We start from the raw sequence: 144,179 nt of genomic DNA on the forward strand, positions 1-144,179 counted from the left end.
CTCTCTCCTAGCAACCCTAGACTTTGGGACTTTTGGGGACACAGACGCACAAGATGGCCCGAAGTGCGTCTGCGTTGTTTCTCCTGGGTGGATAGCTTACACTGGTCTATCCTCATAGACTCCTTAGGAGGATCGGCAACTGAGGACAGCAGAGGTTGCTGCAAGGGTGGGACCGGACTAGGAAGGCCTCCCTCCCGACGAGCTTCTTGGAGCCGTTCTCGGATCCTGATATCAATCCGGGCAGACAGAAGGATGAGGTCATCTAGGGTAGACGGTAGATCTCGACTGGCAAGTTCGTCCTTAATCTTAGGAGGCAGTCCCTGCCAGAATGTAGCTACCAGGGCCTCATTGTTCCACAACAGTTCTCCCACCAGGGTGCGGAAGTGGATGGTGTACTAAGGAAGCCGCTGCAGATGAGACTCGTCCAGGCTCCTCAAACACCATGCGAAAAATCCGGAGGAAGCCCTGGAAGTCACGGGTCTCTGGTCCTTGTCTCTCCCAGATAGGATTCGCCCATGCAAGAGGCTTGCCAGTGAGGAGAGAGATGATGAAAGCGACCCTTGCGCCATCAGACGAAAATGCCCTTGCATACAGGCTGAAGTGGATCTGGCACTGGTTCAAAAATCCACGACAGGTACCTGCATCTCCATCATAGCGGTCAGGAAGTGGCAAAGAAAAATGGGGATCAACACTGCCAGGAGGTGTAGTAGGAGGAACGGCAGCTTGTGCCTCCTGCCGACGTGCGAGAATGTTCAAGGCCTGGAGGAGTTGGTCCTGTCGAGACTGGAGGTCCAGCATATCCGCCCGCATCTCTTGTGATGTCATTTTGGTCTTGGATCGACCAGCGGGGTCCATGGCCTGAGCGTACTGTCACGTTGGGTTCGTGGACCCACTGGGCCTTACTGCCTTGGTGGTATGGCAGCTGGCCAACAAGGCGCAGGTAACAGTCTATAGTTCGTATGGGGTACCTGTGGCAGCTCGGACAGTAGCAAGGCAGGCTCGGCTGGGACTAGGCAGCAGGCAGACGTCAGGCGTGGTGTAGCAGGACAGGCGTGGTATGCAGCACAGCACGACTACAGCTCAGCACAGCACTTGACCAGGATAGTACGAGATACAGGTACGGGAAACACTGGGAACTGGAAGACACTAGGAGACCATTTTCATAGACAAACGTTGGGTACGACAACAATGCTCAGGCATGGGAGGAAGGGGCTGGGCCCTTCTTATAGCCCAGGGTGCTCTGGGAGCAATGAGCCCAATCTCCCACCTGCGTGTGCTTTGGCTTCTTAAGTCTGGACTGAGCTCGCAAACGCACCCTGGTGGTCAGTGTGGAACAGGACGGCGTATGTGCAGACATCTCTGGAGAGAAGGGCTTTGACTGGATGGAAGGAGTTCATAGTCAGCGACCACGGACATTACATGTGCATACACCTGGGACATTTTGTCTCGTTAACACATCAGCTTCCAAAGTCTAAATATATTATAATTGCATTAAAGGGGTTTTCCGGTTCTATTAAATAAAGCATAAAGGGTTTTTCCCATAATCGATATTTATCACCTATGCACAGGATTGGTGATAAATATCTGATCGGTGGGGGTCCGACCACTGGGACCCCCACTGATCACGAGAACGGCTTACCTTGCTGTTCCTGGAAGCCCCATAGGATTGGAGAGGTAACGTGCATCCTCAGCCACTGCTCCATTCATTTTTATGGGGCTCCCAAAAATGACAAGGTTAGCCCATTTTCGTGCTCAGTGGTGGTCACAGTGGTTGGATAATAAATATTGATTATGGGAAAACCCCTTTAATCACTGCAAAATAAAAAGTTCAGCAAATTTACAATATACTTTGTATTTCAATTCCTCACCATTGTCGAGATACAGTATGTTTTCTTGTTATTTAGATCTAGAGGCAGCAAACCTACTATACCCAGTCCTGCTCTCAGTGGATTATATCCAGTCTAGACAATGTTCTGTGAGCGAAACAGCCTGGAGTCCAGACGCTTAGGCTTCGTGTAAACGGCCGTAGATGTAATCCGTAATTACGGAGGAAATTACGAACCCATTCATTTCTATTGACCACAGACATCTTTCAGTATATGTACAGATGTGTGTCCATGCCATAGAAATGATCCGCAAAATATAGAACATGTCCTATTCTTGTCCGCAATTGCGGCACAGACTCACCCATTGTAGTCTATGAGCGCTTCCGCAATTACGGATGGCTACGGGTGTGTATCTGTAGCCGTCGGATCCGTATTTGAAGACAGTAAACACCGTTGTGGCCGTGTGCACGAGGCCTTGTATTGTAGCAAACTACTGGACAGATTTGTGCAGCTGCTGCTGATGTATTTTGAACCATTTTTTATAAGAAAATTAGGACTGTCAACATCTCCTTTTTTTTTTCACTCCGTATGGAGCAATGTCAAACTAAAACAGAAAAAATGTAATTACGTTGAATTAGGAAAAAGCTTGATTTTTGGGTTTGTTGACTTCACAGCAAAAGTTAAAGAAAGGTGGAGCTTCAATTTAAAGAGAACAATCCCATTTTATATTGATAAGAAAACATTAGCTCCTGGTAGCATCCCAAGGGAAAAACATCTGGACTTTTTGGTGCTGGATTCAAACATTTACCTCCTTATGTCAGATCTGTAAGCGCCTCTACACTCCCGCTCACTGCTCTAACATCGCAGGACACGGCCAAACAACAGGTCTGTTTATTTCTTGCACAAACTTCTATTATGTTTGTGTGGATCAGGGTTGGAGCTGTTGTCTGTGTATCACACGGGAATATAAAATAAAGTTATTCAAAGACTTATTGTCTAGTTGCCAAGAAGATATTTGAAAAAGTCAAGTGCACCTCCTAGTGGACGAAATGAAAATATGCTAGATTTAGTTTTTTGCCACATAGCCTGGTTTATGCCATTTATTCTAACTCATAAACTAGCTTCCTGGGTGTTTGATGATATAAATGTACAAGAGTGGCACTGTTTCAAGAAAGACCCTTTTTTCGAATCTGAGAGAATTCATTTAAAAAAAGACCTGCCAGTATGTTATAGAAGTTGAATTTGTTCACTGACCTGAACAATCTCCCTTATTCCAGTGCTGTTTTTCTTTTTTTCCTGGACCCCCCATTCCAGAGATATGGCCCACTGTTGTGTTGGCTCCCTATATGCTAATTTGTTGTATTTAGCCAACAGGGAGGAGCTAGCTTCCCTGCCTTTGATGCTGACCAATGTTCACGAGGCATCTTGTGGGTAGTTCACGCCCTGTTGGCTAACTACAGAAAATTAGCATATAGGGAACCAACATAATAGTCAGGATGTCCGTTGTTTTACTGGGAACAATAATGCAGCATGCTGCGCTATTGTCTCCGGTATTTTTGGCTGGATCTGTGACTGAGGCCCCTAATGGATCCTCCGCGCAGATGTGAACCAGGCCTGGTTCACATCTGAGTCAGTATTTCCGTTCTGCTCCGGTAGTGGAGCAGAACAACAAAAATACCAGAACCGCCGCTGCTGTTGTGCAACGGACACTATCGGCGCCCGACAGAACCCATTGACTCCGATCCATGGGTTCTGGTCGGGGTGCCAGTGGTTTTACCGGAAACAATATTGTTTCCAGCATTTTTGCCAGGATCTGTGACGGAGGCCCCTAACGGAGCCTCCAATGCAGATGTGAGCCGGGCCTAAAGCGAATGACATATTTTGTACTTTACATGTAATGAATTAACATACAGTAGGAAAAAAAATTGCAGAATGCATACAATCCACTGCAGATATTTTCCACTGCAAGTGAATGGGATTTAGTATGACCCCATTCACATGCATTGTACTGCACCTTTTTTTTTTCTACACGTATTCCACAACAAATAAAGTATATGTGAACTCAGCCTTATGTTTTAGTTGTCTGGTTAACTTTTACAGAATATAATAATTTTTATTAAATAGGCTGTCCTGTTTAGGGCATTTAAAGGGATATTCCCATCTTAAGAATTTATGTTTTATCCACAGAATATGCCATAAATGCCCGATAGGTGAATGTCGCAGATATGGAACCCACACCTATCAGAAGAACAGGGTTTCGGTGACCCAGGTTCGTTGATCGCTGGCCGCAGCAGTCTCCACAGGTTTCAATGGAGAGGTGACCGTGCTTGTGCTCGACTCTCTCCATTAAAGTCTATTGGAGTTACAGAAAGAGCAGAGCAAAGACTTTAATTGACCTCTCCATTAAAAAGTGTATGGAGAATGCAGCCGCTTAAAAAAAACCTGTAATCTGATTGGTTGCTACATCCTGCATGAGTTCAATGCGTGTGTTACTGAGTGCCCAGTGTAGATGTCTGGATCTAAAGTGCACAATACTCAAATATTTAGAAGCAGCCAGATCTTATAGCATTAAACATGATGAGTACTGTACTTTATTAAACTTCTAGGTTGCCGGTTAGTAACAGGCAGAATTCACTCCTGCTCTGTATTCTGCACTCAGTGGGGAACATTTACTACTATTTCTGCGTCTAGAATGTGTCGTAAAATGTGCCAAATTTTGTTGCATTTGATTTTAGACTATTTTCAGAACAGATGTTTGCACCACAATAGAAACTTTCTAAAGTGTCTAGAAAAGGGGCCGTGGCTGAGTTGGGAAGGAGGTGTGACTTAAAATGCGCCAAAGTGCTCCAAATGAAACTAAGCCAACCCAGAGTTGATATAAGGAAGAGAAAGTTTCTAGCATGATGCGCCAAATTTATCATACAGCAGGCTCCACTGTGATAAATTAGGCGCATCTTCAGACTGCCTGGGGTACGTTTATACTGTCTAAATCTTAGGCTTTTTAGTAAATCTGCCCCAGTGTCTTAGTTTCTATGAACTATGAGCTCTCCTTGTCTTGTCTGTGTTAGGCCCCATGCACACGACCATACCCATAATCACGGTCCATGATTACAGGCACGACCGGCCACGGACAGTCATCCGCATTTGTGGATTGTGCTCCCATCATAAAGTATGGTAGCACAGTCCGTGGAAAAAAAAAATAGGACATGTCCTATTTTTTACAGAAGGTTTCTACGGCCTGGACACCTTCCCATAAATATACGGGAAGGTGTCCGTCGGCCAAAGAAATTAATGGGTCCGTAATTACGGACAAAATCTACGGTCGTCTGCATGGGGACTTAGGCCCCATGCACACGACCATATTTTTCATCTGTAATTACAGACCCATTCATTTCTATAGGCTATGGACACCTTTCCGTATTTTTTACGGATGGGTGTCAGTTCCGTAAAATATAGAACATGTTCTATTCTTGTCCTTAATTACGGCACGGACTCCCCATAGAAGTCTATGGGCACTTCCGTAATTACGGACAGCTACAGAAGTTAACCAGTAGCGGTCTGTATTTATGGAAGCTTTGCTAGGCGACGCCAGGTTTTCAGATGTTGCATATCATTTGTGGTTTTCTTCTTTTCGCGGAATCCGTAAATACGGATGCATTACAGATGCACTACGGACCGTATTTACGGATGCGGTTCCGTATATGCGGATGATTTACAGACCGTATTTACGGATGGATGAAATCTACGGTCGTGTGCATGGTTCCTTAATGAGCAGAGTGTATCTGAAACCAAGGAGGCAGCTTGGCCAATCAAATTTACAAAGACTCAGGCCTCATGCACACGGCTGTGCCCGTAATCACGGCGATTGCGGGCACGGACAGCCATCTGGATTTGTGGGTCGTGCTCCCATACAAAGTATGGGAGCATGGCCCGTAAAAAGCAAAAGAACGGCCATGTCCTATCTTTTGCGGTACACTTCTACGGCCCGGACACCTTCCCGTAAATATACAGGCCAGAGCCGGAGCGGCTTAACTGTGCGGGTCCGGGAGTTGGACCCCCACAGATCATGATTTGTCTAGTAGTGGACAACCCCTTTAATCCTGTTGTCTGCTTGGGTACACCTTCAAACAACGCTGTAACATACAGTCACTGGCTGGCCATCATACGACTGCTGTATCAGGCTCGTAAATGGGGTTGTATTTGGCTGGTGGCTTTACTTTTGACTCCATTGTAGAATAGTTGATATGTGCTTTATTGTGCAGATAATATCAGAAGAGACATATGTTTGTAGAAGAATGATTTTGGTATGTCAATTTAGGTCATTACATTCTGAATAATATATGTTATGGGATTTTCCCACTCAGGGGTATTATGGGCTCCTCAATACCAGGAAACGTTTATGTGAGAAATACCTGTATATTTGACTCATGTGAAACTGAAGTATGTTTCTGGATTATATTTCTGATGAATACTCACGCAAGAACTTTCCACCCAGACAGTAAAGGTTGGGGAGAGAGGGAATTTGGTTTATTTTATATTTAAAAAAATAAAATAAAAAAATAATAAAAACTATCCCAGCAATTCCTCTTAATCTCATCTGATCCTATTTGGTCTCGTATTGCAATTAAAATTGTGAAATGTATAAAGAGTTCTTACATATTTGTTCCAGGAGTTCAGCCATTTACCCCTTCCTTCTCCTCAATATCTGGAGTCTGGCTGTAAGACAACTGGCTGCATCAGGAGCCTCCCAGCTCTGCCCTGTCTGCAGTAGAACACACAAATCGTTGAGCCTCACCCCTCAGCAAAAATAAAGTTAAGGCGGTCAGCAGGAAATTAACCCCTGTATTCTTTGCAGGATTTTTACAAGACTGTTTCAGGAACATACAGAAAATTCTGCAGACTGGCAAACAGCAAGGGCACGATAACCTCCTGTTTATTTTTATCATTCACTTCGAAGTTCAGGGTTTCTTTAACATAGAATAAGTACTATCAAAAGTCACAAAAGCAAAACACACTTCTGATTTACTTTGCTTTAATGTTACATTAAAAATCAATATTTTAGGATTCAAGTAAAACATTATCTGAAGGTGCAAATACAAAAGTTATGTTCAGAGCATGTTCTATCACTGTTGTTGTTCTCCTTCCAATGAGAGAATATTGTACGCTCGGGTTGGGGGAGGGGAGCTGAAAAATCTGTGTTTTCAGGATAAATATGAATGGATGGAAGGTAAAGTGCAAGAGGTCCACAGTGTTTTGTTCTTCCGCAGAGGAGGGGATGCCTATCACATCAAAGTAACAGAACAGCCATATTGGGATGAGAAGTGCTGAGATGCATTAAGTCTTCTGATTGGCTGAGGCCAATAATACACAGCTTAAAGGTTTTTTCTTTTAACTGTACATGTCATAGCTGCTTCGAAACCTCTTAAGTGCTGAATAGTCTTTTAGCTATAACTGTCCAGGTTCAGCTACATGCAGATCACAAATGATTTTCTTTAAGTGCTTGTAGAATATTGCTTCCGACATGTATTCTTGATGCAGACAACAAAGCTGGGGTTGAACTGGTCTGTGTGTTCTAAAGACTTCAGATTGTGACAGCAGGTTATTAACAGTCAACTGGACATGCTTAAAGAAAAGCATACAGCGCATCATACTGTCAATCATCCAGCATGGGAAGTGACTACAACAGCAAACTGGCACCGTTTTCTAGAGTTTTTGCGTTTTGAGAATGGAGTGGATTTCTTTTTTTTTACCTTTTTTGTGGTTTCTTACTTTTAACACTATGATAAAAAGAAAAGAAAAAAAAAAATAAGAGCCAAACAAATTCCCACCAGCTGTAGAGAAACAGAGGCAGCTTCCTAGACTGTGTTCAGAATTTGTGTAGAAAATGTATACTGAAGAGGCTTGTTCTGTTTTTTTCTTGAGATCAATTGCTACAACATCCACTTCTAGGCTGCTGGTCTGATCCCTGGAGATTTACACCTCTGTTGCGGGCAGCATGAGTTGGGTTTTGGGCATCTGACTTGGGCATTTTCTTTGCTGCATGGAGAGAAAACAAAGCATATGTCAAACTAAATTCTCTAGTATTGTTTTTTTTCCCCTTACATTTTCTCAATGTAAATCGTAATGATTGTCCGTATACATCAATCCTTTGTTAACAATGGAAACCCAGTCAAAATTATCTTCTAATTGGTTACAGGTCTTCACATCAATGATCTTCATTACTGATTTCCAGAAGGAAATGGCTCTATAGAGTGGTCAAACCAATTTGGCTTTAGAAATGTTCATAGATTTTTGTTACTGGAAATTTAACCCAACACTGTAAGGGCTCCGGCACAATGTTCTGTTCCCCTGCGGTTCCATATTAAATTCCTGTGGGCACCCTGTGTGCCGTCGTATGGTGGCTCCAGGAGCCACTGTATTCTCCCCTAGGAACAATGCATCAAGGAACAATACCGCCGTAATATGACGTGATGGAGAAAGCTACACTTTTCTCTCACCGATTCTGTATGAATCTGTATGGAGCCATAGCAGGCTAAAGGCACTTTAAGGATCCATACAATATGGATCTGTAATAAGGCAATACATATGAGGCCTAAGAAAAGAAGAATTGATTTGCATGGCAGTTTGCTTAAAATGTTATCAGGTGTGCTTAGAATGATGTCCAGTAACAGAAATCGCTGAGCAGTGTCAAAGAAGGTTTGATCTCTCTATTGAACTTTTTCATCCTGAAATTCAGTGGTAATCCATCCTGGAAGCGATGGTCCAAAATTTACAGACTCCATCGATCTTCTCAATTGTATCTATGACATATCAGAAGATCATGTTAACTGGATTTCCCCTTTATGGAGTAGCGGTCATCATAATAGGTCCCCTTTATATTGTGGCATCTGTGAGACGCACATACTTATCAGCTCCTCAAATTGTTAAGGGGTCATTGACATATGTGACATGGTACTTTCCGATCTTTTAAAGTTGAGTGGCAACACTAGCTGAACACAGCGGATTGTCGTTGATTAGAAAAGCCAGACCCGCACTGGCTTAGTTTTAGTTTTGACAACTCCTTTACATCGTAACTTAGAATATCACGATTATTCGGGATCGGATTTATTTGTAAGGCTTATTGACTACCTGAAGAAATGAACAACCGGAGCCTATGCTGTATATGTGGATATGTATCTATTTTATACTTGCCACCATGTATTAGGCGGTTATTTTTGTGGGGTATTGTCACTACTTCACAATGCATTGAAACCACTTGTTATATCGTAGGGCTACACCCATTACATTGCTGAATGAACATCTAATATCTCATGTACTGTAAACTACACAGAACTTTTTCATTTCTTAATGCATCATTTGAAATTGGATTAAAATATGCGGAGACTTTTCACTTTCTATAGAAACACACTTGACATACCGATTGCTAGAAACAACTCGTTTACATTCATTGCAGTTTTTGCTGAAGTTTCCATGAATAATAGTCCGGTGTCTTCTGCATACGCCTGAGCTTCCTGCGGGAAGATCATTACAGGGTTTTTTATAGTGGGAGATTAAATAAGAACCAAAGCATCTCAAGTGCAGCAACAAAACAACACTATGTGCATTCACTGGGCTGGCTGAACAAATATCTATGAAATTATTACTGAAATAAAATGTATTTACTTTTCATTTCTCTCTGGATAACAGGAATCAGACATAAAATACCAGTGATGTACTTTAAAAATGTGATCTGTGCTCTCTACGCCTCCACTACAGAGAAACCTTGAATGAGACATTAAAGAGGCTCTGTCACCAGATTATAAGTGCCCTATCTCCTACATAATGTGATCGGCGCTGTAATGTAGATAACAACAGTGGGTTTTATTTTGAAAAACAATCATTTTTGAGCAAGTTATGAGCAATTTTAGATTTATGCTAATCAGTTTCTTAATAGACAACTGGGTGTTTTTTTTTTACTTTTTACCAACTGGGCGTTGTGAAGAGAAGTGTATGACGCTGACCAATCAGTGACCAATCAGCATCATACAATTAGCATTGCTCCAGCCCAGTTTCTTTCACTGTACACACATTACAGCGCCAATCAGATTATGTAGGAGAGATAGGGCACTTATAATGTGGTGACAGAGCCTCTTTAAAGAGGCTCTGTCACCATATTATAAGTGGCCTATATTGTACATGATGTGATTACAGCAGTGTTTTTTATTTAGAAAAACGATCATTTTTGACGGAGTTATGACCTAGTTTAGCTTTATGCTAATGAGTTTCTTAATGAACAACTGGGCGTGTTTTACATTTTGGCCAAGTGGGCGTTGTACAGAGGAGTGTAACCAATCAGAATCATACACTTCTCCCCATTCATTCCCGTTTGAAATGACAGTTTACACCGTAATCTCGCAAGATTACGCTTGCCTTGCTGTAAATATCACAGAGACGCTACAGAAGTGGTCAGGATTCTGAATACACATCACATCCCGGCTGGAGGTAATGTATATTCATTGTGAGGACACTGCAGTAACGTTATAGTGTGTTTATGTGGCTGCACATAGCTATATTGCTATCTGCTGTGTAAATGAATGGGGAGAAGTGAAGTGTATGACGCCGATTGGTCACTGATTGGTCAGCGTCATACACTCCTCTCCACAACACCCACTTGGCCAAAAAGTAAAACACGCCCAGTTGTTCATTAAGAAACTCATTAGCATAAAGCCAATATAGGTCATAACTGTCAAAAATTATAGTTTTTCTAAATAAAAAACACTGCTAATCTACATTACAGCGCCGATCACATCATGTACAATATAAGGAATTTATAATCTGGTGACAGAGCCTCTTTAAGTACAATTCCTTTATAGTCAAATATAATGCAGAGACGCTATAGCCGCTTCAAATTCCTTATAGCAGAGGAAGACAAAACCCAGTCGCCTAGGGGCTAGAAAGTCAGTACTGGCGACCTGGTTTTGCTTTCTGCATTTGCTTCCAGGGCACAGGGCTTGCTGTGACTACTGGGGAGATGGGGACATCTGTACCTACTGAGTAAATGGTGCGGCAATAAGGCACACTACTATAAAACCATGACAAAGCTCAGGGTAAATACACAGACTTCACTGCTAAGAACTGTCAAATTACATAGACAGGTTAAGCCGTCGCTGTGTGAATTTGTGGTATATACTTCCTTCAAAGGAACACTATGGGCAGAACTAATACACGGTTATGACTAATGCAGGGCCTGAGGGGTAGGTGCATGACAAAGAAATTCTCTCATTGGTGTTCTTTGACTTTGTGTGTCATGCACCGCCCACTCAGGACCTGTACTAGGCATAACACAGTCTATCAGTTTTGCCCAGAGCGTTCCTTTAATGCCTTCATTGGTTTCTCAGTTATTCTGACAAAGCAGCATACCTCCAATTCTACCATCCTCTTCTCCGATAAGTCTGATTTATTACCAGCCAACGCAATCACAATGTTAGGGCTGGCTTGTCGCTGTAATTCTTTAACCCATGCTTTTGCTCGGTCGAAGGTTTCCTAGATCAAGAAATAAAGAGAAAACATATGAGAAGTGATGTAAGAGATATTTATAGCAGCAAGTTTAATGTCATTTATTCTGCCACCATCTTCAAAATATCACGGTGGTAAACATTTACTATTCTAATAGTTTTTGGCTTCATTCACATCTGCACCAGGGTTCCGTTCTGTCGGAGCTTCCCGTCAGAACGAAACCCTAACTGAAAAACGGAAACAATAGGTTTCCGTTTGCATCACCATTGATTTCAATGGTGACTGATCCGGTGCAAATGGTTTCCATTTGTCTCAGTTGTGCAATGGTTCCGTCATTTTCACGGAATCAATACCGTATTAGACTACGCCATTCATTTAATCAAAACGACGGAACCCTTGCACAACGGAGACAAACTGAAAGCATTTGCACCGGATCCGTCACCATCTAAATCAATGGTGAAACCTATGGTTTCCGTTTGTTTCAGTCAGGGTTCCGTTCTGACGGGAAGCTCCGACGGAACGTCAGAACGGAACCCTGACGCGGATCTGAACGAAGCCGTTAAGGAGGATGTTCTCAAGCGTAATGTTCTTTATTCAACTATAAAGTAAACAATAAGGACAAAATATTACTTTGATATTTTGCTTCCTTATTAGCTAGATAAAAATTTGGACTTCAACCCAAGGAATGCAAAGAACCACGAACACTGAAGTACAATTTACCATGATTTAATGAAGTGTCCTAAAGCTCAACTCCCGAGGTGGTTACCAACAATGTCTTGACACACCTAAAGACGTGCACATGTCTTGCCATGAATTGAATACAGCAGTTGCATTACCAGTAAGCATATAAACTTCCTACAGCAAAGTCAATAAAAGTTTGTTTGAACTTTTCAACTGACTAAATGTTTATTTTTCCATTTTTTTTATTTTCATTGTATATATTTTTTTTAATTACATTTTCTTTATAAGGGCAGCCAACTCGCATGAGCTGCTTGCTCTGAACCGTTCATGAGATTTTGCTTTACAGCAGCCACATGGGGAAGAAATCTCAGTGTTAGAATAGGACTCGTTGACTTCTATGGGAGTGTGTTGTGGGCATGCTCTGTGACGTGCTGAGATCACTGTGCAGAGAGGAGCAGAAGCGGCGTTGCCCCCGTTGTATAACGCCAATAGTGTGACCCTGTGTTATATGCTGCAATCTTAAAAACAGCCCTATGATGACTGCTGAAAAGTGATTCATACGAAATAGGGAGCGTCAGCCCATTGTGAGGGCTCAGCAGCTTGTATAAAAACTGAAATATTTTTTTATTATATTATAGTTACATGGGAAAAAAATAAAATAAAAAAAAACTTCAAAAAAAGAAAAATGTTTAATAAACAAAAACAGGTCTTCTCATAACACATTCCTTTTAACCCCTTAATGACCAGGCCTGAAAAGGCTTTAATGACCAGCTAATTTTTAGTTTTTTCCTCTCTGCATTTCAGCAGTCATAACTCTTATTTTCTCATTGACGTGGCTGCACGAGGCCTTGTTTTATATGAGAGAAATGTTATCCTTTTCATAGACGTTCTATTGAGCCCGTACACCACTTGCCCAGCTTTCCGATGAGACGATGAGAGCTTCTGCCATTTCATTTTAGCTATCGGTGGGGGTCTCCGTGCTTGGACCCCCACCGATCAAAACTTCTGACATGTCACATGACGTCAAAAGTTTTTAAAAGTTTAGTTACCCTTCAAGAAAACCGTGAAGTGGGGCGGGCCTGGGAAGGAGAGTACATTTTTCTTTAATAAGAGTACAAAGTTTCCTACATTCGCTTGTACTATTGATTTATGGAAAGTTGTTTTATGATTGGAGCATTGCTTTAAAGTTAGAGGTTCAATAATATGAAGAAATTCACTGCCGTTATATTTTTTATGTAACCATCTAATGCATCTTTGACAAAACATTTTTTTGTTTTCTACATTTTTAAGGATTTCTTATACTTCTTTTATACTAGGAAAACGCACTTATATCTATGAGTTCATGATAGATTTTTTTTGCTGCTAAACATATCAGGTGGCTTATCTTATAGATTCCATCAATACAACGGAACCCCGTCACAACGGTGACAAACGGAAACCTTTAGCAACGTTTTTGTCACCATTGAGATCAATGGTGAGGGAAACGAAAGCTAAGGTTTCAGTTTGCCTTTCCATTGAGGGGTTAACCCGACGGAAACCTCCGACAGAAACCCCTCAACGGAAGGGCAACACCAATGTGAACACGCCCTTAATTAACAAAAATAACTATATTCTAATCGTATTATTGGGCCCAGTTACTTGTTGTATCAAAATCTCCACTTCTTCACAAAACATTTTGTTTGCAGAACATTGTCACAAACAATGACCTCCTATTAATTATTTTGCCTGAATATGGACTATCAAAACCAACACTATTAACCCCTACCCGCACCAGGACGTAACTGTACGTCGTTGCGGGAAGTTACTTCCCGCACGAGGACGTACAGTTACTGAGTTAATCCCAGTGCACACTGTCGGCGACAGTGTGCACCGGGAACCAGGAGGTCAGCTGTCGCCGACAGCTGACACTCCCCTCTTGCCGGCCAGCGGTCCTTTGCCGCTGATTTCGGCGCATTAACCCCTTAAATTCGGCGATCGGGTGCAATCGCCGAATTTTAGGGGTTTCTAACATATCGGCAGACCCCCGTCCGAAATCGCGGGGTCTGCCGATAGTTAGTATGGCAAACGGAAGCCAAACAATGGCTTCCGGGTCTGCCATGGATGGAAGCCCATCAGGACCAACCTTCGGCTGGTCCTGATAGGCTTCCTGTCAGAGTGACAGAAAGTCACTGTGCCGTTCCCGATGCACACTGTCGGCGACAGTGTGCATCGGGAACTTGGAGATCAGCTGTCCCCGACAGCTGACACTCACCAGTGTTGCCGATCAGCGGCTCATCGCCGCTGATTTCGGCAATTAACCCGTTACATGCGGGGCTCGATTGCGATCTCCGCATGTAGCGGGTTTGTAGCGCATCAGCAGCCCCCATGCAATCGTGGGGGCTTCTGATGCTTGTGATGGCACCCGGGGGCCAGACAACGGCCCCCAAGTCTGCCATGTATGTCAGCCTATGAGGATCAGCCTCTGCTGATCCTCGTAGACCAACTGTCAGAGTGACTGTGACGTCACACTGACAGTTGGAATACATTACACTACCTAGGTAGTGTAATGTATTCTAGCAGTGATCAGAGCTGCAGGTCAAAAAAAGAAAGTGTAAAAAGTAATAGAAAAGTTAATAAACAAAAATATAAAGTGTAAAAAGTAAAAAAAAAGTTAATAAAAATGTTTTATAAAAGTGTAAAAATAAAAGGTTTTGTTTTCCTATAATAAGTCATTTATTATAGGGAAAAAATGAAAACGTTAAAAAAAAGTACACATATTTGGTATTGCCGCGTTCGTAACGACCCAATCTATGAAACTATAATGTTAATTTTTCCAGACGGTGAACGCCGCAAACAAAATAAACGGAAAACTGTCAGCATCGCTATTTTTTGGTCACCACCCCTCCCAAGATATAGAATAAAAAGTGATCAAAAAGTCGCATTTACCCCAAAATGGTACCAATAAAAACTACAACCCGTCCCGCAAAAAACAAGACCTCCCTCAGCTTTTTTGACGAAAAAATAAAAAAGTTACGGCTCAGAATAGCGTGTCCCAGAAAATAAATTATTTTATAGAAACTTAATTTTATTGTGCAAACGCTGCAAAACGTAAAAAAAACTATACACATATGGTATCGGCGTAATCGTACCGACCGGCAGAATAAATTAAAACGTAATTTATTGCGCACGGTGAACGCTGTAATAAATAAAGAATTTAAAGCGCCAAAATCGCTGTTTTTTGGTCACCCTAGCTCTAAAAAAGATCCTGAGGGGCCAAAATGATCACTATACCACTAGAAAAATTCCTTGAGGGGTGTAGATTCCAAAATGGGGTCACTTTTGGCGGGTTTCCACTGTTTTGGTCCCTCCAGGGCGTTGCAAACCCGACATGGCACTGAAAACCAATCCAGCAAAATCTGCGCTCCAAAATCCAAAAGGCGCTCCCTCCCTTCTGAGCCCTGCTGTGGGTCCAAACATCAGTTTACGACCACATATGGGGTATTGCCGTAATCGGGAGAAATTGCTTTACAAATTTTGGGGTGCTTTTTCTCCTTTATTCCTTGTAAAAATGAAAAAATTCTATGTTTCCACAGAAAAATAGGTGATTTTCATCTTCACAGACTAATTCCACTAAATTCTGCAAAAAAACTGTGGGGTCAAAATTCTAACTATACCCCTAGAAAAATGCCTTGAGGGGTGTAGTTTCCAAAATGGGGTCACTTTGGGGGGGTTTCGGCTGTTTAGGTACCACAAGACCTCCTCAAACCTGACATAGTGCCTAAAATACATTCCTAAAAAAAGGAGGCCCCGAAATCCACTAGCTGCTCCTTTGCTTCTGCGGCCTGTGTTTCAGTCCATTAGGACACTAGGGCCACATGTTGGATATTTCTAAAATCTGCAGAATCTGGGCAATAAATATTGAGCTGCGTTTCCCTGGTAAAACCTTCTGTGTTACAGATTTTTTTTTATTACAAATGAATTTCGGCAAAAAAAATTAAATTTGTAAATTTCACCTCTACTTTGCCTTAATTCCTGTGAAACGCCTAAAGGGTTAAAATATTTTCTGAATGTGGTTTTGAATACCTTGAGGGGTACAGTTTTCAAAATGGGGGGATTTATGGGGACTTTCTAATATATAAGGCCCTCAAAGCCACTTCAGAACTGAACTGGTCCCTGAAAAAATGGCCTATTGAAATTTTATTGAAAATATGAGAAATTGCTGCTAAAGTTCTAAGCCTCGTAACGTCCTAGAAAAATAAAAGTACGTGAAAAAAAATGATGCAAACATAAAGTAGACATATAGGGGATGTTAACTAGTAACTATTTTGTGTGGTATTACTATCTGTTTCACAAGCAAATACATTTAAATTTAGAAAAATGCTAATTTTTGCAAATTTTTGCTAAAATTTGAAGTTTTTCACAAATAAATATTGAATTTATCGACCAAATGTTTTCACTAACATAAAGTACAATATGTCACGAGAAAACAATCTCAGAATCGCTTGGATAGGTAAAAACATTCCGGAGTTATTACCACATAAAGTGACACATGTCAGATTTGAAAAAATAGGCTGTGTCCACAAGGCCAAAACAGGCTGTGTCCTAAAGGGGTTAATGGTGCATTGTAAAATCTCAAAGAACTTCGTATGGTAACATGACAATCTCCAATCCTTAAACATTTGGCCATATTGTTATTAAAAAGCAGGTACCTATTAATTCAATTACATCTGCTGGGTGTCTCCGCAAATACCAAGTGTGTATATGCTCAGGTTCCCAGCCACACCTAGATCAAAAATAACCCTTAACCGACACCACAAAATAATAAAGATTATTATGCATTCAAGCAGTAAACATCCGGAACAGGCAGACGAGAGGGGTGGCTGCATATTTATCCCTTCTACTTCCAATTCACAAGAAATGTGTTCCCTTACCTCTAGACAACCTTGCATCTGGCAAGGTCTTAGATTATTATTTTTGCTTTAAACGTGTTTTCCGGGTCTATAATATTAAGGGCCCCTTTCTTAAATTAGGCCATCAACATCAGATCGGTAGGGGTCCGACTCCCACCACCCCCGATCAGCTCCAGCAAGCGCCACATCGCTTTCATTTTTTACCAGGCACTGCGCTGTACATTTGGTAGTTGGTGTGTCTGGTATTGCAGCTCAGTTCAGTCCAATTGAATGGGATTGAGCTGCAGTACCAGGCATATCCACTACAAAACAAAAAGTGCTGCGGTTCCAGTAGGTGGCCCCAAGGAAAAAAGTCATCGATAATATGGTCCCCAAAAACCCGTTTAATGGAAACATATGAATGTATTCCTTTAAGCTGCCCCAAAGACCCATCCTGTCATTTCCAACATTTTAGAGCTGCATGATACTCAAACACACAGGTGGGAATTTATTAGCCTAAAAGTTGCAAATTTGTGTTGGCCTTTTTACACCACCCTTGCCACATTTGTGAGAAAGAGGCAGTGCCACAGCCACCCAACAAATTTATTCAAATTTAGACAAGAAAACTGGGGTAAATTACAGTGAAAATCTATGCCAGCTCCTAGCAGTTACTAGCTGGTGTCGTTTTCACTCTGTGGGGCATAGCAAGACATCTTCCCAGGTCCCGTACCTTGCCCCTGCAGATCGGACAATTAATTGCCATTGCACCGCACAGCCAGCAGGAAGATGCGACACTTAATAAATCTGTAGCATCGAACTCCAGCGGGGCAGATAGCCAAGACTGATGTATGAAATCCTAGTCTTCGTAAATCTGCTCCACACCATTGAACAGTTTACATGAAGAATCTGCATAAGGCCGGAATCACACATGCAGTATTAGAAGCAGTTTTTTTATGCAGTTTTTGAGACAAATTTCCCTTCTTTTTGGATTCACTTCTGTGTTTGGCTAAAAAAAAAAAAAAACTGCATGTGTGTAATTCCAGCCTAAATTAATCTATATATTTGATACTGTTCCTAAATTACAGTCTGTAGACCAGAGCTGCATTCACAACAAATCTCCCAGCATTCCCTGTAACTCCGTACCCTCAAAGCTAGCTGTAGTCTTTATGCCAGGTACTGTATGTAATCTGTAGGAAAACCAATAATCCCGCCACATTACAGGAGCTCAGCTGAGATGTCAGGGATGTGTCTGCCAACAAAGCCGTTGACTTTTACAATTACTCAACTTTTTATGTAAAATATATTCACAAATTCACCATAAAATGGTGTTCAAAATGAACAGATCCCATCTGAGAAGACGATCCATCATTGAAAACCTAAGGAGGCAAATTAGCTGAAATGCTTAGCATGGAAAGCTGCAGATTCTTACCGGTTTCGTGATGTCAAACACCACAATAGCAGCCTGTGCTCCTCTATAGTACATGGGGGCGAGACTGTGATATCTTTCCTGTCCAGCAGTGTCCCAGATTTCAAACTTCACCGTTGTATCATCCAGACATACAGACTGAGCCAAGAAGGCAGCTGGCGATATGGGAAAAGGGAACCTGGTTAACTCACGACTATGCCAGGAGAAATACATTTGTCCAACTTATCATGCATCATAAAACTTAGAATTGTGAGAGAGAGTGAGTGAGTGAGAGAGGGAGTGTGAGTGAGTGTGAGAGGGAGTGTGAGTGAGTGTGAGAGGGAGTGTGAGTGAGTGTGAGAGGGAGTGTGAGTGAGTGTGAGAGGGAGTGTGAGTGAGAGGGAGTGTGAGTGAGTGTGAGAGAGAGTGTGTGAGTGAGAGAGTGAGTGAGAGTGAGAGAGAGAGAGAGAGAGTGAGTGTGAGAGAGAGAGTGAGAGAGAGTTAGTGAGTGTGAGTGAGTGTGAGAGGGAGTGTGAGTGAGTGTGAGGGAGTGTGAGAGGGAGTGTGAGAGAGTGAGTGAGAGAGAGAGTGAGTGAGAGAGTGAGTGTGAAAGAGTGAGTGAGAGAGTGAGTGAGTGTGAGTGTGAGAGAGAGTGAGTGTGTGAGAGAGTGAGTGTGAGTGAGTGTGTGAGAGAGAGTGAGTGAGTGTGAGAGGGAGTGTGAGAGAGTGTGAGTGTGAGTGAGTGTGAGAGGGAGTGTGAGTGAGTGTGAGGGGGAGTGAGTGAGTGGGAGAGTGAGTGAGAGAGTGAGTGTGAGAGAGAGAGTGAGTGAGTGTGAGAGAGAGAGAGAGTGAGTGTGTGAGAGAGAGTTAGTGAGTGAGTGTGAGAGAGAGTGAGAGTGTGAGTGAGAGAGAGTGAGTGTGTGTGAGAGAGTGTGAGAGGGAGTGTGAGTGAGTGTGAGAGTGAGAGAGAGTGTGAGAGAGAGAGTGAGTGTGTGAGAGAGTGAGTGAGTGAGTGTGAGAGAGAGTGAGTGTGAGAGGGAGTGAGTGTGAGTGAGTGTGAGAGGGAGTGTGAGAGGGAGTGTGAGTGAGTGGGAGAGTGAGTGAGTGTGAGTGAGAGAGTGAGTGTGAGAGAGAGTGAGTGTGAGAGAGAGAGTGAGTGTGAGAGAGAGAGTGAGTGTGAGAGTGAGTGAGTGTGAGAGTGAGTGAGTGTGAGAGTGAGTGAGTGTGAGAGAGTGAGTGAGTGTGAGAGAGTGAGTGAGTGAGTGAGTGAGTGAGAGAAACACTTTGCACATAACTGGATGCCTTAGTGGAAAATTAACTTATTTTATTACAACATTATATGTATATATAATATATTATGCAGAGAAATAGATGGTATCCAGTAGATAAGATTTACAACTTTTTAAGCAGGCAATTTATAATGTATGACAACCGCTGGCCTAAAGTTGTCAGCCAGATGTTATGACCCACATTCATCTTTTAACATGCATGTTACTTTCTATAGATGAGGTATGGGGAGCAACTGTCAGATCCCTTGCAGCATTTATGCAGGTGAAGGTAAAGGAAGAGGGGACAAAAAAAATAACTAGCCTAAAAAGAAAGAACCGCTTTCAATGGAATGAGTATTTGCTAAAGACTTTTAAAAAACATTTGACATGTCATAGTGACATGTCAGAAGTTGTGATCGGTGGGGGTTCGAGCACGGAGACCCCCACCGTTCACTAAAGTGTCAGAAGTGCTAGGATGAGCCCTGTGCCACTTTGTTTCTAATCGGCTTTCCTCAAAAAGCCAAGCAAGCGGTGTACCCAGTCCGACTTTCTATTGAGCCCGAACACCGCTCAGAGAATAACCGATCAGAAACTAAGCGGCATAGGGCGGGTCTCATTGATCAGACCCCCACTGATCAAAACTTGACATGTCAAAAGTTTTTCAAAAGTTTAGTTACACCTTAATGAAAAACAGACACACAGTATAAAGAAAAAGGTGCAAAGTGCAAAACAAACAAACAAAAAAAATCACATCATCTTGCCTAGAGTATGTTTTTTTTTCCCAGTCACAGCCCTGTGCCTAAAGCTTGCCATACACACTACATAAAGGTTAGCTGGTCCCACTGATTTTTACATGCCCAATACTTTGTTTCCCGAGAGAAAATGCTGCCAAAGTTGTCGGACATGGTTTTATCCCCCTCTCTCTATTGAAATAAACATACATGCTCAGCCAATCCAAGAACGGGAGTCACGGGTGATGGCTGTTGGCTGGACGAGTGTTTGGCTGTCAGCGGTCTTATGTGTGTGGCCCTCATACCAGGATTACTAGGGATGATCACATGACAAGCCGCAATGCTAACTTCTTTTTAGGATATAGTGACATACGTTTTTTGTGTTTTCACCAGTAAAATAAATACGGCATTTGCAGTGTTTTAAATCTGCAGCAGCAGATACCGCAGCGGGAAGGTGCAGATGAGGAGAAAGGACTTTAATATTAAGACATTCAGAGGGGAATTAATGCTTCTAAGCTCATTTTACATACGTTGCAAATACATAAAAAGTCGCAATTAGTGTCCAAAAATATTGCAACTTTTAATGCTTTAACGCCACCTGTGCCACATTAAAAGAAGGAGGGTCAGGCTTAGAAAAAGAAACTGAGCCACCCACAAGTCAACACATTTTAATTTACGCCAGAAACTGGCGTAAATGATACCGGAAATCCACGACAGCCCTTAGCTGGAGTAGAACGACACAGAGACACACAGAGACAGACACACACACACACACACACACACACACACAGAGACAGACACACACACACACAGAGACAGACACACACACACACACTTTTACTCCAGCTGTCTATATGTATGAAACACCACACGTAATAAATTCCACGCTCCGTTTTTAATAAAAAAAAATATATGTTTTTAACAGTACACATTTCTACAAAGTAATTTGTAAAAATTAATAGAAATCTGCCCTAAATACAGAAAATCAGGGAATAAGATTTTGATTTTCAAGCAATAAAAAGTATGTTACCCACGGATTGCAAAGATAGTAAAACGGCGTCAAAGAAAATGCATTTATTCGCCGCAGTGTGGCCCTCAGCTGCGCCAATACCGTCCCATGTGAAAGTACCCTAAAGAAAAGCCCCACAAGTGTAATAAATTATCCTTCCTATTTGTCTTCCCAAAGTGCGAAGCACTGCAGTATTTCCTTATCTGGGAGGCTCCTACTGCATTGTTCATCCTGGACCTCCTGGTTCATGAATGTAATAACAGAACTGCCAAACCTACTGACACAGGCAGTCGAAGATCATGCACCCTAGAGAATTGGCGCTTTGCAGAACGACGTAGTCTTATGTGCCATTCAGGGAATGTGAAAAGCGGAGTAGACAATCCATACGTCACAGCTGCCATTCGTGCCCGTCTCCCAGCACATATCAGTTATGTATTTTTCTTTCAGGAAGACGTATATGCCCAGTTAATAAAATAGAAATCATACTTCATGTATCAATCACAGTTAAATGTATCAACAACATTTAGCAGTTCCGTTAGCGAGTACAAGGTCTAGATTCATATTTCACAAGTGATCAGTAAATATACTCCATAGAGAGTAAGGATTTCACTAGTGTGTTGCAAAATACAAAGTGCTATGATCCAATGGGGCGGTGAACGCTGCAATCCGGATGTCTGCCAAGCTTATTTCTGTCTGTAGGCACGTGATGTTTTGCAACAGAGGTGACGTCTGGGCTAATGTTTCCCACAATCCCTTGCGGAGGACAAGGTGAAAGGGGTGTCAGGAGTGCTGTTCCAGACACGGCAATGTCAAACAACTTTTCCAAACTTTTACCAAGGCAGCTAACCTAGCAGAGCAACCCGAATATACCTGTATGTATTACAGTAACCCATCAATAAGAGATTACCATACATTAAGCTAAAGACAAAGACTTTGTAAACCTTTGCAGGGAATTTTTTTTTCTTTGTAAATAAACAGGTCAGTCAGTGTGTTTGGTGTAAGTTTATAAATAGTTTTTATTATAAATTTGTTTTACTTTTCGAGATAGTTGCTCTGTATTCTCTATGCAGAGCAGCCCTTCATAGGTGTACATGGCCTTTAAACTTGTCAAACTATTTAAAGTGAAACTTCAGTTATGTGGAGCACCACAGGATTATCCTGGATGTAGTTCCTATAAAATAAACAGTTTATTGCTCACTGCCATCCATCGAAGGCTTCGTTCACATCTGCGTCAGAGGCTCCGTTAGGGGCCTCCGTCGCAGACCTGGCAGGGATCACCGGAGACGACAACGCAGCATGCTGCGCTATCAAGTCCGGTAAAATCACAGACACCCCGACGGAACCTATCAAAGTCAAGGGTTCCGTCGGCAACCAGCGGTGTCCGTTGTGTCAGTTGGTTCCGTTAGGCTGGGTTTACACGAGCATGTTCGGTCCGTAAAGGACGGAACATATTTCGGCCGCAAGTCCCGGACCAAACACACTGCAGGGAGCCGGGCTCCTAGCATCATAGTTATGTACGACGCTAGGAGTCCCTGCAGGACAACTGTCCCGTCCTGTAATCATGTTTTCAGTACAGGACAGTAGTTCCACGGAGAGGCAGGGACTCCTAGCGTCGTACATAACTATGATGCTAGGAGCCTGGCTCCCTGCAGTGTGTTCGGTCCGGGACTTGCGGCTGAAATACGTTCCGTCCTTTACGGACGTAATGTGCTCGTGTGAACCCAGCCTTAGGGAAGAACGCTGGTTGCCGACGGAACCCATTGAGCCATCCCTTAAAGTTGATCCCTTTGTTCTGCTCCTCTGATGGAGCAGAACAACGGATTGGCACAACGCAAGTGTGAACCAAGCCTAATAGATGTGAAGCTAAAGATAGATAACTGGAGAACCACAGGTGAAAGAACACTGCAGCATACAGTAGTTTAGGCTATTTTGTACAGTCTTTGCACAAGGAACACTGCACAGTGATTTGAGATAAACATTTATTACCCACCTGAGCAGTTCTGACTAACCAGTTCAGGACCGGGCGCCGTTTAGCCATTTTTAGAACGCGTTAGTTGAACGGCTATAACGTTTTTATTTGTTGGGCCAGCGACATGATTAATGCCATTTTTTTTCGTTTTCAATGCAGGTTTCTTCACTCATCATTTTAATACACATCATTTTTGTTTGTTTTTTTAGCATTTTTAGGCTTTTATATTGAAAAAAAAACAAATGCCTTTTTTAGCCCATTTTTTCTGGTAATAATACGGTTACCCTAAAAAATACTTTATTTGTGATTTACGATATACAATGACAATTTTGAAACTCTACATGTCTATTTTAGGGTAATTGGGTTAGGGCTAGCATTACAACTGTGATTGGCGGGAGGGAATTTTTTTGGGGGGCTATTTTAGGTGTAATTTTTATTTTGTTTTTTACTATTATGGTGTGTGTATATATATATATATATATATATATATATATATATATATTTATTATATACACACATAATTTTTTTTTTTTTTATACTAGAATTTTCCACTGTAACTGGGGCTTCACTGCAGGGGAAGTCAGCCCTGTTGTAGTGACTATTGTCACGGTTAAGGCTCTGCTTGGTCTAGTTAGACCCAGCAGCAGCCTACTACTACCACCATCATCATCATAATCATCATAGCGATCATGTGACCAGTCACATGACCACCAAGAAGAATAGAGGCAGCAGGCTCTATTCCATACACAACGCTGTGTGAAAACCGCTTTTGCCTTTTCTTCAGGGTCCCAGGCAGATCAGACTGCCAGGCACTACACGTTCAGCTGCCCAGTCACTCGAGCAGCAAGCTTAAATCCGCACCTCATATTTACAGTGGGCGGTCTTCAACTGGCTAAAGATGTGGTAAGTCTCAGTACAAGATTCACGCTGTTCATAAAGGTAACCTATTATGGGGCCTCTAGACACCCAATACTTTGTCTCACTTTGCACTAGGAAATAAAGCCAAGAAGTGGTCAGTAAACATTGCTTTGATTGGTTGGGAAGATGGGAGCCTATGATAAGACCTATCAAAAAGTGCCAGTATACATAGGAAAAGGTGCTCTTTTGGAGAGGTTTTACTGTATATTTGCTTATTTATTTTCTTGCGCAAACTACAATATGTAGTGGACTAGGGAAAATAAGGTGCTAATTCCAGAATCCCTGGTTGTCTAGGGCAGCGAAGGATTTAAGGTCAATGTCCTTGGTAGTCTAGGATAGAGAAGAGGTCACTGTCAGAAGGGGGTTTGCATTTTATACCTGGTGTCTACTGGGTTACTCACCACACAGTTCTCTCTATGATCGGGCAGACCGTGCCTGATCTCTATGATCGGGCAGACCGTGCCTGATCTCTATGATCGGGCAGACCGTGCCTGATCTCTATGATCGGGCAGACCGTGCCTGATCTCTATGATCGGGCAGACCGTGCCTGATCTCTATGATCGGGCAGACCGTGCCTGATCTCTATGATCGGGCAGACCGTGCCTGATCTCTATGATCGGGCAGACCGTGCCTGATCTCTATGATCGGGCAGACCGTGCCTGATCTCTATGATCGGGCAGACCGTGCCTGATCTCTATGATCGGGCAGACCGTGCCTGATCTCTATGATCGGGCAGACCGTGCCTGATCTCTATGATCGGGCAGACCGTGCCTGATCTCTATGATCGGGCAGACCGTGCCTGATCTCTATGATCGGGCAGACCGTGCCTGATCTCTATGATCGGGCAGACCGTGCCTGATCTCTATGATCGGGCAGACCGTGCCTGATCTCTATGATCGGGCAGACCGTGCCTGATCTCTATGATCGGGCAGACCGTGCCTGATCTCTATGATCGGGCAGACCGTGCCTGATCTCTATGATCGGGCAGACCGTGCCTGATCTCTATGATCGGGCAGACCGTGCCTGATCTCTATGATCGGGCAGACCGTGCCTGATCTCTATGATCGGGCAGACCGTGCCTGATCTCTATGATCGGGCAGACCGTGCCTGATCTCTATGATCGGGCAGACCGTGCCTGATCTCTATGATCGGGCAGACCGAAGGGAGTCTGCGGGAGAGCAATGATTGTAAATCATGCAAAACAGTCTTATAAAAGATACAGGTGACTACTAAATGCCCCATGGATATAAAGTAAACAATTGTATATCTATTTCTATAACCAAACCGTTTATTAACCGGTTAATGACTCCCAACAAGACAACATTTCTAAGTCATATAACACCAGATACAAAGGTTTACAGTGTGACATGAACCTTAGTTTAAGTCAACAGCAAACACGTTATGGGGAATCTACTTACTCCTATCAAATGACTGAATGAAGGGGGATAAAAATTAGACTGCATTTCTTCTTCTTACCTCCAATGGTGGTCTCCTGAAACTCATCAAACTGACCCTTGACGAACCTCAGCACAAGACTGGATTTTCCTACAGCCATGTCTCCAAGTAACACCAGTTTGAACTGGCAGATTTTTGTCTGGCCCACTCCATTAGCCCTTGTACTTCCCCTGCTAGCCATGGTATCCTCTGTCTCCCGTGATTTGTCTTCTCCAGTCCTCTGAAGGATAATATTTGCTGTTCAGTTAAGTGAAATCCAAAGTAACCTTCAGGAAACACTCTGCCAGACAGAAAAGAAACAAGCTGAGTTTTCTGGAAACCTTACAAATTAGATTATCCAAATACGCAAGTACTTGAGCGTGCACTGGCACCATGCTTCTGACAATTATGTTTACTTAACCTTTTTGATTAACAAACCAATATGAACAGGACAGAATTTCTTAATTTCACAGTGGAAAGATGCCAACACTAAAAAAGGTGTTCAACTGGGCGCAATTCACAGGGATGTGAAATTAAGACATTGATCGGACATATTGTCTAAAACTTGCTGATAATTTATGGCGACTACTGTCCTGCCTAAAAAACAATGTTGCTGATAAGTATATTATCATAGTTTCACTGCCACAATGGTGACCCAGTATTAAGTCAAGGAAGTACTGACTGGCTATTCACTATTAAAGGGGTATTCCGGAACTAAAAAATTACATTTATTTAAATAAAACAATGAAAATGATATAACTTTACAATGTACTTACGTTTCATCAGATGGCTGTAGCGTCGTATATCCTCCTCCGTCACCGCCCCCTTAGTGAAGCAAAATCTGCACTTCCTGTGCAGACCCGTCCATTTAGTCTTCTGCCTTGCTTCCGGTTTCCGGCTTTCACACTGTACGGTTACGTCACAAATGACGTAACCGTACCACGTGCTTCTTTATCTCAGAGCATGCGTGGTTAACACACTCCACCGCGCATGCTCTGTGAAATTATAACCCCTTATAAATTACCGACGGAATACGAAGTTGCGGGAATAACGGCCGTTTCGGCCGTCTTCCCGACAGGTGCAGGAGCTGTGACAGCTGCTGTCTCGTACAGCAGCTGCCGCAGCTCCTACAGCGGGGACCGATCGCTGTGTCCCCGCTGTCTAACCCCTTAAAAGCCGCGTTCAATAGAGATCGCGGCTTTTTAGGGGTTAAGTTACCATCGCCGGCCTGCTACACGATAGCGGCCGGCGATGGTTACTATGGCAACCGGACACCAAACAATGGCGTCCGGCTATGCCATCGACGGAAGCCTAATGGGTCCTGACAAAGTCAGGACCCACTATGCTTGCTGTCAGTGAACAGCTGACAGGTCTAATACACTGCACTACGCATGTAGTGCAGAGTATTAGAATAGCGATCAGGGCCTCCTGCCCTCAAGTCCCCTTATGGGACAAAGTAATAAAGTAAAAAAAAAATGATGTGTAAAAATAAGAAAATAAAAGTTAAAAAAAAAATCCCCTTTTTTTCCCTTATCAGTCCTTTTTTATTAATAAAAATATATAAATAAATAAACTATACATAATTGGTATCGCCGCGTCCGTAACGGCCTGAACTACAAAATTATTTCGTTATTTATCCCGCGCGGTGAACGCCGTAAAAGAAAATAATAATAAACCGTACCAAAATCACAATTGTTTGGTCACTTCACCTCCCAAAAAATTTATTAAAAATAGATCAAAAAGTCGCATGTACCTAAAAATGGTCCTGATCGAAACTACAGTTCGTTACGCAAAAAATAAGTCCTCGCACGGCTTTATTGATGGAAAAATAATAAAGTTCTGGCTCTTAGAATAAGGTAACACAAAAAGTGAATGATTGTTTACAAAACGTATTTTATTGTGCAAACGCCATAAGACATAAAAAAAACTATAAACATCTGGTGTCACCGTAAGGCCGAGTTTACACGAGCGTGTGCATTTTGTGCAAGCAAAAAGCGCGGCGTTTTGCGTGCGCAAAAGGCAATTAACAGCTCCGTGTGTCAGCCCTTTATGATGCGCGGCTGCCTGGTTTTCGCGCAGCCGCCATCATTATGACACTCCGTTTGGATGTTTGTAAACAGAAAAGAACGTGGTGCTTTTCTGTTTTCATTCATCCTTTACAGTGCTGTTGCACGAATCACGCGCGTCCCACGGAATTGCTTCCGTGCCACATGCGTGGTTTTCACACACCCATTGACTTCAATGGGTGCGCGATGTGCGAACAGCGCACAAATATAGGACGTCGTGCGTTTCACGCAGCGGACATACGCTGCGTGAAAATCACGCACCTGGCTGCACGGCCCCATAGACTAACATAGGTCCCTGCGACGCGCGTTGCACGGATGTATAACACGCTCGTGTAAATGAGCCCTAATCGTATCGCCCCGCAGAATAAAGTGAATATGTCATTTATAGCGCACGGTGAACGCTGTAACAAAAATAGAATAAAAAAACAATAGTATAATTGCTGTTTTTTTAGTCACCCCGCCACCTAAAAATAGAATAAAAACTGATCAAAAAGCCGCGTGCACCCCAAGAAAACTACAATGAATTCCTCAAGGGGGTCTAGTTTCCAAAATGGGGGCACCTTTTGGGGGTTTCCACTGTTTTGGTACCACAAGACCTCTTCAAACCGTTTAACCCCTTAATGACCGGGCCATTTTGCACGTTAATGACCAAGGATTATGTCTTGTTTTTTCACGGTCGCATTCCAAGAGTCGTAACTTTTTTTTTATTCCGTCGACATAGCCGTATAAGGGCTTGTTTTTTGCGGGACGAGTTTTATTTTGTAATTCCACCATTTTTAGATGCTTAGAATATATTGATTAACTTTTATTAACTTTATTTTAGGAGAGAATTGAAAATAAGCAGCTATTCCAGCATTGATTTTCACGTTATAAATTTACGCCGTTTACTATGCAGCGTAAATAACATGTTAACTTTATTCTATGGCTCGGCACGATTACGGGGATACCAAATATGTAAAGGTTTTATATGTTTTTTTTTCTACGTTTGCACAATAAAAACCCTTTTAGAAAAAAATTACTTGTTTTTGCATCGCCGCGTTCCAAGAGCCGTAACGGTTTTATTTTTCCGTCTATGTGGCCGTACGTGGGCTTGATTTTTGCGGGACAATGTGTAGTTTTCATTAGTACTATTTTGGGGTACATAGGACTTAGATTAATTTTTATTTAATTTTTTATGGTGGGAATGGGAGAAAAGAGCGAATTTTGCCGTTGTTTTTTTGGACGCCGTTCATCCAGCGGTTTAATTAATGTGTTAATTTTATTGTTCAAGTGGTTACGATCGCGGGGATACCATAGGGTATGTGCACACACACTAATTACGTCCGTAATTGACGGACGTATTTCGGCCGCAAGTCCCGGACCGAACACAGTGCAGGGAGCCGGGCTCCTAGCATCATAGTTATGTACGACGCTAGGAGTCCCTGCCTCGCTGCAGGACAACTGTCCCGTACTGTAATCATGTTTTCAGTACGGGACAGTTGTCCTGCAGCGAGGCAGGGACTCCTAGCATCGTACATAAGTATGATGCTAGGAGCCAGGCTCCCTGCACTGAGTTCGGTCCGGGACTTGCGGCCGAAATACGTCCGTCAATTACGGACGTAATTAGTGTGTGTGCACATACCCATATATGTGTATGTGTGATTTGTTTTGACACTTTTACTTTAAAAAAAACACTTTTTGGGCAAAAAAAGTAGTTTTATTTGATTTTCACTGTAATTTTTTTATTTTTTTTTCACCAACTTTATTTAACGGATTGACATTTTTTTTTTTAGTCCCACCAGGGGACTTCACTATGCGATGTGCCGATCGCATATATAATGCTTTGGTATACTTCGTATACCAAAGCATTATTGCCTGTCAGTGTAAAACAGAGGGAGCTCCCTCCCTCTGTCAAACACATTAGATGCCGCTGTCACTATTGACAGCGGCATTTAATGGGTTAAACTGCCGGAATCGGAGCGCGCTTCGATTCCCGCAGTTGCAGCAGGAGCCAGGCTGTGTATAACAGCCGTGCTCCTGCCGCTGATCGTGTGGGTACACTGGCAGTACCCGCACCATCACAGGACGGATATATCCCTCCTCCTGCGCGAACTAGCAGCTGCAGAGGACTGATATATCCGCCCTTCGGCGTTAAGAGGTTAAAAACGCAGATATCCAGTGATTTCAGCTTGTGCTATCAGTAATAGAATGAGAGCACCAAAATGAAGACTGAGATTGCAGAAGTTAGTAGAGCTGGGTGTAGTAGGCGGAGCAAGTGCACTGCTGCATGCACATTGCATGCTGGGACTAGAGCAGTGCATGCAGGGAGGAGAAACACAGGAAGAGAAGAGGAATGAACTTACTGAGCAAAACAAACCTCTCAAGGTAAACAATAGGGAGTAATGTTACTAAAACCATTTATTATCAAGAAAAAGATAGTCAGAGTGCACTAATATATTAATAGAGGAACATTGCATTGATTTAAAAAAAAAAAAAAAAAAGGATTGGAAAACCCCTTTAAAGTGAAAATTTCCATTGCTGGTCTCCATAGGATAGGCAAGTGTGATCAGTGGGGGTCCAACCCCTGGGATTCTGACATTCAGAAGAACAAAGGGACGTAATCTTCTGGATTGCCGTGACTTCTTTAATGTTGTTCTAAAGCCGTACATGCAGCTGTATTTGGTACTGCAGATCTGCCTTAATCAAGTGAATGGAGCGAAGCTTGGGTTGAGCTCTAGTACCAGGCACAGCCACATATACAGACGTGTCGCTGCTTCTGGAACAACAGTGAAGGAGCCGTGACAGTTTCTGGACTATCGTTCTGCTGATCCATGGGGGTCAGGATAGGCCATCAATGGAAATATAATGTGGTTCCTCCAGTTTTAGACTTCTGCTCTTTTTTTTCTTTTTAGCCTGGAATCATGCGGCGGACAGACCGATTTATAACATAACATTCTGGCTACCCGCAGTTGCCACTAGAGGGAGCATAAGAGCTGACCGCATACTGTGTTATTATTGACTTCAATGTCTAACATTATGCAGTGAGCTCTAGTAGTGGCTGCAGGTACACAGAATTTAGAGCACATGGGGGGGACTTACTAAGAAAAATGCGCCAAAAAACTGTGTGCCAGATTTATTGTGTGTTCTAGACACTTTTTGAACCTGCCTAGACTGTTTTAACGATTAGATAGTAAAAGAGGCGTGGCTAAGAGCCAGATTATTAATAATACGTCTTTCTTTGGCACAAAATATTGAGGTAAAGCTCGCCAGCCACGAGGTGTAGGAAGAAAGAGAAAAGGGTCTTACATTTCTAGCAAAAATGCGCCAAATTTATCATAGAGCGTACCCCACTGTGATAAATTTGACAGTTTCTGCCCGTCTAGTCTAGTTTTATCCCATCTGACTTTAAGTATTAATAAATCTCCCCCATTGTGTTTTTGTACATGCTTCGGTCAGCCCGCCAGTTTAGTGTAACCACTGCAGCCAGTCAGTCAACCAGTCTAGTGTAACCGGCTGCAGCGGTAACACTAAACTGGTGGACTGATCAGCTGAAGCGATCAGTCCACGGCAACTGCTGCAGCCGGCCAGTCCACGGCAACTGCTGCAGCCGGCCAGTCCACGGCAACTGCTGCAGCCGGCCAGTCCACGGCAACTGCTGCAGCCGGCCAGTCCACGGCAACTGCTGCAGCCGGCCAGTCCACGGCAACTGCTGCAGCCGGCCAGTCCACGGCAACTGCTGCAGCCGGCCAGTCCACGGCAACTGCTGCAGCCGGCCAGTCCACCAGTCTGCTGCAGCCGGCCAGTCCACCAGTCTGCTGCAGCCGGCCAGTCCACCAGTCTGCTGCAGCCGGCCAGTCCACCAGTCTGCTGCAGCCGGCCAGTCCACCAGTCTGCTGCAGCCGGCCAGTCCACCAGTCTGCTGCAGCCGGCCAGTCCACCAGTCTGCTGCAGCCGGCCAGTCCACCAGTCTGCTGCAGCCGGCCAGTCCACCAGTCTGCTGCAGCCGGCCAGTCCACCAGTCTGCTGCAGCCGGCCAGTCCACTGCAGCCGGCCAGTCCACCAGTCTGCTGCAGCCGGCCAGTCCACCAGTCCACTGCAGCCGGCCAGTCCACCAGTCCACTGCAGCCGGCCAGTCCACCAGTCCACTGCAGCCGGCCAGTCCACCAGTCCACTGCAGCCGGCCAGTCCACCAGTCTACTGCAGCCGGCCAGTCCACCAGTCTACTGCAGCCGGCCAGTCCACCAGTCTACTGCAGCCGGCCAGTCCACCAGTCTACTGCAGCCGGCCAGTCCACCAGTCTACTGCAGCCGGCCAGTCCACCAGTCTACTGCAGCCGGCCAGTCCACCAGTCTACTGCAGCCGGCCAGTCCACTGCAACTGCTGCAGCCGGCCAGTCCACTGCAACTGCTGCAGCCGGCCAGTCCACCAGTCTACTGCAACTGCTGCAGCCGGCCAGTCCACCAGTCTACTGCAACTGCTGCAGCCGGCCAGTCCACCAGTCTACTGCAACTGCTGCAGCCGGCCAGTCCACCAGTCTACTGCAACCGGTCAGTCCACCAGTCTACTGCAACTGCTGCAGCCGGCCAGTCCACCAGTCTACTGCAACTGCTGCAACCGGCCAGTCCACCAGTCTACTGCAACTGCTGCAACCGGCCAGTCCACCAGTCTACTGCAACTGCTGCAGCCGGCCAGTCCACCAGTCTACTGCAACAGCCGGCCAGTCCACCAGTCTACTGCAACCGGCCAGTCCACCAGTCTACTGCAACTGCTGCAGCCGGCCAGTCCACCAGTCTAATGTGACCGCCGTCTCTGGTCAGTTCACTAGTCCAGTGTATCCGCCACCTCATGTCAGTCAACCAGTCTAGCGTAACCACTGCCACCGGTTAGTCCACCGGCTCCTAAATTTTTAGACTTAGAAACAAAAAGGTGCACAAGTGTTTTTGTTTTATTTGCCTGTAGTCGGGCTAATACAAAAGCTGTGTGGCAGCCCACGTTGCCCGCCATTACAGTTCTATGAGAGGGGCACATGTGGATGTATAAATGCATAACTGACATAACTAACAATTGGCTGAACTGATTTCCTAACAAAGTGACAGGAGAGAACAACTCCGGGACCTATATAATAATACTTATATAGATGTAATAAATACCAGTGAGTTTCTGATTTTAATGGGAAACGTTCATTATTAGTACTTGTATAGAAAGGGTCACTGCCATCTCCCTTCCATTTTTCCTTGTGCATCACTTTATTTATTGGGTATTTTGGATACTAGAGCCCTGTGATAGACATTTTACTGTTCTCTATACAGAGTCCAAACCCCTTTTGCACAGCTCGGAGATTCTGCTACTAGAAATCTCTGAAACGACAATCTAAGGCCTTGTTCACACAGTGCAGATTTTGAATGCATTTTTAAGCCAAAACCAGACTAATAAGGCCTTCCTGTATATATTTATTCTGTTAAGGTTCCATTCCTGGTTTTGGCTTAAAATATACATGCAGAACCTGCAGCAAATCTTTACTGTGTGATGAAGGCCTAAGGTCATTGATCTGAATGGCCCTTTGTTTAGGATGAAGTCAGATTTCTTGTGCTGGAAATCTTTGAACGGCATCAAAGGAGTTTGGGTGCTCTATAGTTTTGGATATAGGAGGCCTAAGCTCACAGACTCCACCTATGTGATCTTCTATGTGTCTATGGGACATATCTTTGAACATTATCTAAAGCAGTGGAGTGCCACCGGCGGCCTGCCACATGTTGTAAAACTACAACTACCAGAATACACTGCCATCTGAAGACTCCCAGAGAACGCTGGGAGTTGTCATTTCACAACAGTGGGAGGCCCACTGTTTGCACACCACTGATCCAAATTCAAAGAGGCTCTGTCACCACATTATAAGTGGCCTATCTTGTACATTATGTGATCGGCACTGTAATGTAGATTACAGCAGTGTTTTGTATTTAGAAAAATCATTTTTGACAGAGTTATGACCTATATTAGCTTTATGCTAATGAGTTTCTTAATGGACAACTGGGCGTGTTTTACTTTTTGACCAAGTGGGAGTTGTGGAGAGAAGTGTATGATGCTGACCAATCAGCGTCATACACTTCTCTCCATTCATTTACACAGCACATAGCGATATAGCTATAACGCTATATGCAGCCACATACACACACTAACGTTACTGCAGTGTCCTGACAGTGAATATACATTACCTCCAGCCAGGACGTGATGTATATTCAGAATAGACACTTTGCTAATGTTTCTGTGAGATTTACAGCAAGGCAAGTGTAGTTTCATTTTAAATTACAGTATACAGCGTAATCTTGCGAGATTACGCTTGCCTTGCTGTAAATCTCACAGAAACATTAGTGAAGTGTTCGGAATCTGAATAGACATCACGTCCTGGCTGGAGGTAATGTATATTCACTGTCAGGAGAGAGTGAGAGTGAGAGTGTGTGTGTGTGTGTGTGTGTGTGTCTGCACATAGGGATATAGCTATATCGCTATGTGCTGTGTAAATGAATGGAGAGAAGTGTATGACGCTGATTGGTGACTGATCGGTCAGCGTCATACACTTCTCTCCACAATGCCCACTTGATCAAAAAGTAAAAACACGCCCAGTTGTCCATTAAGAAACTCATTAGCTTAAAGCTAATATAGGTCATAACTCTGTCAAAAATGATTTTTCTAAATACAAAACACTGCTGTAATCTACATTACAGTGCCGATCACATAATGTACAAGATAGGCCACTTATAATGTGGTGACAGAGCCTCTTTAAGTCCCAGATTTTTATGTGTATGGCCAACAAGGCATAATGTTATTATGTTTCTGATGGGTTTCCATTACCTAGAATAATGACGGATATATCAATAAATATTCTGCAATCCTTGCTGGAGCTTGCTATTTTCTGTGTTCAGTATGAAAAACCAAACTTGTTGCTGGTCTTGTAGCATCTATACTGCTTCCACTCATCAGGACAAGGAAAGCACTTCTGTGTCTGGGACAGGAAATAGCTGTCTGACAGCCTTGACTGTCATACATATTAGCTTTCATAGGGCTAATTTTATAGTCACCGGGTCACCAACAGTGTCTTTCCCCTCACTTTCTCAGCTCTCCCTGGCAGTCCATTCTGATGTTCATCTCGCTGAACAAACATGTTTTTCTTCAGAAAAGCCATATAGTGTTATTTTCAGAAAGAGAAAGTTGGATGCTCTGATTTCCACGCAAACAAGCATAAAACAAAATTTCAATGGCCTACATAGTAAACGCTCAAGATTACTAGTTGAGCTCAATGTACACATGTATGGAATTTACCCTTGTGATAACCATGAAAGTTACTTGGCCAGGAATAGCGGTCCATAAACAAGCCTGCTTTCATATAAACAGAGCGCATTTCTAGTCAGGCTAATACTTTATGAGCCTTTTATAGAAAAAAAAAAAAATCTACCAAGGATAAATAAGCCGACATCATGGAGAATTCATCATGTGATATGGAAGCGTAACGTCAGGTTTTAGCTGTGACAACAAATCTGATTCACAGCTTTGTTCTTAAAACAGATACACTTAGAGATTTAACAAAACTGGATCCAAGGAAAAGTGGATCAGTTGCCCATGGCAACCAGATTGCGGTTTTCTTTTTCAGAAAGGGTCTCTGAAAAATAAGAGGTATAATCTGATTGGCTGTTATGGACAACTATCCAACTTTTCTTTGCACAAATTTTGATAAATCTACCCCAGGTTTAGGCGGGGACTCTATGGCGACACAACGCCCATGATGTGTTGTGCTGCAATGTCCTGAGATCGCAGCACAAACTCACATGCGATATGTTAACCATGTCTGTTAGATTTTTTTGTGATCGTGAAATCATTGACGCATGACATCATATATACAGATTTTTATTTTTAGAAAATCATATTTTCTGGGATGATAGTCACTTATACAGACTGTATGAATGTCGTAGGATTGGACTGCAGATGTCAGAAAAATTGGCAGATCTCAAGCTGGCCGTACACATTAGATATGGAGTGGCCAGCACTTGGCCGATCAGTCACATGATGAATTGTACATGCAACCTTTTCAGACAACCATTTGTATCATGGGATATTTCATATCTTTGCATTGCCCACATGCATTCTTCTCCAACGATAGTGAACACTACGACTGTAACCCTTGCCAGTAACAACTAAGAAACCTTTTGGGGCATTAACAATCAAGTGTTCCGACCAGGATTGGGCCGTGGTACATGAGAGAGGGGAAACATTACCTGAGCAAGACTCCGATCCTCCTATTGATCTATAAAGACGTATGGGTGAGCAGATCTTTCTCCAGACTCCCCTCCTGCTTTTGCCTCAAAAAACTGCTCAAAGTGTGAACACAGCATTTGGTTGCTGCCACGGAGGATGACGCGGGCTCCTTCTTGCTCCATCCCTTTTTCATAGGAAAGATATCACTCACATACAAAGTATTGTATAATGACTGTCAGAAAGACTGTTACAGAATTTCCTAAGAATGGAAATGCCAGTGTCGGTGAACTTCTGATGCAACAGGCCAGATCACGCTAACCACTGCAGCAACTGGATGATCCTCTGGTTGTCTCTACAAGGCTCTATTCACAATATACCTTTAAATCTATTGTGTATTTAATCGGCAGTTAGACCAGGCTCAGATTTGCAACCGCGTTTCAGGCAACACATGCCCTTAGTCTACTGACTAAGGGCATGTGTTGCCTGAAATGCGTAAGCGGATAGTCTGCTGGATTTTCAATCTCCAAAATAAATATGATTATTTTTTTTACCACCGCGGTGCTGGATCATACTTGCTACTCTGGAATCCCTGCTGTTAAAAAGCTGTTTAACACCAAGCCACTTGCACACAGAAATAAATCGCTCCGTAAACATTAAAATGACATATGAAAATCCTTTGGGTTTGTTCACAGTTCGGATTTGAAATCGGGAGATCCACCATGGATTTTCAGGAGAATTTGCAGCAGAAATCTGCACCTAAGACGGAGACTTTTGCTGCAGATTCGCCCGCTGTTTCGCACGTGTATAATGGTACTACTACAAATTCTAAAATCCATGGCATGGTTTTTATGAAGAGCGGATTTATTTACGAAGCACATGAACGGGGCATAAAATACCTTATTAACATACATTGTCGGTGTTGTCCGGGGGGGGGGGGGGGGGGAGGGGAGACAGAGTCTGCGTCCAAATCCAGGCAAAATACTCAATGTGTGAGCATGGCCTCTTAGGGGCCGTTTACATTGTCCGGCGTCCACTTTAGTTTACCTCCGGCGTGTTGAAGAGCCAGAGGCAAACTGATGCTAGAACGGATCCCATAGCTTTCTATGGGATCTGTTCTGGCACAGGGGACATCAGTTGTGGCGCCGTATGGCACCGGACCTCCCTGGGAACCGGATCCAAAAACGTTACCTGTAGCGTTTTTTGTTCCGGCGCCGTATCCTATTTTAATTTTGCCCACTCACATCCACCGCTGTGTGGCGCCAGCTACAGGGGGAGCTGTGTGGCGCCAGCTACAGGGGGAGCTGTGTGGCGCTATTGCGGCATTATCTACAGGGTGCTGTGTGAGGCACTACCTACAGGGTGCTGTGTGAGGCACTACCTACAGGGTGCTGTGTGAGGCACTACCTACAGGGTGCTGTGTGAGGCACTACCTACAGGGTGCTGTGTGAGGCACTACCTACAGGGTGCTGTGTGAGGCACTACCTACAGGGTGCTGTGTGAGGCACTACCTACAGGGTGCTGTGTGAGGCACTACCTACAGGGTGCTGTGTGAGGCACTACCTACAGGGTGCTGTGTGAGGCACTACCTACAGGGTGCTGTGTGAGGCACTACCTACAGGGTGCTGTGTGAGGCACTACCTACAGGGTGCTGTGTGAGGCACTACCTACAGGGTGCTGTGTGAGGCACTACCTACAGGGTGCTGTGTGAGGCACTACCTACAGGGTGCTGTGTGAGGCACTACCTACAGGGTGCTGTGTGAGGCACTACCTACAGGGTGCTGTGTGAGGCACTACCTACAGGGTGCTGTGTGAGGCACTACCTACAGGGTGCTGTGTGAGGCACTACCTACAGGGTGCTGTGTGAGGCACTACCTACAGGGTGCTGTGTGAGGCACTACCTACAGGGTGCTGTGTGAGGCACTACCTACAGGGTGCTGTGTGAGGCACTACCTGCAGGGTGCTGTGTGAGGCACTACCTGCAGGGTGCTGTGTGAGGCACGACCTGCAGGGTGCTGTGTGAGGCACGACCTGCAGGGGCGTGTGAGGCACGACCTGCAGGGGCGTCCGTGGCACGACCTGCCGGGCGTCCGTGGCACGACCTGCCGGGGGTCCGTGGCACGACCTACCGGGGGTCCGTGGCACTACCTACCGGGGGTCCGTGGCACTACCTACCGGGGGGCCGTGGCACTACCTACCGGGGGTCCGTGGCACTACCTGCCGGGGGTCCGTGGCACTACCTGCCGGGGGTCCGTGGCACTACCTACCGGGGGTCCGTGGCACTACCTACCGGGGGTCCGTGGCACTACCTACCGGGGGTCCGTGGCACTACCTACCGGGGGTCCGTGGCACTACCTACAGGGGGTCCGTGGCACTACCTACAGGGGGTCCGTGGCACTACCTACAGGGGGTCCGTGGCACTACCTACAGGGGGTCCGTGGCACTACCTACAGGGGGTCCGTGGCACTACCTGCAGGGGGTCCGTGGCACTACCTGCAGGGGGTCCGTGGCACTACCTGCAGGGGGTCCGTGGCACTACCTGCAGGGGGTCCGTGGCACTACCTGCAGGGGGTCCGTGGCACTACCTGCAGGGGGTCCGTGGCACTACCTGCAGGGGGTCCGTGGCACTACCTGCAGGGGGTCCGTGGCACTACCTGCAGGGGGTCCGTGGCACTACCTGCAGGGGGTCCGTGGCACTACCTGCAGGGGGTCCGTGGCACTACCTGCAGGGGGTCCGTGGCACTACCTGCAGGGGGTCCGTGGCACTACCTGCAGGGGGTCCGTGGCACTACCTGCAGGGGGTCCGTGGCACTACCTGCAGGGGGTCCGTGGCACTACCTACAGGGGGTCCGTGGCACTACCTACAGGGGGTCCGTGGCACTACCTACAGGGGGTCCGTGGCACTACCTACAGGGGGTCCGTGGCACTACCTACAGGGGGTCCGTGGCACTACCTACAGGGGGTCCGTGGCACTACCTACAGGGGGTCCGTGGCACTACCTACAGGGGGTCCGTGGCACTACCTACAGGGGGTCCGTGGCACTACCTACAGGGGGTCCGTGGCACTACCTACAGGGGGTCCGTGGCACTACCTACAGGGGGTCCGTGGCACTACCTACAGGGGGTCCGTGGCACTACCTACAGGGGGTCCGTGGCACTACCTACAGGGGGTCCGTGGCACTACCTACAGGGGGTCCGTGGCACTACATACAGGGGGTCCGTGGCACTACATACAGGGGGTCCGTGGCACTACATACAGGGGGTCCGTGGCACTACATACAGGGGGTCCGTGGCACTACATACAGGGGGTCCGTGGCACTACATACAGGGGGTCTGTGGCACTACATACAGGGGGTCTGTGGCACTACATACAGGGGGTCTGTGGCACTACATACAGGGGGTCTGTGGCACTACATACAGGGGGTCTGTGGCACTACATACAGGGGGTCTGTGGCACTACATACAGGGGGTCTGTGGCACTACATACAGGGGGTCTGTGGCACTACATACAGGGGGTCTGTGGCACTACATACAGGGGGTCTGTGGCACTACATACAGGGGGTCTGTGGCACTACATACAGGGGGTCTGTGGCACTATATACAGGGGGTCTGTGGCACTATATACAGGGGGCACTGCAGTATTATCTACAGGGGGTGTGTGGCACTATATACAGGGGCACATTTTCAGAGCCTAGACTACCATTTTGTGAACCATTGTGGTAAAAACTGATGTTAAAAACCGATGAAACCTAACGACAACTGACGACAACTGATGGTTTTGTAGTAAAAATCGTGAAAAAGTCTGATGGCAACTGATACATTTTTGCATCAGTTGTAATCCCTTGAGACCGATACAACTGATATACGTGAACGAGCATTTTCTAAGCTTTTAATGTTGCCTGGCTGGACGCGGTAGAGCATGCCCATGACTCAGATGTGGCAGCTAGTGTTATTTTTCACAGTGTGACTTGAAACAATGCCAGCACTTGATGTCACATGCGTGTATGTGAAAGTAATGTTTTACTCGTGCACTCATCCTCCATCTAGCAGCACAAAATACACAGCAGCATTACGGAGTGCAGAGACATAGAACATAGGGTTATTTTCACATTAGCATTAGGAGCTTCCATGGAGGGTTTCCGCCAGACTTAGCTTCTTTTTTATGGCAAGAATAGCGCAGTCTGCAGTGCTCTTTTACGGTGTCAAATACACGAACCCTAACGGAAATTCTGATGGTCCCCATTAAAGTCCATGGTGTCCGTCAGGATTCTCCTGTATCTATTTGAAGAAAGAGTCGGAATAGCGGTCATCGCTCTGATATAAATGTAACTTATCGGGCACCCGTGGAGCATTTGACACATTTACTATAAGCATCATCTTTTTAAGCCAAAAGCAGCCAAGTTTGGAAGGCAGGAAAAATTTAAAGTCTTCCTTTATATTTTTGTCTTTTGGACATGAAGTTTTGGCACAAAAAAATACACCCGTGTGGACCCAGCCATAGACTGGTTGGTAGATCACATAACATACACTCTACAAAAATTAGCTCACATACCACAAAAGTCCAGTCACCCTCGGTGGAAACCTACCCTCAGGGTCCCTTACATATAGAAGTATTATGGATCCATAATATGGCACCAACCGAGATCTATGGGCCATACCATTCCTCCTATAAAGGTATTGCTTCTAAGGGAGAAACTGGCACAGAGTGCCTATGGCTCCATAATGCGGAACCGTAGGGGCTCCATGTGCCATTGTACATGCTCCGTGCACTCAGCTGTGCCATTGACATAAGGTTTAGTGATTGGATGTCTATACTTTGCGGTGGATAGATATAGGAAACCGCTCAGAGTAAATACCAGTCATAGCTCAGACGGCTTCATCTTGGCAGATCCATGTGTTAACATAATACTTTGTAGTCTATCGGCTTGTGAAGTGGACACGAGAACAATCACAGAAGCCACTGCAGATAAAGTGCCGTCTAATATCTCTGGTATTCGTGTATGTCTCATATACGGCCCTCAGAATGATCATAGAACTAAAGTATTATACAGAACATATATAAGGGCTTTTCCACACGCAGCGGAGTTGCTGCGTATTTTCCGTCTGGAATTTTGGACGGAAAATACGCAGAATACAGTAGCAGCAAAGTGGGTGAGATGAAACAAATCTCATCCACACGCTGCGGAAAAATTTCCGAGCAGAAATTCACCTGCGGTGCGTATTTTTCGTACCGCAGCATGTCAATTCCTGCTGCGGAAAGTGGACAGATTTGCTGCGTTTTTCAGAGATGTCACCATCTCCCAGCTTTGTAAGGGCCGTGTAAGGGGTCCATCGTTTTGACAGAATGAATACTGTAGTCGAATGCGCTATTCATGCCGTCAAAACAACGGAACCCTTACACAACGGTTACAAACGGAAAGTTTTAAAAGTGGTAAAACCTAAAAACAAAAACAAATTTTACCGCCTGATGGACGCCGTAAAAACAAAACCCCCCCAAAAAATGGTGTAATCGAGTTTTTTTTGCCCATTTTACCACACAAATATTTTTTTTTCAGCTTCCCAGTACATTATGCAGTAGAATAAATGGTGCCATGAAAAACGACAACTTGTCCCGCAACAAACAAGCCCTCATATGGCTATGTCGACGAAGAAATAAAAAAGTTATGGCTTTTGGAAGGCGGGGAGGAAAAAAATAAAAAAACCTCAAATTGGCCGTGTCCTTAAGGGGTTAAGATCTTTGCTTGCTGTCATCCTACACGGTACAATTGAAAAAAACAAAAACTTGAAACACAAATAGCAGCATATAAACAGTTAAAGGGGTTTCCTAGATTTATATAAATAAACTTTAAACAATATATAATGAGAGGTTATTCAGCTTACTATGACACTTGGGGTATGTTCACACTGCTTATTTCAGCTCCAAAAACGGCCGTAAAAAACACAGCAAAAAACACCCGATTAATAAAAAACAGCTGAAAATCAGAGGCTGTTTTCCCCTGAAAACAGCTCAGTATTTTTCAGCCGTTTTTAGTTAGCCGTGTGAACATACCCTGAGTGTTTCAAATCCTGGTCATTTTCAACATGTCTGCTTGCAGTCAGTGAGTGGAAACATTTTTGTTTTTCATCCAGAGACTGAAAACCTGTGGTAATCATGTCCAGCTTCTGTCCGCAGCCACTTTTCGGTTTTCCATTTTCACTTTTTAAATTTTTCCTTTGATATAGCCGTATGAGGGCTTGTTTTTTGCGGGACAAGTTGTAGTTTTTCCCGCCACTATTCATTGTACCATATAATGTGCTGGAAAGCTGGAAAAAACTTCTTTGTGGGGTGGAATGGGAAAAGAAAAATAGTGATTTCTCCATTGTTATTTGGGTTTTCGTGTTTACAGCATTCATTGTGTGGTAAAAATGACATGTCGATGGGACCATCACCTCTTTTTAACGGCATAGATGCTGTAGCTGCTATTGACCGCGGCATCTGAGGGGTTAAACGAACAAGATCCATAGTGAAGCGTCGGCTGTAACATACATCTGACACGCAAGTCATCGAGTGGGCTCAGCCCGTGAGTCCACTCCATACTTTCCGTTCCGGCCTCTGCCGTTTACATACGGTGGATGTCAAGAAGAGGTTAGAGCAGGGGTCTCAAGCACGCGGCCCGCATGCGGCCCCTGGGGCTGTCATCTGCGGTCCGCGGGACACAGAGCCGCTAGTATCGGCTCTGATCCGAGACTCTGGAATTCCCTGACATCGCTGTCCACATATGAACAGACATATGAACAGCGATGTCTGGGGCTTCCCCAGAGCCGGAGTCCCGGGCAGAGCGCTAGTACAGGCTCTGCTCCGGGACTCTGTGGAATTCCCTGACATCGCTGCCCATATATGGACAGTGTGTCAGGGTCTTGCCCAGAGCGGAGCAGAGCGCTGGTGTCGGCTCTGCTCCTGGACTCTGTGGAATTCCCTGACATCGCTGTCCACATATGAACAGCGATGTCTGAGGCTTCCCCAGAGCCGGAGTCCCGAGCAGAGCGCTGGTGTCGGCTCTGCTCCGGGACTCTGTGGAATTCCCTGACATCGCTGCCCATATATGGACAGTGTGTCAGGGTCTTCCCCAGAGCGGAGTCCCGGGCAGGGCGTTATTATCGGCTCTGCTCCGGGACTCTGGGGAAGCCTCTGACATTGCTGTCCATACATTGACAATGATGTCAGGGGCTTCCCCAGAGCAGAAGTCCCAGTGATGTCAGGAACACAGCTGGAGTCCCAGGAAGAGCCTACTAGCGCTCTGCCTGGGACTCCAGCTCTGGGCAGGCCCCTGACATCACTGGGGCAGCCTCTACAGAGGGCACTGGGGCAGCCTCTACAGAGGGCACTGGGGCGTTATCTACAAGTGGGTGTGTGACAGTATCTGAAGAGGACACTGGCATTATCTAGGGGTGTGTTGCCTTATCTACAGAGGGCACTGTGGCCTTATCTACAGAGGGCACTGTGGCCTTATCTACAGAGGGCACTGTGGCCTTATCTACAGAGGGCACTGTGGCCTTATCTACAGAGGGCACTGTGGCCTTATCTACAGAGGGCACTGTGGCCTTATCTACAGAGGGCACTGTGGCCTTATCTACAGAGGGCACTGTGGCCTTATCTACAGGAGGGCACTGTGGCCTTATCTACAGGAGGGCACTGTGGCCTTATCTACAGGAGGGCACTGTGGCCTTATCTACAGGAGGGCACTGTGGCCTTATCTACAGGAGGGCACTGTGGCCTTATCTACAGGAGGGCACTGTGGCCTTATCTACAGGAGGGCACTGTGGCCTTATCTACAGGAGGGCACTGTGGCCTTATCTAGGGGTGTGTTGCATCATCCACAGAGGGCACTGCGGCACTATCTAAAAAGGGGCTGTCCAATCTTGACATGTGTGCTAACTGAGCCGCCGGACTGCATTTAGCGACACTTAAACTGGAAAGCTGGATTGTTGAAATAAGCACGTGGAGAAATCTCTCAAATTTTAAACCTAGCGCTATTATTATAGTAATGTAGTATTATTATTCAAGTAATATAGTGTTATAGTAGTTCAAATAACTAATTGATTAACAATAATTTTGTATTGTATCAAATTTGAAAGTAATGCGGCCCGTCAACTTCCCATTTTTTCTATATGCGGCCCACTTACCCGGCCGAGTTTGAGACCCCTGGGTTAGAGAATCCATTCCACCACAACAAATTATCACCTATCCACAGGATAGGTGATTAGTGTTTGATCGCTGGGGATCCCACCTCTGGGTCTCGACTTCCCTGAATATCCAGGGCGGCGGTCACGCCATTTATGGGACTGCTGAGTTCATTTAGGGGACTCGAGACCCCCGTTCTCTTGATCAGTGGGGGTCTCAGCAGTGGGTCCCCCAGCGATCAAACACTAATCACCTGTCCTGTTGATGCACAACAGAAAAACATTGTAACAGGACTCCGTGAGCGCTAGGGCCATCAAATGCGCTGTATTTCGATTATTTTGCATTACTGCGACATTCACTATACTTACAAATATGAGGTCCTTAACGTTTTGATTAAATTGTATGAACCCACCTGCCACAACAAGGCGACATCTTTTAAGCGGATCTTTAAGGCCCCATGCACACAACCGTATTTTTCATCCGTAATTACGGACCCTTTCAATTCTATGGGCTACGGACACCTTTCCATATTTTTACGGATGGGTGCCCGTTCCGTAAAAATGATCCGTAAAATATAAAACATGTCCTATTCTCGTCTGTAATTACGGCATTGACTCCCCATAGAAGTCTATGGGCGCTTCCGTAAGTACGCACGGCTACAGATGTGAACCCGTAGCCGTCCGTAGTTATGGAAGCGTTGCTAGGCGTCACCAGGTTTGCAGATCGTTTGTGGTTTTCTTATTTTTGCGGATCCGTAAATACGGATGCATTACAGACTACTGTATTTACGGACACCGTTCTGTATATGCAGGTGATTTACGGATGACTAGAAATGACTACGGATCCGTATTTACAGATGGATGAAATCTACGGTCGCGTGCATGGGGCTTAACCTAAAAATACAGCTCTCTCCTGGGCCTTATCCTGCAGAATATACTCAGGGTAGGTACAGTAGGAACCAGCTTTAGTTTATCTAAAAACACCCTTGGGCAGAATAAGCGTGAACAACCAAAATAAAGGCAGTCACCACCCCCCACGTGTACAACACAAACCACAAAAATGTTGGTCTGCAGATCCTAACAAAATGACATAAATGTGCAGGTGCGCGTACGCTATGACTACAAACAATATACAACAAAACATCACAACCGCACCGCGAGCGCCAAGACCACCAAATGCTGTATTTAGATTATTTTGAGTTACTGTTGTGTTTTCTATACTTATAAATGTGGGGTTCTTAGCGCATATTTTGATCAAATTTATGTAGGCTTAGGCCTAGGAGAGAGGTGTCTTCTTAGGTTAGAGACCCACATAAAAGAGGTCGCCTTGTCGTGGCAAGTGGGCTTACACAATTTGGTCAAAATGTGCCAGTCACTGAATGGAATTCTTCTCCTGAAGTTACGACACTGGTATAACAGTTCAAGATTTTACGACCTTGCCGGAGAACGTAGCACACAGCATTAAGCAGAAAAAAGTTTTAGAGAAAATTATCCATACTAAGGGTTAGTAAATATTAGAAGCCCCGACAACAAGTCAAGCCCATAAATTGGATGTGTGGCTGTAGACTATGGGGTGTCACCCGTATAATCAGGAACTTTTTTCACGGTCATCGCTGGTCTGTGCACTGGATTCCTCCAGAAATCATCTCAAGTGTGTGACAGGACGATCAAAAATAATGGAGCATCCCTAGCAACTATGTCACATGACGCGCCAAAATGTGTCCCCAGAAATAGCGCGATTAGGCTATAATCACGGAGAACATCACTGAACGCGTTATTATATGGGGCTACACACAGGTTCATGCTCCCTATAACAGGGCACATGGGGCACCAGGACAAGACCATAAAGTTCTCCATGATTTGGTTTTAAGAAGCAGAATAACAGTAGATATGGCACCTGTTGGTAAATATCAGTAGTGGGCATTATCCATACCTGATAGTAGTAACAGTACTAGCAGCCGGCACGTAGTCCCTGCCCAGTGTTTGTCAGGAAGTGGCAGCTTGTGATGATCAGGGCACAGGGGCACCACTCTTACAGACAAATAACAAATGACGCAGTGTGCGGCTGACCACTGGCATGGGTGACTGATAGTTACCGGTCATCGGGTGCTGGCGCTGAGGTATCACTGACAGCTCTCCACTGTGCCTGCTCTGGCCTCGGCGCCCCTCTATGCTGTCAGGATGTCTAGCTCTCCAGAGGGGGGGCAAACATCCCCCAGACACCGGAAATCCATCAACCATTACCGTATCCGCCGCTCGTTACTGGCAACTCTATGGTTAGAATTTGGAACGCTGTATCCAGAACCGGAAATCCACTGGAAGCCATTTTTGAAAAGGTCAAGTGAATGGGAAAGTGTCAAATTACAATGTCTACAGTACGATGTCTGTGTTATAACTATGAGGAGATGAACACATTTTCGTTCTACCAGCTAGCTGTGGTGTGCATTGTACATGTATTCCCTGCCACCATCATATGAAAATAGTAAAGGTAAGACACTAAAGGACGTTTGGTTGTTGCAATAAATTGCTACAGCGTAAAAACTCTGCAAAAACTAAAGCCGCTTGTGAATACAGCCAAAACCGCTAACATTACCATAAGGGTATGTTCACACACAATAATTACGGACGTAATTCGGGCGTTTTTGCCCCGAATTACGTCCGAAAAATGCGGCTTGAAAGTGTTGACAAACATCTGCCCATTGAAAGCAATGGGCTGACGTTTGTCTGTTCACAGGAGGCGTATATTTACGCGCCACTGTCAAATGGCGGCGCGTAAATAGATGCCCGCGTCAAAGAAGTGATCTGTCACTTCTTGGGGCGTAATTGGAGCCGTTATTCATTGACTCCAATGAAAAGCAGCGCCAAATACGTCCGTAATGGACGCGGCGTTCAAGCGCCTGCACATGCCGTTATGGCTGAAATTACGGGGATGTTTTCTCCTGAAAACATCCCCGTAATTTCAGTCGTTACGGACGCTGTCGTGTGAACATACCCTAACAGTATGTGCCAGCCTCAGAAGGTTCCTCAGATGCCCCTAGAGTGCCAGCCACAGATCCCCCTAGAGTGCCAGCCGCCAATGCCCCCCGAGAAGACAGACAATGGCTGCAGCCAGGAGCCATTACTTTTTACTTGACGTTGCTTTATGAGGACTTGCTTTTTGCAGGAAAAGTTGTATTTTTCAATGGCGCTATCTTGGGTTACATATAATTAATAGGTTAACTTTTATTGTTGGCGGGGGATGGCTAAAACAGCCATTGATTTTTCCATTTTTTTTTAATGTTGTTTACCGTTCGTTATAAACAACGTTAAGTTTATTTTATGGGTTAAGATTATGGTGATATGAAATATGTATAGTTGTAGGAAGGATGAGTTGTAGTTTTTATTTGCACCATTTTTGGATCCATATTATTATGTTAATTTTATTCTGCGGGTTGTTACGATTGTGCTGACACCAAATATCTACTTTTTTTTTATGTTTAATTATTTTTAAACAAAAACATATTTTACTTTTTGGGGGAGACTTATTAAACTTTATTCAATTTAATTAAAGTTTTTTTTTTCCCACTAGGCGGCTTGAAGCAGCGATCATTTGATCGCTGACATAATTCTTTGGAATAATTAGGGTCTGTTCTCACGACTTATTTTCAGGTGTAATTCAGAGCGTAAAACGCTGGTATCGCAATCCAAGTAACTCTTGAAATATTCCTGCAAACAGTTTCTCATTGATTTAAATGGGAAGTAGACTGTGTAGTGCACACGAGGCGGATTTTTAGACTATGCTCACACGCTAAAGTAAAAACGGCTGTTAAATACGGAGCTGTTTTCAAGGGAAAACAGCCTCTGATTTTAAGCTGTTTTTAAAGCATCCGTTATTTGATGAGTGTCTGAAGCCGTTTTTTGAGCTGTTTTTCTATTGACACAATGAAAAATGGCTCCAAAAACGGCTCAAAATGTGACATGCACTTCTTTATACGGAACGTTCTTTTACACGCCATTTTTTCAAACGTCTGCTTAAAAAAATCCCCGTCTAAATGAAACGCCATTTCTCCCATTGAGATCAATGGGCAGATGTTTGGAGGCGTTCATCTTCCGTTTTTTCAAGGGTTTTTTGAGGCGTTTACACCCCAAAAAACACCTGAAAACACTGCGTGTCAACATACCCTTACACTGCTGAATTCAAAAACTGCCTCGTAAAAATATTCCTCGTTAGGGTATGCTTAGACATATGTTTGAGGCAGTTAAATATGAGGCTGATTTCAAAAGAAAAAAGCCTTTGCATTTAGGTGTTTTTTAAACTGATTTTTATAGCGTTTTTGATTTTTGCAAGTGTATTTTGAGGCGTATTTTTGAAGCCCCGAAAAACAGCTGAAAATACGGGGGCTGAACGCCTCCAAACATCTGCCCATTCATTTCAATGGGAAAAAACTGCGTTTCGTTCCCACGGGGAGTTTTTTTACGTGCCGTTTTTACAAATGGCGGGTAAAAATATTCTCCCATAAAAAAGAAGTGCATGTCACTTCTTGAGCCATTTTTGGAGCTGTTTTTCATTGACTCAATAGAAAAACAGCTCTAAAAACGGCCGTAAAAAAACGCAAGTTGCTTAAAAAACGGCTTCAAATCAGGGGCTGTTTTCGCTTGAAAACAGCTCCGTATTTTACGGCCGTTTTTGGTTTGCCATGTGAACATAGCCTCTACATACCCTGAAAATCAGCTCCAAAAATGCCTGGGTTTTCTATTGAAATCCACCTTTTGTTGTTTTTTTGCCTCAAACATATGCCGTGTGAGCCTACCTGTAGGCCTCATGCACACGACCGTAGCTATGTGCACGGCCGTTATTTCCGGGTCGGCCGGCTACAGAGTGACAGCCGCGAGCCGCCCGCAAATTGCCACGGTGACGGTCGTGTGCATGGCCCCATAGGAATGAATGGGGCCGCAATTCTCCCATGCATTTTTGGGGGAATTGCGGCCACAAAAGCACGTTCGTGTGCAGGGGCGTAACTAGGAAAGACTGGGCCCCATAGCAAACTTTTGACTGGGGCCCCCCTCCGCTGGGTATCACACAACCCCCCCCTTGAGATAGTGCCTCCCTATAGATTCCACCACACAGCGCCCCCCTATAGATAGCTCCATACACAGCCCCCTGTAGATAACGTCTTACAGCCCCAAATCCCCCCTGTAGATAATGCCATACAGGCCCCCCTGTAGATAATGCCATATAGCCCCCTCTGTAGATAACGTCTTACAGCCCCAAATCCCCCTTGTAGATAACGTCTTACAGCCATCCCCCTGTAGATAACGCCATACAGACCCCCCCTGTAGATAACGCCATACAGACCCACCCTGTAGATAACGCCATACAGATCCACCTGTAGATAACGCCATACAGACACCCCCCTGTAGATAACGCCATAGAGACACCCCCTGTAGATAATGCCATACAGACCCCCCTGTAGATAATGCCATACAGACCCCCCCTTGTAGATAACGCCATACAGACCCCCCCTGTAGATAACACCATACAGACCCCCCTGTAGATAACGCCATACAGACACCCCCTGTAGATAATGCCATACAGACCCCCCCCTGTAGATAACGCCATACAGACACCCCCTGTAGATAACGCTCATACAGTCCCCCCTGTAGATAATGCCATACAGACACCCCCTGTAGATAACGCCATACAGTCCCCCCTGTAGATAATGCCATACAGACACCCCCCTGTAGATAACGCCATACAGTCCCCCCTGTAGCTAACGCCATACAGACCCCCCTGTATATAACACCATACAGAACCACCCCCTGTAGATAACGCCATACAGACCCCCCCCCCCAAAAAAAAATGGCCTATAGTTTGTCCTACAAAAGACATGCATCCCCTATCCACAGGATAGGGGATACATGTGTGATCGCTGGCAGCGATAAGGAGAACAGGGGACAGAAAGTCCCCCAAGTTCTCCATGACAAACCTCGGACTTCTGGCGTCTGCGCAGTTCAATAAAAATGAAAGGAGCGCTGGTCACGCATGCGCACAAGCGCGACCGGTGCTCAAGTAATTTCTATGGAGCTGCCGACAGACCCTGGAAGTCTGAGGTTTGTCATGGAGAACTTCGGGGGACTTTCGGTCCCCTGTTCTCCTTATCGCTGCCAGCGATCCCACATGTATCTCCTATCCTGCGGATAGGGGATGCATGTCTATTGTAGGAACAACCTCTTCAGTGGCGTCGTGCTGCAGCAGCCATAGCAGGGGGGGGGGGGGGTGGCACGGGCCCCCTCATGCTGCGGGCCCCGTAGCAGCCGCTACGGCTGCTATAGCGGTAGTTACGCCACTGTTCGTGTGCATGGGGCCTTAGTGTATCACTGCAATTTATTAGGCCCGCTGACAGAAAATAAAGAAATGCTGGTTCTTGGAATTCGGCTACACAAAAATGACTTTTTGTTTCCATAAAACATTATTTTGTTGTGAAAAAATATGAAACATGAAAAAAACAACAACATGAATTTGGTATCCCTTCAATCATAACAATCCATAGAATAAAGTAAATGTGCTTTTTTACTGCATGGTAAACTGTAAAAAAAAAAAAAAAAAACCCTGCAAAAAGCAGTTGCGGAATTTTAGGTTCCGCTAAAAACAGGTACAGAATCTTAAAAATAAAGCCCTATGGCTCTTAGAATGCGGTGAAATAACGGAACCACATGGCCCTGAAGTCCCTTAATAGGCCGGACCCTAACCCCTATCCGCACAACTCCGTAACTGTATGTCATTGCGGGAAGTTACTTCCCGCACATGAACGTATAGTTTAGAGGCCGTTCACGTATGTCCGTTGCCCCTGTCAGTTTCCCTCCAGCGTGTTGCAGGAAAGCCGGAGGGAAACTGATGCTAGAATGGATACCATAGCTGTCTATGGGATCTGTTCTGGCACATGGGACATACGTTGTGCCGTCGTACAGCACCGGACCTGTGCAGGAGCCGGATCCAAAACCGTTACTTGCAGCGTTTTTGTGTCTGTCTCCCTGGGAGGTCTGGCACCGCATCCTATTTTACCGTGCTGCTCCCAGATCAATGCCGGGTGCTGCTGCATCCACCTCCGGGCAGCACCCAGCTTGGGAATTGCCGACGCTCTGGCCGATAGTGCCACCCCCCGGTATATAGTCTTATACCCCCTGTAGATAGCGAGTTATGGGGACTTTCTAATATATAAGGCCCTCAAAGCCACTTCACAACCGAACTGGCCCCTGTAAAAATCGCCTTTTGAAATTTTCTTGAAAATGTGAGAAATTTCTGCTAAAGATCTAAGCCTTGTGACATCCTAGAAAATAAAAGGACGTTTAAAAAACGATGCCAATCTAAAGTAGACATATGGGAGATGTTAATTGGTAACTATTTAGTGTGGTATTACCATTTATTTTACAAGCAGATACATTTAAATTGAGAAAATTGCTAATTTTGCAAATTTTCTCTAAATGTTGGTGTTTTTCACAAATAAATATTGAATTTATCAACTAAATTTTTCACTAACATAAAGTACAATATGTCACGAGAAAACAATCTCAGAATCGCTTGGATAGGTAAAAGCATTCCAAAGTTATTACCACATAGAATAAACATGTCAGATTTGAAAAAAATCGTCTGTGCCACAAGGCCAAAACAGGCTGCGTCCTAAAAGGGTTAAGGGTTTAAAGGGTCACTGTTGTTTTGCAAAACTTCTGACATGTCATAGTGAAGTTTTGAATGGGTGGATGTGCCCCTCCGGCTCTTCTTTCTGCAGACGAGATTAGTGAATGGGCTGTACAACAATCCGCCAACCACTACTGCCCCTTCATTCTAGTGATTGGTAGAGTTCTCAGCACCCAAATCCCCAGCAAAGTTTCTGATATGTCAAAAGTTCTGCGAAACAGCGGTTACCTTTTCAACTCCATGGCGGCAGTATTTCTTATGATCTGCAAGGAACAACAGCTATGTGTCCCTGGAAACTGTTTTCATAATGTGCTATGTATACTACAATACATTGGGTTCATGGACTGTGATATATTTTATCTGCAAAATAAAAATTAACATTTGCCTCTGTTTGCCTTTCATGTTGTGTGCTAACACTTTACTGACACAAGGTGGCGCTGTGGTAGTTCATAAGTTTGGACCATGCGACTTGCCATACCAGTGCAGTGACTTTGCTGGCAGAGAACGAGGTAAACACTCTTGTTATCAATAATGAAGAAGTGACATGTTTATAATGGACTTGTCCTTCTTTTCCTGATATACTACAATGACGTGCTGGCGGAATACACAGTGGATTTATAATCCTGCCTTTTTCTGCACACGATGAGTCCACAAATGTTTTGCTCTTATGTAACCTATGTGTCTGCAGCTAACCTTATTCTGGAAAGCTGGTGCTCAGACTTTAGTCCCTTAAAGGGTTATTTTCCGATCGCAGACATTTATGGCATATCCACAGTATAACTTAAGAACTATGGATTCGGGTCCAGCTCTGGGACCTGCACCTTTATTAAGAACGTCAGACACCCCACACCCCACATGGTGCGGCGGCCGCTGGCCACCGATTTCAGGAGGGAACTATGTGGAAAGGTGGCCACGCATGCGCGCAACTCTCTCCATTGTGTTCTGTGGGAATTACGGAAATAGCCGAGCAGGGGTTAAAAATTTGTAAGAAAAAGGGGATGAAGTAAAAGAGCATTCAACCTTCTCTAACAAATTTCTAGGTCCCTAATATAATGACGAAATGTCTCTAATCCGTAGACGTAGTATAGATACATATGGATCTCGCTGTGTACCCTGTACGTAGGAAACAATGGAGCAGCCCCAGTACTGACAAAAGCATTGATATATCTACCCTCTCTTCAAACAAGAAAAATGCTGTCGAATATTTCCGAAATATAATAAATAAACGGTAACGTTTACAGATGATAAATGCATTAACCCTATAAAGACTCCGCCTAGTGAACGCAGCAACTTATTTATTTTTCCGTCGATGTAGCAGATTTTTGCGGAATGAGTTTGCATTTTTGATCACCATTTTGGGGTACATATAACATGTTGAATATTTTTATTATGTTTTTTGAAAGAGAAATGGAAAAAAAATAACGCAATTCCATCTTTGTGTTTGAGGATGTAAATTTATATAGTTTTTTTGTTATATTACTTTTGCACAAAACCCTATTTTTACAAAATATATTTTTTTACATTGGTGTAGCTGTATGAGAGCTTGTTTTTTGCAGTATAAGTTATAGTTTTCAACGGTACCATTTTGGAGTACCTACGACTTTAATCACTTTTTAGTCCTGATTTTGGTAGGCCAGATAAAAAACAAACAGCAATTCTGGGATTGTTTTTTTAGTGTTTATTTTACAGTATGGGTTATTACGGAAGCTGCGATCTATGGTAATTATGTGTATATATATTTTGTTTAGTTCCACTAGGGAACTTCACCCCGCAGAACCTTTTATTGCAATTAACGGCAATACTTCTGTATCCAACTATGAGTCACTGGATGTAACTGTGCTGTATTCACTTATACAGTCTGCAGAGCGCCTGTTTAGTACTTCTATCTACCACTATATGGTCACTGTATGGTGGTAATATTAGTCGATGTATAGTGTTTTTTATTCAGTAACTGTATGGTGGTATTATTCAGTCAATATTTGGTGGTAATGTAAGTGATCATGATGTGGCGGTATTATTTGGGCCTTTTAAAGTGGTATCATTGGTAATATTGGTCTTTGTATAGTGGTTTTTATTCAGTAACTGTATGGTGGTATTATTCAATCACTATGTGGTGGTAATATGTGGTTATGATGTGGAGGTATTATTCAGTAACAATATGGTGGTATTATTCAGTCACTTTGTGGTGGTAATATGTGGTCATGTTGTGGCAATATTATTCAGTACCAGTATGGTGGTATTACTCAGTCACGATGTGTTGGTAATATGGTGTGGCACTATGATTCAGTAACAGTATGGAGGTATTACACAGTAACAGTGTGGTGGTATTATTCAGTCACTATGTGGTGGTAATGTGTGATCATGGTGTCGAGGTATTATTCAGTAACAGTATGGTGGTATTATTCAGTAACAGTATGGCGGTATTATTCAGTAACAGTGTGGTGGTATTATTCAGTCACTATGTGGTGGTAATGTGTGATCATGGTGTCGAGGTATTATTCAGTAACATTATGGTGGTATTCTTCAGTCACTATGTGGTGGTAATATGTAAATGGTGTCGAGGTATTATTCAGTCACTATGTGGTGGTAATGTGTGATCATGGTGTCGAGGTATTATTCAGTAACAGTATGGTGGTATTATTCAGTCACTTAGTAGTGGTAATATGTGGTCATGGTATGGTGGTATATTTCAGTAACTGTATGGTGGTATTATTCAGTCACTGTGGTGGTAATATGTGGTCATGTTGTGGCACTATTATTCAGTAACAGTATGGTGATATTATTCAGTCACTTTGTGGTGGTAATATGTGGTCATGGTGTGGAGAATTATTCAGTAACAGTATGGTCATTTTATCTCGTTTTTATGTGGTCATATTGGGGAGGTATTATTTAGTAACAGTATGATGGTAGTATTCAGTAACAATATAGTGGTATTATTCAGTCACTATGTGGTGGTAATATGTGGTCATGTTGTGGCACTATTATTCAGTACCAGTATTGTAATGGCAGGAAGGAGGTGAAGGGAAAGTGAGCCCTAATCTACCCACCGCCCTGTCCCTGCCTACTTGCAACGACCCGCCCTAGGCGACGAGGTACAACTGGGCGGCGGTCCCTACGCTGTCTAAGTGCACAGGAAAACAAACAGGGAACACGCAAGGGAAGGGGCAGTAGCCACGGAACGCCACGAGGAAACGGAGCGGCGAACGAACAGTCAGGACCAGGACGAAGTGAGTACACCCGAGCGGGCACGGAGACAGAAGCAAGCCAGGGGCAAAGCAAAACAGGTCAAGCAGAACTGCAGCAAGGCAGAAGCGTGGCAGAAGCAGGCTGGAGCAAGCAGCAGTGGGGCCAGGAATCCAAAAGAATTACAAGCACTGAGGGAGAGAACAGGGCAGGTAATAAAGGACAGGGGGCGGAGCTAACTCCGACAGACCAGGCCGCGATAGGCTCTCCCACTCCTGAGCCTGCCACCCTGGTTGGTGGGAGATGGTGTCAGTCGAACAGGTCTGGCCTCAGGTGTGGATTGATTAATCCCAGGAGTATACCTAGATGAAGTACCTGGCAGATCCCTAACAGTACTCCCCCTTTTATGAGGGGCCACCGGACCCTTACTAAGGGGACCCGGTTTAGTGGGGAAGAGAAGGTGGAACCTCCTGATCAATACCCCAGCGTGAACATCACGGGCAGGTACCCAAGTCCTCTCCTCCGGCCCGTATCCTCTCCAATGGACCAGGTACTGGAGGGAGCCCTGGACCATCCTACTGTCCATAATCTTGGCCACCTCGAATTCCACCCCCTCAGGGGTGAGAACGGGAACAGGAGGTATCCTCGAGGGGGACCAGGACGGGGAGCAGCGTTTAAGGAGGGAGGCATGGAAGACGTCATGTATGCGAAAGGATGGGGGGAGCTACAGACGGAAGGATACAGGGTTGAGGACTTCAATGATCTTATAAGGTCCAATAAATCGGGGAGCAAACTTCCTGGACGGGACCTTAAGGCGCAAGTTCCTGGACGACAACCAGACCAAATCCCCGACGACAAACCGGGGGTTAGCAGAACGTCTACTATCCGCCTGAATCTTTTGTGCGCTCTGGGACGCCTCTAGGTTCTTCTGAACCTGGGCCCAGACAGTGCACAGTTCCCGATGAACATCCTCTACCTCAGGATTATTGGAACAACCAGGGGAGACGGAGGAGAACCTTGGGTTAAACCCGAAATTACAGAAAAACGGGGAGACCCCTGACGAGTTACTGACCCGGTTATTCAGGGAAAATTCAGCAAGGGGAAGGAATGAGACCCAATCGAATTGACAGTCAGAGATGAAACACCTTAAATATTGTTCCAGGGATTGGTTGGTCCTTTCCGTTTGGCCATTAGTTTCGGGATGGAAGGCGGAGGAGAAGGACAGATCAATCTCCAACTTTTTACAAAAAGCTCTCCAAAATAAGGAAACAAATTGTACCCCTCTGTCAGAAACGATATTGACTGGGGCCCCATGGAGACGCAGGATGTGTTTCACAAACAAAGAAGCTAACGTCTTGGCGTTAGGTAGCTTCTTAAGGGGCACAAAGTGGCACATCTTGCTGAAGCGGTCGACTACCACCCACACCACCGACTTGCCCTGAGATGGAGGCAAATCGGTGATAAAATCCATGGAGATATGGGTCCAAGGTCTCTGGGGAATGGGCAAGGAACGTAGTAGGCCCGCAGGTCGGGACCTAGGGGTTTTGGACCTAGCGCAAACCTCACAAGCGGCGACGTAAGCCCTAACGTCTTTAGGCAACCCAGGCCACCAATAGTTTCTGGTAATGAGGTGTTTGGTGCCCAAGATGCCAGGATGACCAGATAGAGCGGAGTCATGGTTTTCCCTGAGTACCCTCAGCCGGTATTGCAGGGGAACAAACAGTTTGTCCCCAGGGACGTTCCCGGGGGCTGCACCCTGATCAGCCGCGATATCAGAAGCTAAATCAGAATCCGTGGCAGAGACGATTATACCAGGGGGTAAAATACAAGCAGGATCCTTCTCGGAAGGAGGATTGGCCATGAAACTACGTGACAGAGCATCAGCCTTAATATTCTTGGACCCAGCCCTATAGGTAACCAAGAAATTAAATCTGGTAAAGAATAGTGCCCACCGAGCTTGTCTAGGATTAAGCCTCCGGGCCGATTCTAGGAAAACCAGATTCTTGTGATCCGTAAGGACCGTTACCTGGTGTCTGGCCCCCTCCAGGAAGTGCCGCCACTCCTCAAAAGCCCATTTAATGGCTAGAAGTTCGCGGTTGCCAATATCATAGTTACTCTCCGTGGGCGAAAACTTCCTAGAGAAGTAAGCACAGGGGCGGAGATGGGTGAGGGAGCTGGTACCCTGGGACAAGACGGCCCCCACTCCAACCTCGGAAGCGTCAACCTCCACAATAAATGGCTCCTCTTGGTTGGGCTGAATCAGCACGGGGGCCGAGATAAAGCACTTCTTGAGAGTCTCAAAGGCCTGGACGGCCTCAGGGGGCCAATGGAGGACATCAGCACCCTTGCGGGTAAGGTCCGTAAGAGGCTTAGCGACGACCGAGAAGTTGGCAATAAATCTCCTGTAATAGTTGGCGAACCCTAAAAAACACTGTAACGCCTTAAGGGAGGCCGGTTGGACCCATTCCGCCACAGCCTGAACCTTGGCAGGGTCCATGCGGAATTCATGAGGAGTGAGGATTTGCCCTAAAAATGGTATCTCCTGTACCCCAAAGACACATTTTTCAGTCTTAGCAAACAGATTATTCTCCCGAAGGACCTGGAGCACCTTCCTGACATGCTCCACGTGGGAGGACCAGTCCTTGGAAAACACCAGTATGTCATCAAGGTACACAACAAGAAAATTACCCAGGTACTCTCTCAGGATTTCATTAATAAAATTCTGGAAGACAGCAGGGGCATTACACAACCCAAAGGGCATGACCAGGTATTCGAAATGACCCTCGGGTGTGTTGAACGCAGTTTTCCACTCATCCCCCTCTTTGATGCGGATAAGGTTATATGCCCCCCGTAGATCGAACTTAGAAAACCATTGGGCTCCCTGAACCTGATTAAAAAGATCCGGAATCAAAGGAAGTGGGTACTGGTTCCTTACGGTGACCTTATTCAGGTTACGATAATCAATGCACGGCCTAAGACCACCATCCTTCTTCCCCACGAAGAAGAAGCCAGCACCTACAGGAGAAGTCGAGGGGCGAATGAAACCCTTGGCCAGGCATTCTTGGATATACACCCTCATAGCTTCACGTTCAGGACATGAAAGATTAAATATCCTACCCTTAGGAAGCTTGGCACCAGGCACCAAATCGATAGCGCAATCGTAATCTCTATGGGGGGGCAACACCTCGGAGGCCTCCTTAGAAAACACATCGGCGAAGTCCTGAACAAACTCAGGAAGCGTGTTTACCTCCTCCCGGGGAGAAATAGAGTTAACAGAAAGACATGACATAAGACATTCATTACCCCATTTGGTGAGATCCCCAGTATTCCAATCAAACGTGGGATTATGCAACTGCAACCAGGGAAGGCCTAAAACCAGATCAGACGATAATCCCTGCATCACCAGTACAGAGCACTGCTCCACATGCATGGAGCCAACCAGGAGTTCAAAAACAGGAGTATGCTGAGTAAAATAACCATTAGCAAGGGGAGTTGAGTCGATTCCTACTACAGGGATAGGATAAGGTAAATCAATACAAGGCATCTTTAGAGACATAGCAAATTCCACAGACATGATATTAGCAGATGAGCCAGAATCCACGAAAGCACTGCCCGTGGCAGACCGGCCAGCAAACGAGACCTGAAAGGGAAGCAAAATTTTATTGCGTTTCACATTAACGGGAAATACCTGTGCGCCCAAGTGACCTCCCCGATGATCACTTAGGCGCGGAAGTTTTCCGGCTTCTTATTCTTGCGCCTGGGACAGGTGTTCAGTAGATGCTTGTCGTCCCCACAGTAGAAGCAGAGACCATTCATTCTGCGAAACTCCCTACGTTGTCGAGGGGACATGGAGGCCCCCAGTTGCATAGGTACCTCCGAGTCCTCCGTGGAGGGGCGAGGAGACGGGACCTCGGGGGGGATCACAGAAAAGTCAGAGGGGAGCACACTGAAGCGTTCTAGCTGACGTTCCCTGAGACGTCGGTCAAGTCGTACTGCTAGGGCCATAACCTGGTCAAGGGAGTCAGACGAGGGGTAGCTAACCAGCAGATCCTTCAGGGCGTCAGATAATCCTAACCTAAACTGGCACCTTAGGGCCGGATCGTTCCACTGAGAAGCTACGCACCACTTCCTAAAATCAGAACAGTATTCCTCAACCGGTCTCCTACCCTGACGTAAGGTCACCAGCTGACTCTCGGCTAAAGCAGTCCTGTCAGTCTCGTCGTAAATGAGTCCGAGGGCAGAGAAAAAACGATCAACAGAGGAAAGTTCAGGGGCGTCAGGAGCCAAGGAGAAGGCCCACTCTTGGGGCCCTTCCTGGAGTCGGGATATGATGATACCCACCCGCTGGTTCTCGGAACCTGAGGAGTGGGGCTTTAGGCGGAAATACAGTCTGCAACTCTCCCGGAAGGAGAGAAACGTCTTACGGTCCCCTGAGAACCGGTCAGGTAACTTGAGGTCGGGTTCTAGAGGTGAGGTGAGGGGTACTACTAGAGCAGCGTCACCCTGATTGACCCTTTGGGCCAGGGCCTGGACCTGTAGGGAGAGGCCCTGCATCTGCTGGGTCAGGGTCTCAAGGGGGTCCATGATAGCGTCAGCGTAGGAGAAATGGTAGACTAGGTAAGGGCTTGTAATTATGTAATGGCAGGAAGGAGGTGAAGGGAAAGTGAGCCCTAATCTACCCACCGCCCTGTCCCTGCCTACTTGCAACGACCCGCCCTAGGCGACGAGGTACAACTGGGCGGCGGTCCCTACGCTGTCTAAGTGCACAGGAAAACAAACAGGGAACACGCAAGGGAAGGGGCAGTAGCCACGGAACGCCACGAGGAAACGGAGCGGCGAACGAACAGTCAGGACCAGGACGAAGTGAGTACACCCGAGCGGGCACGGAGACAGAAGCAAGCCAGGGGCAAAGCAAAACAGGTCAAGCAGAACTGCAGCAAGGCAGAAGCGCGGCAGAAGCAGGCTGGAGCAAGCAGCAGTGGGGCCAGGAATCCAAAAGAATTACAAGCACTGAGGGAGAGAACAGGGCAGGTAATAAAGGACAGGGGGCGGAGCTAACTCCGACAGACCAGGCCGCGATAGGCTCTCCCACTCCTGAGCCTGCCACCCTGGTTGGTGGGAGAGGGTGTCAGTCGAACAGGTCTGGCCTCAGGTGTGGATTGATTAATCCCAGGAGTATACCTAGATGAAGTACCTGGCAGATCCCTAACAAGTATGGTGATATTATTCAGTCACTTTGTGGTGGTAATATGTGGTCATGGTGTGGAGAATTATTCAGTAACAGTATGGTCATTTTATCTCGTTTTTATGTGGTCATATTGGGGAGGTATTATTTAGTAACAGTATGGCGGTATTATTCAGTAACAATATAGTGGTATTATTCAGTCACTATGTGGTGGTAATATGTGGTTATGGTGTGGAGATATTATTCAGTAACAGTATGGTGGTATTATTCAGTCACTATGTAGTGGTAATATGTGGTCATGGTGTGGCGGTATTATTTATGTTTTGTATATTGGTATTATTGGTCTATTTATGGTGCGTTTTATTTAATAACAGTATAGAGGTAATATTTTATCACTGTATGGTGGTAATATTTGGTCCTGATACATATGTATAATAATCATTTTGTGTGTGGGGGGAACACATATGCCATGGGGCTTGTGCCTCTAATTTATAAAGACCTTAGCAACGCCCTTGAATAGAGGTACAGCACAGTGCTAAGAGTTGTAGGGCCCTCTTTACATCGCGTTTCTGAACTACATTTATCATGTACGTCAGCAAAGCTCCCAACGTACATGATTAACGTGTCCATAAGGCACCATTAGCCCGATGGAGGCCAAAAGAGTGTCCTTTTGACCTCCATATGGCAGGTATATGTTCGTATACCATTTTCTTTAAGGCTGGATTAGTGTAGTAGACACCATTATTCCATCCGGAGGGATCCTGCAAAAAATCTTATAATGTGCACTTTTTTTTAACCTGGGAGTCTATAAGTGACATAAATGACATATGCCACTGTTAGGCATCTGTCACAGGTATACTTTTAACTTATACGTTGGAAAGCTCTATTAACATAACTGTTCATATATGGTCAGTGATGTTACCGGAGCTTCCTGCACAGGTCCTCAAGCAACACCGCTGTCCTCAGGAGGCGCTCTTCTCAGGGACCATGATGTCAGGTGCTTCCCCAGGGATGGAGTCCCGGGGCGCTGGATTGGGGCTATTCAGTCAACATATACCATCGTATGTCGTAAAGTAGGATACGTTGCAGCCTTCCGTGGAAGGAATACTTTGGGAGTTCACCTCTGATGAAAGTCAATTAACCCAATGTAAAGAGGGCCTAATAAACGGTGCTCCAACATTGTTATTTCATGAAGAAAGTTTAAACATCCGCTTTAATTTAAAAAATGTCCATAAAATGTCCCTTGAGTCACGATAAATGGATCAGATACAACCACGCTCTGCAGCTCTCATCTCTTGTATATTTACTCCTTTTATGAAACACAATTCTGCTGTTAGACATTGATCTATATGTGAGTTACTGCTTTAAAAATGTTTTAAGGTGTATAAGGCATATATCCCACGTGAGGCCCCATACAACAGACAGTATATGCCGTCATATTTTCAGGATGTCCATTGGGGTACATTCACAGAGGACCCGTCTACCCCACTATCAGCTTGCTATGCCCCTCAGCCCAGTAACCCTGCCACCTGTTCGTGTTTGCCAGGAGCATATGCAAGCCCTACAAGTCGACTTTCCTGTGTGATGGAGGGCTTCGCTCTAGAGGTTTTTTCCAGTCGGATCTGAAACTGATGTTTCAAAAAAAATTTTTAGGCTTCTTTTACACTAGCGTTAGTATACGTTAACCTCTCTTCCGTCAGAGGAAGAGAATATCCAAATATTAAACGAAAAGCAACGGTTCCGTTAGAATTAACATTGATTTCAATGGTAATTCTAATTTTCGATCCTCTCTTCCTCTGTCGGAAGAGAGGTAAACGTATACTAACGCTGGTGTGAACTTAGCCTTATTCATTAAAAGATTACTTTCTGAATAAACAATAATAAATATGTATCTAATAAATCGACCTCATTCTCTTCAATGTGCTGCTGAATAGTTACATAATACAACAAATAAATTCTAACTAATGAATGTAACCAATGAATAATAAATTCTGCATGCAAAAAGGAGAACCAGGCAGCACATTCAAAGAAACAAGGAACTTTTTATTCACCCATGCAATGTTTCAGATCCTCAGAGCCTTTCTAAAGCTTAAAGGGGTTTTCCCATGAGGGACATTTATGACATATCCACAGGATATGTCATAAATGTCAGATAGATTCGGGTCCTACCTCTGGGACCCGCACCTATCTCTAGAGCGGGGCCCCCCAAACCCTGTTCTAGCTTTGTTTGCTATCGCTGACTCCCGGCCACTTCCTGACTTTATGGTAGGGAGTTACGAAAACAGCTGAGCTACGCCTGCTTCCGTAACTCCCATAGTAGTGAATAGCAGTTACGGAAGCAGTGTAGCATGCGAACTACGCTGTTTCCGTGACTACTATTCAGTTATATGGGGCTTACGAAAACAGTGTAGCTCAGCGAGCTACGCTGTTTACACCTTCATGGTCGGAAATCAGCCGACACACACAGACGTAAAACGGGGTTTAGGGGCCCCGTTCTAGAGATAGGTGCCTGTCCCAGAGGTGGGACCCGCATCTATCTGACATTTATGACATATCCTGGGGATATGTCTTAAATGTCCCTTGTGGGAAAACCCCTTTAAGAAAGACTCAGGAGCTGAAACGTTGCATGGGTGAATAAAAAGTTTATTTTTTCTTTGGATGTACTGCCTGGTTCTCCTTTTTTCATTGGCTGGGGATGGTTGGATCCAGTCCTGTCGGGCTGGCGCCCTTATCATTTTTACTGTTACCTTTTCGATCTTAATAAATTCTGTTATTATTTCTATAGAGCACCAAAATGGCATCTAGCAAGCTTGGAAAGAATTTAGTAGCCTGCCTGTTAAATGTTTCCGAGGCCAGGAATAAAGACATTATTGAGAGAATTGCAAGAGCTGCTCTATTTGACAGTTGTGGTAAGTTTGACAGTCTGATATTATGTACAATACCTCTACAGGAAGGGACCCATAGGAACTACCAGGGTTTCCAGTATGTCACTGCTAGCTTCTTTTACAGTCCTGACATTACTCATCTTATCAGATATTGTGAAGTCCAGCAAATATTCATTGCCACATTGTATTTGTTTGTTTTTTTGTTTTTTTTTCTTAAAGGCGACCTGTCAACAAATCACATATTAGATTTATTATGCTTTTGGATACAGATTCTTCACAAAAAGCAAAAAAAATAGGGTTGATATGGTGCTCATCCTCTCTGAGGAGAGAAATATGTCTAGAGCTTATTGCTTACTCACAAGTAGACAGCTGCCTCTGCTACAAAGAAATACAAGGTGGTAGCTGCCCAGGATTAAGCATAACTGTAATGGACACCTAACCCAATAAAGGAAGTCCTGTCTGTGCTAGAAGTTGAACAGGTACGTAGTGGTTCAGATCGCACTAGACTTAACTGCTGCACAAATAGGGACCCAACCCAATCGTAATGAACAGAAGTATTCGGCACACAATGCTGTAGTTAGAAGAAAATCTTGATTTTATTTGAAAAAAAATGGCAATGACTTAGTGCGACGTTTCGGTTGTTATATGATCTTCATCAGGCACTGTAAAGACAATATAGACGATTTAAAAAATATATATTTTCTACATATAATTTCAAAGTACATATGTCTAACATAGTATAAGCATCATAAACAGAGCCATAGCATGTACGCAGACATGCCTAGTCAGTGGTAACCGGTGCCATCAAATATAGAAAACCAATAAAAGGAAAAAAATAAGAAAATAGAATAAAATAAAATAAAGCTAAGTAGAAATCGTTTGTAATTAGAAGAACAAAAGGATATGAAAATATAGATGGCAAGTGAGCATCATCAGTCAGGTATCAACTTAAGGGACATAATGGTCAAGAATACCAAAGCATATTATGTTATACCTAGCACGTGAAGGCACTATCAGATGGTGGGCATTATCACCTCAGCTTAAAATCGTCAATATTATCTTTACAGTGCGTGATGAAGGTCATTTAATGACCGAAACGTCGCACTATATAATTAAGATTATGCAGATTAAGTCAGATATGGTAGGGGACCTGCTGGCATATTCTCTTTATGCTCAAAGAGGTTCCAATACGAGACCCTTGACGATCAGCGTTCATTGTTTACACAGGCACAGCAGCTGGTCCGTATGGGCAGCTGTTCCTGGTACTTCATCTTATCCCATTTACTTAAAGAACTCTATATAAGTCTATGAATTCTGAGTCTCATGGACTCACATATAGAAACTGGCTTCTTGTCCACACATAAGACGCTGTGTCAATCGGCGAGTCAGTTTACAGATCACGTGACCGCACGGGGAGCTGAACATAGTCATCAAAATGTGAACGTTCCCCATTCTAGTTTTAGATCTGCTACACATTGACAAATCTGTTCCAAAAGTAGATACCTTAAAATGTGTGCAGGTATTGAGAGTGTTATATTACAGTTCAAGCTGGCATGGAGGATGTGGAAATCATTCTTTTCAGGTTTCGTGTAATATTTCAGATATGATTTAAAAGGGTTGTCCCAGAATCGACAATTATTACCTATACCCGAACCATCAGATCCTCCTCAATTCAATCACCGAAGTAAGGTGGAGCTTGAATGGAGAGAGAGTCGTGCATGCGGCTGCCGCTCCATTCAATGGAACAGGGGGTTTGGGACTTCAATTCTCACGATCAACGGCGGTCCCAGCAGTGGGGTCCCCAGCGATCAGACAATTATCACCTATCCTGTGGATTGGTGATAATTGTCAATTCTGGGACATCCCCTTTAAGGTCAAAGACATTTGATGCACGCTATTTTTATTTCTACAATGTACTAATCCAGAGTCATTTATAAAAAGCACATGATATTTGTTTCCTCTTTCCCCCAATCTGAACCAGGAATAATTACTTCCTTTTTCACAAAGCGATTTCTCATTGCTCTTGTGTTGAACTTTTGTATTGCCCATAAGTTTTTATGGGAGCCAGATTGACAGAATCATTGCCTCATCACTCACAAATTAGATCCTCTCATTTAGAACATAAAGAAACATCATAAAGAATATTTGCTGCAAAACGCCTCAGGCTCTTAATTTTTAGATTTTAACAATTTTTTTTTAATGGTGCAAATTCCTGCTCACTGGTAACAGACTGCTTTTTCGCTGAGCTGGGGACTACAAAGAAACGTAGATGCTAATATGGGTTGTGTGGCATTTGGGTGTTAAAATCTTAAAGTCTGGATATCTATCTACTCATTTATTCCTACCCAAATGCAGAATGTGTATGGAGAATAAACCAATCTTCATAAATATCAGTAGTAGTATGATGAATTATTATCTTTACGTGACCAGCCTCATTACCATCCAAACATGCTCGTTTTGATATTTCTTCCTATATATGTGGGAAGCCCGGTGACTCTAGCTTCCGATCTGACATAGCAGTGTCTGCCTCAGTTTCCTTCCATATATTTTGTCATAAATTTGAGCAATACCTGAGATATATTTATTAAAGCGTTGCAGGGTTCATGATGATATCTATGTTAAAGCGTACCTACGTAACTTTTCAGATGACTTTTCATAATAAGCTGTCATATGTGTGTACATGAGTTTTCCCTTCTGCAGGCTCCCTCTCTAATTCTTAGTATTCTCTGAGCTACTGGGTAGAACCTAACTGCTGTCATGTTTTCTATATACTGCACACAGAGAAAAGGAGAATCCTGCTCTCCTATATCTATCTATGACAGATATATTGTAATGACGTGGTAGAGAGACAGACAGGTGAGCCCTAATCTACCCGCCACTCAGTCCCTGCCTACTTGCACGGCCCGTCCTGGGCGACGGTCCCTACGCTCAATATGTGCACGACAGACAAACAGACAAGGGTACACAGAAGCTAAGGGAAATGGGGAAGTTGCCCACGGCAACACCGTGAGCAACAGGCGTAGTGAACGAGCCGAGTCAAACCAGGAGTGTACGAGGTACCAAACGCAGAGCAGGAGCGTAGTCAGTAAAGCCAGGGTCAAAATGAAGCAAGGTCAAAAATAGTAGCAGGAGCAGCAGAGCCAGGAAACAGGACAGAATCACAGGCAAAGGAGGAGCAGGAAATGAAGATATAAATAGACAGAGGGCGGGAGCTAGCTCCGTCTGGCCAGGCTGTGATAGGATCTCCCACTCCTCAGCCTCCCAGCCTGAGTGGTAGCAGATCGAGTCACTCTATCAGACTTAGGAGCAGGTGCAGACTGATTAACCATGGGCGTCGACACAGTAGCTGTGTCTGGCAGATCCTTTATATATATATATATATATATATATATATATATATATATATATATATATATAGAAGCATCAGCATGGAGGAAATTATACAGCAGTACAGACCAGTGTAGCTGAGAAATCTTAGCAGCACGTCTGTGTCTTTCTCATTCTGCTCCTGCTTCCTCCTCCTGCTCCTCCTCCCCTCTCCATAGACTTGTATGCATCATATCTGTTTGCAAACTCTCTCTCTGCTCTCTCCTCTTGCTCCCTTCCATGGACTGTTATAGCCGGGCAGTGAAGAGACCCCATCCCACCTTATGTAGCCTGTCAATTCTACTCTGTAACCACAGACGGACTTTGCTTTACAATAGGTTGTGGACATCAGATCACACAGAATTTGAATGGATAAAACAACTGAATTTTAGCAGCCAATTACAAAGTTAATCTATATACTATTAGATTAGCAGAAGTTGTTGAAAAGTTAGTGTCCATTTAAACCTTTTTTCATTACATTTCCTAGTACGTAGCTCTGGGCCAGCTCTGACCTGTCCTAACTATGCTCTTATATGAGACATTGTCAATGTCAATGTATGACATATGCTCAATGTCATACAACCAAAACAATCCTCTACTACAGCCCTCCAACACCCATTTTACAAGATATCTCAGCTGTTAAATATAGTAAATATGAGGCCCAGTTTTGCTTTGCTGTTTCTGTGCAGTTTTCGAGCCAAAAGCAGGAGTGGAGCCTACAGGGAGTAGAAGTAGAATTGAAAGCTTTGTGAGTTGCATCCATTCCTAGTCTTGGCTACAAAATGACAAGTGGAAACGTGAGTCTTATTAATATGATCACTCTGGATCAGTTCAACACATCCTATTAATTTTTACGAAACTCAAACTGTTGATAAAAGAGTTTTCCAGCCAGTAAAATTTGATGGCCTATCCTCAGGATGGGCCATCAATAGCTAAAGGGTTGGGTACCCCCGCCGATCAGTTGTTTTGAAGGGGGTGCAGCGCTCGTACGAAGATTCACAGTGAGCAAGTAGAAATGAAGGGAAAGCAGCGCTCGTACGAGCGCTGCACCCCCTTCAAAACAACTGATCGGCGGGGGTCATGGGAGTCTGACCCCGACCCATCAACTATTGATGGCCTATCCTGAGGATTTTCATTCAATCCATTCAATTTTTACTATCCATTCAATTTTTACTGGCTGGAAAACCCCTTTAAAGTACATTATTCATCAGTTCCATCATGATCATTAAGATTAATGGGCAGGGGCTCAGTGGTAAGTACTGTTTCCTTGCTGCGCTGGTCTCTTGGTTTCAAATTCGACCAAGGACATCTTCTGCTTGGATTTTGTATGTTCTCTCTGTGTTCGCATGGCTTTCATCTGGGTACTCTGGTTTTCTTTCACATTCTAAAAACATACAAATAGGTTAATTGGCCCTAATGTGTGTGTTTGCGAAAGGAGAAATTAGATTGGGTATTGAAAATCTCTGTACATCGCTGCAGAATATGTAACCTATAAGCAAGATTGAAAAAACAAATGAAAACTGATGTCAGTTTACATCATTTGCAGATCAAAACAGCACACTGCAAAAACAACTAACGTGAACAAGACCTAAGGCAAGTTCATACCTCTCCATCCCACTAGTCCGTTCCCTAAACCTTTTGCAGGGTCAGTGTTAGCACCAGGGAAACCTTGGTAGAATGTAAGGCCCATGACTATCTCTGTAAACTTATGCCATACTTGTCAAGACAAAAATGGGGTAGTAGAGTACCCAAGGGCTCATATACAGTCAATGGGAATTCATTTTAAATAAAAAATTACCAAAAAGGTCAGTTTTTATGACATTTCTCTTTTTTGTCTAATAGAGAAATATTGCATGCAGTATTTCTCTGTCTGTTGGGGAACTGTGGCCATTTATATCAATGGAGGGCTGGATGGTAATACTCTTTCTTACCCGGCCAGCCTTTTTTACAGGTTATAGAAAACATACACACAGAATTTTCCAAAAACATTGACAAATTTGTCCCATTGCCTCCTTGTAATCCCCCTCTTGTGCTTAATATGCGTGGGGAAAAAAATCAATACCTTTATGGGACAATGGGTAATTTTTCCCATATTTCCCTGAAAATTTGTATTTTTCTTGGAGGCACGTCATTAGTATGACAGTTCTGGCATTGTAGTCTGAAATAATTGCAATAAAGTTGGATTATTAAAAATTGGACAAGGCACAAAAATGTTTTCATCACGCTTACCATATGGATTTTGCATATGTGCAAGTCTTCTTAAGCCACACAAAAGTTTTTACCCGAGGAATAATAACACTAGACAACTATTCGAGTGTGTCTGGTTGGCAGCACAAAACACCTTGGGTATTTGACAACACGCCATATTATTCATTACACTTTCTAGTTTACTTAACACTACTTCACTGCCTGGCAAATCAGTGGAGGCCAATCTTTTATTTCCTTGGCTCCTTAGTGGTTTTATGGGATTAGGTTATCAGCCTAGTGATTAAGCGGTTGCACCCAGCAATCTGCCAGCCGTGTGCTGGTGGGATACCCTGGGCCTTAGATAAACGCTTCGCAGTCTTATTAGTGGCTTTGGTTCAAGTGAAATTGCAGCTATTATACTCCATTACGCAGACAAAACAATTTACTTCTGCAGAGGATCACGCTGACAGCAAATTCCGCCTGCAGTTATTCTATTCATTCTAGTTCTTTTTCCTGGATGGAACCTGTAGAAATTGTCAGAAAATGTGTTTTTGTTTCTCAGAATTGCTCTGAGCACATCATAAAGTGTAGTCATATGGTTTATGAGTATGAATATTGGTCCTTAGTGTACTTTGATGGTCAGGATACCTGGTTCATGCTTTTTAGTAAAATATATCCAAAACCGGTTGTGAGAAGTAGGGTAGTAGTACATAGTGATCAGAAGTGCAGATTCACACGCTGATACCACACACTCAGTTACTGCTTACACTTTGCCGTTCAGTTAAGTTTGTGTATGAATGGGAATTTATACATTAATTATTTGTCATTTTTTTCCACTGCAGCAATTTAAAAGTTGCATATGTGACCATAGTTTATATATATTTTTTCCTGGGCTTTACCTCTGCTGCTGACGTGTACGTCCAACAAATGCCACCAGCGTATGCAACTGTAAGCCAAACGGTTGCATATGTTGCCCATAGAGCGCTATTGTTAAAAAATATATAACGTGTACCCAGCTGCATAGAGAGGTACACTAAGCTGCGCTTTTTTTTATCCAGGGAAACAAAAATGTAAACCAGTCTGGTGGATGCGGAAAAGGATAATTTTTTAGCATTAACCCGTCCCAATAGGAGTCCATGGACACATTGGGCATTAGCATCTGGAGCATTATACGGCATATAAAGGATATAAATAACGTATATCAGTTTACTCTAAGAAGAGGGATTTGCATTCCCAGCGCCCAGGGTGTGCATGTGAACTATCATGTAGGAATGCTTTCTTCTGGTATACTAGTTCAAGTAGGTCCAGGCCCACAAGAATGACCTCTAGTTTTAAAAACAATAGAATGGTGGCTCAGCCACGATGTAGTTGAGTGCAGAGTTAGCTGTACCCCATACAGTAAAGATTCAAAATAATATTAGCTAAAACCGTCTCTCAAGACTGAATCAATCTTAGTTCAGGTTTTTTTGTTTCAATATCAATTATATTTGTTTACTTTAAATTTACCCAAATGTCCCTTATAAGGAATAAAAAATAAATTGAAAAATTATAAATTAAATTGATTTATATGCAATCACATAGAATAAAAATAACATGTTATAACTGCAGTTAAAATCTTAACAAATTGTAGATGAGCTCAATATAGCGGGCCCTGGTACTATAATTATCTATATTAAAACTGAGGACTTTGATCCATATTCAGACACTTGCAGTTTTTGTACAGTAGCACTGATCTTGATTTATTGATGTTTTCCTGCTCCAAGGAATTTATTTGAATAGAGTGCTCCGCTGTTATGCAGATATTCGCAATTTTGCCAGATGGTAAGACCCTATTCAGACGACAGGGATAGTCGGCCGCGTGACTGCGTTTTTTTTTAACGGTCGTCACACGGCTGCATTAAAATGAAGGCATGTCTATGCAGCTATTCACATGGCCGTTATTTTAACGGACCGTGTGAACGGCCCGTGAAAAAATAAGACATGTCCTATTTTTGCCCATTTTCCCAGATCCCTCAATACACTCAAGTCTATGAGGGATCCGTGAAAATGGGTCCCGCACGGGTGCAAATTGGCTGTGAAAAACGTCAGTTTTTCACGGCCGATTTGAAACCCGGTTGTCTGAATAAACTCTTAATGTCTGTATTAGATGGTGAACGTCTATGTTCTCATGCCAGATGTATAACGGCCACAGCTTATGATATATTCGACACAGTATATCCACTTGACTGTTATTACACTTCCAATGCCATTATACACAATGTCAGTGTTATTTGAATGGCTATTTTCTGTTTTTACGTGCCAGATAAGCACTACTCACAGTTCTGTTGTACTTGTAGTACTGTGACTTCTTGGAGCACCTGATTAGTAGGTTTGGATGTTCTTATGTTAATAGTGCGGCCACGCTGGTACTTGTAGTGCTCTTCGCCTCACTGTCAGTGATTGGAAAGCTTCAATAGATGGGAATCTGCAGCCATTTGCAAATGTGCAGCCCCGGCTCCTTGTAAATGTGCCGCCCCGGCTGCCTGTAAATGTGCCGTCCCGGCTGCTTGTAAATGTGTCGCCCAGGCTGCCTGTAAATGTGCCGCCCCGGCTGCCGGTAAATGTGCCGCCCCGTGGACTGAGTTCTGCGTTTTTCTTATGTACTGTGTAATTTTCTGCAGAAACCATGTAGAATTTCTTACAGGGTGTGGAAATGACATCACAGGAAGAAGGAAAATCAACATCACACAGCCCTTGAAAAAAACACACCTAAAAAATGCAGCAAAAATCTGCACTATTTTCTGTAGTAAAAAATGCATGAAATGGTGCGGATTTTCCAAGTGGGTTTTTTGCTAATTAATACGTAAATGCTGTATAAATTTTCTGCAGCAAATCTGTTACATGCGGACAAGCCCTTATATTTAAATAGAACATGTCACCTCTCCTTACATGTATGTTTTAGTAAATAATTGCATTCCCCATAATATAGCAATTCTGGAGCATCTTGCATCTTTTCTTAGAACTCTATGTTGTGCCGTTCCTTTATTATTCCTCCTAGATATATATTAATAAATTGCAGACTGGGTGTTACTAGATGGGGGTGTGTCTCTACACAAATTCACAATGTCCAATCAGTGCTGACAGAGTAAGACTGTGTATGGACACGCCCCTTTGAAAAGGAGACTAGTAACACCCAGTTGTCAATTTATTTATAAATTTCTAGGAAGAATAACAGAGGAATGGCACAATGTAAAGTTGTAAGAAAAGATGTTCCAGTATTGTCGTTTCATGGAAAAGACAAGTATTTACTAAAATAGACAAGTCAGGAGAGATGACAGGTCCTCTTCAAGAGTTTTCCTTCAGTTGTTATAGTTCAGTACAGATTTTCTGCGGTCCATGCTGCACACTGAGTAGAATGTACTGACACAGAGACAGAATGCACTTTTTATGGTTGTATAATTATGGGAGCCTACGTTATAGTGTTTTTTTTAAATTATAACCGGTACCAACAATAAGGTTTTCAATGATCGGGAACGTGGGTGAACGCTCGTGTACCCGGTAATTGACCCGTGTAAAAGGGCATTAAGTCATGATTTTATTAAGTATCAGGCTCTGTGAAATGCTTTTGTCTAAGAATAGTTTAGATAACAATTCAACACTTCATCTCTGCTCCATGTCTCCAGCGCCTGAGTTCTGGAAATCTGCTTCCCAGATCCGAATACTGTACACTAGTTACCTGGCTAATGATCGCACGCATAACTTACTGTAATAAGTATCATTATTTAAAATTTGTACCAGGGGTAAAGTCATTTATTTTGTTCTGACAGGTCAAAAACATCCAGATACATCTGTGCTAAATGTGTTTTCCAATTATGACTACAACAGGTCAGTTCTTACAATCGTCTCTACCAGTGAACAGATAGGTAAGTGAAATGTTCATGAACTATTTTCTCTTTCATAAAAGTAATTAATACAAAACTAATAAAAGTCTGGCTGATTGACTTGAAATATTAGTGTTGAATAGCCGTTGTTTCACCATGTCAGACCCTTTAAATTAAAGCATCTATAACAGTGGCACTCTGCGCTCCACCCAGTTTGCCTTCCTTCTCTTGCCAAGTACCCGACTGGTCAAATTTTTTATTATGTCTGCTCTGTTTTAGAAGACAGGAGACATAGAGGCAATACATGTGTATAAGAGGCATGTGGCTGCACTATATATCCAGGAGAGATATTACTGGGCTTTAAATGGGGAGCATATGGCTGCACTCCATATAAGTCTGGACATGTGGCTGCACTATATATGGTGGGCACATGTGGTTGCACTCTATATGGGGGAAATGACTAGACATATAGTTGCACATTGGTTCAGGGGGGCACATATGGCCTGCACTGTATATGAGCAGTATGTGGCTGGCACTGTATTTGGGATGTTTGTGGTTATCACTATATATTTTTGGGGCGGGTAGCCCTCGGAAGGAGTCAACATCTGAGGCCCCAATAATGTGGTAGGTTGACCACAACTACTCTTGAGGCTTCTGATAATTCTATTTGTCACAGGAGACCACTCTACTTTACTTAAAGAGGACCTGTCACTAGCTCCTACAAAGTGAGTTATTAGACTCACGTAATTGCCGCTGTGTCTGTGAGTCCAGCGGTGTTTGTTCCTTACGTCTGCGTCCCCCTGTTGCTGAGATATTGGCCCCCTTTATTTATTAAACAATATGTAAATTACTGACGCGATGACGCTGGCCTAGGAATGTCTGGCGGAAACAGCCTCACGCTGATAGGTAAGAGCGGAAGAGGCTCTCTGCTAGCTCCGCCCATTGAGAATCGCTGGTGGCCAAACCCACTTGGCTAGCCAGCGGGTCATTTACATATTGTTTAATAAATAAAGAGGGGGCAATATCTTAGCAAAGGGGACGCAGAAGTAAGGAACAGACACCGCTGGACTCACGTGAGTCGAATAACTCACTTTGTAGAAGCTAGTGACAGATTCTCTTTAAAGGCTGAGAGAGCTCCAAAGGAATGAGGACACCAAAACCATATTTATCCCACCAAATTTTGTCTCTCTTTGGCACTTTGGGCTTCTGTTTATTATGGGTGCAATCTAGTGTAGGGTTATTAGGATGTCTTACAGATTCTTTAATTTGAAGAGATCTGTCATTCTAAATGTGCTATTCTAAAATGCATAGGTTATACTGTAGATATGCATGTAAGCATTTCTAGATGTTCTCATGATCAATGTATTGATCATTAGGGCATACGTTTCCCTGGTTTGATGCAATTACTCCAATTAAGGGACACTACAGCCTTTCCTTGGCCTGAAACTTCTGCTTGTATGGTACAATAAATTATGTTTTAAGATTATGCTAAAAATCATCTCTTCATTGTTTGTAAACAGTGTGTGGCATCATAAAAGTTCTGCGTCTTTATTATAATAATAGTTAATAGTATGTAATTATTCCTCTCTTCTTTTGTCTCATTGTTTGATGATGTTTATTTGTTTTTATTATTTGTCCGTTTTGTATGTTTATTGCTTCCCCTGAATGTAAAGCACGGCACGACTTGGGGTTGTTATATAAATAAAGGTTATTATTACATACAGATGTAGCAGAGAAGTTTGTCATTGGTAAACACTGTTCATAAAATCTATTGGAACAATCCATAGAACAATAGATCACAGGATTTCTCCAGTACACTAAAGAAATATAAATATATGATTTTTACCCAATTTTTTTTAGAAGGAAATAAGCAGCATCTTGCATGACATATTATTTGTAAAATAATTGATTTTGCTTACTCTGCAGTACAGAACAAAATGTCACCAGATGTAATGAATAGGCCATAAAAGGCCTCATGACATTCCATGATTTAATAAATATGCTCGCTGTTGCTTTAAGATCTCAACATCATTTGTGAACATTATTTTAGCTGAGCAAGTGAAAAAGAGATCCCAAGGGAATTAAAAAAAAAGCTGTTAATTAAATTACTTCATTTGCTAGGGAAATGAGAAGCCTATAAAATGTTTAACGCTTTGTCTGGACACATTAATTTGTGCATGTATTTTTTTTATTTATTTAACATTTTTGGTTTAGTTCTAATATTGACAAAGAGGAAAAATAGTTTTGTCATGTACAAGTGAACTCCGTCTGCCCAGGTTTTTTTACTGCTGCATATGAATAGGGTTTTCTACACCCCAGTCACATGCATTATACTGTAATTTGTTACAGATTTTCTCAGCGGAATCCACACTGAAAATCCACAGATAATATGCCATGTGTGAATATGTCCCACAATACTTAAAGAGGCTCTGTCACCAGATTTTCAAACCCCTATCTCGTATTGCAGCAGATCGGCGCTGCAATGTAGATAAGAGTAACGTTTTTTGTTTTTTTTTAAACGAGCATTTTTGGCCAAGTTATAAGCATTTTTATATTTATGCAAATGAGCCTTTCTTAAGTACAACTGGGCGTGTTTAAAGTTATGTCCAAGTGGGCGTGTATTGTGTGTGTACATCTGGGCGTTTTTACTTGTTTTACTAGCTGGGCGTTGTGAATAGAAGTGTATGATGCTGACGAATCAGCATCATCCACTTCTCTTCGTTACCACCCAGCTTCTGGCAGTGCACAGACGCACAGCGTGTCCTCGCAAGATCACGCTGTGAGGTCACTTCCTGCCCCAGGTCCTGTATCGTGTCGGACAAGCGAGGACACATCGGCACCAAAGGCTACATCGACTTACCTGCAAACGCTGATGCTGCTGCAGAATCAACTGGAGCCTCTGTCGCCTGGTGCCGATGTGTCCTCGCTCGTCCGACACGATGCAGGACCTGGGGCAGGAAGTGACGTCACAGCGTGATCTCTCGAGAACACGCTGTGTGTCTGTGCACTGCCAGAAGCTGGGTGTTAACGAAGAGAAGTGGATGATGCTGATTCGTCAGCATCATACACTTCTATTCACAACGCCCAGCTAGTAAAACAAGTAAAAACGCCCAGATGTACACACACAATACACGCCCAGTTGGACATAACTTTAAACACGCCCAGTTGTACTTAAGAAAGCCTCATTTGCATAAATATAAAAATGCTCATAACTTGGCCAAAAATGCTCGTTTTTGAAAAAAAACAAAAAACTTTACTGTAATCTACATTGCAGCGCCGATCTGCTGCAATACGAGATAGGGGTTTGAAAATCTGGTGACAGAGCCTCTTTAAAATGTACCCTTTCTCTTTATATAGAGGGGAATCAGTTGTCCTCCTTTGTAGAGTTGTGAAAAATTCTATTCAGCTGTTTCTCAGTTCTGTCTTTCTCAAGGAAAGTTGGATGGCAACCAATATGATTTTTACTGGTAATTTTTTTTTCTTATGTTTTTTTGGGGAAATCCCGTTTAAAACTGAATATGCTTCCAAGCTACTTGATTTTAAAATTCCAAAGACTTCTTACCCTCAGTGACTACAGACGAATTTAGTTGGAAACCTGTTTTTTCTAAAAAAAAAATTACTTTGTGACCTTACCGCCCAGCGGACAGGTCACTCACAGGGCAGGGGGGGGGGGGTTGGCTACCCCAGCACTTCGAAGACTCGCCCTTTGTTCATGGATTGGACAGAACTGCTCACATAACTGTAGCCAATCCAAGAACAGTTGGAGTGTCTTAGACTCAGGGCCCAAACGGAGGACACAAGAGCAGAAGAAGCAAGAGGAGATGGGGAAGCTCCGCCCACAGCCCACCCTGCAAGAAACCTGTGAGGAAGGAGATAGTGAGTGCTCAATCTCTCTGCTGCTTGTGCCTCTATATGTGTCTGTTTGCCTATTTGTGTATATGTCTCTGTGTGTGTATATATGTCTCTGTGTTAGTATGTGTAAATGTTCCAATATGTGTGTATATGTGTCTCTGTGTATTTGTGTGTCTAAGTGATTATATATGTGTCTGTATGTGTATATATTTCTGTGTGTGTACATCTACTACATTATCTGTACTACGAGAGTTATCACTGTGTGTTATCAGTGGTGTTACATAGGACTGCATGGAGCATCTACTACATATGTACTCAAAGAGTTATCACTGTGTTATATGTGGTGTTACATGAGACTGCAGGTAACATCTACTACATTATCCTTACTCAGAGAGTTATCACTGTGTCTTATCTGTGCTGTTACATAGGACTGCAGGAAACATCTACATTATCTTTTCTCAGAGAGTTATCACTGTGTGTTATCTGTGGTGTTACATAGGACTGCAGATGACATCTACATTATCTGTACTGTGTATATGTGCACATGTGTGGGTATATATGGGTCTGTATGTGTACATGTGTCTCTGTGTGTGTCTGTGTGTCTATATATGTGCCTTTATGCATTTGTATATGTTCCGGTATGTTTATATTTATGTGCCGCTGTGTGTGTGTATATATATATATATATATATATTTGCCTGTATGTCTATATATGTGCCTTTATGTATTTACAGTATATATGTGGTTAGGTTTTGGTTTGTGGAGGGCAGTAGTAGAGAGTCCTGCACATGGCGCCATCCAACCTAAGGCCGGCCCTGCTCAGACTCATAGATTAAGTAGCGCTACAGCCATTTCTGGAGAGTGCTGAGGGATACGGCGCATTCACGGCACAGCTGGAGGGCACCAGGCAGGGTATGTATTATTTTACCATGTTGTATGTCCTAGTCCCCGGGACCAAAGGGTCGCTTCAACTGTATCCGCGTCCTTAGGTTGAGTATACAATTGAAAGCGCAGGCGAGGCAAGGGAACCATCAGTTCCATTCCTCGCCATTTGGCACTTTTTTTGTGGCGCAAGCGTAGTGATGTCATCGCTTCATCTGTTATTGTTGCATTGGAGCAGGCCTGATCAGAAAAGACCAGGCCTGTATCAATGGTAAACTTAAATGGTGATCCCAGGCCGATGATCGTAACTCCTAGCGTGGGGACTCCTTTCTATCTAAAGGAGTCCAGCACTAGGTTCATAGTGGCACACGCACTTGAGATGCGCCAAACTTCACACAACCCTCAGCCATTTTATTTTTTAAAAAAAACTAATTTGAAGTAGTCCTCGAATCCGAAGTAGTCCAAGAACTGAACCTGTTTAAAAACACAAACTAACACAAAAAAAACACATTAGTAATACATAAAAAAGCAAAACAATTATTTTACTTACCTTTCCTGGGTCCACCGCTGGAGCAGCAATGTCAGCGAGCTACACTGTTTCCATAACTTCGGGAATTATAGGGGGCATCACCACTAAAAGTGCCTAGGGCAGCATCAGCTCTAAATACGGCCCTAGTCAGGGTATGCAGCTGGCTGTCCATAGTCGGCAGGATGGGCAGCCAAGAGAATTTTTAAATCTTTTAAAATGGTAGTAAACGCATTCATATAGCTCTGCGCCTATATTCATATATTCTTGCTTTGTGGCTTCTGTTCATAATGTAAGCCACAATGCTTTATTGGATCTGTCATACAACGGATACCACCGGAGCCCGATGGACCCCATTGAATTACAATCGGAGCCGGCAGAGTGTCCATCATTTTGATGAGAAATTTAGTGTTGCATGCAGTGCTATTTTTCCAGTTAAATTTGATAGAAACCTCTGACGTAGATGCGGACAGAGCCTTAAGTGGAGCATTTGCCCTCTTAGGCCATAAAGATATCATAGACAGGGTTAACTATTTACTATCGTGTCTTCCCATGATAATATAGATGATGGATGGGACTTTCAGCAGCTGATTGTAAGGGAGGGGTAGACTTTTACGAAGGGGTTGTCTTAAAGGGTGCATTACACAAGCATTCTCTCTTTGATGTTCTTTGAATCCCTGTATATTACACCACCCCTCCGGCCCTGCACTGGGCATAACATACTGTATCACTTCTGGCCAGAGTATTTCCTTAAATTGTTATTATAACTAAATGTATCGATGGAGCAAGTAGCTTTTAAAGTGCAATCATTTTTCAGTTTTGATTAAAGTTGGGACACATTTATTTTAATATTTAGTAGGCAAATTTTATTAGTTAGTAGATAAATATATTAGTAAGTAAATCAATCATGTGGTATAAATGTTATTCTATCATTTATATAGGTAAATCTGTTGTGTCTTCTTGTATGGAAGGCTTCACGTGTATCGACCATTCACAACATGACGGTATACACCCGTGTCTTGGTGCCATCGACCTTGTACCCATTTATCCCTTATCAGGAGTGACACTAGAGCACTGTGGTAATATTGCTAGAGGTATGCGGAGCTATTTTAATATTTTTACCTATACCATACTGAAACGATGACATGTGGTAACTCCATCTTCGAGTAAATAGTTTATGTACATTGCCTATATAACCCCTATGCTGTCTGTAGGAAAAAGGTCTGTTCATACAGTGAAGGAAATAAGTATTTGATCCCCTGCTGATTTTGTAAGTTTGCCCACTGTCAAAGACATGAACAGTCTAGAATTTTTAGGCTAGGTTAATTTTACCAGTGAGAGATAGATTATATTTAAAAAAAACAGAAAATCACATAGTCAAAATTATATATATTTATTTGCATTGTGCACAGAGAAATAAGTATTTGATCCCCTACCAACCATTAAGAGTTCAGCCTCCTCCAGACCAGTTACACGCTCCAAATCAACTTGGTGCCTGCATTAAAGACAGCTCTCTTACATGGTCACCTGTATAAAAGACTCCTGTTCACAGACTCAATTAATCAGTCTGACTCTAACCTCTACAACATGGGCAAGACCAAAGAGCTTTCTAAGGATGTCAGGGACAAGATCATAGACCTGCACAAGACTGGAATGGGCTACAAAACCATAAGTAAGACGCTGGGTGAGAAGGAGACAACTGTTGGTGCAATAGTAAGAAAATGGAAGACATACAAAATGACTGTCAATCGACATCGATCTGGGGCGCCATGCAAAATCTCACCTCGTGGGGTATCCTTGATCCTGAGGAAGGTGAGAGCTCAGCCGAAAACTACATGGGGGAAACTTGTTAATGATCTCAAGGCAGCTGGGACCACAGTCACCAAGAAAACCATTGGTAACACATTACGCCGTGCTCAAGAAGGCACATGTACAGGCCCGTCTGAAGTTTGCAAATGAACATCTGGATGATTCTGAGAGTGATTGGGAGAAGGTGCTGTGGTCAGATGAGACTAAAATTGAGCTCTTTGGCATTAACTCAACTCGCCGTGTTTGGAGGAAGAGAAATTCTGCCTATGACCCAAAGAACACCGTCCCCACTGTCAAGCATGGAGGTGGAAACATTATGTTTTGGGGGTGTTTCTCTGCTAAGGGCACAGGACTACTTCACCACATCAATGGGAGAATGGATGGAGACATGTACCGTCCAATCCTGAGTGACAACCTCCTTCCCTCCACCAGGACATTAAAAATGGCTCGTGGCTGGGTCTTCCAGCACGACAATGACCCGAAACATACAGCCATGGCAACAAAGGAGTGGCTCAAAAAGAAGTACATTAAGGTCATGGAGTGGTCTAGCCAGTCTCCAGACCTTAATCTCATCGAAAACTTATGGAGGGAGCTGAAGATCCGAGTTGCCAAGCGACAGCCTCTAAATCTTAATGATTTACAGATGATCTGCAAAGAGGAGTGAGCCAAAATTCCATCTAACATGTGTGCAAACCTCATCATCAACTACAAAAAACGTCTGACTGCTGTGCTTGCCAACAAGGGTTTTGCCACCAAGTATTAAGTCTTGTTTGCCAAAGGGATCAAATACTTATTTCTCTGTGCACAATGCAAATAAATATATATAATTTTGACTATGTGATTTTCTGTTTTTTGTTTTTTTTTATATAATCTATCTCTCACTGGTAAAATTAACCTAGCCTAAAAATTCTAGACTGTTCATGTCTTTGACAGTGGGCAAACTTACAAAATCAGCAAGGGATCAAATACTTATTTCCTTCACTGTAGCCTTGAAGTAAATTTCTCTCTTTGAATACCATTTAGTTATTTTTATTTAAATATGTTCGAAATTCTGTGCTGAATTAATTTTTTAGCATGTCCTTATAGCAGTCAAAGCTCCGTTTTTCTGATAAAGTGATTCAAATCCCGTGCATAAAAATAGTTTATGATAACGTTAAGTTCTCGTTAACATTTATGATAAGTTAACGTGAATACAGTCAGATAAGGTTCCGGCTGCCGCCACTAGCGGAAGATTAGGAGATTGCTGCATACTATTATACATTAAAGTCAATTTGGAGCTCTATCAGAAAAACGGAATGCCGACTGCTATAAAGATTTATTGTGAAATTTATCAGCACAGATTTTGGACCTAAAAACAACATGATGATAAAAGATGAAGATTCACTTTTAGAGGATATTCAAGTTAAATACATGTAAGGCTTCGAAATTACATAAATGTCTTTTAGGTGTGGGTCCCACCTTTGGCACTGCCACATCTTGGGGTCAATTCTTTATTAATATCTATAGCTAAAACCACATAGGGAGGTCAGGTTTGGGTTTCCACATTCTTTTGACCAGTTGCCGAAGTTGATTTGTTTTGCATCAAAAGCTGAGAAAGTATCATGAGAGGGACACGTCTTGTGGGATTTTTAAGGGGTATTCCCATCTCCCCTCTAAGAAATTCCTCTGGATATATTAAAAACTCCCCCTAATAAATGGAATAATTACATTTCTGTGTGTCCTTTCTGTTTCTACTGCTTGTAACTAGTCCTTCTCTGAAATATCGGTGGGACTGAAACCAGCACCCCCATGGCCGCCTTGTCACAAGGTTCCTTATTCATGTGCGTTCCTAATGCTGCTGTTAATTCCGAATAGCATCATGACTGTAAATAACAAAGAGCGCTCCCCAACACACTTGGTAGGTGAAGTTTGCTCTTTAGAAGCTTCTTTACCACTGTTCCCACACATACTAGTATGTCATCTATAGTGGCCATTCATACAACTCTTTTTTAAATTTCACCGCCCCACGTCCTAATGTGAAAAGAATCTGTTACACATCTATAAAAATATTAAAAAAGCATTGATCAGATGGTACTCTCTATATTTGCATATAGAGGTAAATGGTCTTTGTAGCGAGAGCATACTGCCGGGGCTCGGCTTAACATAGATCTGAATTCAAATTCTGAGATCAGCCAAACAGGATGGCTTCCTGGCTTCTGCGCATGCCCGGGATTCATACTAATATTCTGAAATAAGTTTACTGAAGTGTTGCCGGGCCTGGAGCTACTGCACATGCGCAGAAAGTGTGCACTCCCGCAAGCCCGGTCAGAGTCTATAGAGAAACAAACCAGTTATATGCGCAAGTGCGGCCACTGCAGCAAGACTGGCCGTAACCATGGACAACCATATCAAAACAAGAGGAGGTATACAGAGATCAAAGTAAGGAATATCTTTAGAATGGGGCAATTTTTTTTATTTTTTTTTTAAATATTTCCTAGTATGGTTGTTTAGGAGTTGGGGAACATATTAAAGCAATCAATGAGATGGGACTACCCCTTTAATGTTGAAAGTATACATGGGGTGCACTCACCTGCATTTATGTGGACATTAATAAGTCTGGGTTGAATAATGATGTATAATCTATACATTGGCAGCATTTAATTTTATTTAAGGCTGCATCCAGTTGTTTGCACTTAGGCTTAGTTCACACAGTGCAGATTTCCTATAACTTTTTTATGTACTGTAAGCCGAAACCAGAAACGGAATCTAAACAGAAGAAATATCCAATTTTGTTTTTTGCGTAAAAAAAAAAACGCAGCCAAAATCTGCATCAAATCTGCACTGTATGAACAAAGCCTTATACACCACCTACACAGTACATCATTCAGTCCCGATGGCAGTATCCTTGCTGCAGCAAAGCCAGCAGCTAGTGGGACTCCCTACCTGTTGTTTCTGGTTGCCTAGCCCAGTACCATCTAGTCAGAGGCACCCATTTAGCCAATTATAGTTCAATGCATTGGCTACGGTCTGCTATGGAATGTGATGTTGTTAGTGTCCATTCCATTTCATTGTGTGGCACATGTCACTACCATATTGTGTCCGAGTTTCATGTACGCAATTATTATTACATTCATACATTACATACATTACATTGCATTTTAATTTAACACAATGTTGCAAAATGTCTCCTGTCTATTATGGTATTTTTTACGTCTATATTTGAACAAGTATTTATCTCTTGCATGTTGATTTATATTCTGGGTCTTTTGATCATAACATGTTACAAGTATTACTAATCATTATGTCTATAAACTGTATTTCTACTACATAAATAATAGCATTATCCAAACTTTCGAAATACAGGAAAAAATACCTTGAAAGTGACTACAATATAAAGTAAAAATCTGTGGCCTTTTTAACGGTATTCAGCTTGTAGCCACAAGATGGCAGTGTAGGATTTCCTCTTGTCTCTGCTTTGTATTCACATGCCCTTGATGTCTTGCAGAAAGGCAATTACATACAGAATTAACCCAGACATATCACAAGGCCAAGTGCATTGATCAGCACTAGTAGTTCGTATTTACCAGCTCTAGATGTGAACAGAGCCTAGTCAAACAATTGTTGGCTGCTGTATAGTAGTCCAAAGTAATTAAAGCAAAAAGACCATGAGCTCGCATAAATGGGTTCGGTCGCAATTTCTGTCAGATTATTTAGGAACCATAGCACCTCAGGCCTCATGCACACAGCAAAGTTGTGGTCACGGACCCTTACGAGGCAAGTGCAGTCCCTACAAATGATACTCCCTGTGCCGCGTATAGTGCTTCTGTGCACCACCGTATTTTCCCCTAGAAGCAATGCGTAATACAGCATTTGATGGAGCATACCCCATATGAATCCGTGTCAGTCCATACATTGCAGACCAGTAATATTGTCATGTGCATGAGACAGGAGTGTAGCCACAGGGGGTGCAGAGATAGCTGTAGCATCTAGGCCTTGGGGCCTAAGAGGGCCCTAGGGCCACTCTGCCCAAAAAGATGACACCAGTATAAATGCCACATTGAAAGGTGGGGGCCCTCCTTCAGGTTTTGCATTGGAGCCCAGGAGCTTCAAGTTATTACTCAGGCATGAGGCCTAGCTTTATGGCAGTTATTGACCTGGCACAATATTACAATGCTTTACAAGACTGGTGCAAATAGAGAAGATTTAATGCCGCAGATTTTAAGGGTTGGGTAACGGTTTAATAATATATGGCACATTACAAGTACAGACTGCTAGTGTGCATCAGTTTACCACAACTTCCTATTAAATTACTTGAGTATATCCTTGAATATAAGTTTACTTTAGTCTTCAGTTCAAAAATGTAATTTGTGCTATTTAATAAATGTTAAAAAATTCAGTTATATAGTGTTCTGTTTTTTCAAGTAAAAGAAACACAATAATATTCCTGATTTTGGCCATGACGTGCATTTTAGTTAGTTTGTTAGGCTTCGTTCACATCTGAGTCAGAGCTCCGTTCCAACCTTCCGTCTGAGCTTTCCGTCGGAACGGAGCCCTGACTGACACAAACTGGGACCATAGGATTCGTTTCCATCGCTATTGATTTCAATGGTGACGGATCCGGTGCCAATGGTTTCAGTTTGTCTCGGTTGTGCAGGGGTTCCGTCGTTTTAATGGGATGAATACCGTAGTTGAGTTCGGTATTCATCCCGTCAAAACGACGGAACCCTTGCACAACAGAGACAAACTGAAACCATTGGCACCGGATCCGTCACCATTGAAATCAATAGCGATGGAAACGGAAACCTATGGTCTCAGTTTGTGTCAGTCAGGGTTCCATTCCAACAGAAAGCTCAGACGGAACGGAGCCCTGGCGCAGATGTGAACATAGCCTTACATGTCACAGTACACAGCGTACAGCACACAACTATCAGTGGGGAATGTATCATTTTTTTTAGAGGGAATGTATCATCATAAAATGACCTATTATATAATGGTGGTGGTGTTTTTTTTATATTTTCCATGTCATTATCTATGTTAAAAACAATTCCTTAAATATTGCCGTTTTCACACAGAGCCTCACAATAGGATTACACTTCCTGTCACGTCATTTTTCAGCAGACATCTCATAATCATCACAGGCAAGATTGCAATGAAAGGTAAAGGTGGCCATTCACATTAGGCTATTGTCAGCCGAACACGTAGATTTCGGCGGGACCGGCTGACTATCTAATGTTAGATGTTCGGCCAAAGTTCGTTCAGCAGATGTCGGGGACAAGAAGGATCAGCATGTTGAATTTCAACATGCCCGATTCTTTGTTCTCAAGAAAGTTAAACTGCCATCAGAGGTCTTTGACAGCGGCTTATTCCCCTCTCCCATTGACAGCACATGCATGCTCGGCCACGGTTGCATGTGTATGAATAGTTTGGGAGGAATAGCTGTTGGTCGACAGCTACTGAATATATATATGGCCACCAAAACACTATTATTATACAGCCTGAAGCAGATATTACAGGATCCACCATTGACAGTAGGTGATGGTCACAGAACCTTTCCTCCCCTACCAGCACAGTGACCTCTGCACAGGTCATAGAGCGTGCACACAAAACTCTCCCATAGACGTCAATGAGTCATCTCCAAACTACAGGTCCATGTCGCCGCTGTAAAGCAAATAACTAAACAGTTGTTCATAGAGCAGAGAAGCAGTTCAGACAATATGGCTGGCCCCATGATCCGGTACAGAACATTGAATGAAAAAAAAAATACAATTAGAAAATAAAAACAAATAAGAAAAAAAAGAATATGTTTTAATTAGTAAAAACAATATAGGCAAAACATTCTCTTTAAGGCTGGGTTCACACTGAGTTTTTTGCAGGAGGAAAATCTGCCTCAAAATTCCGTTTGGAATTTTGAGGCAGATTTTCCTTTGCATGCACGCCGATTTTTGCTGCGTTTTTCGCCCACGGCCATTGAGCGCCGCAGGCATAAAAAGCCGCAAAATACGCTTTCTCTTCCTCCCATTGATCTCAATGGGAGGTCAGAGGCGTAAACGCCCAATGATAGGGAATGTCCCTTCTTTTACCCGCAAGCCGGTTTTTCCACTCGCGGGAAAAAAACGCCTCCGCCTCCCATTGAAATCAATGGGAGGCATTTTCGGCCGTTTTTTGGTGCGTTTTGCGGCACGATTTCCGCGTGAAAAACTTGTCAAAAAACTCTGTGTGAACTGGCCATAACCTGACATGGAAAAATGTTGCATTGAGCATATACGAGAAGCCCATAGGATATTACAAAGCGAGAGCACTTCCTGGCTACTGTATGCTCAACTTTATCCGAGATTATCACTTTACTGTACCTGTGTATTTACTTTACATGTCGTTGTAGATATGCCAAGTGACTTATATATTCTATAAATGAATTCTCAATGACACAAAGCCACAAGATCCCTAATAATGATTCTGTCTTTAGGGATCGCTGAGGAGCTGGTCACTCAGGTCCCAGGGTGCAGCATGTTTCTTTTTGGATATTCAGACATACCGGAGATGAGAAGTTTGGCAGATAAAAGGAGATCTCTGGGTTGGTTTAGGAAAAACTCTGATGTGCATACAATAAGAGTTGGAATGAAACCATCTATGAAATATGGAATAACAGGTTGGTATAGAGTGATACAACTTTAATTATGTGAATGAATCAATTCTGTGTACAACACTATAGAATATGTCGGTGCTATATAAATTAAAGGGGAAAAAATACACTACTTGTCTCATCTGTACAACCACAACATGCTCTATTAGGTCATCTAGACATCATGGAGGAAGGAAGGAGTCGGGGTGCCTAATTGGGATAACCCTCAATTAGTAACAGCAGAAAGCCCTTACAAGAAAAGTGCTGGAGGACTCAGCATGACTGTGTATTACATTATTACATGGTCTACGGTGTTAATAGACTAGTCAGACCTTCACACCCTTGTACACTAAATTTATAAGAATAATGGCCTTTGCACACGACCGAGTGCCACTCGGGCCGTTTTTCACAGCATTTGAGTGCCACCCAATAGTTTTCATGGACCCATTCACTTTAGTGTGTGAAAATGGACCCGACTTTCTGATCCGTGGAAAGATACGACATGTCCTATCTTTTCACAGATCGCAGACGGAACCCAGCCGGCGTGCACTATTGCATGCTTGAGGCATAAGGGTTTATCCACACTGCCATATTCATAATCAGTATTACACGGATCTTGAATACGGTACCCATAGTTTGTGTAGCCCTTACTCTTTGATCAATTTTATGCAATGGTTTTATCTCATGAATTCTGTCAGAATTTGTAAAGAAAAAAAATGGTGACAAGCTCCAACTTATAGTGTACTATAGAAAGGGTTCTCCCCCAGAACAGGATTTCTCAACCTTTTTACAACTGGGGGCGTCTCACTGATTATGAAGCACTGCCCTAGAAGCACTGCAAGGGAAGACTATGCGGCCTCATGGATTTGCACACTGAAATATGGGTCTGTGCTATGAACTCGTATTACAGTTCGGGGAAACAGCTATATGTCTCTATACACAATATTGGAAGTACAGAAATGTCCACACTACAGTGCTGGGATCCACACTATCTATACATCTCTGTCACTGGGAGATAGATTACTGATGGAATTTATTGACATGCCAATCGCCCTTTAACAGTACCGTAAATGACAAAGCTGGATATCTTTTATATTTCATATTTCGGTTTCCTAATGAATAATGTCAGTGGCAAACTCTGGACTTGTTTTCCCAACTAAAAGATAAACCCTTCCAAATGTAAAATCTGAAACCGACCACTGTTCCTTTTCCTCGACTAACAACCATGAACTAAGTATCAATAACTAGGAAAAAATAACTATGTGTAAATAGCTATGTACATATATATATATATATATATATATATATATATATATATATATATATATATATATATATATATATATATACAGTGAAGGAAATAAGTATTTGATCCCTTGCTGATTTTGTAAGTTTGCCCAGTGTCAAAGACATGAACAGTCTAGAATTTTTAGGCTAGGTTAATTTTACCAGTGAGAGATAGATTATATTAAAAAAAAAAACTGAAAATCACATTGTCAAAATTATATATATTTATTTGCATTGTGCACAGAGAAATAAGTATTTGATCCCTTTGGCAAACAAGACTTAATACTTGGTGGCAAAATCCTTGTTGGCAAGCACAGCAGTCAGACGCTTTTTGTAGTTGATGATGAGGTTTGCACACATGTTAGATGGAATTTTGGCCCAATCCTCTTTGCAGATCAACTGTAAATCATTAAGATTTCGAGGCTGTCGCTTGGCAACTCGGATCTTCAGCTCCCTCCATAAGTTTTCAGCAAGGGATCAAATACTTATTTCCTTCACTATATATAAATATACAGTGAAGGAAATAAGTATTTGTTCCCTTGCTGATTTTGTAAGTTTGCCCACTGTCAAAGTCATGAACAGTCTAGAATTTTTAGGCTAGGTTAATTTTGCCAGTGAGAGATAGATTATATATTAAAAAAAAAAGAAAATCACATAGTCAAAATTATATATATTTATTTGCATTGTGCACAGAGAAATAAGTATTTGATCACCTACCAACCATTAAGAGTTCAGCCTCCTCCAGACCAGTAACACGCTCCAAATCAACTAGGTGCCTGCATTAAAGACAGCTCTCTTAAATGGTCACCTGTATAAAAGACTCCTGTCGACAGACTCAATTAATCAGTCTGACTCTAACCTCTACAACATGGGCAAGACCAAAGAGCTTTCTAAGGATGTCAGGGACAAGATCATAGACCTGCACAAGGCTGGAATGGGCTATAAAACCATAAGTAAGACGCTGGGTGAAAAGGAGACAACTGTTGGTGCAATAGTAAGAAAATGGAAGACATACAAAATGACTGTCAATCAACATCGATCTGGGGCTCCATGCAAAATCTCACCTCGTGGGGCATCCTTGATCCTGAGGAAGGTGAGAGCTCAGCCAAAAACTACACGGGGGGAACTTGTTAATGATCTCAATGCAGCTGGGACCACAGTCACCAAGAAAAACATTGGTAACACATTACGCCGTAATGGATTAAAATCCTGCAGTGCCCACAAGGTCCCCCTGCTCAAGAAGGCACATGTACAGGCCCGTCTGAAGTTTGCAAATGAACATCTGGATGATTCTGAGAGTGATTGGGAGAAGGTGCTGTGGTCAGATGAGACTAAAATTGAGCTCTTTGGCATTAACTCAACTCGCCGTGTTTGGAGGAAGAGAAATGCTGCCTATGACCCAAAGAACACCGTCCCCACTGTCAAGCATGGAGGTGGAAACATTATGTTTTGGGGGTGTTTCTCTGCTAAGGGCACATGATTACATCACCGCATCAATGGGAGAATGGATGGAGCCATGTACCGTCAAATCCTGAGTGACAACCTCCTTCCCTCCACCAGGACATTAAAAATGGCTCGTGGCTGGGTCTTCCAGCACGACAATTACCCGAAACATACAGCCAAGGCAACAAAGGAGTGGCTCAAAAAGAAGCACATAAAGGTCATGGAGTTGCCTAGCCAGTCTCCAGACATTAATCCCATTGAAAATTTATGGAGGGAGCTGAAGATCCAAGTTGCCAACGACAGCCTCGAAATCTTAATGATTTACAGATGATCTGCAAAGAGGAGTGGGCCAAAATTCCATCTATAAAAAACGTCTGACTGCTGTGCTTGCCAACAAGGGTTTTGCCACCAAGTATCAAGTCTTGTTTGCCAAAGGGATCAAATACTTATTTCTCTGTGCACAATGCAAATAAATATATATAATTTTGACAATGTGATTTTCAGTTTTTTTTTAAATATAATCTATCTCTCACTGGTAAAATTAACCTAGACTGTTCATGACTTTGACAGTGGGCAAACTTACAAAATCAGCAAGGGATCAAATACTTATTTCCTTCACTGTGTATATATATATATATATATATATATATATATATATATATATATATATATATATATTGTATAAGTGAGTACAATAAAAATCTATTTTTTGACACTGATAAGAGCAAAATGTCAAAGTTACATTGTTAGTGCCGTTGAAAAAAGACATATGTCCATCAAGTTCAGTCAAGGGATCGGAGAAATTGGAAGAGTTATGGGTAAATTATAGAACTGTTGTACCCCTATTGATCCAGAGGAAGGTTTAAAAAAATACCCATAATACATTAACCAATCTGTCCAAAATAGGAAAAATGTTCGCGAGATTAAGATGTAACCTGTCATTTCAAACGAGATTACGCTTGCCTTGCTGTAAATATCACAGAGACGCTACAGAAGTGACAGGATTCTGAATACACATCACGTCCTGGCTGGAGGTAATGTATATTCATTGTCAGGACACTGCAGTAACGTTATAGTGTGTTTATGTGGCTGCACATAGCGATATAGCTATATCGCTGTTGCTGTGTAAATGAATGGGGAGAAGTGTATGACGCTGATTGGTCAGCATCATACACTCCTCTGTACAACGCCCACTTGGCCAAAAAGTAAAACACGCCCAGTTGTCCATTAAGAAACTCCTAAGCATAAAGCTAATATAGGTCATAACTCCGTCAAAAATGATTGTTTTTCTAAATAAAAAACACTGCTGTAATCTACATTACAGCGCCGATCACATCATGTACAATATAGGCCACTTATAATATGGTGACAGAGCCTCTTTAGGTCTAGCACTAGGCTGGCGATACAGTGTCAATAGCAGTGAGTAGCAATCATGTACGGCCAACTAACCCTGTCAAATGCCTCCTCGGCATGGGTGCTGAGAAGAACCAATGGCGTGTTTGAAGAGTGTGCGTGTTGTATCAATCTGATGACTCTTGTCGTGTTATTCTTACCCTGGCGCCCCATTACAAATCCCGTCTGTTCCGGTCCAATTATTTTAGGCAACATCCTGCCCAGTCTAGAGGCTAAAGCTTTCGCCCACCACTTCAGGTCTGTATTCAATAATGATATGGTCCTATGGATACTACAGAGCCTAGGGTCCTTGCCTTCTTTAGATAAGACCGTAATGTGGGCCTCCAAGGACTGCAGGGTCAGACAAGCACCCCTCAACAAGGAATTACATAAGGATGTGAAATGGGGCACCAGGAACTAATTATATTTTTTATAATATCGGATTGTGTACCCATCTGGACCAGGGCTTTTGCCAGACGGAATCGTGTGAAGGACTTTATAAAGTTCTTCTGGTGTAAATGGAGTAGTAAGTGAAGTTTTATCTTCTCGAGTGAGTTGAGGAATATTAAGTGTATCTAAGAAGCGTTGTGTCCTGTCTCCCAGGTCAGTAGTCAGTTGGGAGGTCTGTTGGAGATTGTACAGGTCATGATAAAAGTGTTTAAAGGCCTTAGCTATATCTTTAGTCTCCATGGTCCTTGTGCCAGATGACGTTAATATTTCTGAAATAAAAGACTTCTCTTGTTTTTTTTAAAGTAGTGCGGCCCTAATTTTGTTTCCCCTATCTCCGTGTGCATAATGTTTGTATTTAAGTAAAATGGAATATTTTCGTGGTTCTGATGTTCAAGATATTTTTAACTTCCTCTGTAAGACCTGTAAGTTCTTCTAGAGCCGCAGCGGCCTTGTGCGTTTGTGTAAAGTCTCAAGAGAGGATATTTTGTAAAATAGGGAATTAAGTTGAGCCGATCTTGTTTTTTAGGCATCATTTAGACGAGCGTAATATACGCGCGTGCGACGCGCGTGCTTTTCACGCGTGTCGTACGCACATATATTACTCTATGGGGCAGTGCAGACAGTCCATGAGTTTTGCGCAGCGTGAGTGCGCTGCGTAAAACTCACGACATGTTCTATATTTACCCGTTTTTCGCGCATCACCCATGAAGACAATGGGTGCGTGAAAACCACGCAGGTTGCACGGAAGCACTTCCGTGTGTACTGCGTGGTTCGCGCAACAGCTGTGAAAAGGATGAATGTAAACAGAAAAGCACCACGTGCTTTTCTGTTTACAAACATCCAAACGGAGTGTCAAAATGATGGCGGCTGTGAGAAAATCTCGCTGCCGCGAATCATACACTGATGACACACGCAGCTGTTAAGTGCATTTTGCGCACGCAAAACGCCGCATTTTTTGCGTGCGCAAAACGCACACGCTCGTGTAAATCAGGCCTTAATGTGTGAACATATGTGTGCCTCTCACAGAATAGTGTAAGATACATCCGGCGAAGAGTTATGTGTGAAATAATTCCGAATGTGTTCCTGCATGATGGGTGCATGTGCAGTATCATGAAGTATAGTATTGTTCAGTCTCCATAGCCTATCACTCTGCGGAATATTCTCCTATTTCAGGGAGGCAAAAACTGGCGCGTGATCTGATAAAAAAATGTTCCCTATGCACGCAGCTTGTAACATGGGAAGAGATGTGTTTGATAGAAAAATATAATCGAATCAGTTATATATTTGATGTGCGGGAGAGAAATACGAGAAATCCCTTTTGTTAGGATGAAGGAGTCTCCACGTATCTGTTATATGTAAGTCGGCAAGTACCCTATGGAGTCTTGCCATTCTCCTGAAAGACATGTGCACCTTGCTAGTGGAATCCATTAGCAATATTAGTTCCCTCTGCAAATACATTACAGCATTTTAAGGTCTGAATATTCCATTGTACTTGATTACAGTTGGGCGCATACAAATTGGCTATTGAGATCAAAACATCCCCAATATTGGCTTTAATGAACAAATAACGTCCCTCTGGATCTTTCTTCTCCGAGAGAAGTCTAAAAGAGGTTTGTCCATTAATCAACACACTAACCCCTCTGCTAGCAGTGGAGTGTGTACAATGGATGGCCATAGGAAAGACACTACGTGACAGCTTTGGTGTTTTACCATGTTTGTAGTGCCTATCCTGAAGAAGATCTATTGAGGTGTTAGCTTTTTTAATTTGCTGTTCTATTTGGTACCGTTTACGTCGAGTATTTAGACCCATTACATTATAGGAAATAATTTTTAGATCAGTCATAACAAAATCCTTTACTAAGCACAATACACTCTATTTCAGAGACTGGCACACTAGGTAAGGGATTTAGGAAAAACCGAGAAAAAAAGTGAAAACAACGTTTAACAAAGCATCCAAAGAGGAGGATGTCTCTCCATACCAGTAGACTAGTACTCTCTTCATCTTGTATACATGTGAGAAAAATATGATCAGGCGCCGGCATCATCCAAGGAGTTATATCCATAGGCGAGATTCCCAAGACATCCCAGGCATGGTCTAGATCATCATGTTTCCGTATGGTGACTTGGCGGCCATCTTTATGATTGCCAGTCCAAATGGAAAAAGCCAGCAGAATCGAATTTTGTTGGAACGCAGAATTTCCAATAGACGCCAAAATACATTGCACTTTGGAAGGTGGAAGGTACAATGTCCTTATAGAGGGAAATTGTGGCTCCCTCAAATTCAAGGTCTCCTTTAGCACTGGCTGCTTTGAGTATGGCGGTTGTATCTGTATAACTCAGAAGGCTGCATATTATATCACGCGGAGGTTCATTGGAGCGTGGTTTTGGTCTCAGCGCTCTTTGGATACGCTCAATTTTGATGGCATCACCGCCTTCCAGTCCCAGCAAGGAGGAAAAGACATCATGAGCAACTTTAGGTAGGACTTCGTGTGAATAAGACTCTGGAATTCCTTGTAGTCTAATATTCTTCCTCCTACACTTATTGTCTTCTGCCCGCAGGAACACCTCATTAATTTGGTCTTGCTGTGAGTGAAGGGCCTCTCTCACCTTCTCATGATAGACCCTCATATAGTGCTGGGCAGATTCGAGTACCTCAACTCGTGTTCCTATGAGACATATATCAGATTTAATATCTGTGAGTTTTTTTGTGATAGGAGTAAGGGCCTTATACAATATCCGCTTAATAAATCCTCATGACACAGGGGCTGGATCATATTCATCTCCTACCTCAGAGCGTTCTCCCCCACTCTCTTCTTCGGAGTCCTCATCCAGTGTGTGTGCAGTAATGTGGTCGAGTGCCATCTTGAGCTTCTGAGCCGGAGACACCTTGTCTCATATGTAGGAATTTCTCCATGTCAGCTTGTGTTTTCCCAGACTTAGGGGTGCTGGACTGCTCCCGGAGTATATCCTTTGTGGTCTTGACCATTTTTATGGCTTGTGGGCTGTTTTAACAAGGGTTTTGGCTAGGTGTAACGGAGGAGCCCTGTCTTCAAGCTGCCATCTCGCTGTACGACTACCCTCCGCCTCCCATCTAAGCCTTTTTTAAAGCCATCTACTGTTCCTGCCTTGACCTGGTCCTGCAGTCGGCTATTCCACAGATTCACAGTTCTTACAGTAAAAAAGGCTTGTCGACTCTGGAGATTGAACCTTTTTTTACTGAAGATGGAGGGAGTGCCCTCTTGTCTATTGAGGGGTTTTTACATTGAACAAATTTTCACCGTATTTTTGGTACCGGCGATTCATATATTTATACATCATGTCTCTCCTTAGTCGTCTCTTTTCAAGGTGAAATTAATTAAATTAATTAAATTCTTTAAATCTTATTAGTTTAGAAAACAAATCTCAATAAAGTGATGCACGTTCATTACAGTGATTAAATTGTATTAATCCTCAATCCCTATTACTATGACATAACTTAAAGTTAAGCTATATTTCTGATAACGGTTTAAAGGATACATTCAGCTCTTGTGGAGTAGAGTGACCCTCTGGAAGGGAATGGGTTAAGCACTTAGACAAATAATGATTAGATCTGGATACATTTTTGTTTACAAATGTTCATACAGAAACAACCCCAGTATGGGCCGTTATGCTATTAACATCTATGCTGAGGATGTTTGCGGTGCAGATTATTATTGGAGTCATATACACAGAATCAGAGGAAGACAAAACAAAGATGAAGAAAGCAACCAGAAACATAAGGCTGCAAGTGGGGCCTGGAGACATATAAATAAGCTGTTTTTATTGTCCCCTCATAACAAAATCTCCCACTATCAAAATCAATTGTACATAAGGGGTAAATAATTAAAAGAATAAGCAACTTTTTATCCATGGAAGATGATGAGATTAGCTCCACATGCGTGTTCATTTTCTGTGCCACCACACAGGAAGGATGTGAGTTTATTTATTGTTGGGAGGGGGGACAAGTTGTTTTTGACTAGCAATGGGAAATATAATTAGGGCATGCCAGGGAGATTCTTATTAAAGATTTATAGATTTTACATGGTTCCAAATTGTCTATTGTTGTCTTTTAGAAACAAAAAAAGTTGGTATATGCATGTCATTCCCTTCCTGGTTAGGCTGGGTTCACACAACCTATTTTCAGGCGTAAACGAGGCGTATTATGCCTCGATTTACGCCTGAAAATAGGGCTACAATACGTCGGCAAACATCTGCCCATTCATTTGAATGGGTTTGCCGACGTACTGTGCAGATGACCTGTCATTTACACGTCGTCGTTTGACAGCTGTCAAACGACGACGCGTAAAAATACAGCCTCGTCAAAAGAAGTGCAGGACACTTCTTTGCAACGTAATTTGAGCCGTTCTTCATTGAAGTCAATGAAGAGCAGCTCAAGATTTACGAGCGTCAAAGACGCCTCGCATAATGCGAGGAGGAGCTTTTACGTCTGAAATGACGCAGCTGTTTTCTCCTGAAAACAGTCTGTCTTTTCAGACGTAAAAGACAGTTCACGTGTGCACATACCCTTAGGACAGGGTTTTTTTTCTCTGCAGCTCATGTGTGGCAGTTTAGTTCATCACTGAGCTTTAAAAAGTGTGCACCCTGTGCATTTGGTAAAGCGATGTGGAAAAGAAAAAAACACTAACGCATAAAACATGGCTCAATAATAGTAAGAAATACATATCGCATAAAAGAATATCGCCGCCCTAACGCTGAGAGACTTCCAGGTTGTAGGCATGACTAAGTGCTGTTCTTTTCCTACATCTCCCATCATGCATATCTGCACTGTCGTCACAGTAATCGCCATCCATCACATTCTTCTGCCCGTCCTCCCGAATAGATCTGCCCCTACTCCACATTGATAGGCTGAGCTCCTGATGCTTCATTCCTGATAACTGAGGCGGGACTTAGAAGGGGGCTGGCTGAGGAAACTATTAGTAGCAGTGCCAGCCCCTTTTCCATGACATGTTATGTGATGTGCCGACACCAAGTGGAGCAAGAAGCAGCCAGAAGTCATGTGTGGCTGTGTCGGCGCATCAACAGGAAGCAGAAGACTAAAGAATGTGTGGGATCACGTGACCGTATTATGATCTCCCGTTTAGGAGCAAAATTGTAAATTTAACTAAATTAGAAAGCATGTTTAAATGCATGTATAGAATTGATAAGCAAATGTTAATGTTCTCTGGATAACCCCTTTTTTGCGGTATCTTTCGCCCGTGGCCATTGAACATCGCGGGCAACAAACGCTGCTAAAAACGCTTTCTCCGCCTCCCATTGATTTCAATGGAAGGTCAGTGGCTAAAAGCCGCCACGGAAAAGTGACGCCTCCGGGTTTGGAATTTTTTTGGCACTGATTCCGAAGCGGTTTCCACGTCAAAATCAGTGTAAAAAAAACCTGAGTGTGGACTGGGCCTAATAATAATAATGGCTAGATACTAGGTTTCTAAGCTGGAATTAAAGAGGTATGTAGGAAACATCAATAAAGTTATACTATTCAGGGACTCAATACCTGAACACAATATCGTGTAAGAATAATATTCTTACAGTATCTCCCATTTTCTGGAGTTGCGGCACGGAGAATTGTACCCTCCTCCATACTTTTTGGTACTGTACTGGGAATGAGTTAAGGAAGTGATTTGCGAGGATTACGTACACCGGAATTACCTTGGATCCGGCTTTCTTCCTTCTCCATCACTGCAACATTGCTGTTGAAATATATAAACGTTCACTGCTTCACTTTTTAGTGATGGCGGCTCGCCACTGCATCCCACTAAAGTGGAAGGATACCTCCCCTCCCTCCTTGTTCCTCTGGATTTCTAAGGTCAATCATCTTTTGCACATGGAAGATTTAACGTCTTCTCTCACTGACTCTTATGACAAATTCTATCTAACATGGGCTCAATGGATTGATTTCCAAAGCTCTGAATCTTACAAGAATATTCTCTGTGAGACTAGCCTCAATCAGCTACCCACCTATAGGCTCTGTGCGGAGCTGTGTCCTATTTTACTCTGCTATAATTTCATTTTAATTTATATATATATATTTTTTTCTCTTCTCTTCCCTCTCTCTCTCTCTCTCTCTCTCTCTTCTCCTCTCCTTTCTCGCCCTCAGTCCTTATTCTCGTCCTAATTTTTGATATCTCGTATTCATGTTTACTACTGTTTTTCACTGCCGTTAGTACTTATTGAGCGAGTCTTCTCCATTGAGAGTGCCTTGCTTACCCTGCAAAATGTTTTCATTGTATTCGTTTATTGTGCTTTTGTGTCTCTTTTTTTTTCCTGTAAAATGTACCTTTAATAAAGAATAATGTTCTTATTGTTATAGGTGTTGGTGCCAGCCCGTATGTGATGAACTGCAACGTTACCCTTGACACACGGGACTTGACCTCAGGAAAAGCAATAGCAACTGCCATTCGTGGAAGAACAGGAGGGCTGAAAGGGGTGCAAGCAATGGCCTTTCCGAATAAGGGTCAGGTAGAAATAGCTTGTAATGTTGAGAGCTTCAGAGACATTCCAGAGTACAGCTCTGCAGCAGAAGCGGATCAATATGTCTCATACCATGTATGTGGAGATACATTTTCCTATATCTCCCCTCGACATATTGAAGCCGAAGTTCAAAACTTAGCAGCTTGTAAAGGTATAAGGACTACAGGAACTGCTCTTGTTGGATTTACACCCCAGGAGTGCAGAGTTACTGCAGAATATGCCATATCTAATGGAATAAGTGAATTCTGGAGAAGAAGACAGGGTGTTTTTATGTGAAGAAAAAGTTAGCAATAAAGTTTTGCATACATCTTTTTCCAGCAGTGTAATTTTTCTAAACAGCCTTTCAATTTTTGTATTTTTTTTATTAAAAAAAAGCATGAAAGTACGAAAGTTATACAACACACACCAAAATAAAAGAGTAAATAAATAAGGGCAAAGTAGATCTGTTATCAAATAAGCATACAGTAAAATACATAGGATGGAGAGAAATGTGATTGGGAAAGGGAACAAGTATGAAGGTGAAGGGTTCTCACCAGCCGTCAAGAGCCCCTACCAAGCAAGTAAGTGCATCAGGGAGGCCATACACGGTTAAACATTTCTTGCTTATCATTCTGTATATTAAAAGTTAATAATTCATCATGGTACATGGTTTGTGTTTAAGGATGTCAAAGGAGACCAATGTCTTAGGCGGGATTCACACGACAGGGTTTCCCGGCCGTTCATAAATCGTCCGGCACCCGGCTGCATTAGGAATAATAGACCCCTAATAGGGCTATTCACACGACCGATTTTTTGACGGGCCGGGAAAACCGGCCGTCAAAAAATGGGACATGCCCTAATTTCGGCCGGGTACGCGGCCGCCCGGCTCCCATGGAAGTCTATGGGGCCGGGTAATACACGGCCATCACCGGAATGTGTCCCGAGTGATGGCCGTGTCTATCGTCGCTCGCGCTCTCTCTCCTCCTCACAGCGCAGAGTGCATGTGAGGAGGAGGAGTTGATGCCATTCGGACGAATGGCTACGCTGGAGATACACTGTGTGGCAGGGCCGGGGTGTACAGCAGGTGGAAGGGAGCGCTGCGCTGGCTCGCTTCCCCTGCTTGTTACGGTTCCCGACCGCTGGCTGTGTTTTTACGGCCAGTGGTCAGGGTCCTTAAAACCCGAGCCATAGACTTTTTACGGCTCGGGTTTTAACTTGCTGCCCGCGTGATCGGGCAGCTGAATGTCGGGGCTCCGGCTGTCAGTGACTGCCGGGGACACTGAGGAGAGGATAGAAGCAGCTTTCACTGCTTCTATCTTCTCCGATGTCTTTTTACACAGCGCTCAATGAACGCTGTGTATATGAATAGAGACAGCAGCAGCGGCGCTGTCTCTATTCCTCCCGGTGTGATCATGTGACTAGTCACATGATCGCCGGGTGCCGTTAGTGACAGACTGCTGCTGGGTCTTACTAGACCCAGCACAGCTGTAATGACGAGGGTAGGGAAACGGACAAGTGAGCCCTAATCTACCCGCCACTCTGTCCCTGCCTACTTGCAACGACCCGCCCTAGGCAACGAGGTACAACTGGGCGGCGGTCCCTACACTCAGTAAGTGCACGAGACAAACAGACAAGGGAACACGAAGCAAGGGAAAGGGGCAGTTGCCCACGGCAACACCGTGAGCAACAAGAGTGGTGAACGAGCCGAGTCAAACCAGGAGTGCACGAGGTACCAAACGCAGAGCAGGAGAGTAGTCAGTAAGCCAGGGTCAGTATGGAGCAGGATCAAATAGTAGAAGCTGTAGCTGGGCCAGGAAACCACACGAGAAGAATCACAAGCAAAGGAGGAACAGGAAAGGCAGGTATAAATAGACAGAGGGCGGGAGCTAGCTCCGTCTGGCCAGGCTGCGATAGGCTTTCCCACTCCTAAGCCTGCCATCCTGAGTGGTGGAAGATGGAGTCAGTCTCGAGACATAGACTCAGGTGCAGACTGATTACCTATGGGAGTATACACAGAAGTTGTGCCTGGCAGATCCTTTACAACAGCCCTATTAGTGACAATCGTCACTATGAGAGGGCTGATTTCCCCTGTAACTGGGGCTGCTGTGCAGCTCCAGTTACAGTGGAAAAACATGGGTTAAAAGAAAGAAAAAAAATATTAAAAGTTCCAAAAAGGTATTTTTTGTCCTTTGAGGGACAGACCATAGTAATAAAAAAATAGTAAAGTTAAAAGTGCAAAAAATTCATCCGATTAAAAAACAGTCAGGGAAAAAAACGGATGCAAATCGGCCGGTAAAAACACTGCCCGGAACGGAATCGGAACGGATGCAAACCAGCTGGGAAAATCGGCCAAAAACGGCCGATTTTCCCGGCCGACACTCGGACCCTGTCGTGTGAATGAGGCCTAGGCTTAGACTTAGCTATTACACTATTTGATCCTAAGAAGATAAAGAAAATTGACTTTTGTGTGTCAAGAATTTGACTGTTTAAACCCTTAAAGAGGCTCTGTCACCAGATTTTGCAACCCCGATCTGCTATTGCAGCAGATAGGCGCTGCAATGTAGATTACAGTAACGTTTTTATTTTTAAAAAACGAGCATTTTTGGCCAAGTTATGACCATTTTCGTATTTATGCAAATGAGGCTTGCAAAAGTACAACTGGGCGTGTTGAAAAGTAAAAGTCCAAGTGGGCGTGTATTATGTGCGTACATCGGGGCGTGTTTACTACTTTTACTAGCTGGGCGCTCTGACGAGAAGTATCATCCACTTCTCTTCAGAACGCCCAGCTTCTGGCAGTGCAGATCTGTGACGTCACTCACAGGTCCTGCATCGTGTCAGACGAGCGAGGACACATCGGCACCAGAGGCTACAGATGATTCTGCAGCAGCATCGGCGTTTGCAGGTAAGTCCATGTAGCTACTTACCTGCAAATGCTGATGCTGCTGCAGAATCATCTGTAGCCTCTGGTGCTGATGTGGCCGACACGATGCAGGACCTGTGAGTGACGTCACAGATCTGCACTGTCAGATGCTGGGCGTTGTGAAGAGAAGTGGATGATACTTCTCATCAGAACGCCCAGCTAGTAAAAGTAGTAAACACGCCCCGATGTACACACATAATACACGCCCAGTTGGACTTTTACTTTAAACACGCCCAGTTGTACTTTTGCAAGCCTCATTTGCATAAATACGAAAATGGTCATAACTTGGCCAAAAATGCTCATTTTTTAAAAATAAAAACGTTACTGTAATCTACATTGCAGCGCCTATCTGCTGCAATAGCAGATAGGGGTTGCAAAATCTGGTGACAGAGCCTCTTTAAGGACAGAGCTCATTTTGGCAAAGCGAGGTGATATTTTTGTATTTGCCTCCTCACATTTCGTCAGCCACAATTTTATTATATATATTTTTTTTAGATAATGCACCTAATTGAGGCCTTGTTCTTTGCAGGACAGGTTATGCATTTATTGACATCATTTTAGGGTACGTATATGTTAGTGTTTGATTAACTTTTAGGTTTTTTTCCAATTGTGGATTGCATACAAAAATTTGTTCTGCTGTTTTTTTAATGCAAATGTATGGGAATATTTTTGCAATAATAATGGTAAAGTTGTAGCAACAAAATAAAGTAATAAATAGAGGGGCTGAAAACTGCACAGGAGCTATTGACTGGCTTAGAGGGATCATGTATTACACCATGTTACACATTAATTGCCAATATCTTGTCACCCACACAGCCATAAAGGGAAAGTTGCCAGAAGAGGAAAATACTTGTTACGTTTACCTAGAAAACCGTTTTCTAGGTAAGTAGATAAATATTTTCTGTGTAAAAAAAAAACAAAACATTTTTGGTTGTATCAGGTTTGTTTCTCCTGAATTCCCTCTTCTAAATAACCTTCAATATTAATTTATTAAGTCAAATGCCCTATCAGTCCATGGTATTATACCCATTTCATGGTCATTCAATGTCTGAAGGTGTAGGTGACCATCACCTAGATGTTCTGTATATTTACCTCTATTGACTGTGAAAGAGATCATATTGAAAACAGAGCTGGGAGGTCGGACAGGGGAGTTTCTTGCCTCCAGCCCGTTCTAGTCTCAACCATTGATAAGGCTTTATAAAAATATACAGTAAGAACACAATTTTGGCATTTATTTTTCAAATGTCTTAAACTTTTCTTTAAAACAATGGTCCATTTCTAGAACTATACCCATTCACTCTTACTTAAGGGAGCCAGTGAATTTCTTCTACTTTAGATAGCTGCGGAACATTCATAGTCTAAATCCTGCCCAACTATGAAACCATTGTAGTAAACATGAGATCTACTATCCCTCTTTTCTACTGCCAGGAACCCCTCGAGTGTTTCCAGCATTCCAAGCATTGCTTTTCTAAAAGATGGACAAGAACAGTATATGACACAGCTGTCAAAAGCAGGAACATGCGGTTCTCATGTCTGTAAATGAGTTGCACATGCAGAGCTGTCTGTCTTTTTGTGTCTCCCCACCACATCACACATTGTCCAGAGCCAAAGCAGTCAATGTTGGGCAGTGTAAATCAGCCATACTATGGGAATAATGTAAACCCCTGACCTGACATGTTTTTCTCTCTGTATTAACTCCGTCTTCTCTTTGAAAGCAACTCATCAATTGTGCCAGCTTCACAGCTTTTTAAGTAGGGCCCTTAATGTTCTCGAATAAAAACTGGCGCCCATTTCACCATTGGTGTTGTGTGTGAGTACATGCAAGTATATATATCACTGTTGCCGCAGGCTCAGCAGTCATGTGTGTAATTGCATTATTTCTAGATCAGACATTCTCGCAGCCTCTCAAAGTAAAATAAGTCGCCTGAACTCATTCTAGGAGAAAGGTTTTTTTCTTTCATAGTAGAATTGCAGATCATTTAAGTATATTCAGCATTAGCTATAGGGCTCTTTCTACATTTGCCATTATTATTATTCATGCATTTTTTACTTTCTCCAAGGTGAATGCCCAAGACTGTTGTGGGAATATTAACTAATTCAGATCTCTAGGAGAGGTAGATAAATGGGAAATCAAAATATGACACCATTGTACATTTTTACTTCTCCCTGGCTGTAGAAACCTGTGACTATGTAGTCAACTTGAAATCATAGGGTAGAATAGAAAATGATGTGGCACTAATAAAAAACCCATCCCTGTTTAAGGACATCAATGTACACATATGTTTGGTTTATTTCCATTGTTTGTATTGCAACAACTTATTCTGTACATAGAATGCATTTACTCACATACAAGCGTGTACAATGTGTATAATGTAAAAGAACTTGCATTAATCCGAACACAGAAAAATACAATGCTAGAAATGAGTTCTGCCATGTGGTGGTATGCAGTTTTCCAGACATAATCCACAGGAATGCATTGAATCACACAATTTTTGAATAGTGTTGTAAGACATGTTGCACCAAATTATAAAATTACACATGTGGCATAATAGATTTGGCATTTTAGGCACTTTTCTCTTCCTTGTACCACCTTAGGACTGGTGTACATGTTGACCAAAATTTGCCAAAACATTGTGCATTTTACAACTCCTCTTAGCCACACCGTTTCTACCACTTTTTAAACTGTGGAGGTAGGCATAACAGGGGGTCTAAAGCACATAATAAACTTGGTGTACACCATATATTCACTTTTTTGGCGCAATGCGCAATAGAATCCTAGCACATTTTCTTAGAAATCTCTAAACGGCAACTATTATGAGCGCCAATATCATCATAGCAACAGAAGAAAATGATAATTTCAACAAGAAGCAGCAGAAACAACATCAGAAATAACAATGTGGGATCAAATCTAATCCACAAATTTATTTTACTGGTAGATAAGAGTTTTCCCTTCTAGTACGAAACTCCGTATTATCAGGCTTTCATGGGCATAATACACATGCTAGTTGCAGATGTATTATGGGCGTGTAAAACCAGCCTTAGACTATAGTTTGCAAGAGTAAAGGAATATACACTGCATGGCCAAAAGTATGTGGACAACTAGCCTAACTTGTAAGTTTAGCTACTTTAAGTCACAACCATTGCTAAAATGTGAAGAAAATAAGCTCGCACTATGAATTGACTAATATTAACATCAGAATGGGCTGTATTAAATAAACATTGTGTTCTATCTTAACTAGACTGTAATAGATTGCTTTATAATTTTATGAGTCAGTTTGTCAAATCTAACATGCTACAGCTCCCTAGTCCATTGCTTTTATAATGAAGTAGAAATGTCTGGGAGCAACAACAGCTCAGCTGTGAAGCCGTAGGCCACTCAAGCACATACATTAGGACTGCCGAGTGTTGAGGGACGTTGCACGTAAAAGTTGTCTGCGTCTGGTTACAACTCAATACTAGGTTCCAAACTGCACCTGAAGGATATATGAGCAAAAGAGGTGTCAGATGAAACTTGAGATCACTGTGCATAATGCTAAGTATTGGCTGGAGTAAAAGGAAAGCACACTACCATTGGACTGTGCAACAGGGAAACAGGTTGACGGATGGACGCTTGAGCAACTTGTTGTCTACTGGACAAATCGGGGTTTGGCAAATTTCAGGACATAATTTCTTTCTGAATCCATAGTGAATCCATAGTGAAAACGTTTGCTGAAAATATGTGGTGATCTAGGACTATGATTGTTTTTCATGTGGTGACCATTTTTTTGGCAACAGAAGGCTCGATCATCATGGAGATGATGGTGAAGTAAAGGATGATTGGTTTTGCGATTAATTGGAATGCCAAATGCATGTGCTACCCAACAACGATACCAGACTTTAAAAATGGCATGGATGTTCTTGTGATTAAATAAATGTGAAACACTCAGCTATGTACCACTATCTAGTATAAACCCTTTGCAGGGGAGTGTAGACTTTTCTAACAGAAAATTGGGTCAAACTCCATGTGTTCTAGATTTTGGAATGAGATGTTCAAGGGACACATATGGATTTAAAAATCTGTTGTCCACATACATTTGGCTATGTAATACATATAGGTATGTGTGTGCGCGTGGGTATAGATTACTTTTATACAGCCAGTAAAACTTGAAATAAATTAGATCTGAAAGAGAGTGAGAGAATTTGACTTTTAAGCACATTTCTTAAATACTCCATTAAGTGAGTTTACCTTTAAAGGGGAATGAGGACTGTGGCAAGTTGCCACTATAGCATTTATAAGATCTCCATTTACTGTACATGTACTACAATTTACATAGTTTTTTCTGTATATAGCACTTAGTAAAACTAGCTAAGACAGACCTGGCAGTAACTTGTAAGTGTTATTTATATAAAAATTTAGATTGATATTGACAAAAGATAAAACACATAATGATACATTATTCTGTACAATGTGTGTGCTAATAATACTGTGGTAATGCTTTCAGTGTTAGTACCAGAACCACAGCCTGAGACACCCCTATTATCTTATGAACAGTGCCCCTGGGGTATCATTAAGTTATAGCCAGGCTTCTGTAAGTGCTACCATCTTGAACTCATCACAGCACAACAATAGTCCTCAGCTCTTCATAACCACATGCTACTAAACCAGAAGGAAATTGGACAGCTCACTTTGCTAGACATAGTAATGAATCCCATAGCTAAATTATCAATGATTTGGAAAGAAGTTTAAAGAAGAGCCCTAGACTGTATGAGTGGTTGGAGATTTAAAAAAGTAACATTGGAGATCTTTATAAACCAGGAGCTAATCCCTAGATTCACTTTTCTTCTAAATAATTTATGTTCAGCCGTAATTGCTGATGGGGGTCATTTTTAAGTAGAACATGAAGCTATACTCCGGATCAAAAATCCTATTTGAAGACCATACTTAAGCTGAACATTTAGTAAGATATGCAAGGCAAATAATTCTGTTGTGATAGATACAAAACAGGGTCGAAGAAACATTCCACTTAACAAATTACTTTATTTAAAGAGGACCTGTCACCACTCCTGGCACATCTATTTTTAAAATATAGTTGTATTCCCCATGACATAGCAATTCTGGAGCATCTTATCAACTCTGCAATGTGCTGTTCCTCTGTCATTGCTCCTAAAATTTTATGAATAAATTGACCACAATTACCAATTGAGAGTGTGTCCCTACAAACTCTGACACTGTCCAATCAGTGATAACAGAGTCAAACTGTGCAGGGACAAATCCCTCGACAAGAGGAATGGACACACCCCTTTGACTAGAGGAATGGTAACACCCAGATGTCAAATTATTCAAAAATATTTAGGAGGAATAACAGAGGAACAGCCCAAAGCAGAGTTATGGGAAAAGGTACTTCAAAATTGTGATTTCAAGGGCAATACAAGTATTTACTAAAACAGACAGGTCAGGTGTGGTGACAGGTACTTTTTAAGTAATACATGTCAGAGTATAACATTACTGTATTAACACCACTGGGAGCTGAGGCCTCCACCAGTAACCAGTACAAAGGTTCTGCAGCAATTGTTAATGTCCTAAATTTCTTTTTGTTCTCTCCCTCAATTTCCCATTGATTCCAATAGGGGTAAAACATAAGGGTACCGTATGTGGTTTTCCATAGAAGCAGTTCCCTCACCCTATTTGGGGATGCATAGTATCTGCCAGCTGCATTGTCCTTAAGTGGAGAGGTGGCCGCACATTAGTGTTGCTCTCTGTATTAAAAATCTATGGGGGTTACGGGAAAAGCCAAAAACTGCTTGGTTGGCTATTTGCATAACTTCCGCAAATGCAGCCACCTCTGAAATGAAGCTAATGCAACAAACAAAGGGAAATAGTCTTTTAAGAAAAGAACAAATTCTTATAAAACCCTACATGGGAATTTGAAAATCCCAGTGAAAGGAACTTATACTAGCCAAATGCCATTTATGCAGTTTCCAAATATATTTTGTAAAGAGGTATTCCGACAAAATATATTTATGCCTCCTCTTGCTCATTACAACCCAGTGGCAGAGGGGAGGACAAGTCTAGAAAGTTTGTTGCATATGTGTGGGATACTCCTTATAATAGTTTATGTAGAGTCATAGAGCACGCAGGCTATAATGGAGAGTGTTTCATGCAGAGTCTCTGAACTCTTCGCCCTGTGGGTTCTCCATTCTTGTTATCGGTGCAGTCCCACAATCGGACAGCTGCCGACAACTAAAATATTTTCTGCTGTATAACGGATACGATCAGCCGATGAACGAGCTATTGTGGGTTCATCAGCTGATCGTTGCCCTGTTTACACAGTGCAATGATCGGGAGCGAGTGTTCATATGAACGCTCGTTTGTCCGATCATTTGCCCGTGTAAATGGGTCTTAAAGAGGCTCTGTCACCAGATTTTCAAACCCCTATCTCGTATTGCAGCAGATCGGCGCTGCAATGTAGATTACAGTAACGTTTTTTTTTTCAAAAACTAGCATTTTTGGCTAAGTTATGACCATTTTTATATTTATGCAAATGAGCCTTTCTTAAGTACAACTGGGCGTGTTTAAAGTTATGTCCAAGTGGGCGTGTATTGTGTGTACATCTTGGCGTTTTTACTTGTTTTACTAGCTGGGCGTTGTGAATAGAAGTGTATGATGCTGACGAATCAGCATCATCCACTTCTCTTCGTTAACACCCAGCTTCTGGCAGTGCACAGACACACAGCGTGTTCTCGAGAGATCACGCTGTGACATCACTTCCTGCCCCAGGTCCTGCATCGTGTCGGACGAGCGAGGACACATCGGCACCAGGCAACAGAGGCTACAGTTGATTCTGCAGCAGCATCAGCGTTTGCAGGTAAGTCGATGTAGCCTCTGTCGCCTGGTGCCGATGTGTCCTCGCTCGTCCGACACGATGCAGGACCTGGGGCAGGAAGTGACGTCACAGCGTGATCTCTCGAGAACACGCTGTGTGTCTGTGCACTGCCAGAAGCTGGGTGTTAACGATGAGAAGTGGATGATGCTGATTCGTCAGCATCATACACTTCTATTCACAACGCCCAGCTAGTAAAACAAGTAAAAACGCCCAGATGTACACACACAATACACGCCCACTTGGACATAACTTTAAACACGCCCAGTTGTACTTAAGAAAGGCTCATTTGCATAAATATAAAAATGGTCATAACTTGGCCAAAAATGCTCGTTTTTGAAAAAAACAAAACGTTACTGTAATCTACATTGCAGCGCCGATCTGCTGCAATACGAGATAGGGGTTTGAAAATCTGGTGACAGAGCCTCTTTAATTCTTTCTTAAAAATAGGCATGTTTTTGATAACATGATTGCTTCAATTCCCATTTTCATGGAGACGTTCCAAAAATCACAGATAATCTAGTCATGTCCTTTAATTCACTACATTTTGGAAAATGTTAAAATAACATTTTAAATCCACATAGCTTTTAAGCTACTTTCTTTGTTGATAACTATAGCCCTCACGTCTTGCTCTATGTGGTTTTCATGCAATGTCTACAACAGTCCTGTTCCTTTTTCTGACATCACACCATCCCCGATACCATAGTCTGGATCCTTGATGAGGATGTATTAACAGTGTTGTGTATATACCCTAAGAAATCACGAGCCACACACTGCACTGTATCCAATTACCCTCACTCTCTTGCTTGTGTACAGATGTGTAATTCAATAAATCATGCCCAATAAATCAGCTGCGAGAGGCTTGTTATTATCCGTCCCTTACTCACCCAAATAATTATTTCTCTATTTAATTTGACAGGCAAAAATGTATAGAAGTCGGGTGCTGGTTTAGATAAAACTGAAAACATTCCTACACTGGGGAATAAGCCTGATTATGGTGTATATATCAAAAGTCAGATATCTAATGGAAATAATATGCACACTACAGTAAACTAAGGATATTCTAATCCATTTAGGACATCTTTGACTATATATAAGCACGAGGGAACAAGGCCAGTTCTTTTTTTAAGGCCAAAATGTCAGCCAACATTGGTGATAATCTAACAATGAAGTAATATGTCAAAAGTATCTTATTTTTAGTGAGGACTGAAAATGTGACATCTGTGTTAAATTCTAAAAAGTTATATTACAATTCGTATACGTTATGAAACTTGAAGTGGTGGGACACCTGTAAAGGATCTGCCAGGCACTGCGGGGTTAACTCCCAGAACTAATCAGTCAGCACCTGAGAATACTTCCCTGAGACTGACTCCTGCTTCCACCATTCAGGCTGGCAGGCTTAGGAGTGGGAGAGCCTATCGTAACCTGGCCAGACTCAGCTAGCTCCCGCCCTCGGTCTATTTAAGCCTGCACTTCCTGTCCCTCGGTGCTTGTTATTGCTTTGGTTTCCTTCCTTGTGGTTCCTGGCCCAGCTACAGCTCCTGCTATTTTTGATCCTGCTCCATACCGACCCTGGCTTACCGACTACTCTTCTGCTTTTCGTTTTGTACCTCGCACACTCCTGGCTTGACTCGGCTCGTTCACCACTCTGGTTGCTCACGGTGTTGCCGTGGGCAACGGCCCCTTTTCCTTGCTTGTGTTCCTTGTATGTTTGTCGTGTTTGTCGTGCACTTACTGAGCGCAGGGACCGCCGCCCAGTTGTACCCCGTCGCCTAGGGCGGGTCGTTGCAAGTAGGCAGGGACAGAGTGGCGGGTAGATTAGGGCTCACTTGTCCGTCTCCCTACCCCCTGCCGTTACATAATAACAAGCCCATACCTAGTCTACCCCTGGTCCCTGACACCACTATGGATCCCCGTGAGACCCTGGCTCAGCAAATGCAGGGTCTCTCCCTACAGGTCCAGGCCCTGGCTCAGAGGGTCAACCAGCCTGATGCTACCCTGGTAGTTCCCCGCACCGCACCTCTTGAACCCCACCTCAAGTTGCCCGACCGGTTCTCAGGGGACCGGAGGACTTTTCTCTCCTTTCGGGAGAGTTGTAGGCTTTACTTTCGTTTAAAGCCTCATTCCTCAGGTTCTGAGAGCCAGCGGGTGGGTATAATTATGTCCCGGCTCCAGGAAGGGCCCCAAGAGTGGGCCTTCTCCTTGGCTCCTGACGCCCCTGAACTTTCCTCCGTTGATTGTTTCTTTTCTGCTCTCGGACTTATTTATGACGAGACTAACAGGACTGCCTTTGCCGAGAGTCAGCTGGTGACCTTAAGTCAGGGTAAGAGACCTGTTGAGGAGTATTGCTCTGACTTTCGGAAGTGGTGCGTAGCTTCTCGGTGGAATGACCCTGCCTTAAGGTGCCAGTTTAGGTTGGGTCTGTCGAATGCCCTGAAAGACCTGCTAGTTAGCTATCCCTCTTGTGACTCCCTAGACCAGGTTATGGCTTTAGCGATACGACTTGACCGACGTCTCAGGGAACGACAACGTGAACGTTTATGTGTTTTCTCCTCCGACTCCCCCATGATGCCTCCCGAAGCTCCGTTGCTTCGTTCCTCCCCGAAAGATTCAGAGATACCTATGCAACTCGGGGCCTCCGTGTCCCCCCAACAACGTAGAGAATTCCGCAGGAAGAATGGTCTCTGCTTCTACTGTGGGGACGACAAGCATCAAGTGAACAACTGTCCTAAGCGTAAGGTTGCAGCCAGAGAACTTCCGCGTCTAAGTGATCATCGGGGAGGTCACTTGGGCGCACAGGTATTTCCCGTAAATATGAAACGTACTAAGATCTTGCTTCCCTTTCAGGTCTCTTTTGGTGGTAGGTCTGCTACCGGCAGTGCTTTCGTGGATTCAGGGTCCTCTACTAATATCATGTCTGTGGAATTTGCTATGTCCCTTGCTATGCCTCTTATTGATTTGCCTAAACCTGTCCCGGTAGTGGGTATCGACGCCACTCCTCTTGCTAATGGTTATTTTACACAGCATACCCCTGTTTTTGAACTCCTTGTTGGCTCCATGCATTTGGAGCAATGCTCTGTACTGTTGATGCAGGGATTATCGTACGATTTGGTGCTAGGTCTTCCCTGGTTGCAGTTGCATAATCCTACGTTTGACTGGAATACTGGGGAGCTAACCAAATGGGGTAATGAATGTTGTACGTCATGTTTTTCTGTTAATTCTATTTCTCCCCCTAAGGAGGCGAATACGCTACCCGAGTTTGTTCAGGACTTCGCTGATGTTTTCTCTAGGGAGGCCTCCGAAGTGTTACCTCCTCATAGAGAATACGATTGCGCTATCGAATTGGTACCAGGAGCTAAGCTTCCTAAGGGTAGGATATTTAATCTTTCTTGTCCCGAACGTGAAGCTATGAGAGTGTATATCCAGGAATCCCTGGCCAAGGGTTACATTCGTCCCTCTTCTTCTCCGGTAGGTGCTGGCTTCTTCTTCGTGGGGAAGAAGGATGGTGGTCTTAGGCCATGCATTGACTACCGTAGCCTGAATAAGGTCACGGTAAGGAACCAGTATCCCCTTCCTTTGATTCCTGATCTCTTTAATCAGGTTCAGGGGGCCCAATGGTTTTCTAAATTGGATCTACGGGGGGCGTATAACCTTATTCGCATCAAAGAGGGGGATGAGTGGAAGACTGCGTTTAACACGCCCGAAGGCCATTTCGAATACCTCGTCATGCCCTTTGGGTTGTGTAATGCCCCTGCGGTCTTCCAGAATTTCATAAATGAGATTTTGAGAAATTACCTGGGGATTTTTCTGGTAGTGTACCTTGATGACATACTGGTGTTTTCCAAGGACTGGTCCTCCCACGTGGAGCATGTCAGGAAGGTGCTCCAGGTCCTTCGGGAAAATAAACTGTTTGCCAAAACCGAAAAATGTGTGTTTGGGGTACAGGAGATTCCATTTTTGGGTCAAATCCTCACTCCTCATGAATTCCGCATGGACCCCGCCAAGGTTCAGGCTGTGGCGGAATGGGTCCAACCTGCCTCCCTGAAGGCGTTACAGTGTTTTTTGGGGTTTGCTAATTATTACAGGAGATTTATTGCTAACTTCTCGGTCATCGCTAAGCCCCTTACGGACCTCACTCGCAAAGGTGCTGATCTCCTCCACTGGCCTCCTGAGGCTGTCCAGGCTTTTGAGGTCCTTAAGAAGTGCTTTGTCTCGGCCCCGGTGCTGGTTCAGCCCAACCAAATGGAGCCATTTATCGTGGAAGTTGACGCATCTGAGGTGGGAGTGGGGGCTGTCTTGTCCCAGGGTACCAGGTCCCTCACCCATCTCCGCCCCTGTGCCTACTTCTCCAGGAAGTTTTCGCCAACTGAAAGTAACTATGATATTGGCAACCGCGAACTCTTAGCCATTAAATGGGCATTTGAAGAGTGGCGCCACTTCCTGGAGGGGGCTAGGCACCAGGTAACGGTCCTTACCGACCACAAGAATCTGGTGTTCCTAGAATCTGCCCGGAGGCTAAACCCGAGACAAGCTCGATGGGCGTTATTTTTTACCAGATTCAATTTTTTGGTTACCTATAGGGCTGGGTCTAAAAATATTAAGGCTGATGCACTGTCGCGTAGCTTCATGGCCAGCCCTCCTTCGGAGGAAGATCCTGCTTGTATTTTGCCTCCAGGTATAATCATTTCCTCGATCGATTCTGATTTAGTCTCTGAAATTGCTGCTGATCAAGGTGCAGCTCCCGGGAACCTTCCTGAGAACAAGCTGTTTGTTCCCCTGCAATTCCGGCTAAGGGTACTTAGGGAAAATCATGACTCCGCACTATCTGGCCATCCAGGCATCCTGGGTACCAAACACCTCATTACCAGAAATTATTGGTGGCCTGGGTTGCCTAAAGACGTTAAGGCCTACGTCGCCGCTTGTGAGGTTTGTGCTAGGTCCAAGACTCCCAGGTCCCGACCAGCGGGCTTACTGCATTCGTTGCCCATTCCCCAGAGACCTTGGACACATATCTCCATGGATTTTATCACCGATTTGCCTCCATCCCAAGGCAAGTCGGTGGTGTGGGTGGTGGTGGACCGCTTCAGTAAGATGTGCCACTTTGTGCCCCTCAAGAAACTACCCAACGCCAAAACGTTGGCTACCTTGTTTGTCAAACACATCCTGCGTCTCCATGGGGTCCCTGTCAATATTGTTTCGGACAGAGGGGTACAATTTGTTTCATTGTTTTGGAGAGCCTTCTGTATGAAGTTGGGGATTGATCTGTCCTTCTCCTCTGCCTTCCATCCTGAAACCAATGGCCAAACGGAGAGGACTAATCAGTCTCTAGAACAATACTTAAGGTGTTTTGTCTCTGACTGTCAATTTGATTGGGTCTCTTTCATTCCCCTCGCCGAATTTTCCCTTAATAACCGGGTCAGTAACTCGTCTGGGGTCTCTCCTTTTTTTTGTAATTTTGGGTTTAATCCACGGTTCTCCTCCGTTTCACCTGGTAGTTCCAACAATCCTGAGGTAGAGGTCGTTCATCGGGAACTGTGCACAGTCTGGGCCCAGGTTCAGAAAAACCTAGAGGTGTCCCAGAGCGTACAAAAAACTCAGGCTGATAAAAAACGTTCTGCTAACCCCCTGTTTATGGTCGGGGATCTGGTGTGGTTGTCGTCTAGGAACTTGCGTCTCAAGGTTCCGTCCAAGAAGTTTGCTCCCCGGTTTATTGGGCCGTATAAGGTCATTGAGGTCCTCAATCCTGTCTCCTTCCGGCTGGAGTTACCCCCGTCTTTTCGGATACACGACGTGTTTCATGCCTCCCTCCTCAAACGCTGCTCCCCGTCGTTGGCTCCCTCGAGGAGACCTCCTGTTCCCATCCTCACCCCGGAGGGGGTGGAATTCGAGGTGGCCAGGATTGTGGACAGCAAGATGGTCCAAGGCTCCCTCCAGTACCTGGTCCATTGGAGAGGATACGGGCCCGAGGAGAGGACTTGGGTACCCGCCCGGGATGTTCACGCTGGGGTATTGGTCAGGAGGTTCCACCTGCGTTTCCCCAGTAAGCCAGGTCCACTTAGAAAGGGTCCGGTGGCCCCTCATAAAAGGGGGGGTACTGTAAAGGATCTGCCAGGCACTGCGGGGTTAACTCCCAGAACTAATCAGTCAGCACCTGAGAATACTTCCCTGAGACTGACTCCTGCTTCCACCATTCAGGCTGGCAGGCTTAGGAGTGGGAGAGCCTATCGTAACCTGGCCAGACTCAGCTAGCTCCCGCCCTCGGTCTATTTAAGCCTGCACTTCCTGTCCCTCGGTGCTTGTTATTGCTTTGGTTTCCTTCCTTGTGGTTCCTGGCCCAGCTACAGCTCCTGCTATTTTTGATCCTGCTCCATACCGACCCTGGCTTACCGACTACTCTTCTGCTTTTCGTTTTGTACCTCGCACACTCCTGGCTTGACTCGGCTCGTTCACCACTCTGGTTGCTCACGGTGTTGCCGTGGGCAACGGCCCCTTTTCCTTGCTTGTGTTCCTTGTATGTTTGTCGTGTTTGTCGTGCACTTACTGAGCGCAGGGACCGCCGCCCAGTTGTACCCCGTCGCCTAGGGCGGGTCGTTGCAAGTAGGCAGGGACAGAGTGGCGGGTAGATTAGGGCTCACTTGTCCGTCTCCCTACCCCCTGCCGTTACAACACCAGTTGGAGCCATCGGTAATTGAAAAATAATACAATTGTGTTGTTAATATATTTATTACCCCTTTCTTTTTGTTTTTGAATTTTGTTTATTGCATACACTTGATTTGGACACATAAGATTAAAAACTGGTTCATTAAATTCAATAAAGCTTTTTGGAATATCACTCCATACATACAGCTTATTTATATGCCCATACAGTGCATCGGGGCATACTTTTCAGAGGTGCTGTTATTAGTAGTGATTATAATCTTTATACTAGTAAACTCAGCAAAGCCCCCCCACACACACACTTTTTTTTCTTTTTACCTTCTTTGTTATCTATTTTCTCTTGGTCAATTTAGACCATAATCCGAAATAATTCCAATAAAACCAACAAATCCCTGAAACCACCCCTCAACTCTTCTGTCCACATTTCTTCATCCAATTAGACCAAATCAATAAAAATTTATCTGCTTTTTCCTTTTATTTATAATAAAAATTTTTGGAAATAAACAATATATTTATTGCCCTGATCAAAGCTTCAAATTCAGGAGGGATCTTGGCTTTCCGATTTGCACATATCACCCTTTTGAAGTGCCTTCAGGCCCACCACTACATTTCTCTAAAATCCTCTTATACTCACACTACTCCCAAGCAAAACATTTACCGGGTCAAGCGGGATCACAAGTTTAAATATGTTATTAATTTCCTCTATGATCTTTGCCCAATAGAGATTAAGCTTGGGGCAGCATCACATCATGTGTATAAGGCTGGCATTTAGTCTATTGCATCTTGGACAGTCTGTGTCAAGTTTGGCGTCAAATTTCTTAAGTCATTTAGGTGTATAGTGAACAGAATGCAGCAAAAAGAGCTAAGACACTCAAAATACATTATTTCTTGATGTAAATGGTGCCGTTTTCAAAGCGTTGCTCCACCGACTTAGTGTAGTGTTTCTGTTACATCCTTCCATTTAGAATAACTCTTATCTATATTATTCTCCATCCTTGCGATAAACAATAAGCTACCGTATATATTTTTTGGCCACGACCCTTTTTCTACATCACCTTAATATATAAAAAAATCTTGTGATCTTAAGCTGTAAAGAATTCGGTATTGATCTGTGCTTTCATTGCTAGCTGTACTTGTAAATAGAATAACAAATTATTATCTGATATCCTATATTTATCTTTAAGATCGTAATAAGCGTACCATTATTAAACCATTGGGTTACCAGGCTTACACCTTTATTCTCTCAAAATTTCCCACAGTGATGTAAACCTGCAATATACTTTTTATTTGCCCATAGAGGTGTAAAAGGTATGTATATCTCGATTTCTAGTCTTTTTTTTCGAGGTATCCCATACATTGCCCCATTTTTCTAAAATGGAAATTAATACTTGTGTCATACAATGTCTGATTGTCATTTCTTTGGCCTAAAGTGGCCTACCCGACTGGAGAAGACATAATTTTTAGGCTACGTTATGGCTTTAATCTGTAGCTAATTTTTTTATTTTTTATTTATGGATTCTAGCCATCAAGCTGTGCATTGTGATTAGGCCTCATACACATTACAGAGCCTTGTGCAGAACCCTTTTTCTGGGGCACACAGACTTTGTGTGTCTCTGCATGAGGCTCATCGGGTGTCCTATATATTCCCTCGAAGCTATTTTTGTTTTAATCTGACAGGAAAAACCTCTGTATGCCTTGTGTAAAATCGGAGGCATTCAGTAAGGGAGGCCCTATTACGGCACACTGAGCTGTAATATGGTTATGTTCACGGTGCTTTAAACTGATAATCCCACACGCTCCTGCATTAAATCCACAGCGCAACCAATTCATATATATGATGATTTGACCAGTGAAAGTCTACATTCAGTTTTGAAGAATTTGAATCAACTCACTAGCACAAAAGTGATTTAAAAGTAGAGCAGAGCTGCCAGGGAATGACATGCTTTCAGAAGATTCTTTAATAAATACAGAAGAATACAGGCAGTCTATAATATGCATCCTATTTGCAGTTTATAGACTGCTCTAAATTGTTCTCTATAGTTTGCTGATCAATATTACAGAAAACGCTGGGAATTTAAAATGAACCCAGCAGCTTGGATCTATTTTCTCATACTATCAATATATTAAAATTAATTTATTACCAGAAAATTAGATATTATTTAAATTAAGTTTTTATATTAAACGTATCAATTTGCCTATCCAAATAAAAATATCAGAAATATTGCCACTGAAGCACACACAAGAGGCTGATATTTACTGTTGTCTGCAGCTCACTTGTCGGCTTTGCTGTGAAGACTGGGGTAGGGTCAGGATAGTTACACTCTACGCCATACACTAATGTTATGACCAGCGGGTTGTGGACCCACAGGGCTACTCCACCGGTTTGGCTTAGGGCTACCTCTAAGGGCGTTATCTAAGTAGCCTTCCCTATACAGGGATCTGGTCCTCGCTGCAGGTAGGCTACGAGGTCGCTACCTCTTGAGGTGGTCCCGCGGAGTAGCTGCTGGCCAAGCGGATTAGAAACAGGCACTAACAGATGGTAGCTTCATGAATGGAAACTTCAGGTTTGACACCGACAATAGGAGGCAGACTGGCAGCTGGATGGAAGCTGATAGCCGATTGCTGGACACTGGTGGATAGCAGAAGACTGGACACAGGCAGATAGTAGACAGCTGGACACAGGCAGGTAGCTGGACATTGGCAGGGAGCTTATAACTGGATACAGGCTAACAACAGATAGCAATAACGGACTGGATACAGGCTGGTAGCAGATAACTGGATACAGGCTGACAACAGATAGCAATAACAGACAGGATACAAAGTGGTAGCGGATAATTGGATACAGGCTGACAACAACCAGGTGGCTTGTAGAGGTGCCTTAAACAGACCTGAAGCAACAGGGATTGGACATGTGAATTTTGAATCTTGCGCACTGGCCCTTTAAGAGATGACCGGAGCACATTTGCGCGCACTAGGGGACATGCAGCTGCGGCTAGAGGAACACAGCAGATGAAGGTACAAGACCCGGCAGCGGGTACCGCCGTTCGGAGTGGACCTGGTGTCGGCGTTACAACTATACACACAGATAAGACTCTGTATTCATCTCCCCTGTTACTCCCTGGGCTCTGGGGAAGGGGCTGTACTACATATTTTCCAAAAGATTTTATTAGTCTATTGACACTTTCCTGACCATTACATCACATTAATTTCAGCTGCCATAAAGCAAATACACCCTGCTGCAATGTCTACACAGAAAATAATGGCTGCATTTAAAAAAAACAACAACAACATTATTTCTCTTTTACACACTAACATTTAATTAATGCAACTAAAATGAAATTCATGATACATCCTCTTTATGGAATTGTTCCTTATGCACATCCCTGATATTTTCTATAAAGTACCATTAAAAGAGGGTACATAAGCCAACCACTAATTTGCAATAATCGTAAGATTGGCTGATCATGAAAAGAACATCATTGCTTTGCTGCTGTTGTGACATCTATTTGAATCTATAAGTTTAGGCGATGGCACTGTTGCAAACTAAGGGGCATCTCCCCATTATGTAGGTATACCTAATAAAATGACCATTTGGTGTATCTGTTTCCAGTTAAAGGTTCAGACCCTGCAAATTTCATTTGCAAAAGTACGTTAGGACCATAGAGCAAAGATTTATAGATCTACCGTATATCTCATTGTTTACCTATTTAATTAAAGCCCCGTGCCATCTCAATAATTCTATTTACTCTGTTCATTCACCGGCAAAAATGTCCTCATTTGATGCTCCAGATTTCATTCTACAAAAAAAGCTAATAAGGCTGTGTTAAAAATGTAATTGTTTTTTATGGACGCATGGGGCACTTAATTAGAAATGACCTGCTGCACTTCGTAAGCAAGAAAACTCGTTTTTGTTAATGCTGTTTTGTTGTAGCGGCTGTTGTGATGCTTAATTATTCATGATATTAGCATGTTTCTTTCTTTTATTTTTAACATTTAGTTCACCCTAGAGCCAATTCAGAGACTTAATGGGATTACATTAGGAATTGCAGACCTGTCATTCTATCGTGTCGCACGAGATACAATATATGCCTTATTATTTTCCACTTCAGGAAGTCAGTTATGGTCTACCAGCTCCATTAACCCTCATTGATTTCATCATTGTCATAGCTAATTTCAGAAGCATCTTTATACAGCGCCATTCTTAGGAACATTATAGTACACACTATTCCAAAAAATCGTTATATTTATGGAGGGAGGCTTCCGTTTTTTAATACATGCATTTCAGGAAATATAATCAAAATCGAAGCTTCTTTCATGACCAGTGATTTACAAGCAGCCAGGACATTACTTATTTAAAGTCAAATAATGCATCAAGAAGACAATCATAGTTAGAACTCTACGGTCATCCTATCTGCATGTTTGATTTCCAGATTGCTCTCCAGACGTCAGTGCAATAGGTAAGTACTTGAGCCTTAAGGTCCTTTTACATGGCCCGATAGGGCTGGTGAAAACGGGCGCCGATCGACAAAACAGCTCATCGATCGGCGCTCATTTGCTTCTTTCACAAGGAGCAATGATCGGTTATGTATGGGCGATGGGTTATGTATGAGCATTGTTACTACGATCGTACATTCCCATACATTTCCATCATGTCGGCAGCACATCTCCCTGTTTACACAAGGAGATGTGCTTCCGGCTATCGACCATTGTCTGTCAGTCCCGTTCTTCCTCTTCTTATGCCCGCCCACCGCCGAATACTGGCACTGCCTGAATGCCAAAATCTCATCTCAGCACGCATCATGTATGGTCCGGTGCCCTTCCCTGCTTCGTCAGGGCCTCAAATCTAGTTACTGCGCATGCGCTGCTATGGGGTCCCGTTGTGGGCACGCATCGGAACAGGACATCGATGCGCCAAGCACAGGATTTCGTGTGTGGTGGGTGAAGGCGAGGAGCTGTCAATCAAAAGTAAGGAGGCGGAGTTAACTCGGAAAGACTTGAGGAATGAAGATATGACTCTTTTCAAACTAAGATATGACTCATGCTCATTATCATGCAGCAGAGGAACACAAAAAAAATGGAATACTAACGGTACAGAGCCTGCTTACGAGATAATTATAGGTTACATTAAAAAAAAAAAAAATTCAACCACCACTACCAGATACTGCTGGCTTAATAGGGGAAATGCTGGTGACAGGTTCCCTTTAAGACATCATGCACATGGTGGAGCTTGTATAGAGGCACATAGGATAAGTTGCAAACATCTGTTCTTTTCGGCGCATTTCATTGTACATTTATTTAAAATTATTTGCTTAAAAAAGAGGTCAGAATTTTGCTGCAACACGAATAGTAAATCCTCGCTTATATCTGCCGCCGTGTAGTGCCTCCTTACAGCACAGTAATCCACAGCTGTTCTCGAACAGAAATGCTTCTAGGGAAGGATACCCCTGTAATACAGCCTCTAATGGAACATGCCATGATTGTTTCTCTGTTAGATTCATACTCTAAGTAAAGTCATGTGAAAGTACCGCATTGTCCATGCATGAGCACGTACAGGGGTTTTCCCATGTAATAAAGTGATAGCATATCGATAGGCTATCCCTTCACTTTTTGATCCTTGAATGGAGTTGTTCTGCAGTTCCTTGGTGAACGAGAGCTCTTCTGAGCAGGTCAAAACTGTGAAAGGGACCAAGCGCTGCAGCCCTTTAATTGTCATGATCCTAATGATCCTAATAATACTCCATCACATTATGTGATCGAAAAAGACATTTAAGGTAGGGCTACTTTGATACTTTTTGTCTCTCAGCCTTCCATTTTTAAAGAGAACTTCTCACCTGCCCCTACAAGTGCAGCTGAGTTCACACGCTCTCCTCTCTCCAGCTCTTGCTGTGACACTGTCCGTAGCTGATTGGACAGTGTCACAGCGATGTTACACGCCCCCTTGCCATTACACGCCTCCTTGCCATTACACGCCCCATTGACAGTTCAGTGGGTTATTTAAAGATCGGGCACCAAATATAGGGAAAAAATGTAAAGTGCCCCAAGGTTTGTGCAGCACTTCCTATTACATGCCGCACTCAGCTGCACATGTATGGGCCGGTGAAAGGTTCTCTTTAACAAACTGCCCTCCAGAGGAATATTTTGAGTTGCATACAGTTCGGTGTTCTTCTGTGGACTGCAGCTACAGCTTGATAGCTAAAATGACAAAGTTATGGTTCAAAAAGTCTCCATGCCTAACTCAAACAGAGAAAATGAAAAGGGTACTACCGAAGAGATATAATGTACTTTTTGTTGTGATTATATTTTCTAGATATCTATTTGCACTTGCACTTATGGACTAAATTTACTTACTTGTTTATGTACTTCCCCGTCTATTTGCTTTCATTTTCCTGGTAAGAAAAAAATCAAATAAATTAACAATTAATGAAATATATCATCACATAGGTACAGTCTATTTTTTTGGTGTCCCTTTTTTGTGGTGCCTTTGACTTAGGTGCATTGTGTCTAGTGTTTTTGAGGGCGTCTTTCACTCCAACCTAAATTTTAACAAAAAAAAAACTTGTGAAGGAGACTTAAATTATGCCCACCAAGATCCAAATCACCAGATACATTGACGTACCCACACACAATCATAACTGCCAGTATTTAAGCCAGGGAGGAATTCAATATTTTGGACATGGAAATACGGCACTCGTCCGGAACGCAACAGAAAGCTCCCTATGGCTCCCTATTAAATCGGAGGCATATAGGAATACAGTAAAGACCCTATGTTCTATGGGTGCACTATCATGACTCTGTACAAAACAGAACTGTAATATGGCTGTGTACGTGAGTCTTTACTATAATGAAGAAGACTAAGTTACTGACTGTGATTTTTGGAATATTACAGGTTAAAAGGGAATACAGTCATGGGCAGCGAGCAATTTGTGGCTGTGGCTTTTGGGATGTAGGACTTGAAATAGAAATACACAGAACTCAGACCCTTGATGCTATTGGTGACAGTGCCGATACCAGCTGGCTTCTATTAGGACGTTTTGTGTGGTCTGTAATTTTGTACAAGTGGAAAGGTCTGCCTTATGCACAAGTGGAGTCCCGATACCATTTAACCCTTCTCCTGCTAAGTGTGCTTATCAGAGCATCAGTGGCATACCCAAAATAAAACATGCACAACCTAGAGCAGAGGCACTCATGTAGAAAAAGGGTCAGTAATGGGAAACGTAAGTCATTCTTTAAATATAGATCATATACAGTATATAGAAAAGCAGTCTGAGATGTTCTGACATTGCGGTCATAAGTGGACTCATATGCTACAGCTTATCCTCATATATCATGAGACATGTTGCATACATGATAACCCTACATGTTTGTAGTCAGTAACCATAGAGACACATAGGTCTGTATTGGAGCTATATAGATAAAACTAGGATATTTTTTAATGAAGACTATTTGGAGAGTTGCTACAATTTTTGTTTTAGATGAATTGGAGCAATTAATAAAATGGCTGTAAAGTATATATAGTCTTTAGTCCAGATCCAATATCTCAAGTCAATTGTTACAATGACAGGGCTGCAGGTAAAAGCAGGTGGGGTCACGCAGTGCCGCATCTGATGCCCCCATAATGATGTAAATTGACCACCTCTGTTTTAGAGCATGTAGGGTTGTGCTGTCTTTATTCCCCCATTAACTTTAAAGGCGAAAAACAGCATGGGCAATTATTTGCATGTTTTACAGCACATGTGATTTTGTATACAAACAGTTCTAGGAACATTTAATTTACTCTTGAAGCAGCTGCATGTCAGAAAGAAGCTTTATGCGTTTTCATGACGAGATAGTGATGCGGTTGCCAACCTCTCCACTATGATCACTGTTGACCCGTGTATGAATAAGGTCAAATAACCCCACGTATTCTCTATGAGACATATCATCTAGAATTCTTACTTTAATTTTCATATAGTTGCTAAAAGTAAAGTTAATACCAATAAACTACCTGGCTTTAAGAGGTTCAAAATTATATTCAACCATTTCTTATCTGCCTTGTCTATTCCTGTTTGGGTTTTTTTTTAAAATAAATTGTATCATCAATACTGATTTTGAGGTGTTAGTGAGAAATTCAAGTAGTATATAAGATTTTAATTCAAGTTTCAGGAAGGCTTTCTTACCACTAGATGGAGCTCTTCATCTACTAATCACATGGAAAGCTGCACACTATGGAAACTTTCATGAAAAAATATTAGTTATGTGGCACAGACATTAATCACAGTTTAATGGGAGCATGGTGTGTGTCACGAAATATAGCTGGATATACCAGAAGACATTTAACATGCCCAGTTAGCAGGAAATAAGTGGGTGGAGACATAAACATTTATATACATTATGATTAAGGAATTCAGCATGTACTCAAGTCATGTATATTTAAAGTCAAAAGTGCTAGATTAACAGGTTGCCTCAGAAAATAGACCATGAAAATCATAGGTATAGAGTCCTATGACTAAGAGCCTAGGGAAATGAATACAGTATTTAATAGAGTTTATGATGAACTAGAACATTTAGCTTATATTGTATCACATGTTTTGTACATGTATATGGATATTAAAATAATTATGTTTCAATGGTGTCGGAGCAATGGAAATCTATTCTGTCAATACAAATAATTATCAGACCTCATTATTCTCATTGTTCCTACACTCCTAAAGTTTAAGGTCAAACAAAAACTGCCCATATGGGTGAATAGATCAGATCATATATACAATTAAAGGACCCGGGTAGCTGGTGGACAAAGATGAAGGACAAAGCCCCAAATTGCCATTGGCAAATTAATTAGCACTTGTTTCAAAGATATCCATTAGGTACTAAACTTATGCTAAAATGTAACTTATTTATTTTAATTTTAGGATCAACTAAAATTAAAATAAATAAAAGTTAAATTTTAGCATAAGTTTACTACCTAATGGGTATCTGGGAAACACGTGCTATTATATTTGCCAATGGCAATTTGGTGCTTTGTCCTAGTTCATATCATAGACATAAAAATAATTCTGCAGATCTAAGTGATAATCATTTTTATCATAGTGACAATCTGATTGTTTTGAAGAAAACAGTTTCATCATTCCAAAAATATACAATAATTTACATCTTAGAATTTCCCATCAATGCAGAAGTAGAATTATTATAATTTCTACTAGTCTGACCAATTTTCTATGGAAGGATCTTTCCAATTTAGCTAAATATATTTTCATGTACACTACCGTTCAAAAGTTTGGGGTCACCCAGACAATTTTGTGTTTTCCATGAAAACTCACACTTCTATTTATCAAATGAGTTGCAAAATGACTAGAAAATATAGTCAAGACATTGACAAGGTTAGAAATAATGATTTTTATTTGAAATAATAATTTTCTCCTTCAAACTTTGCTTTCGTCAAAGAATGCTCCATTTGCAGCAATTACAGCATTGCAGACCTTTGGCATTCTAGCTGTTAATTTGCTGAGGTAATCGGGAGAAATTTCACCCCATGCTTCCAGAAGCCCCTCCCACAAGTTGGATTGGCTTGATGGGCACTTCTTGCGTACCATACGGTCAAGCTTCTCCCACAACAGCTCTATGGGGTTGAGATCTGGTGACTGCGCTGGCCACTCCATTACAGATAGAATACCAGCTGCCTGCTTCTTCCCTAAATAGTTCTTGCATAATTTGGAGGTGTGCTTTGGGTCATTGTCCTGTTGTAGGATGAAATTGGCTCCAATCAAGCGCTGTCCACAGGGTATGGCATGGCGTTGCAAAATGGAGTGATAGCCTTCCTTATTCAAAATCCCTTTTACCTTGTACAAATCTCCCACTTTACCAGCACCAAAGCAACCCCAGACCATCACATTACCTCCACCATGCTTGACAGATGGCGTCAGGCACTCTTCCAGCATCTTTTCAGTTGTTCTGCGTCTCACAAAGGTTCTTCTGTGTGATCCAAACACATCAAACTTCGATTCGTCTGTCCATAACACTTTTTTCCAATCTTCCTCTGTCCAATGTCTGTGTGCTTTTGCCCATATTAATCTTTTCCTTTTATTAGCCTGTCTCAGATATGGCTTTTTCTTTGCCACTCTGCCCTGAAGACCAGCATCCTGGAGTCACCTCTTCACTGTAGACGTTGACACTGGCGTTTTGCGGGTACTATTTAATGAAGCTGCCAGTTGAGGACCTGTGAGGCGTCTATTTCTCAAACTAGAGACTCTAATGTACTTGTCTTGTTGCTCAGTTGTGCAGCGGGGCCTCCCACTTCTCTTTCTACTCTGGTTAGAGCCTGTGTGTGCTGTCCTCTGAAGGGAGTAGTACACACCGTTGTAGGAAATCTTCAGTTTCTTGGCAATTTCCCGCATGGAATAGAACAAGAACAAGAACAAGAACAAGAATAGACTGTCGAGTTTCACATGAAAGCTCTCTTTTTCTGCCCATTTTGAGAGTTTAATCAAACCCAGAAATGTAATGCTCCAGATTCTCATCTAGCTCAAAGGAAGGTCAGTTTTATAGCTCCTCTAAACAACAAAACTGTTTAAAGCGGTACTAACATAATTGCACAAGGGTTTTCAAGTGTTTTCTAATCATCCATTAGCCTTCTAACACAGTTAGCAAACACAATGTACCATTAGAACACTGGAGTGATGGTTGCTGGAAATGGGCCTCTATACACCTATGTAGATATTGCATTAAAAACCAGACGTTTGCCGCTAGAATAGTCATTTAGCACATTAACAATGTATTTAGCGTATTTCTGATTAATTTAATGTTATTTTCATTTAAAAAAACCTGTGCTTTTCTTGCAAAAATAAGGAAATTTCTAAGTGACCCTAAACTTTTGAACGGTAGTGTATGTATCAATTGTGACCGGCAGCAAATTAGTATGTCCACCTTATAGTTTGTTAAACCTTACTCTATTCAAAACCTACAATTTTTTTTTTTTACCTGGAGCAACAATATATGGGCAAAAGTATTGAGACACACCTCTTAACCCCTTCGGGACGAAGCCATTTTTTGCTTTTTTTTGTTTTAATTTTTTACTCCCCGCATTCCATGAGCCATAACTTTTTTATTTTTTTGTCAATCAAGTGGTGTGAGGGCTCATTTTTTGCGGGAGCAGTTGTAGTTTCTATTTAAAGTACCATATAATGTAATGGGAAACTGAAAAAAATTTCTTTGTGGGGTGGAATTGGAAATTGATTCCTCCATTTTTTTTAGGTTTAGTTTTTACAGCTTTCACCGTGTGGTAAAAACGACACCTTAACTTTATTCTGGGTCTCAATATGGCTACTTGATACCAAATTTATATAGTTTATTTTGAAATTTTACTACTTTTACAAAGAAAAAACTATTTGTTAAAAAAAATTGGTTTTGTGTTGCCATATTCTGAGAGCCATAACTTTTAAATTTTTTCTTCGATTCAGCGGTATGAGAGTTTATTTTTTGCTGAACGAGCTGTCGTTTTTAGGCCCCATGCACACGACTGTGCATTTGCGTGCTTATACTATCTGCTATTACGGAGCAGCAATTGCGGATAGTATAGGGCACATTATATCTTATGGGCCAATGCACATGACCATCGTTCCCACGGTACGAGCATTGGCCGGAGCCCGGACCGCAAAAATATAGGACATGTAATTGCGGTCTGGGCTCATTAAACTCAATGCACTCTTGTGCACATCTTGTGTTTACTGTGCACACCTGTTCATGAGGCCTTATTGGTACCATATTTTTGTACATACAACTTTTTGATCACATTTTATTATATTTGGTTTGATACCTAAAATGACCAAAAAACTGTGATTTTGGTGTTTTCATATTTTTTTCCAGTGTTCACCGTGCGAGTTAAATAATGTTATATTGTAATAGTTTGAACTTTTAATACCAATTTTGTTTATTTTTTTTTATTCCTTACATTACTTTAGGGGAAAAAGTGTGAAAAAGTAATATTTTTTTTTAATTTTTAATATTTGTTTTATTTTTTTCACTACTGAAAACTTTTTTTTACACTTTTTATTAGTCCCCCTACGGGATTGGAACCAGCGATCATAAGGTCGCTGGTACAATATACTGCAATACTAAAGTATTGCAGTATATTGTCATTTTTACATGCTTCTGTTAAGCCCCGCCAGATGCAGCTCTTAACAGTAGAAGAACCCCGCGATCGCCCTAACAACTTAGATGCCACGGTCGCTATTGACCGCAATATTTAAGTGGTTAAACGACTAGAAACAGAGCGATCACTGTTCCTGCCCGTTAGTCCATGGTGTCAGCTGTAATACACAGCTTACACCCGCAGCGTATGGAGTGGCCTCAGCGTGTGAGCCGCTCCATACTTCAGCCCCTGCCACACTGCCACTTTACTCTAGAGCAGTCTGATGGACGAGTCTAGGTTTGGTAAATGCCAGGAGAGCGTTACCTGCCTGACTACATTTTGCCAACTGTAAAGTTTGGTGGAGGAGGGATAATGCCACGAAGTGGCAGACCGCGTAAAGTTATAGAGTAGGGTCACCGAGTTCTGAGGCACATAGTGCATAAAAGTCGCCAACGCTCTGCTGACTCAATAACAGCAGCGTTCAAAACCTGCACTGACATTAACATCGTCACAAAATCTTAGTGCTCGGAGCTTCATGTCATGGGTTTCCATGGTCGAGCAGCTGCATGCAATACTTACATCCCCAAGCACAATGCCAAGTGTCGGATGGAGTGGTGTAAAGCACGCTGCCACTGGACTCTGGAGCAGTGGAAACATGTTCTGTGGAGAGATGAATCACGCTTCTCTATCTGACAGTCAGATGGACGAGTCTGGCTTTAGCGAATCCCAGGAGAACATTATCTGCCTGACTGCATTGTGCCAACTGTAAAGTTTGGTGGAAGAGGGATAATACTATTGGGTTGTTTTTCAGGGGTTGGCCTAGGCCTCTTAGTTCCAGTGAAAGGAAATCTTAATGCTTCAGCATACCAAGACATTTGGGACAATTGTATGATTCCAGCTTTGGGGAAGGCCCTTTTCTGTTCCAGTATGTCTGTACGCCAGTGAACAAAGCAAGATCCATTAAATAGGCTCTGTCACCACATTATAAGTGGCCTATATTGTACATGATGTGATCGGCGCTGCAATATAGATTACAGCAGTGTTTTTTATGTAGAAAAACTATCATTTTTGACTTAGTTACGACCTATATTAGCTTTATGCTAATGAGTTTCTCAATGGACAACTGGGCGTGTTTTACTTTTTGGCCAAGTGGGCGTTGTACAGAGGAGTGTATGACGATGACCAATCAGTGACCAATCAGCGTCACACACTTCTCTCCATTCATTTACACAGCACATAGTGATATGGCTATATCGCTATGCGTTGCCACATAAACACAGTATAACATTACTGCAGTGTCCTGACAATGAATATACATTACCTCCAGCCAGGACGGATGTGTATTCAGAATCCTGACCACTTCTCTGCACTTCTCTGTGATTTACAGCACAGCAGGCCTAGTCTCGCGAGATTACTCTGTAAACTGTCATTTACAATGAGATCTCGCTGTGCTGTGCTGTAAATCACAGAGAAGTGCAGAGAAGTGGTCAGGATTCTGAATACACATCCCATCATAACTCCGTCAAAAATGATCGTTTTTCTAAATAAAAGACACTGCTGTAATTTACATTACAGCGCCGATCACATCATGTACAATATAGCGCACTTTTAATGTGGCGACAGAGCCTCTTTAAGTCATGGTGGGGTCAGTTTGGTGTGGAAGAACTTGACTGCCCTCAACCCCATCAAACACCTGTGGGATGCCTTCCAGCATACCAAGATATTTTGGAAAATTGTATACTTCCAACTATAAGGAACAGTTTGGGGAGGACCCTTTCATGTTCCAGCATGACTATGCCCCAGTGTACAAAGCAAGGTCCATAAAGGCATGGTTAGGTGAGTTTGGAGTGGAAGTTGACTGGCCTGCACAGAGCCCTGAGCTTAACCCCATCGTACATCTTTGGGATGAACTAAAACGGCGCTTGTGAGGCAGGCCCCCTGGTCCAACATTAGTGTCTGAACTCACAAATGCTCTTCTGGATGAATGGGCAAAAATTCCCACAGACACAAATCTTGTATACAGCCTTCCCAGAAGCAAGGAAGCTGTTTTAGCTGCAAAAGGGGACCAACTCCACATTAGTGCCTTTGGATTTAGAATGGAATGTTATAAAACCACCTGTACTGTAGGTGTAATGTTCAATATCTCACTTTACCAAATATCGTGATCACAGGCTCCAGGATGCTGCAACATGGTGAGTTGTTTCATGGGGCCCTCACTGCTGCATTATTGTTTCTTTTGCCTGCCTTTTGCTTACCCTAAAAAGGCATTGATATTTTACTTCCCTAGATACCAATTGAGAACAATTGATCTGCAAAGTTAGAAAATGTTGGAGAATTAAAATTTGGAGGGCGGCTACTGCTGTTAAGGAAAAGATAATCCACAATGACCTCATTGTTAACTTCATGTTACAGGCAGGTACAGAGGTCGGCTAAAATGGGTCTTCAGTGTGAAGAACCTACCAAACATCTACCCATATTTTAATGTCATTTGGTGGTGGGGGGTATAGTACTTACTCAGGGGTGGGATCTGGCTGCTTCACCCCGGTTCTCCCAAACCGGCTGATAAAATTACAGCCAGTTCGGAGAATGTGGGTGAAGCAGGAACCCGGAACTGGTCCCCTGTACTCATTTGTATCCGCCTCATTAGGACGTGGATACAATTGATTTGTCTAGCGCTGCCTGGTAAGGCACAGGATGCCTCGCCATTCGGCACTTTAGCGATGATGCAGTCAGCGCGATGATGTCAATTTGCTGCTGCGTCGTGCCGCTGGATGAGGCCTGGCATTGCTGGAGGATGGCGCGGGAATGGGGACAGGTGAGAATATAATGTTTTTTTTTCTTTTACTGTGTACAGTGTTGGAGGCACTATCTACAGGGGACTCTATAGGGGGCCCTATCGACAGGGGACCCTACAGGGGGGGCACTATCTACCGGGGACTCTATAGGTAGCCCTATCAACAAGGGATGCTACAGGGGGCACTATCAACAGGGGACGCTATAGGGAGTTCTATCTACAGCGGACGCTACAGGGAGCACTATCTACAGGGGACTCTATAGGTAGCCCTATCAACAACGGATGCTACAGGGGGCACTATCAACAGGGGACTCTATACGGAGTTCTATCTACAGCAGACACTACAGGGAGCACTATCTACAGGGTACTCTATAGGGGGCTCTATCTACAGGGGGCACTCTACAGGGGACTATATAGCGGGCCCTATCAACAGGGGATGTTACGGGGGGCACTATCTACAAAGGACTATATAGGAGACCTATCTACAGGGGCCCTAACTACAGGGGATTCTACAGGGGGTACTATCTACAGGGGACTCTATAGGGGGCCCTATCTACAGGGGATGCTACAGGGGGAACTATCTACAGGGGACTACAAGGGGCTCTATAAAAAGGGGACTCTATGGGGGGCCTTATCTACAGGGGCCCTATCTATAGAAGGCCCTGTCTACAGGGGACTCCATGGGGGGCACGATCTACATGGGACACTATGGGGCACTATCTACAGGAGGCTCTATGGGGCACTATCTACAGAGGGCTCTATGGGGAGTAATATCTACAGAGGGCTCTATGAGGGGCACTATCTACAGGGGGTTCTATGAGGGGCACTATCTACAGGGAGCTCTATGAGGGGCACTATCTACAGGGGGCGCTATGAGGGGTACCAATCTGAGAAGACTTCACCTGGGAGTCACTAAATGTAAATGTTTATTCTCCCTGTGACTGATCAGTACTGTAGTCACTGTATGATCTGCAGCCAGATGATGGGTGTATCGTTCTTTTTTGTGACACAGTAACATCCAGCATATCCTAACCATTGTTCAGGTTATACTGGGAGCTGTAGTTTTATGCAATACAAACGTATATGGAAGGGGTTAAACAGAATTTGCAAATGATCACTGTACTGAGCTGTATATTTGTTGTACTGAGCTTTGTTCTGGTGCTGTATATATGTACTGAGCTTTGTAGAGGTGCTGTATATATGTACTGAGCTTTGTTCTGGTGCTGTATATATGTACTGTGCTTTGTTCTGGTACTATATATGTACTGAGCTTGTTTCCAGAGTTATATACACTACCGTTCAAAAGTTTGGGGTCACCCAGACAATTTTGTGTTTTCCATGAAAACTCACACTTCTATTTATCAAATGAGTTGCAAAATGACTAGAAAATATAGTCAAGACATTGACAAGGTTAGAAATAATGATTTTTATTTGAAATAATAATTTTCTCCTTCAAACTTTGCTTTCGTCAAAGAATGCTCCATTTGCATCAATTACACCATTGCAGACCTTTGGCATTCTAGCTGTTAATTTGCTGAGGTAATCGGGAGAAATTTCACCCCATGCTTCCAGAAGCCCCTCCCACAAGTTGGATGGGCACTTCTTGCGTACCATTCGGTCAAGCTGCTCCCACCACAGCTCTATGGGGTTGAGATCTGGTGACTGCGCTGGCCACTCCATTACAGATAGAATACCAGCTGCCTGCTTCTTCCCTAAATAGTTCTGGCATTATTTGGATGTGTGCTTTGGGTCATTGTCCTGTTGTAAGATGAAATTGGCTCCAATCAAGCGCTGTCCACAGGGTATGAGATGGCGTTGCAAAATGGAGTGATAGCCTTCCTTATTCAAAATCCCTTTTACCTTGTACAAATCTCCCACTTTACCAGCACCAATGCAACCCCAAACCATCACATTACCGACACCATGCTTGACAGGTAGCGTCAGGCACTCTTCCAGCATCTTTTTAGTTGCTCTGCGTCTCACAAATGTTCTTCTGTGTGATCCAAACACCTCAAACTTCGATTCGTCTGTCCATAACACTTTTTTCTAATCTTCCTCTGTCCAATGTCTGTGTGCTTTTGCCCATATTAATCTTTTCCTTTTATTAGCCAGTCTCAGATGTGGCTTTTTCTTTGCCACTCTGCCCTGAAGGCCAGTATCCCGGAGTCGCCTCTTCACTGTAGACGTTGACACTGGCGTTTTGCGGGTACTATTTAATGAAGCTGCCAGTTGAGGACCTGTGAGGCGTCTATTTCTCAAACTAGAGACTCTAATGTACTTGTCTTGTTGCTCAGTTGTGCAGCGGGGCCTCCCACTTCTCTTTCTACTCTGGTTAGAGCCTGTGTGTGCTGTCCTCTGAAGGGGGTAGTACACACCGTTGTAGGAAATCTTCAGTTTCTTGGCAATTTCTCGCATGGAATAGCCTTCATTTCTAAGAACAAGAATAGACTGTCGAGTTTCACATGAAAGCTCTCTTTTTCTAGCCATTTTGAGAGTTTAACCAAACCCACAAATGTAATGCTCCAGATTCTGAACTAGCTCAAAGGAAGGTCAGTTTTATAGCTCCTCTAAACAGCAAAACTGTTTACAGCGGTGCTAACATAATTGCACAAGGTTTTCAAGTGTTTTCTAATCATCCATTAGCCTTCTAACACAGTTAGCAAACACAATGTACCATTAGAACACTGGAGTGATGGTTGCTGGAAATGGGCCTCTATACACCTATGTAGATATTGCATTAAAAACCAGACGTTTGCAGCTAGAATAGTCATTTAGCACATTAACAATGTATTTAGTGTATTTCTGATTAATTTAATGTTATTTTCATTGAAAAAAACTGTGCTTTTCTTGCGAAAATAAGGAAATTTCTAAGTGACCCTAAACTTTTGAACGGTAGTGTATGTATCAATTGTGACCGGCAGCAAATTAGTATGTCCACCTTATAGTTTGTAAAACCTTACTCTATTCAAAACCTAAAATTTTTTTTTTTACCTGGAGCAACAATATATGGGCAAAAGTATTGAGACACATCTCTTAACCCCTTCAGGACGAAGCCATTTTTTGCTTTTTTTGTTTTCATTTTTTACTCCCTGCCTTCCATGAGCCATAACTTTTTTATTTTTTTGTCAATCAAGTGGTGTGAGGGCTAATTTTTTGCGGGAGCAGTTGTAGTTTCTATTTAAAGTACCATATAATGTAATGGGAAAATGAAAAAAAATTATTTGTGGGGTGGAATTGGAAATTGATTCCTCCATTTTTTTTAGGTTTAGTTTTTACAGCTTTCACCGTGTGGTAAAAACGACACCTTAACTTTATTCTGGGTCTCAATATGGCTACTTGATACCAAATTTATATAGTTTATTTTGAAATTTTACTACTTTTACAAAGAAAAAACTATTTGTTAAAAAAAATTGGTTTTGTGTCACCATATTCTGAGAGCCATAACTTTTACATTTTTTCGTCGATTCAGCGGTATGAGAGCTTATTTTCTGCTGAACGAGCTGTCGTTTTTAGGCCCCATGCACATGACTGTGCATTTGCGTGCTTATACTATCTGCTATTACGGAGCAGCAATTGCGGATAGTATAGGGCACATTATATCTTATGGGCCAATGCACATGACCATCGTTCCCACGGTACGAGCATTGGCCGGAGCCCGGACCGCAAAAATATAGGACATGTAATTGCGGTCTGGGCTCATTAAACTCAATGCACTCTTGTGCACATCTTGTGTTTACTGTGCACACCTGTTCATGAGGCCTTATTGGTACCATATTTTTGTACATACAACTTTTTGATCACATTTTATTATATTTGATTTGATACCTAAAATGACCAAAAAACAGCGATTTTGGTGTTTTCATATTTTTTTCCAGTGTTCACCGTGCGAGTTAAATAATGTTATATTGTAATAGTTTGAACTTTTAATACCAATTTTGTTTATTTTTTTTATTCCTTACATTACTTTAGAGGAAAAAGTGGGAAAAAATTATATATTTTTAAAAAATTTTATATTTGTTTTATTTTTTTCACTACTGAAAACTTTTTTTTACACTTTTTATTAGTCCCCCTACGGGATTGGAACCAGCGATCATTAGGTCGTCGCTGGTACAATTTACTGCAATACTAAAGTATTGCAGTATATTGTCATTTTTACATGCTTCTGTTAAGCCCCGCCAGATGCAGCTCTTAACAGTAGAAGAACCCCGCGATCGCCCTAACAGCTTAGATGCCACGGTCGCTATTGACCGCAACATTTAAGTGGTTAAACAACCAGAAACAGTGCGATCACTGTTCCTGCCCATTAGTCCATGGTGTCAGCTGTAATACACAGCTGACACCCGCAGCGTATGGAGTGGCCTCAGCGTGTGAGCCGCTCCATACTTCAGACCCTGCCACACTGCCACTTTACTCTAGAGCAGTCTGATGGACGAGTCTAGGTTTGGTAAATGCCAGGAGAGCGTTACCTGCCTGACTACATTTTGCCAACTGTAAAGTTTGGTGGAGGAGGGATAATGCCACGAAGTGGCAGTCCGCGTAAAGTTATAGAGTAGGGTCGCCGAGTTCTGAGGCACATAGTGCATAAAAGTCGCCAACGCTCTGCTGACTCAATAACAGCAGAGTTCAAAACCTGCACTGGCATTAACATCGTCACAAAATCTTAGTGCTCGGAGCTTCATGTCATGGGTTTCCAAGGTCGAGCAGCTGCATGCAATACTTACATCCCCAAGCACAATGCCAAGTGTCGGATGGAGTGGTGTAAAGCACGCTGCCACTGGACTCTGGAGCAGTGGAAACATGTTCTGTGGAGAGATGAATCACGCTTCTCTATCTGACAGTCAGATGGACGAGTCTGGCTTTAGCGAATCCCAGGAGAACATTATCTGCCTGACTGCATTGTGCCAACTGTAAAGTTTGGTGGAGGAGGGATAATACTATTGGGTTGTTTTTCAGGGGTTGGCCTAGGCCTCTTAGTTCCAGTGAAAGGAAATCTTAATGCTTCAGCATACCAAGACATTTGGGACAATTGTATGATTCCAGCTTTGGAGAAGGCCCTTTTCTGTTCCAGTATGTCTGTATGCCAGTGAACAAAGCAAGATCCATTAAATAGGCTCTCTCAGCACATTATAAGTGGCCTATATTGTACATGATGTGATCGGCGCTGTAATGTAGATTACAGCAGTGTTTTTTATGTAGAAAAACTATCATTTTTGACGGAGTTACGACCTATATTAGCTTTATGCTAATGAGTTTCTCAATGGACAACTGGGCGTGTTTTACTTTTTGGCCAAGTGGGCGTTGTACAGAGGAGTGTATGACGATGACCAATCAGTGACCAATCAGCGTCACACACTTCTCTCCATTCATTTACACAGCACATAGTGATATAGCTATATCGCTATGCGTTGCCACATAAACACAGTATAACATTACTGCAGTGTCCTGACAATGAATATACATTACCTCCAGCCAGTACGGGATGTGTATTCAGAATCCTGACCACTTCTCTGCACTTCTCTGTGATTTACAGCACAGCAGGCCTAGTCTCGCGAGATTACTCTTTAAACTGTCATTTACAACGAGATCTCGCTGTGCTGTGCTGTAAATCACAGAGAAGTGCAGAGAAGTGGTCAGGATTCTGAATACACATCCCATCATAACTCCGTCAAAAATGATCGTTTTTCTAAATAAAAAACACTGCTGTAATTTACATTACAGCGCCGATCACATCATGTACAATATAGGGCACTTTTAATGTGGCGACAGAGCCTCTTTAAGTCATGGTGGGGTCAGTTTGGTGTGGAAGAACTTGACTGCCCTCAACCCCATCAAACACCTGTGGGATGCCTTCCAGCATACCAAGATATTTTGGACAATTGTATACTTCCAACTATAAGGAACAGTTTGGGGAGGACCCTTTTATGTTCCAGCATGACTATGCCCCAGTGTACAAAGCAAGGTCCATAAAGGCATGGTTAGGTGAGTTTGGAGTGGAAGTTGACTGGCCTGCACAGAGCCCTGACCTTAACCCCATCGTACATCTTTGGGATGAACTAGAACGGCGCTTGTGAGCCAGGCCCTCTGGTCCAACATTAGTGTCTGAACTCACAAATGCTCTTCTGGATGAATGGGCAAAAATTTCCACAGACACAAATCTTGTATACAGCCTTCCCAGAAGCAAGGAAGCTGTTTTAGCTGCAAAAGGGGACCAACTCCACATTAGTGCCTTTGGATTTAGAATGGAACGTTATAAAACCACCTGTACTGTAGGTGTAATGTTTAATATCTCACTTTACCCAATATCGTTATCACAGGCTCCAGGATGCTGCAACATGGTGAGTTGTTTCATGGGGCCCTCACTGCTGCATTATTGTTTCTTTTGCCTGCCTTTTGCATACCCTAAAAAGTCATTGATATTTTACTTCCCTAGATACCAATTGAGAACAATTGATCTGCAAAGTTAGAAAATGTTGGAGAATTAAAATTTGGAGGGCGGCTACTGCTGTTCAGGAAAAGATAATCCACAATGACCTCATTGTTAACGTCATGTTACAGGCAGGTACAGAGGTCGGCTAAAATGGGTCTTCAGTGTGAAGAACCTACCAAACATCTACCCATATTTTAATGTCATTTGGTGGTGGGGGGTATAGTACTTACTCAGGGGTGGGATCTGGCTGCTTCACCCCGGTTCTCCCAAACCGGCTGATAAAATTACAGCCAGTTCGGAGAATGTGGGTGAAGCAGGAACCCGGAACTGGTCCCCTGTACTCATTTGTATCCGCCTCCTTAGGACGTGGATACAATTGATTTGTCTAGCGCTGCCTGGTAAGGCACAGGATGCCTCGCCATTCGGCACTTTAGCTATGATGCAGTCAGCGCGATGATGTCAATGTGCTGCTGCGTCGTGCCGCTGGATGAGGCCTGGCATTGCTGGAGGATGGCGCGGGAATGGGGACAGGTGAGAATATAATGTTTTTTTTTCTTTTACTGTGTACAGCGTTGGAGGCACTATCTACAGGGGACTCTATAGGGGGCCCTATCGACAGGGGACCCTACAGGGGGGGCACTATCTACCGGGGACTCTATAGGTAGCCCTATCAACAAGGGATGCTACAGGGGGCACTATCAACAGGGGACGCTATAGGGAGTTCTATCTACAGCGGACGCTACAGTTTTTCTATCATATTCCGCAGATGCTTCATAGGATTGAGATTTTGGGAATTTGGAGGCCAAGTCAACATTTTGAACTCTTTGTCCTCTTCTCAATTCATGAGCAATGCTTGCAGTGTGGCGCATTATCCTGATTAAAGAGGCCACTGCCATTAGGGAATACCGTTGCCATGAAGGGGTGTACTTGGTTTGCTGCAATATTTAGATAGGTGCTACGTGTCAAAGTAACATACACATGAATGCTAATGACCCAAGGTTTTCCAGCAGAACATTGCCCAGAGCATAACACTGTTTTCGCTGTCTTGCCTACTTCTCATAGTGCATCCTGGTGCCATCTCTTTCCCAGGTAAGCGGTGCACAAGCACCCGGCATCCACATGATGTAAGAGAAAACGTGATTAATCAGACCAGGCCTCTTTAGGCGCTTTTGGTGGTGGACAGGGGCCAGCACCGTTCTGGGACTATGCAGCCCCAAATGTAAGAAGCTGCAATGCAGTGTCTGTTCTGATACCTTTCTATCATAACCAGCATGAACTTTTTTAGCAATTAGTGCTACAGTAGCTCTTCTGTAGGAACAGAGCAGACAGGCTAGTCTTTGATTCATCGATTGTCTTTCCTTGGACCAGTTTTTGTAGGTACTAACCACTGCATACTGGAAACACCTCTCAAGACCTGCAATTTTGGAGATGCTCTGTCGTCTAGCCATCACAATTAGGCCCTTGTCAAAGTTGCTGAGATCCTTACACTTGCCTATTTTTCCAACTGCCATAGCATCAACTTCAACAACTGACTGATTACTTGCTGCCTAATATATCCCACCGATTGACAGGTGCCATTGTAACGAGATAATTAAAGTTATTCACTTCACATTTCAATGGTTTTAACCTTATGGCTAAATGATATGTATATTACATAGACACATTTCCGAAGTCAGATACCAGGATCGTAGCTTACAATGTCCCATGATCTTGAAGGACCTTGCCAATTCTCACAGGACTTGGGCAATTTCACCAGCGCAACGGAATGTACTGGGGCAGACTGGTAACAGTAGTAAAAACTACTCTTCAGCCAATAAGTATAATGTTTTATTTATAAAGGATATTTCCCTCCACACCACTTTTGAATAATGTTTTATTCTTCATGATATGTCCTCTTTAAGACTGTGTTCATATCAGCGTTGCCCTTCCATTGAGAGGTTCCGTCTGAGGTTTCCGTCGGTTAACCCCTTAACGGAAAGGCAAACTGAAACCTTAGCTTCTGTTTCCCTCACCATTGATCTCAATGGTGAGAAAAACGTTGCTGAAGGTTTCCGTTTGTCACCGTTGTGACAGAGTACCATTGTTCTTGACGGAATCAATAGCGCAAATGGAACCCCTCAACGAAAGGGCAACGCTGATGTGAACATGCCCTAACCGAGCCTGTAAAGATACTCACTGCTTGAGTGCCTATGTGCCCCACGTCTGCATCTAGCTCTGATACCTTGCTTTTTTTATGATGTACCTGGCTGTAAACTATTAATTAGTTTCTGGCTCCTGCTCCTATGCTTTTTTTTCCAGGGTGCTACCACAGCTAATCTAGCCTTTGCCTCTGACCTCTGGCTACACAATGACTTTGTGTTTATGTGCTGGATCTTGTTGCATAGTTACTAGCCATTGGAGACGATCCTGTACCCTGTAGCAAAAACCATACCTTTGTGCGGGAGATAAGAATGAATACAAGGACTCTCTCAGGGCCCTTTTACATGGGCCAATGATCAGGCAAATGAGCGTCATATGAACACTCGTTGCCGATCATTGCCCTGTGTAGATAGGGCAACGATCAGCTGATGAACGAGGAAACGCTTGTTCATCGGCTGATTATATCGTTCATGCAGCACAAAATATGTATGAACAGAGAGATGTGCTGCTGACATGATGCATAACCAATCATTGCTCCTTGTGAAAGGAGCAAATGAGCGCCAATCAACAAGCCCACACGGTGCGAGACCTAGGTTAGCCTGTGCCAATCTGATTGTGGTGTTAGAGGGTCTATTCACTGTCCTCGTAACAATGATCTTTAAATTGGTCTTACACTATAATAAAATGGTGCACCAGAGGCTTGAATTAGGATAAAGTACCACTGTCTAATCTACTCCCTGATACTGGGAAGCATATTGAAAAACTGCACCACAAATGCTCTGATGGAGCCCAGCCTAAGTGTGAAATAGAATATAACAGGCAGTTTGGCAAAAAAAAAACAAAAAAAAAACAAGGGTCAGTTTCAAATGGTTTTTGTTGATGTTACACATGGAGGTCCAAATTCCAAAAAAAATAGAAATCTTATCTGGAAAATCTCATGTCCCAAGTATTCTGGAAAATGTTCTGTATATGAACTAATTAAGTACAATCTTATTATCACAAGTTTTGTCAGTTTACGAAAGGTTTTATTACAGCCTGCTGATTATTATCAATTTCTTTATACCATGCTAACAATCATTAATCATTTTCATTCACATCTAAACAACCTGACTTGTCATCAGATTAAAAAAAAATAAAAAATCTCCATTTGGAACATAATTGATTAATAATTGACTGGCTTTATTGAATTAATGACGTCTCCTTTCCTGATACATAGCAGATTTTTGGTACAAAGCACGCAATTCCTGAGCGAGAACGTGGCCTTTCAGTATGTCATATCCAGAATAAATGTTAAAATATAAACTTCAAAACCTGGCCAAGCCAACATCTAGAATTACAGGGGCAGCGCTGTGTCATGTAATGTTACCCTTCATGTGAATGATGTTTTAATAAACCAGGCTGCTTTTCATTGCTTTGGTTAACACTTAAGAGACCAGCAATTTGGAGTTGCAAAATAGTGTGAAATTTAGGTTGATTCCATATTCCCAGTCATATTTATTATACTATGTATTTAGCTGAATGCCACCATGACGTCAAAATATATATTTATGTGAAGCTTTCCTTTCCCACTGAAGAAAGACTTGTTTGTGGAGATGGGGTTGCAATTCTTTACATGGACAAGGGGAAGTTATTTTAGCATATAGTGCATGCTGCTATGTTCATTAATTCATAAATTATACCCATACGTTTTAACATTTTTATTTGCATAGTGGTAAGTATTCATGACTATTGCCCTAGTGTAACTTGAAAAATACATTGTACAGGGTTTGAATATATGGAAAGTTATACATTAAAATTGGGTGGTCTCAAAATCAATGGGGCACATTCCTATCTGGTTAGCTTTTTGTGTCAGAAAATTAGAATCATCTTGTCCAACACAGGTAAGAGAATGTGACTATCTATGTTGTAATGGTGCAGCTCAATGGCGGCTCGATGAGGTTTAGACACACGACTGTTTAGCTAATCAGGGAGCACGGCGACCCAACACCAATTGCGGGGATGCCGCTGGGCCAATCAGAGAACTGGCTATCTGGCCATATAGAGCGCTATGCATTCTACTTCAATATACTGACTTCTGTCTTATAGCTGATGCAGCTGTATATTACAGCTGACATCCTGCTGTAATGTTTAGGATCGGAGATAACTCCGATCTCGGCTGTTTAACATTTCAGATACTGCAGTTAATAGTGACCGCGGCATTTAAGTAGTAAGATAGAGGTCCCTCTATCATCCCATTGCCTCCCCCCTAGGATGCAATAGCGGAGTGCAGATGAGTAGTCATGGTGGCTGGGCCCCCAGGTCTGCCGGTTTCACCTCTTATTAATCCCTGCCAGAGGCAGAGCTGAATAGCAGACCATTAAAAGTACCATACGCTTCAATACATAATGCAATAATGAAAACAATAAAAAAAAGAAACAAAAGCAGTATTGCTGCTTCTGTAAAAGTCTGAACTATTATAATATAATGTTATTTTTCCCACCGTGAACACCGTAAAAAAAAGAAAAATTGCCAGAATTGCTGTTTACTTGTCACCTCTCCCCTAAAAAATGTAATACAAAGTGATAAAATGTATCTACCCCAAAATAGTGCTAATAAAAACGACGGCTACCTTTACAAAAAAAGAAGCCATCACACCGCTCTATAGACAAAAAAATAAAAAAAGTTCTGACTTTCAGAATATGACGTTACAATTTTTTTTCTAACGTTCTTTTTTATGAAAGTAGTGAAACAAAAAAACACTATATAAATGTTATATCTCCATAATCGTATTGATCCGCAGAATAAAAATAATTTGGGTTTTTTACCACATGGTGAACGCCATAAAAACGAAACCCCCAAAAAAACAAACACTTTTTTTTATATACCACCCCACAAATAATTTTTTAGCATGTTTTGTGGTACATTATATGGTACAATGAATGGTGCCATTAAAAACTACAGCTCATCCTTCAAAAAACAAGCCCTCATGGTTATAGCGACAGAAAAATAAAAAAATAAATGGCTCTTAAAAGGAGGGAAGGGAAAAATTAAAAATAGCCTGGTCCTTTTAGGGTTAAAGTAAAAAAAAAAATACTGGCAAAATACTTATATCTTCGTTTTCTATGATATTTTTCTGTCCCATGTCCCAATCCTAAGGATAAAATAAAACTAGTGCATGTTGAACAGGATGGCTTGGAAAATTATTGCACACCAAAGTATTATGGTTCCATACAACATTTAAGTTGTACGGAGCCATAATATGGAAGCTATGGAATTCTAATGGACCCTACTGTATGCCTCCGAAATAATACAGGTAAATGTTTTTTTTCAGTTGGATTTTGTATGAATCCAACAGAAAAAAATTGTGGCATGCTTCCATCGGATTCTGTATTAAGAAGCTATTTTACCCTAGAATAATTTCGTAATATGGTACAGTACAGAGCACCATACGGCAGCACTTGTACAATGCTGCAGGGACACCACGTGCCTCCATACAGCCTATTTCTTGGCAAAAGATGACGAACTGGAGAACAGATCTTCCGGACACTACTGTGCATGCAGTCTTAGACTGCTCCTCTGCTTTGTCTTTACTTGAAACCACGCTCACAAAATCTTTTCCTCAAAGCAGTTTTCCAGGACCAACTATGTGATGGCAACATAAGGCAAGGCAAATAACTTAATAAAAAATTACCACTGACGAAAATTTCCTGATTTTCCAAATGCATTGGTGAGCATTTGACGCTGAACCCATGTGAATTTGAGACTTCCGGTGATGTCCTGTCCGTTCTGTGGCAGAGCTATCTTCTGGCCTCCTAAATGTACGGAGCATCATGAAGTGATGTCAGTTATAGAGAGTGGCCTGGATTTGCTCTGATCTACATAGAGCATACGCAGTTCAAACCAACTTTCTTTGCCCCACACATGCTCAATTCATTTTCTCAAGTGCGCAAAAGTCATTGGTCCATCACTATAACAGGAGCAACAGGATCTACAGGGTATAGTAAACGATCTCTAGGATTAGAGAGATGATCTTCTACAGTAAAATGGGGGTAGAAAGACGGCACTGGGAGTTCTGCTACTGAACTGAGAAGCGTGGTTTGGTAGCTTCTAGAGATGCTAGCGTTATGAATTGTGGGGGATATAGGCTATAGAGAAGGTCCGGAAACTGCCGCGGACCGGAACTTATGGATTTAAACAAACAATGGCAGAATTTCAGGAGACGAGGGATCATCAGGAAAATAAGAAAATCTGAAAAAAGGTATTTGAGGTGAATTTTTGGAACCAATCTAGTGCGGCCAGACATTTTTAAAATGTTGAAAGTAGTATTGGAAATCCCATTTAAACAATAGTGTCCCTGAGTTCGTTCCAATCCATTGATAGACCCCTGTTATGTGTGTCAGAATTCGACAAGCCTGATTGTTTTAAGAGCTTGTATAAAGTTTTGCATAACGTCTCAAAAACTATAAGTTTTTCCTGTAATTTCTTAGCTCATTAACTTCTAGTTTACTATCCCCTTAACCATGGTTGATATATTTCTGGAGAACCTCTTTGAGATTTGTGTTTTCCAAAAAAACATTTTGGGTAAAACTACTATAGTCAATAGAAGAGTTACCTGAACATAGTCTTTCAACACCACCCGGAACTACATGTCTGAACTGAAATAGAGGAAAATGTTAAACATGTTTATTTTTGTAAAGTAGTACCGAAGTGAAAATTGTTGCCAGAAATATTTTAGGTAAGGACTTTTTTAGGTAAAGACTGCTAGCCATACATCTTGTTATAATTAGCTTTCAGGTAAATTCCCTTGTGGCCAATGCAGTATTTGAACTGAGCATATTAGAAACAGAAAATCCGCAGCATAGTACAATGGCAGCAAAGTGGATGGGATTTGAACAAAATTCATCCAGACGCTGATAAATTATGAGCGGAAAAAATGCTCAGAAATTGACCTGCGGTGCGTTTTTTTTAATCTGCAGCATGTCAATGTCAACTGTGTTTGCGTAATCACTGCTTTTTTGTTTTGCGGGGTTTCCCCATTGAATTCAATGGGAAGGTAAAACCTGCAACAAATATCAGATATTGCGATTTTCGCAGCAGAAAAGCTGCGGTTCCACCGCAAAAATCACAACTCAGAAAAAAAATAATCTTATACTTACCAAGAATTTTGTGCTTCTTCATCCAGGCCGGCCACCTGGGATGACGTTTCATCCCATGTGACCGCTGGAGCCAATCAGGCTGCAGCGGTCACATGGGATAAAACGTCATCCAAAGAGGCCGGCCAGCAGGACAGCAGAGGGACGCGTCGCCATAGCAGATGTAGTATGAAATTATTTTTTTCAGGTGCGTCTTATGCAGCGGACATTCCAGCCGAAGAACTGCACCACAATTTGGTGCGTTTTTTCGGCTGGAATTTCCTGCGGTGCCCAGGGCGGATATGCTGTGTGCTTTTACAGACCATGTCTGGGGGTGGAGCAGGAGCAGGGAGCAGATTGAGAAAAAGAGATTATATATGCTTAGATATGTGATAGATAGAGGTAGGGCAGCAGAATGTCCTCTCCTATGTGTGCAGAGTATAGAAGACATGATATTAGTTAGGCACTCTCCACTAGCTCAAAGAAAACTGAGAATTAGAGATAGAGCCTGCAGAGGGGAAAACTGCTAAACCATGCAGAATACAAGTCATATAATGCCCAGAAATAGTGTTATTCTTCATGTACACACACATGACAGCTTATTCTGAGAAGTCCCCTGAAAAGTAAGGTATGCTTTAAGGTCTTTTCAGCTATGGGGCAAGTTCTGAACGAGGTCGCTTCTTTTGCTGTGGTAGTCCTGTGTTTAGGTCACAGGGACACTGGTTCGTTTTTTTGTTTAGGGTGTACTCGGGACAGTGCATGAATCCCCATGGATAGACAGTAAACAGTGGTTATTACCGCTGAAAACCCATCCCCATTATCATGAATGATTGGGTAAGATTGAATCATTTACCTTTTGTCGTTTGGAATCGCACTGTGTATCAGATGAATATATACAACTTTACTGTGCACTCTGTGTGTAACCTCTCATTAGCTCCCCTTTCAAGCGTTTTGCATTTTGGCATGTTTTTTTATGTCATACACTTTACTGAAAATACAATAAAAAATTATTTGTTTCAATTCTACTTGTTTCACCATTCTACTGGTTGATATTAGAAAGTTGCATAACTGTGTAAATATGTAATATGGTATACCACATGACATAAATCTCTTATTCAATACTAACTAGTTGCCATTAGACAAAAAACCCTGTTTTCCAACTACCATAAAGAGAAAATAAATAAATAAATAAGGATAAAGTAAATTCTTTAATGTGCTATATGTAGCAATAGGACAGACCACATGAAAATTAAAATTGTCACTGCTTGAGTGCCGGGTAAACGTATGCAAGATTGCTGCACATGCACTAGTGTGACACACCCATGAACCAACGTGAAATAACCGCTATCTTTAGGCAGTCAATGGCTGGAGTGTGTGCTATAGTCTAACCGCCAGAAGCAGGAATTAAAATAAGAGGAGCCCCCCCGACATGTTTCGCTACTGCTGTAGCGTCCTCAGCAGTAGCGAATTTACTTTATCCTTATTTATTTATTTTCTCTTTATGGTAGTTGGAAAACAGGGTTTTTTGTCTAATGGCAACTAGTTAGCATTGTGTATTGTGCCCACCAACTACCTAGGATCTCTTTCATTTTTGCTAGCATAAATCTCTTATTGGCACAATTTCTCAGAATAAAATAATATTATAACAAAAATAACAAAGTTTGTAAGAGGTTAGTTCTATGATGAGATATAAGTTTTATTACAACTTCATATGAGAACAACCATCTTCTGAGGATCCATTAATATTACAGCTATAAACTAATTATTAGTATTCTCTGAGTGAATTATATGAACATAAATTCATGGTGAATCTAAATTTTATTCATTGGGCTTTGTATAAATCATTAATCTCATATTTGCAGATATTTTGATATTTTAACATACTAATTAATGGATTGTTTGTGATCCAGCTTTTGTTGCTTTATATATATATATATATATATATATATATATATATATATATATATATATATCATATATTTTAATTGCAATATTTAAATATATAATTGAATCATTATAAAGGATCTGCCAGACACAGCTTCTGTGTCGACGC

At 42.9% G+C, this 144,179-nt stretch overlaps 2 protein-coding genes across 5 annotated transcripts; one reads left to right on the plus strand and one right to left on the minus strand.

The window, feature by feature from the left end:
* Positions 1–6,841: 6,841 nt before the first annotated feature.
* LOC142655488 (ras-related protein Rab-5B-like) lies at positions 6,842–46,304 on the minus strand. 2 transcript variants are annotated; one of them, XM_075829721.1, is made up of 6 exons: positions 46,149–46,304; positions 25,647–25,905; positions 18,300–18,451; positions 11,226–11,348; positions 9,244–9,337; positions 6,842–7,862 (listed from the first exon to the last, which is right to left on the minus strand). In XM_075829721.1, the coding sequence occupies exons 2-6, from the start codon at positions 25,804–25,806 to the stop codon at positions 7,750–7,752; spliced, it is 642 nt and encodes a 213-aa protein (XP_075685836.1). In that variant the 5' UTR covers positions 25,807–25,905; positions 46,149–46,304; the 3' UTR covers positions 6,842–7,749. The 2 variants fall into 2 exon arrangements, with proteins under 2 accessions (XP_075685836.1, XP_075685835.1); XM_075829720.1 differs by having other exon boundaries at positions 45,986–46,304.
* A 77-nt stretch (positions 46,305–46,381) lies between these two features.
* On the plus strand, positions 46,382–97,444 carry FTCDNL1 (formiminotransferase cyclodeaminase N-terminal like). Of its 3 annotated transcripts, XM_075831203.1 has the most exons (7): positions 46,382–46,540; positions 52,159–52,236; positions 62,881–63,004; positions 72,340–72,435; positions 78,595–78,747; positions 85,905–86,087; positions 96,976–97,444. In XM_075831203.1, the coding sequence occupies exons 3-7, from the start codon at positions 62,890–62,892 to the stop codon at positions 97,410–97,412; spliced, it is 984 nt and encodes a 327-aa protein (XP_075687318.1). In that variant the 5' UTR covers positions 46,382–46,540; positions 52,159–52,236; positions 62,881–62,889; the 3' UTR covers positions 97,413–97,444. The 3 variants fall into 3 exon arrangements, with proteins under 3 accessions (XP_075687318.1, XP_075687317.1, XP_075687319.1); XM_075831202.1 differs by lacking the exon at positions 52,159–52,236; XM_075831204.1 differs by lacking the exons at positions 52,159–52,236; positions 78,595–78,747.
* Positions 97,445–144,179: the final 46,735 nt, after the last annotated feature.

This window comes from Rhinoderma darwinii, chromosome 6, assembly GCF_050947455.1.
Source record: "Rhinoderma darwinii isolate aRhiDar2 chromosome 6, aRhiDar2.hap1, whole genome shotgun sequence".
Classification (NCBI taxonomy): Eukaryota; Metazoa; Chordata; class Amphibia; order Anura; family Rhinodermatidae; genus Rhinoderma; species Rhinoderma darwinii.

What these genes read in the sequence shown, in the direction of transcription:
- LOC142655488 (XM_075829721.1), bottom strand. Translation starts at nt 25,806, where the DNA reads ATGGCTAGCAGGGGAAGTACAAGGGCTAATGGAGTGGGCCAGACAAAA. An exon ending in AGAGGATGGTAGAATTGGAG is followed by an intron (nt 9,338 to 11,225) that starts GTATGCTGCTTT and finishes ATCTTCCCGCAG; the next exon opens with GAAGCTCAGGCGTATGCAGA. An exon ending in CGAGTTGTTTCTAGCAATCG is followed by an intron (nt 7,863 to 9,243) that starts GTATGTCAAGTG and finishes CTCTCCATGCAG; the next exon opens with CAAAGAAAATGCCCAAGTCA.
- FTCDNL1 (XM_075831202.1), top strand. An exon ending in TGCTCTATTTGACAGTTGTG is followed by an intron (nt 63,005 to 72,339) that starts GTAAGTTTGACA and finishes TTGTTCTGACAG; the next exon opens with GTCAAAAACATCCAGATACA. An exon ending in CTCTACCAGTGAACAGATAG is followed by an intron (nt 72,436 to 78,594) that starts GTAAGTGAAATG and finishes TCATTTATATAG; the next exon opens with GTAAATCTGTTGTGTCTTCT.